Source organism: Felis catus, chromosome X (genome assembly GCF_018350175.1).
Source record: "Felis catus isolate Fca126 chromosome X, F.catus_Fca126_mat1.0, whole genome shotgun sequence".
Taxonomy (NCBI): domain Eukaryota; kingdom Metazoa; phylum Chordata; class Mammalia; order Carnivora; family Felidae; genus Felis; species Felis catus.
In genome coordinates this window covers 51,454,404-51,588,944 of record NC_058386.1, presented here as the reverse complement: position 1 = coordinate 51,588,944, position 134,541 = coordinate 51,454,404, and the positions used below count along the sequence as shown (strand labels likewise).

General features: G+C 40.5%; 3 protein-coding genes across 4 annotated transcripts; all 3 read left to right on the top strand.

The window, feature by feature from the left end:
* Positions 1–28,068: 28,068 nt before the first annotated feature.
* On the top strand, positions 28,069–77,525 carry MTMR8 (myotubularin related protein 8). Its single transcript, XM_023248961.2, is given in 4 exon segments — positions 28,069–28,096; positions 28,099–28,169; positions 62,551–63,017; positions 76,457–77,525. Coding segments are annotated over 4 exon segments (750 nt in total). The 3' UTR covers positions 76,641–77,525.
* A 13,781-nt stretch (positions 77,526–91,306) lies between these two features.
* On the top strand, positions 91,307–97,942 carry ASB12 (ankyrin repeat and SOCS box containing 12). Of its 2 annotated transcripts, XM_006943779.4 has the most exons (4): positions 91,311–91,457; positions 95,066–95,224; positions 96,321–97,170; positions 97,602–97,942. In XM_006943779.4, the coding sequence occupies exons 2-4, from the start codon at positions 95,207–95,209 to the stop codon at positions 97,733–97,735; spliced, it is 1,002 nt and encodes a 333-aa protein (XP_006943841.1). In that variant the 5' UTR covers positions 91,311–91,457; positions 95,066–95,206; the 3' UTR covers positions 97,736–97,942. The 2 variants fall into 2 exon arrangements, with proteins under 2 accessions (XP_004000614.1, XP_006943841.1); XM_004000565.5 differs by lacking the exon at positions 95,066–95,224 and having other exon boundaries at positions 91,307–91,457.
* A 13,083-nt stretch (positions 97,943–111,025) lies between these two features.
* Positions 111,026–133,483, top strand: AMER1 (APC membrane recruitment protein 1). Its single transcript, XM_045050670.1, has 2 exons — positions 111,026–111,164; positions 122,308–133,483. The coding sequence occupies exon 2, from the start codon at positions 122,407–122,409 to the stop codon at positions 125,878–125,880; it is 3,474 nt and encodes a 1,157-aa protein (XP_044906605.1). The 5' UTR covers positions 111,026–111,164; positions 122,308–122,406; the 3' UTR covers positions 125,881–133,483.
* Positions 133,484–134,541: the final 1,058 nt, after the last annotated feature.

Here is a 134,541-nt window from a genome sequence, read left to right as displayed (position 1 = left end):
CATATTTAACATAAAAGAGTTTAGAATAGTAGACTAGTATAGTAGCCTCTGAAAAGTCTAGATAAGTATGGATAAATATCTTAAACATAAATCTGACAAGCTAACTGTAATTCTCTGAATAAGACAGAATAATTATCCTGTATGTGTTTCTAATTCTTTTTAGTGTCAGGTCTCCACTTATTTTAATTACCCCACAAGGCAAACTGTATTTTTTTGTTTGTTTTTAAATACAACACTTTAAATCTAGTTTACTTTTTGTGTGTCAATTTGAACTAGAATCTGTTGTATAACTCAGTAGATGATGGTAAGGGTCTTTGAGTTTTGATATAAAGAAAGACCTTCAATAATTTTCAAAAGAAAAGAAAAGAAAGGTTTAAGTTACTATGACCAGGTAGGATTTATGTCTAGAATGCAAGAATGGTTCAACATACACAAAATCAATCAATGTAATACACTACATTGACTGAGTCATTGGGGGAAAACACACAGTCATCAGGAAAAGCATTTGATAAAATTAAACTCACTTTCATGATTGAACACTAAACTTACTAGCAATAAAAAGACAGTACCTCAACATAATCAAGGTCTTATATGAATGATAAAACTCTGAAAGCATTTTCTCTTAGGAGAAAGACAAGGATTCCCACTCTTGGCCCTTTAAGGAAAGATAAAACTGGAGGTCCTAGTCAAAGCAATTAGGTAGGAAACATAAATTATAAGCTTTTCAATCGAAAGAAAGAAGTAAAATTACCTTTGGTGCATACAACATGATCTTATATGTAGAAAACCTTAAATATTCCACAAAAAAAACTTTAGAACTAATTAATTCAGCAAAGCTTCAGCATTCAAAATGACACAAAAAAAAATCAGTTGCATTTTTATATACTAACACTAAACCATCCAGAAATGTAAATAAGAAAACAATTTTACTTACAATATTTCAAAAAGAATAAAATACTTAGGAATAAATGTAACCAAGATGGTAATAAATTTGGACACAGAAAACTATAAAATGTTGCTAAAACTAAGTAAGATACACATAAACAGAAAGATGTTTCCTATTCATAGATTGGGATACAATACACTTGACCCTTTAACAACATGAATTTGAACTGCATGGGTTCATTTATATGCAATTTTTTCAATAAATACATCTACAGTATTGTAAATGTGTCTCCTCTTCCTTATGATTATCTTAATAGCATTTTTTGTTTAGCTTTCTTTAAGAGTAGAATATATAATATTTATGACACAAAAATATGTTAACTAAATACCTATTGATAAGGCTTCCAATCAACAGTAGGCTACTACTAGGTAAATTTTTGGGAAGTCAAGTTATATACAGATATTTGTTAATTGGAGGGAGGACATCCCTACCCCCTTGTTCAAGGGCCAATTGTGTTGTTAAGATGACAGTACTACCTAAGTGATCTATGGATATAAAACAATCTCTTTAATATCTCAATGGTGTTTCTACAGAAATAGAAAAATTCCATCCTAAAATTCACTTGGAAACTCAAGGGACTCTGAATAGCCAAAACAATCTTGAAAAATAAAACAAACTATAGGTTGCCACAAGGAAGAAGGATGGGGGATGGGCTAAATGGATGAAGGAGAGTCAAACATAGAGACTTCCACTTATGGAATGCATGCCATGTGTATAAAAGGGGCAGCATAGGGAATATAATCAATGGTATTATAATAGCATTATATCATGACAGATGATAGCACATTTATGGTAGGCACAGCATAATGTATAGACTTGTGAAATCACTATGTTCTATTGATGAAACAAATATAATATTATGTGTCAATTATATTTCAATTAAAGAACAAATGGAGATCTATAAACTGACATGAAATACAGAAAAAAAAAACAATCCTCTTAAAGAAGCTCAATGAACAAGAAAGAACATACAAACAACTGTATGGAAATAGGAAAGCAATCCATGAAAATGAGAGAGATAATAAAGAAACAAATCATAAAACAAAACAAAACAAAACAAACAAACAAAAAACAGAGGGGCACCTGGGTGGCTTAGTCAGTTAAACATCCAACTCTTGGTTTCGGCTCAGATTATGATCTCACAATTTCATGAGTTTGACCCCCATGTCAGGCTCTGTGCTGGCAGCACAGAACCTGCTTGGGATTCTGTCTCTCTCCCACTCTTTATGCCCCTCCCCCACTTGTACTGTCTCTTTTTCTCTCAAAATAAATTAAAAAAAGGAAAACAGAAATCCTAAAGCTAAAGAATATAGTGACTGAACTGAGCTTCAACAGCAGACTAGACTAAAAATAAGAGTCAATTAAAACAAAGATAAGTCAAAGACAATTATCTAGTCAGGGAAAAAAAAAGAATCAGAAAGAGTAAAAACATATTTTGGATTTTCTACATAGAGTATCATGCCATCTGCAAATAGTGAAAGTTTGACTTCTTCCATGCCAATTTGTATGCTATTTATTTATTTATTTTTGTTCTCTGAGTGCTGAGGTTCTGACTTCCAGTACTATGTTAAATAGTAATGGGGAGAGTGAACATCTTTGTCTTGTTCCTGACCATAGGGGAAAAGCTCTCAGTTTTTCCCCATTGAGGATGATATTGGCTGTGGGTCTTTCATATATGACCTTTATGATGTTGAGGTATGTTCATTTTATTCCTACTTTTTTGTGTTTTTTTTTAAATCAAGAATTGATGCTATGTTTTGTCAAATGCTTTTTCTGAATCTATTGAGAGAATGATATGGGTCTTATCCTTTCATTTATTAATGTGGTGTATCACATTGATTTGTGAATATTGTACCAGCCGTGCAGCTCAGAAGTAAATCCAACCTGATCATGATACACAATTCTTTTAATGTACTGTTGAATTTGATTTGCTAGTGTCTCATTGAGAAAGTTTGCATCAAAGTTCATCAGGGATATTGTTCTGTAACAATATCCCTTTCATTGTGGACTTCTTTTTTGGTTTTGGAATCAAGTTAATGCTGGCTTTGTAGAATGAATTTGGACGTTTTCCTTCCATTTATATTTTTTGAAACAATTTTAGTAGAATAGGTATTAATTTTTCTTTAAATGTCTGGAAGGGGCACCTGGGTGTCTAAGTTGTTTATGCAGCAGACTCTGGCACAGGTCATGATCTCATGGTTCATGGGTTCGAGCCCTGTGTCAGGCTCTATGCTTACAGCTCAGAACATGGAGCCTGCTTCAGTTTCTGTGTCTTCCTCTATTTCTGCCTCTCTCTCTCTCTCTTTCTCTGTCTCAAAAATAAAATAAAATAAAAACATTTAAAAATTTACATGTCTGGTAGAATTCAGAGTGGTTATTGAAAGACATGAATTTAGTGCCATTATGTTGCCTGTATAGTTGGTGTTTCTGGTGATGTTCTCTGGTCATGTCTAGTCTTTGCTTTTGGTCTTTTGTTTGTTTTTCCTCCAAAGAGTCCCCCTTAAAATTTCTTGGAGGGCTACTTTAGTGGTTACAAACTCCTTTAGGGTTTTTGTCTGGAAAACTGTAACTCTCCTTCTATTCTGAATCCCGTCCTTGCTGGATAAAGAATTCTTGGCTGCATGTTTTTCCCATTTAGTGTGTTGAATAAATCCTGCCTCTCCTTTCTGGCCTGCCAAGTTTCTGTGGACAGCTCTGCTGTGAATCTCATCTGTCTTTCCTTGTAGGTTGATTGTTTCCCACACTGCTTTCATAATTCTTTCCTTGTCTGTGTATTTTGTGAATTTGACTATGATACACCTTGGTGATGGTCAGCATTTATTGAATTTAATGGGAGTTCTCTGTGCTTCTTGGATTTTGATGTCTGTACCCTTCCCCTGATTAGGGAAGTTTTCAGCTATAATTTGCTCACAGAAAACTTCAGCCCCTTTTTCTCTCTCCTCATCTTTTCTCTCTCATTCACTCCTATGATATGAATGTTATTCCTTTTTAATAAGTTACAGAGTTCTGTAAGTCTTCCTTCGTGATCTTGTGCCTTTTTTCCCCTCTTCTCACCCTCATTATTCTGTATAATTTTATCGTCTCTATCACTGATTTGCTGCTCTGCTTCATCCATCCTCACCATCATGACATCTATTCAAGATTACATCTCAGTTATAGCACTTTCATCCTGACTATATTTTAGTTCTTTTACCTCTGCAGAAAGGGATTCTCTGATGTTTTCTATGCTTTTTCCAACCCCAGCTAGTATCCCTGTAAATGGTTTTAAATTCTAGCTCAGACATCTTATATCCACGTTGATTAAATCACTGACCATGAGTTCTACTTTCTGTTTTTCCTTTTGGGGTGAGTTTCTCCTTGTCCTTTTTTTCCAGAAAAGAAAAGAAGAAAGAAAAAAAGAAACAAAAAAAAAACCCCACAAAGAAACAAACTAGAACCTGGGTGTGTTTTGGCCTGCTTGTTAAAAGAATATTATTCCAAAAATTAAATAATAAAATAAAATAATACATGCACACATAAATAAAAATAATAACTGCAAAATTTAAAAAAATAGTTGAAAAAATAAGAAAATAAGTGAGACAAATAATAATATAAAATAAAGAATAAGAGTATAATGGAAGTTAGCTCTTATTTCACCTTGAGCTGATCTATGATCATTAGAATTCGTGCAAGCAAGTTGTTTGTGCTAGTCTTCTGGGTGAGGGGCCTGCTGCACTAATTCTCAGGCTGACTTGTTTCCATGGAAACAAGGTGCAGGGGGGCAGGGCTTGGTTTAAGTGGCTCTGGCTACGACTAGTTGGGGCCAGTTTGCTCCCTGAATGCTTTCAAGTCTGAAGGGCATAATGAATGTGGCAGTGCCCTGCTCTATAGCCCCAGAGCTGAAAGTTCAGCCCCCCCCCCCTTCAGGGAAACCTCACATAAGGTCAATTAATCACCCCTCTTGTGTCATTGGTTTCTGTCAGAACTCTATGTTCACCCTGCCTGTGTCCAAGCTTCTTTATCTCAGGCACACAACTGAGTTGCAAAATTCCAAATTTTAGGGATTCCTATGGCATGGACCTGCACTGTTCCTCTGGGGGAGGGTCTTGCTATGCCTTTTCTGGCCCCTGAAAAAAAAGTGACATATGTTTACAGCTGTTTAGAATTTATTTCAAAACAGAGGAGAAAACTGGCATCCCTGCTTACTGTCCTCAGCTAGAGCAAGTCCCCTCTCTTAAGCCTGTAAGCAGCACAGCATATTGGTGGGACACGTCTTTCTTGTCACCTAAGGGATCCTCAGACCATGCTGTCACTCCTGAGATTCTGCCCCACTTCACCACCTGAGCACCTTTAAGGCAGGCACATGCCCCACAGTGGACAGCTAAAAGTTCAGATTTTGCACTCTGCTGCTTATATTACTTTGTGGTAGCCTCTGCAAATAGGCTCCCTCCCCATGGCCCTACCCTAAGCAACATTTCCCGCAGTAAATTCTCTGCACCTCCTACTTCCAAAAGGTGATTGCTTTTCTCGTGTAGTCTTGCACTTCTGTTCTCTCAAAATTCCAATTTTTTTCTTTGGTGTTCAGAATGATTTGATAACTATCTAGCTGTGTTCAAGGACAAGAGAAGCTTAGGTGTCATAGACTCTAGGTCTAAAGTTCTGTCTTGTCTAGCAAGAGGGTGGGACACAATAAAAAGTGAGAGATGGCGAATATCTGGGAAAAGACAAGAGCTCTGAATAAGAGTCCTTGCCCCATGTTTATTAAGATCAGAAGGCTTACAAATGTGATAGGCATGCACAAAGAGACAAACTGTGAACATTAACTTGGGGATGTGAGGGAAAAGGGGGGTTTGAAGATATATGGTGTTTGGGGTTTGGTTCAGTATAAAATAAAATCCTGGCACTGGGCAGATGGGCAGATGGTTGGTAATGTAGACAGGAAGTTCTGTGTCTGTTTTTCTTAGCTAGCCTAGAGGATAAGGCAGGAGAGTAAATAACCTCAGGGTTAACAAGGCACCTTTTCTTTTGTTAATCTTTTCCATTCTGGGCTGCTTCGCCTGCAGTGCAGTGGTCTATAATCCAGTTTACCTGTTTGCCTAACTTGGTCCTTCCCTCCTGTGAAAGCAGCTTTCTGCTATGGTACTAAATTGGGGGACGCTTCTGCACTGAACACCTAATCTTGCTTACCTCATATATCTTTGTATTGGGTACCCTTGTGCCCCTTTCTATTTTGGGGCCTTTGCCCCTCCCTCTCTATTGTGGGGGTTCTGTACCCCCTCTCTATTATGGGGTGTATTTGCATCCCCTCTCTATCCTGGGGTGCCTTTTCACCTCCTTATTCTTGGGGTGCTAATCTTGTTTACCCAAACTCGGGTGTGAACATCCTATGGCTTTGTACTTTTTATGCCTTGTTAACCCATTGGTGTAAGCCCAGGGGATTCCTAAGCTTATTCCCCACACTTAGGATCTCCATACTCCACTGCCATCTTAACTGCTGCCTCCAATATCTCTTATGACTACAGATGCAAATTTCCTCAATACGGTACTAGCAAAAAATATTCAACAGCATAATACAAGGATTATGCACCATGACCAAGTGGAATTTAGTTCTAGAATGACAGAATGGTTCAAATACACAAAATCAACCAATGCAAATTAGTGTAGCCACTTTGGAAAACATGGAGTTTCCTCAAAAAATTGAAATGAGAATTAACATCATCAAGTAATCTCACTATTGGGTATTTACCCAAGGAAAACAGTACACTAATTCAATAAGATGTGTGTACTGCAGTGTCATTTACAATAGCCCAAATATCGATAAAATGAAGTGTGTATCTATAGATGAATGGATAAATGAGATGTGGTACACACACACACACACACACACACACACACACATACAGAATGGGATATTACTCGGGCATGAAAAGGAATGAAATCTTGTCATTTGTACCAATATAGATAGGCCCAAATGGTGTCATACTAAGTGAAATATGTCAGTCAGAGAAAGAAAAATACCATATGATTTCACTTATATGTGCAATTTAAGAAACAACATACAAATAAAGGGAAAAAAAGATACAACAACAACAACAAAACCTGTCTCTTAAATACAGAGAAAATACTGGTGGTTGTCAAAGGGGAAGAAGCAGGGGATGGGTGAAATAGATAAAGGAGATTAAAAATGCACTCATCTTGATGAGCACTGAGCAGTTTATAGAATTGTCAAATCATTATATGGTACTCCTAAAAGTAATATAACACTGTATGTTGATTATGCTTAAATAACAAATAAGATAAAAATAAAAACCTGAAAAATTCCATTATGAGACAAAAATGTTTAAAAAAAAAACTTCAGAGAAAAGAAGTTAGGGGCTAATAACTTTTACATTTCATGCCTCACTGAGAAAGCAAATCTACTGATCTATTTCTTTGGGTTTTGTTTTATTTTTATTCTCACTGTATGGTAATACATTAGAGAAGTGAAAGTCTAAAGACCAAGAGATGATATTGATATTCCTTCTCAAGATATCTTGAAATGAACAGTCTTCTAACCACTTATACTGTTAAGTTTAATGAACAAAAATGTTCACAGAAATTAGAAAATACATGGATATAAATGGAAACAAAAACACAAGATATCAAAACTTATGTAGCAAAAGCAGTGCTTAGCAGTAATATGTTAGGTGTAAATACTTACATTTAAAAAGAAGAAACACCTCAAATCAACAATTTAACTTTTCACCTTAAGAGTAAAATAAAAAAAGAACATACTAAAATCAAATCAAGCAGAAAGAATAATAAAGTTTAGAGCATTTTTGAACAAAATAGAGAATACAAAACAATAGAAAAAAATCAATTAGTAGAACAGATCCATGAAAGTAGGAGCAGATTCTTTGAAAGAATTAAAAAAAATTGATAAAACCTTAGCCACACTTATCAAAAAGAAATGAGAAAGAACCCAATAAAATCATGAATGAAAAAGTAGAGATAATAACCAACACCACCAACATACATTTATAAGAGAATATTATGAGCAATTATATGCCAACAAATTGGGCAATGTGGAAGTAATGGATCAATTCTTACAAATATATAAACCAAAAAACTGAAACAGGAAGAAATATAAAATTTGAATGGACCCATACCAGCAAAGAAATTTAATCCATAATCAAAAATCTCACAAAAACAAGAGTCCAGGGCCTGATGGCTTCACGGGGGAATTCTAACATATATTTAAAAAGGAATTAATACCTACTCTTCTGAAACTTCCAAAAAATAGAAATGGAAGGAATACTTCTAAACTCATTCTACAAAGCCACCATTACCTTGATTCAAAAACCAAAAACCCCCATTTTAGTGGGTCTAATTACAGGCCAATATCCCTTATCAATATGGATGCAAAAATTCTCAAGAAAATACTAGCAAATCAAATCCAGCACTACATTAAAACAATTATTCACCACAATCAATGGTGATTTATTCCTGGGTTGCAAGGGTGGTTCAATATTCACAAATCTATCAACGTGATATATCATAGAAATAAAATGAATGATAAGAACCATACAGTCCTCTCAATAGATGCAAAAAAAAGCATTTCACAATGTACAGCATCCACTCTTGAGAAAAAAAAAACAGCAAACTAGGGAGAGAGGGAAAGTACATCAACATCATAAAAGCCACACACCAAAGACCCGCAGCTAATATCATCCTCAATGCAGAAAAACTGAGACCTTTTACTCTAAGGTCAGGAACATGACAGTGATGTCTGCTTCCACCACTGTTGTTCAACATAATACTGAAAGCCCTAGCCTCGGCAATCTGACAACAAAAAGAAATAAAATGCATCCAGATCAGCAAGAAAGAAGTGAAACTTTCACTCTTCATAGATGGCATGATACTCTGCATGGAGAACCCAAATGACTCCACCAAAAAACTGCTACAACTAATGCATGAATTCAGCAAAGTTACATTACACACCCGACATAGAGAAATCTGTTGCATTGCTATCCACCAATAATGAAGCAGCAGAAAAAGAAATCAATTGATTCCATTTAAAATTGCACCAAAATCCAGGGGCGCCTGGGTGGCGCAGTCGGTTAAGCGTCCGACTTCAGCCAGGTCATGATCTCGCGGTCCGTGAGTTCAAGCCCCGCATCAGGCTCTGGGCTGATGGCTCAGAGCCTGGAGCCTGCTTCCAGTTCTGTGTCTCCCTCTCTCTCTGCCCCTCCCCCGTTCATGCTCTGTCTCTCTCTGTCCCAAAAATAAATAAACGTTGAAAAAAATAAAAAATAAAAATAAAAAATAAAATTGCACCAAAATCCATAAGATACCTAGGAATGAACCTAACCAAAGAGGCAAAAGATCTGTACACTGGAAACTAAAACACATGTGAGAGAAATTGAATAGGACACAAAGAAATGGGAAAACATTCCATGCTCATGGATTGGAAGTACAAATATTGTTAAAATGTCAATCAATACTACTCAAAGCAATCTATACATTCAATGCAATCCCTATCAAAATAACACCAGTATTTTTCGCAGAGCTAGAAAAAACAATCTTAAAATTTGTATGAAACCACGAAAGACCCCAGAGAGCCAAAGCAATCCTGAAAAAGAGAAAGAAACATGAAGGCATCACAATTCTGGATTTCAAGCTATATTATAACAAAGCTATAGTCATCAAGAAAGTATGGCACTGTCACAAAAACAGACACAGATCAATGGAATGGAATAGAAAACCCAGAAATAGACCCACAACTATATGGTCAACTAAAGTTCTACAAAGCAGGAAAGAATATCAAATGAAAAAAAAGACTGTCTCTTCAACAAATGGTGTTGGGAAAATTGGATGGCGACATGCAGAATGAAACAGGACCACTTTCTTATACCATACACAAATATAAATTCAAAATTATTGAAAGGCTTAAATGTGAGACAGAAAATCATCAAAATCATAGACAAGAACACAGCAACCTCTTTTACCTCGGCTGGAGGCACTAGACACATTTCTGGAGGCAAGGGAAACAAAAGCAAACATGAGCTTTTAGGTATTTATCAAGATAAAAAGCTTTTGCACAGTAAAGGAAACAATCAACAAAACTAAAAGGCAGCCTGCAAAATGGGAGAAGATAATTGCAAGTGACATATCTGATAAAGGATAGTATCCAAAATCTAGAAAGAACTTACCAAACTCAACACTCAAAAAACAAACAACCCAGTTAAGAAATGGGCAGAAGACATGAATAGACACTTTTCCATAGAAGACATCCAGGTGGCTAACAGACATAGAAAAAGATGCTCAATATCACTCATCATCAGGGAAATACAAATCCAAACTTGGATGAGAAAACACCTCACACCTGTCAGAATGGCTAAAATTAACAACACAAGAAACAACTGGTGTTGGAAAGAATGTGGAGAAAGGAAAACCCTCTTGCCCTTTTGAAGGGAATGCTAACTGGTTCAGCCCCTCTGGAGAACAGTATGGAGGTCCCTCAAAAAACTAAAAATAGGACTACCCCATGACCCAGCAATTTAACTATTAGGTATTTATCCAAAGGATACAAAAATAGAGATTTGAAGTGTTTATGTTCCTTCTATTCCAACTTTCTCAAGTGTTTTTATTAAGAAAGGATGCTGAATTTTGTCAAATGCTTTTTCTGCATCAAGTGACAGGATCATACGGTTCTTATCTTTTCTTGTATTAATGTGATGTATCACATTGATTTGCAAGTATTGAACCAGCCCTGCAGCCCAGGTATGAATCCCACTTGATCATGGTGAATAATTCTTTTTATATGCTGTTGAATTCGATTTGCTAGTATCTTGTTGAGAATTTTTACATCCATATTCATCAGGGATATCGGCCTGTAGTTCTTTCTTTTATTCCCTGGGTCTCTGGTTTTAGAATCAAAGTAATACCGGCCTCATAGAATGAGTCCAGAAATTTTCCTTCCATTTCTATTTTTTTGGAACAGCTTGAGAAGGATAGGTATTAACTCTGCTTTAAAAATCTGGTAGGAGTTCCCAGGGAAGCCATCTGGTCCAGGCATCTTATTTGTTGGGAGATTTTTGATAACTGATACAATTTCTTCAGTATTTATGGGTCTGTTCAAATTTTTCTATTTCCTCCCACTTGAGTTTTGGTAGTGTGTGGGTGTTTAGGTATTTATCTATTTCTTCCAGGTTGTCCAGTTTGTTGGCATATAATTTTTCATAGTATTCCCTGATAATTGCATGTATTTGTGAGGGATTGGTTGTAATAAATACATTTTCTTTTGTGATTTTATCTATTTGAGTCCTTTCTCTTTTCTTTTTGAGAAGCCTGGGTAGAGGTTTATCAATTTTGTTTATATTAAAAAAAAAAACCTTGATATCATTGATTTATTCTACTGTTTTTTTCTGGGGCAGATTCTATATTGCTTATTTCTGCTCTGATCTTTAGTATTTCTCCTTTTCTTCTGGGTTAGGGGTGTCTTTGCTGTTCTGCTTCTAGTTTCTTTAGGTGTGTTGTTAGATTTTATATTTGGGATTCTTCTTGTTTCTTGAGATAGGCCTTGATTGCAATGTATTTTCTTATTAGGAATGCCTTTGATGCATCCCAAAGGGTTTGGATTATTGTATTTTCATTTTCAGTTTCCATATTTTTTTAAATGTCTTCTCTAATTGCCTGGTTGACCCATTTGTTCTTTACTAGGATGATCTTTGACCTCCATGCTTTTGGAGGTTTTCCAGACTTTTTCTGTGGTTGATTTCAAGTTTCATAACATTGTGGACTGAAAGTGTGCATGGTATGATCTTAATTCTTTTATATTTATTGAAGGCTGTTTTGTGAACCACTATGTTATCTGTCTTTGAAAATGTTCCATGTGCACTCAATAAGAAAGTATATTCTGCTGCTGTGGGATGTAGAGTTCTAAATATATGTGTCAAATTCATCTGATCCAATGTATCATTCAGGGTCATTGTCTTTAATGATTCTCTGTCTAGATGATCTGTCCATTGTTGTAAGTGCAGTATTAAAGTCCACTGCAATTACCACATTCTAACAATAAGATTGCTTACGTTTGTGATTAATTGTTTTATATCTTTGGGTACTCACGAATTCATTTCATAGACATTTATAATTGTTAGCTCTTCCTGATGGATAGACCTTGTAATTATTATATAATGCCCTTCTTCATCTCTTGTTGAATTTAATTTACAGTCTAGTTTGTCTGATATAAGTATGACTACTCCAGCTTTCTTTTGACTTCCAGTAACATGCTGGATAGTTCTCAATCACCTCACTTTTAATCTGTAGGTGTCCTCAGGTCTAAAATTAGTCTCTTATAGACAGCAAATAGATGGTTTTTTTTAAATCCATTCTGATACCCTATATCTTTTGATTGGAGCATTTCGTCCACTTACATTCAGTGTTGTTATTGAATTATATTGGTATAGAGTCATTGTGTTATCTGTAGGTTTCATGCTTGTAGTGATATTTTGGTACTTTGTGGTCCTTGCAACATTTCACTCACAGGATTCATTCACTTAGGATCTCTTGAAGGGCTGGTTTAGTGGTGGTGAAATCCTTCAATTTTTGTTTGTTTGAGAATACCTTTATCTCTCCTTCTAGTCTGAATGGCAAGCTTGCTGGATAAAGGATTCTTGGCTGCACAGTTTTCCTGTTCATCACATTGAAGATATCCTGCCATTCCTTTCTTGCCTGGCAAGTTTCAGTAGATAGGTCTGCTTCTACCCTTGTGTATCTACATTTGTATGTTAAAGCCTGTTTGTCCATACCTACTTTCAGAATTTTCTCTTTAGCCTTGTATTGTGCCAGTGTCACTATGATAAGTTGTGGAGAAGATCAATTCAAGTTACGTCTGAAGGGAGTTCTCTGTGCCTCTTGGATTTCAATGTCTGTTTCCTTCCCCATGTTGGGGAAGTTCTCAGCTATGATTTATTCCAGTACACCTTCAGCCTCTTTCACCCTCTTCATCTTTTTCTAGAATTCTTATCATACAGATATTGTTCCATTTGAGTGCATTCACTTAGTTCTCTAATTCTCCCCCGTTGATCCTGTTTTTTTTTAATCTTTTTCTCAGATTCCTCTTTTTCCATAATTATATCTTCTAATTCACCTCTTCTCCTCTCTGCCTCTTTGTTCTGTGCTGTGGTCCCCTCCATTTTATTTTGTACCTCATTTGTAACATTTTTATTTCCTCATGACTATTTTTTAGTTCCTTGATCTCTGCAACAATAGATTCTCTGCTATCTTCTATGCGTTTTTCAAACCCAGTGATTAATTTTTTGACTATTATTCTAAATTCTTGTTCAGTTATATTGCTTATATCTGTGTTGATCAATTATTTAGCTGTCACTTCTTCCTGGAATTTCTTTTGAGGGGAATTCTTCAGTTTCATAATTTTGGCTAGTTTTCTGTCCCTTATGAGTCTCAAATTCTTTTTATGTGCTCTGGACCTGCAAGCACTGCTATAGTAAAGGGGGTTCATACACTGTCCAGGACCTGGCCATTCAGGAGGTGTTTTTTGGAGTGTGTTACTGGCTCTCTATAGTTGTGACTTTGGTTATTTTTTTCTCTACTCTAGTGATGTTTTAGACCCTCCACGATGTGTGCTTTTAATTTGTTCCTTGAAGTAGCCCTGGAAAAGAAAAAAAAATGACAAACCAGAAACAAAAACACATAAACACACAGACAAATAAAACAAACAGAGAAACAAAGAAAAAATCCAAAAGCGAAAATCAAGAAACAGCAGCTGTAAGAACAGGGTATATGTGGTGCTGATGGAAGAGCACATACAAAGAGAGAAATGACAGGGGTGGGGACAAGGAGAAAATAAACATTGACCAAGCAGAGAGACTAAAATGGCTTAATCTATAGAGAAAGGAAAATAAAGAAGGAAGCAGGGGCAAAGAAACAAAGATAAAGTTACCCAGACAGAGAAACTACATGGCTTCATTATTCCAGAGAGAGAGAAAGAAAACTACAGAAGGAGGTGTAGAACACATATCAAGGGAATGTATTAAATATATCTGGTTAAACAAACCAACAACCCGAGTAACCAGCCTTGAGGAGGGAAGACATAAGTAAGGAGGAAAGGGAGGAAAATTTATCTAAACAATGAGAAATGTCCTGGAGTTAATCCAGGTTATGCAGCAGCACTGGTCTGGAGGATGGAGCCATTTGATTCCATAGTGTCCATCCCGCTCCAGTAGATGCATAGTTACCTGGTGTGGAGGGATGTGGTTTGGTGTAGGCTGGTCTTGCCTCCACTGTGGGGCCCTCAGAATGATGCCTGAGGCCCCACCTTGATGGTGGGGGGGGTGGTGATCCCCCAGTCTCTTCTCCACGGACCGGTGGACTCCGTTTGAGTCATCCTCACTGTAGTATGCACACAGACAGGGCAGTCTTTCTTGCTCCACCGACTCCCCTGTCCTGGTGCTTGGCTAGGATTCAAAGTCCCACTCCATGAGCTCTGACACTGGGGAAGAGCCTCTGTGTGTGGCTCAATATGTGGTCCCAGTTGGCTTTGTGCCACAGCACTTCAGGGAGGACCACCTTCTCCTGCTGTGGACTGTGCCCCTGACCTAGCCACTGAGCCCAGGGTTGGCAGATGTAGGCAGGCTTTGTCCTATCCCGCAGCACTCCAGGGAGGGGGGGTCGCTTTCTCCTACTGCAGACTATGCCCTTGAACTAGCCACTGAGCCCTGGGGTGGCAGACACAGGCAGGCTTTGTCCTATCTCACAGCACTCCAGGGAGGGGGCCGTTTTCTCTTACTGCAGACTGCTCCTGACCTACCAAACCTGATGTTGACTCTCCTCCTCCCCAGGTGAGCAAACAGGGTAGCCGGTCCCAGTGCAAGGAAAGCCCCACAGTTAGAGATGGGATCGCTCTCAGTCCCAGTCTGAGGTTTATCTCTTGTCCAGATACAGTTCTAAGCTTCCTCAGCCACTCTTTCTCTTCCTTTTGTCTCTCTGCAAAAGGGGATCCCTCCCCTCCCTGCATATGGGGCCTGTTTTATCTCCCCCAGTTCTTAATCACCCACTTATAGCCCATCTAGGTTGTCCCAGTGTCTCCTTTTTAGACGCAGTCTCGTTTCCTCCCAGACTCTCAGGGTTCAAAGTCCTTTGGCTTCAGCCCTTCTTTGTTTGAGAGACATGGGAGGTATGGATCCCCCTACTTCTCTGCCATGTTTGTCCTGAAACCTGAATAATCCTTTTAATGTATTGTTGGATCTGTTTGGCCTGTATCTTGTTGAGAATTTTTCCATCCATGTTCATCAGGGAAATTGGCCTGTAGTTCTCCTTTTTAGTGTGGACTTTGTCTGGTTTTGGAATCAAGGTAATGCTGGCCTTGAAGAATGAGTGGAGAAGTTTTCCTTCCATTTCTATTTTTTATAGCGGCTACAAAAGAATAGGTGTTAACTCTTTAAAATTTTTGGTAGAATTCCCATGGAAATCCATCCAGCCCTGGATTCTTGTTTGTTGGAAGACTTTTCATTACTGATTCAATTTTTACTGGTTATGGTTCCATTCAAATTTTCTATTGTTTCCTTTGCAGTTTTGGTAATTTATATCTTTCTATGAATTTGTTCATTTCTTCCAGATTGCCCAATTTTTTGGCATATAATTGCTCATAATATTCTTATTATTGTTTCTATTTCTGCAGTGTTAGTTGTGATCTTCTCTTTCATTCATGATTTTTATTTATTTGTGTTCTTTCTGGTTTGTTTTGTTTTGTTTTTTTAATCAATCTGTCTTGGGGATTATCAATTTTGTGAATTCTTTCAAAGAACCAGTTCCTGGTTTCATCTGTTCTACTCTTTTTTTTTTCTTTACCAGTAATTTCTGCTCTAATATTTATTATTTTGCATCTTCTGCTGGTTTTGGTTTTTATTTGATGTTCTTTTCCAGCTCTTTAAGGTTTAAGGTTAGGTTGTGTATCTGAGACCTTCCTTCTTTAGGAAGGCCTGTATTGTTATATACTTCCCTCTTATGACTGCCTTTGCTGCATCCCAGAGGTTTTGCGCTGTTGTGTTTTCATTTTCATTGGCTACCATGTACTTATTAATTTCCTCTTTAACTTCTTGGTTAGCACATTCATTTTTTAGGAGGATGTCCTTTAGTCTCCACGTGTTAGTCATCTTTCCAAATTTTTTCTTGTGGTTGATTCCAAGTTTCATACAGTTGTGGTCTAAAAATATGCATGGTATGATCTCAAACTTTTTGTACTTGTTGAGGGCTGAATTGTGACCCAGTATGTTATATATTCTGGAGAATGTCCCATGTGCACTGGAGAAGAATGTGTGTTCTGCTACTTTAGGATGAAATCTTCTGAATATATCTGTTAAGTCCATCTGGTCCTGTGTGTCATTCAAACTAATTGTTTCCTTGTATATTTTCTGCTTAGGTTATATGTCCCTTGCTGTAAGTGGGTGTTGATGTCCCTACTATTATGGTATTATTATCAATGAGTTTCTTTATGTGTGTGATTAATTGATTATATATTTGGGGGTTCCACATTTGGCAAATAAATGTTTATAATTTTTAGATTTTCTAGGTGGATAGACCCCTTAATTATGATTATAATACCCTTCTTCATTTCTTGGTACAGTCATTATTTTAAAATCTGATTTATCTCTTAAAGGTGTGGCTACTCTGGGTTTCCTTTGGTGACCATAATCATGATAGATTATTCCACATCCCCTTTCTTTCTATCTGAAGGTGTCTTTAGGTTTAAAATGGGTCTCTTGTAAGAAGCATATACATGGGTCTTGCTTTTCTTGTCCATTCTGATACCCTGTGTCTTTTCATCGAAGCATTTAGTCCATTGACATTTTTAGAGTGAGTACTGAAATATATGAATTTAGTGCCATTTTGTTTCCTGCAGTGTTGGAGTTTCTGTTGATGTTCTCTGGTCCTTTCTAGTCTTTGTTTCTTTTGGTCTTTTTTGGTTTGTTTTGTCTTGTCTCCCCTCAGAAAGTCCCCCTTAAAATTTCTTGTATGGCTGGTTTACTGGTCTCAAATCCTTTAGTTTTTGTTTGTCTAGGAAACTCTTTATCTTTCCTTCTATTTTGTATGATAACCTTGCTGGATAAAGAGGTTTGGGCTGCATATTTTCCCCATTTAGCACATTGAATATATCCTGCCACTCCTTTGTGACCTGACAATTTTCTATGGATAGTTCTGCTGTGAACCTGATCTGTCTTCCCCTATAGATTAAGGACTTTTTTCCCTTGTTACTTTCATAATTCTTTCCTTGTCTGTGTATGTTTTGAATTTGACCATGATATGCCTTGGTGATGGTTGGTTTTTGTTGATTATAATGGGAATTCTCTGTGCTTTTTGGATTGTGATGTCTGTGTCTTTCCCAGATTGGGAAAGTTTTCCACTATAATTTGCTCATATAAACCTTCTTTCCATTTTTTCTCTTTCTTCATCTTCTTGTGCTACTGTGATTCGGATCATAGATTATTCCTTTTTAATAAGTTACTGAGTTATCTAATTCTTGTATTGTGCTCTTTTGTCTTAGTTTCCCTCTTTTTTCTGCTTCATTATTTGCCATAATTTTGTCTTCTGTATCCCTGATTCGCTGGTCTGCTTCTTCCATCCTTACTGCTATGGCAACCATTCAACATTGCTTCTTGATAATAGCAATTTTAATTTTGTCCTAACTAGATTTTACTTTTTTATTTCTGCCAAAAGGGATTCTATGCTTTTTTCAACCCCAACTGTTATTCTTATTCTTGTGGTAAAATTCTAGTTCAGACATCTTGCTTATATCTGTGTTCATTAAGCCCCTGGCTGTCATTTCTTCCTGTGCTTTCTTTTGTGGTTAATTCCTTTGTTTTGTCATTTTGGAGGAAGAAAATAATTAATAGAGTAAAATGTGAAAATTAAAAAATTAAAAACAATGCAAAAGAGAAAATAAAGGTATCTAGATCCTAGGTGTGTTTTGGTCTGGTTTCTGAAAAAACTTGATGCAATAGAGGAAAAAAGGAAAAATAAAAAGAAATAAAAGGAAGAAAAAATTTAAAAATTAAAATACTGGATATAATAAAATAGAATAAAATACAATGAAGAAAGTGAAATAGAAGAAAAAACTTACAAAGAAAAGAAAAACATACTTGAAATTTTTTTTTATTTTCTTAAAAAATGTTTTTCTTTCTGTATCCAATAAAAGGAAAGAAAGGAAAAAAAAACAATAATTTAAACAAATACAGAAGTAAAAATTTAAGAAAAATATAAATGGATTAATCAGCAGACAGAATGAAACCTGAATGAAGTTACATCCACTTTCCCATAGAACTGAAACTATGAAGCACTCTATAGTCTGTACATTAAGCAGGTGGAAAGACTTGTGCTGAACTTCTAGGGGATGTGTTTGGAGGGTGCAGTTGGGCAGGACTTGGTGTAACAGCTCTGTTCTCCACTAGGTCACCTTTCTTAGCTTACTGCCTTGGATCAGTGTGGCGTGCATGCAAGTGTGTGTGTATGTGTATTCACGAGAGAGGTGAAATGGCTTCACCCAGCTCCTTAGTCTCTGGCACAAGAACTTAGCACTCTCACTGATATACAGTCATGCACCTCTCTTTTTTCTCAGACTTCTCTTCATTCCTTGCTTCTACCCTGTCTGTTCCCAAGATGTCAGCCTGCTAGACAGTACCTCCCTCTAGAGTTTTATCTCAGATAGGGCTGTGTTTCCAAACCCCTCAGGTCAGAGGACCCTGAAGCTTGGACCTGTTCCCACCCTCTGGGAGAGTGTCTCTGAGCAGTGGCTGGGTGTGGGCTTGCCCCAGAAAATGTCTGTGCAATAACAGCAGCAGAGGTTCAGAGATTATGGCAAATAACAACACACAGCTGATACCAGGTTTCACCACAGTCTGGCGTCTTTGTCCCAATAGCAGCAAATGCTGCTCTCCCAGGTCTGGGACCTTTTCCTGTGGGGAGGCCGTATGTCCTCTACAAAATGCACTCCATGCATGGGAAGTGCTTCTTCCCATGTGGTTCACAGACCCCTTGAACCCTGCTGCCTGTTCCTGGGGATTCCCCCTGATTCCTCACCGGACCACTGCCTGGTATTGTGCTCCAGAATTTCCAACTCTGAGAATCCTAATGGTATTGAAACCCTCTCATTTCTCCTAATCAATGGTTCTGGGGAACAGTTTTCTTGCTCAGACCCTTGTAAGATTTTTCACTCTTTCTCTTTCTCCACAGCTACTTTTGGGGGCAGTGCTATTCTTGCATGATCCTTGTGTGCTACACCCTCCCTCTTGGCAAAAACAGCTTCCTAGCCTCTGTGACTTTTCTCTCTCCAAATTCACCTCTCTGCACCATGTACCTACCATGTTCTGTGGTTCACATTATGCAGATTGTTATGTTAATCCTGAGATCAATTTCCTAGGTGTGCAAAATGGTTTGGTGCTGATCTAACTGCATTTCAGGGACGAGATAAGCTGAGAACTTCTATACTGCTCTGCCATCTTAAAAAAAAAATGGGTCCTCTCCCTTTTCTTTTTGAGAAGTCTGGCTATGGGTTTATAAATTTTGTTTATTCTTTCAAAAAGCCAACCCTTAGATTCATTGCTCTGTTCTGTTTTTTTTTTCAATTCTATATTGTTTATTTCTGCTATAATCTTTATTATTTCATTTCTTCTGCTGGCTTTGGACCTTCTGTGCTGCTGTTTTTCTAGTCCTTTTAGATGTGAGGTTAGGTATTTGGAACCTTTCTTGCTTCTTGAGATAGGCCTGGATTGCAATATACCTTCCTCTTAGGACTGCTTTTGCTGCATCCCAAAGGGTTTACACTGTCATGTTTTCATTTTCATTTGCTTCCCCATTTTTTTAATTTCCTTGTTGACCCATTCATTCTTTAGTAGGATGTTCTTTAACTTCCATGAATTTGGGGACTTTCCAAATTTTTTTCTTGTGGTTGATTTCAAGTTTCATAGCATTGTAATCTGAAAATATGCGTGGTATGATCTCAATCCTTTTATATTTACTGAGAGGTTTCGTGACCCAGTATGTGATCTATTTTGGAGAATATTCCATATGCACTTGATAAGAATGTTTATTCTGCTGCTTTTGGATGAAAAGTTCTGAATATATCTGTTAAGCCCATGTGATCCAGTGTGTCATTCAGAGCAGTTGTTTCCTTATTGATTTTCTGCCTAGAGGATCTTCCTGTTGCTGGAAGTGGAGTATTAAAGTCGCCTAAAATCATGGTATTATTATCTATACATCTATTTATGTATGTGATTAATTGGTTTATAAATTTGGGTGCTTTCACATTGTGGGCATGAACATTTACACCTGTTAGCCCTTCTTGATGGTTAGACTGCTTAATTATGATATAATGCCTTTCTTCATCTCTTGTTACAATCTTTATTTTAAAATTTAGTTTGTCCAGGGGCGCCTGGGTGGCTCAGTCGGTTGAGCGTCCTACTTCAGCTCAGGTCACGATCTCGTGGTCTGTGAGTTCGAGCCCCACATTGGGCTCTGGGCTGATGGCTCAGAGCCTGGAGCCTGCTTCTGATTCTGTGTCTCCCTCTCTCTCTGCCCCTCCCCCATTCATGCTCTCTCTCTGTCTCAAAAATAAATAAACGTTAAAAAATTTTTTTAGGGGCGCCTGGGTGGCGCAGTCGGTTAAGCGTCCGACTTCAGCCAGGTCACGATCTCGCGGTCCGTGAGTTCGAGCCCCACGTCGGGCTCTGGGCTGATGGCTCGGAGCCTGGAGCCTGTTTCCGATTCTGTGTCTCCCTCTGTCTCTGCCCCTCCCCCGTTCATGCTCTGTCTCTCTCTGTCCCAAAAATAAATAAACGTTGAAAAAAAAAATTTAAAAATAAAAAAAAAATTTTTTTTTAATAAAAATAAATAAAATTTAGTTTGATATATGTATGGCTACTTGAGCCTTCTTTTAATATTCAGTTATATGATAGATCATTCTCCATCCACTCACATTCAATCTTCAGGTATTCTAAGGTCTAAAATGAGTCTCTTATTGCCAGCATATATATGGGTATTGTTTCTTTTTTTTAAATCCATTTTGATACCCTGTGTCTTTTGATTGGAGCATTTAGTCCATTTACATTCAGAGTGATTACTGAAAGATATGGATTTAGTGCCATTGTGTTATTTCTGGGTTTCATGCTTGTAGTGATGTCTCTGGTCCTTTGTAGTCTTTGTTGCTTTCTATTCACAGAGTCTCCCTTAGGATCTCCTGTAGGGCTGGTTTCGTGATCATGAACTCCTTTAGTTTGTTTTTTTTTTTTTTTTTTTTTTTTTTTTGTCTGGGAAAGCTTTTATCTCTCCTTATATTCTGAATGACAGCCTTGCTGTATAAATGATTGTTGGCTGCATATTTTTTCTATTCGTCACATTGAATATTTCCTGTCACTACCTTCTGGCCTGCCACGTTTCAGAGGACAGGTCTGCTTTACTCTTATGTGTCTACCCTTGTAGTTTAAGGTCCATTTGTCCCTAGCTTCTTTCAGAATTCTCTTTTTTTTCTATGTATTTTGCCAGTTTCACTATGATACGTCATAGTGTTGACCTTGACCTGTGCCTCTTGAACTTGGATATTTATTTCCTTCCCTAGATTAGGGATGTTCACAACTATAATTTCTTCAAATAAATGTTCTGCCCCTTTCTTACTCTCTTTTTCTTCTGGAACTCCTATGATACAGATATTAATTTGTTTCATTGATTCACTTAAGTTTCTAATTCTCCCCTCATGGTCTAGTAATTTCTTTTATCTTTTTTCTTCAGCTTCATCATTTTCCATAATTGTATCTTCTACTTCACCTATTCTCTCCTTTGCTTCTTCCATCCTCACTGTCACTGCACGTAGTTTATTTTGCATCTCATTTACAACATTTTTTGAATCATCGTGACTACTTCTTAGATCTTTCATCTCCACAGCAGTAGATTCTCTGCTGTCTTCTATGCTTTTACAAGCCCAGCTATTAGTCTTATGATTATTATTCTAAATTCTTGTTCATATATATTGTTTGTATCTGTTTTGAGCAATTCTCTGGCTGTCATTTCTTCCTGGAATTTATTTTGAGGAGAATTCTTTCACATCATCATTTTGGCTAGGTTTCTTTTACATGTTTAAATATCTTGTTATATGTCTTGCACCTGCAAGTACTACTATATTAAAAAAAAGGTCATACACTGTACAGGGACTGGCACTTCAGGAAGTGTTTTTGGAGTGTGTTGCATGTACTCTGTTGTTGCATCTTTGGCTGTTCTATCCTTCTGCTCATAGTGCTGGATTTTTTTGACCTTCCACCAGGTGTGATTTGATTCGTTCATTGACGTTGTAATCCTGGAAAAGTTTGGGGGTAGGCGGGGTGAAGCCTTGTTCCATACAAAGAGAGAAATGAAAGAGACAAAAAACATCAGGCAAAGAATCAAAGAAACTATAAGGCTTAATCCAGATATATATATAGAGAGAGACAGAGAGAGAGGAAAATAAAGAAGAAGGTACAGAAAAGGTGTAAAAAGAATATAGTAAAAATTCCTGATTAAACAAATAAACAGAACAGAGAAAGAAAGGGGGGGGGAAGACAAATTTATATATAATAGGAATTGGCCATAAATCAAATCAGCATCTATGAGCCTGATTCCAAAGGAAACAGAAGAAAAGAGGAATAAAAAACAAACAGACTAACATACAAAACCACAGGACAGATGTCAGTTGGTGCCTGGGAGTGGTGATTGTGCTGGTCAGGAAGAGAGGCTGTCTGGTTCAGTCAGTGTCAGTCCCAGTCTGGTGGATAATAGTTACCAAGCACAGATGGGGTTTGGTGTAAGCAGGTCCCATCTCCACTGGTGGCTGTTGTTCTGTTCCCTGAAGCTCCACCATATTGATGATGGGGAGAAAAATGGAGACACCCCATTCTCTCCTCTCCGGATCAGTTGTTTCAAACCATGCCCTCGGGGAGGCAGGCGGCTGGCTTGTCCTGCTCCACAGTCTTCTGTGCCTCCTAGGCTCTCAGCTGGCATTCAAAACCTGATGTCTTAAAGGATCTTTCTCTATGTGGACCTGGTTCTGGAGTAGTGCCACTGCACCCAACCAACAAAGGTCCTCTGGTGCCTGCAGGGCCTTCTGTCCTTGGTCGGGGTGGGGGCAATATACTCTCTTCCCACAGTACTCAAGTGAGGGAACTATTCTCTCCCAGTGTACCCCTAACATCACTACCATGTCCTGGGCTAGCGCCCTACTCTCCAGGCATGCATATATGGCTCTGGTCCAGAGAAAGTCATGCACACATGAAAACTCCAATCTTTAGCTCTTAATGCTATTTGCAAAGTAGAAACTAGCTCTCTCCGTATTTTTCTTTCCCCAGTCTGTAGTCTAGAGAGGGTTTTCTCTTCTGCAAATACAATACCACACTTCCATAGCCTCTCTTTCTCTTCCTTTTGTCTTTCCACAGAAGGGGCTCCCCCCCACTCCTTGACTATGCTGCCCTTTTTATCATTCCCAATTCGCAAACACAGACCTCTTTCCTGCCAAGCTGTCTCTTTCCACCTGTGGAGAGTTTTCTGTTACTCTGCAGCCTGTATTTCTGGGTATTCAAGTATTCTGACCTCAGTCCAGCTGTGTTTGAGGGATGAGGGAAATTCAGGTCCCCCTACTTCTCTCCCATCTTAACTCATCTCCCCTGGTATTTTTCTTTTAGAACTTTAAATATATCAGTCCACTGTCTTCTGCCCTACAAGGTACTAACGATAAATCCACTGATAATCTTTTAGTGGGTCTCATACATAACAAGTTGCTTTTCTCTAGCTACTGTCAAGATTGTCTTTCTGTCCTTAACAACCATTGTTTGATTTTAATTTGTCTAAGTATGGATTTCTTTTGATTTGTCTTGGTAATCATTGAGCTCTTTATATTGTATATTTATTTCGCTCCTCAAATTTGGGAGTGTTTGGTCATTATTTTGTCAGATAACTCATTTACCCTTTTTTGTTTCTCTTTTCCATCCAGGGCTCCCATAATGCCTATATTGGTACATTTCAGGGTGTCCCATATATCATTTAGGACCTGTTCATTTTTCCTTATTCCTTTTTTTTCCTTAGATTCAGTAACTTTGAATGATCTGTCTTCAAGTTTGCTGATTTTTTTCTTGCTGATTAAATTCTGAACTCTAGTAAATTTTTCAATTTTTGTGCTTTTTTAACTCTAGAATTCCTGTTTTTTTCCCCACTTTTTGATGATATTCTCATTTTGTTCCTAAATCAAGTTCCTAATTTTGTTTGTCTGTACAAGCTCTCTTTGAGCTTGTTGACCATACTTAAAGCAATTGTTTTAATTTTTTGCAAGTGAGGCAGAGGCCTGTGTTTCTTTAAGGTCAGTCTCCTGATATTTGTTTTGTTACTTTGAATGGATTATCTTTCACTGTTGCTGTTTATGCCTCATAATCTTTTCTTAACATTAGGACATTTAAAAACAGCTATATCTCCCAGTCTTTGAGGACTGGATCCATACAGACACTTTAATCAGTCCAGTTTCAAAGCTCAGGGTCCACTCCAACCTTTTGTGGAGATGCATCTTCCCTGGGCTTGTGCATGTGCTTTTATTCCCAATCCTCATATACTCAGCTGTTTTTAAGGGTATTAATTTCCCTAAGAGTCTTACTCCTGCTTCTCAGAAGCCTTAGAAAAATGCTTATATTCCTCGGCCCATAATCTCTTGCCCCCAGGAACCTGTGGGCCTGCAGAACCCCTCTAGCTCTCACCTGCCACTCTCTCACATGCTTTGAGTAGCATTCAATCTGCAAAGTATGTCACCATTCTAGTCAGTGCTCCAAGTCAGGCGAGATAGAAATTAATTCCTCAGGCTACCAAAAACAAGACAGATCACTGGAAGCAACTTCCACTCTTCCTTATATTCCAGAGGGAAGAACTGGGAATTGGGTGCTTCCTTCCCAATTGCACCATGCTGCACTGGGAAGGGGGTGGGGCAAGATGAACAAAAGGACTATGAATTTTTCTACCGTTGTGGGCACAACTTTTTCTTAGGCATTCATTTGGTTGCTGCATATTCTTAACTGGTTACTAGAGTTATCACAAAGCTACTTTGGTCCATATATTGTTTACTTAGTGTGTCCATGGAACAAGGCCCAGAGACTTCCTATCTGCCATCTTGCCGGTTTCACTCATTCCCTATTACTTGTTAAAATTGCATGTGAATCTATAATTATCAAAAATTAATTTTTTCTTGTTAATTGGTTTCTGGAGTGGAATTTAGTGATTCGCTACTTCACACCCATTGCTCATCACAACAAGTGCTGTCCTTAATGCCCCTCACCCATTTAACCCATACCCCCAACACCACCCCTCCAGCAACTCTCAGCTTGTTCTCTATGGTTAAGAATCTCTTGTGGTGTGCCTCCCTCTCTGTTTTTATCTTATTTTATTTTTTTTTCCTTCCCTTCTGTTATGCTTATCTATATTGTTTCTTAAGTTCCACATGAGTGAAATCATATGGTATTAGTATTTCTCGGACTGACTTATTCACTTACCATCATACTCTCTAGCTCCATCCATGTGTTGCAAATGGCAAAATTTCATTATATATATATATATATATATATATATTCACCACATCTTTATCCATTCTTCAGTCAATGGACACTTGGGCTGCTTCCATAATTTGGCCATTGTAGATAATGCTGCTGTAAACATCTGGGTGCATATACCCCTCTCAATTAGTATTTTGTATCTTTTGAGTAAATACCTAGTAATTCAAGTACTGGATCATAGGGTAGTTCTATTTGTAACTTTTTAAAATGTTTTTTTTTCTTTTTTTGAGAGAGAGAGAGATAGAGTATGAGAAGGAGAAGGGCAGAGAGAGAGGGAGACAGAATCTGAAGCAGACTTCAGGCTCTGAGCTGTCAGCACAGAGCCCGACACAGGGCTTGAAGTCCCAAGCAGTGAGATCATGACCTGAGCCAAAGTTGGACGCTTAACCAACTGACCCACCCAGGCATCTGTAACTTTTTGAGGAATCTCCATACTGTTTTCCAGAGTGGCTGCACCAGTTTCCCACCAAAAGTGCAAAAGGGTTCCCCTTTCTCCACATTCTTGCCTACACCTGTTGTTTCTTGTGTTATTGATTTTAGCCATTCTGACAAGTGTCAGATGACATCTCTTTGTAGTTTTTATTTATATTTCCCTGATAATCAGCAGTGTTGAGAATCTTTTCATATGTTTATTGGCCTTTTGTATGTCTTCTTTAGAAAAATGTCTATTCATGTCTTCTACCTTTTTAAAATTAGATTATTCATTTTTGGGTTATTGAGTTTGATAAGTTTTTTACAGACTTTGGATACTAACCCTTTATCTGATATTTCATTTGAAAAAATCTTCCCCCATACTATAGGTTGCCTGCCCTTCACTATGCAGAAGTTTTTGTTTTTGTTTTTGTTTTGATGAAGTCCCAGTAGTTTATTTTTGCTTTTGTTTCCTTTGCCTCAGGAGACACATCTAGAAAGAAGTTGCTATGGCTGATGTCAAAGAAATTAATGCCTTTATTTTCTAGGATTGTTTTGTTTTCAGGTCTCACATTTAGGTCTTTAATCCATTGTGAATTTATTTCTGTGTAGTATAATAAAGTGGTCCAGTTTCCTTCTTTTGCATGTTGCTGCCTAGTTTTCCCAACACCATTTATTGAAGAGACTGTCTTTTTCTCATTGGATATTCTTTCCTTATTGTCAAAGATTAATTGACCATATAGTTTTGTATTCATTTCTGGGCTATTCTATTCCATTGATTTATGTGTGTGTTTTTGTGCCAACACCATATTGTTTTGATTCCTACAGCTGTGTAATATATCTTGAGGTCTGGAATTGTCATGCCTCCAGCTTTGCTCTTCTTTTTCAAGATTGATTTGGCTATTTGGAAACTTCTGTGGTTCCATACAAATTTTAAGATTGTTCTAGCTCTGTGAAAACTGTTGTTGGTAGTTTGATGGGATTGAATCAAATGTATAGATTGCTTTGTGCAGTATAGACATTTTAACAATATTTGTTCTTCAAATCCATGAGAATGGAATGTTTTTCCATTTGTTTATTTCCTCTTCAAATTCTTTCCTCAGTGTTTTAAAATTTTCAGAGTACAGATCTTTTACCTCTTTCATCAAGTTTATTCTGGGTATCATTGTGTTTGGTGCAGTTGTAAATGGGATTGACTCCTTCATTTCTCTTTTGCTGCTTTATTACTGGTGTTCAGAAATACAACAGTTTTCCGTACATTGATTTTGTATCCTGCAACTTCACTGAATTCATTGATCAGTTCTAGCAGTTTTTGGAGTCATTTGGGTCTTCTATATATAGTATCATGTCACCTGCAAATAGTGAAAATTTTACTTCTTCCTTGCTGTTTGGATGCCTTTTATTAATTTTTTAAAAAAATTCCTACAGTAAAATACTAGTTTCAGGTATACAATATAGTGATTCAACAATTCCATATATCATCCAGTACTAATCACAAGTGCACTCCTTAGTCCCTATCACCTATTTTACCCATCCCCCCTCCCCACATGCCACCCCTTTGGTAACATTCTGTTTGTTCTCTATGGATAAGAATCTCTTTCTTGGTTTGTCTCTCTTTTTTTCCTTTGCTCATTTGTTTTGTTTATTAAATTCCCCATATGGTATTTGTCTTTCTCTGAGTGTCTTATTTGGCTTAGCTTTATGCTCTCTAGCTCCATCCATGTCTTCACAAATGGCAAGATGTCATTCTTTTTATGGTTGAATAATATTGTATCATGTACAACGTCTTTATCCATTTATGTACTGATGGATACTTAGGCTGCTTACCTAATTTGGCTATTGTAAATAATGTTACAATAAATGTAGGGGTGCATGTATCCCTTCTCATTAGTGTTTTGTATTTTGGGGGTAAATCAACACTAATGTGATTACTAGATGGTAGGGTAGTTCTATTTTTAACTTTTTGAGCATGACCACTCTTTTTAATGTCATCAAAATTATCTTAGATTTGAAATCTGCCTACCTACCAAACTAATATTTCCTTAACACAAGGAAAAAATCAATAATGTATTCCTCCAGCTAAACTAATCCATTTTTTTCCTTTTTGTTTATTCAAGATTCTGGTGTGGTATGTATAACCACTGTGATAAAGGGCTGCAGTGCTTAACAGCCTCCTGGAAATTAAGAAGCAGAGATAAATGCTGGAGTCAGATATGCACAAACTAGAAAAGGTAAGGAATAATGTCTCAAAGAGAGATTCTCTTGCCTCTTCCAGGTAGATCCAGCCCACTTGGAGTTGAATTGGTACTTGTGAGAAGCTTCTTGGCTGCTTGTTACATATTCTGGCTTCTAGATATCCTTTATCTACAAAGAACTGAGGCACATCTCTGTTTCTTAATTCCTATAGAAAGTGGTAAATATCACACTCAGCTAATTAAACAAGTGGATTAGTTCCCTTTTGGAATGGATGGAATTTATTAGTAGTAACAAGAGGGAACGACAGGGATGTCATACTGGAATTTATTACCATCGAGAGAATAAGTAAGTGTGACATCTTGAATGTACTGATAAAAATAATTAAATTGTTATATTTCCAATAAGAAAAACCTTATGAAAAATTCTCATTTCCTTCCCATGTAGATTGCAAACTGTTCACTGACTGGTCATTCTATGTATATTGGTTTTGCTTTATGACACTGGCAAAATGAAAGTCAGACCCCTGTTTTTAATACAGGTTAATCCAGGCAACAGAGATTTCCTTTAAAAATGTGGAAAATGCTAAGCATCTTCTGGAATCTAGTGGTGCCTAAGGGTGTATTTGAAGGAGAATGGAAAGGGTGTGCTAGTTAGCAACTTGGCATGAACTCGCTTTAGGCCAGATAAGGCATAGATTTTCTGTTCCCTATAGGTAAACAAATACCCTTTCATTGTGAAAATAAATGCATTGTGATTACATCAGATCCCAAACTTTTGAATGACTTCTTGGGAGGTAACATTCAATTAATTTGGTTGAATTTTTCAAAAAGAAGAAAAAGAGGTAAAACTAAAGCATGACTTAAAATCACAGGGGGAAAACCCCCAAAAAACAAGCAGCCATGCAAAGCCAAGCCCTAGGCAGAACTGTGAAGTAGGGAAAATTTTTCCTAGGATACTTTTTCCTGCCTCCTCTTTAAGCAATTAGCAGCCTTCTCTACAAGACCCCCAGAACAGGTACCCTACTCTAGACCCATTTGACTTATTCCTGCCTAATTCCTGAGAGAACAACAGCAGATTCATTCTAGACAGAACCAGATCACACTCTGATTCTAAAGTTAAACAGTAAGCAATGCTTCCTTTGAAAATATTTACATAACATTTATTAACATCCTTTTTTAATAAATAAAAACAAAAGTGGACCATAATATTATCACTGAGATAACCCTACTGACATTTCTATTTTTTAATTTTTTATTTTCTATTTGTATTTATTTTGTTGACTGCTGCAGCAAAACTCTACCTGTGGCTGCCTTTTACAAAAGTGGCTACCTTTTTTTCTTTGTTTTGTTTCTTAAATCCCACATTTCAGTTTAGTCATATGGTATTTGTCTTTCTGCTACTTATTTCGCTTACCTTTATAACCTCTACATTTTCTGCCTTTACTTGCAAGAATATTTCCAAAAAAGATGCCAACCACATGCTGTTTCCAATAGTGCTTTTTTCCTGCTGCTTGATTTTACTCTTTTTATTTTTTTATATTTTGCTTTTTTAATTTTTTATACAAGTATAAATAATACACTGGGTTATATTAGTTTCATGTGTATAGTGTCATGATTCAGCAATTCTACACATCACTCAGTGCTCATCAACATAAGTGTACTGTAAATCCCCTTTATCTATTTTACTCATACCCCACTGACCTCCCCTCTGGCAACCACCAGTTTCTTCTCTGTATTTCAGAGGCTGTTTTGTCTCTTTTTTGTTTGTTTTATTTCATAAATTTCACATATCAGTGAAATCATGTGGAATTTGTCTATTCTCTTACTTATTTAAATTAGCATTATAACTTCAGGTTCATCCATGTTGCAAATGTTAAGATTTCATTTTTTTAGTCTGAGAAATATTCCAGCATGTGTGTGTGTATGTGTGTGTATATGTACATATACACATATATGTATATATACATACATACATATATACATACATACATGCTTCATCCATTGATCTGTGGATGGAGACTTGGGTAGTTTCCACATCATAGCTATTATAAATAATGCTGCAATAAACAGAGGGGCATGTCTATCTTTTTTAATTAGTGTTTTCATTTTCTTTGGGTAAATACCTAGTAGTAGAATTACTGAATCATGCATAATTCTATTCTTAACTTTTTGAGGAACCTGTACACTGTCTTCTGCAGTGGTTGCACCTATTTGCATTCCCACCAACAGTGCATAAGGTTTCTTTTTTCTCCACATCCTCACCAACGCTTGTTATTTCTTTTATTTTAGCCATTCTGATGGGTATAAAGTGATAACTCATTGTGGTTTTCATTTGCATTTCCCTGATGATTGGTAATGTTGAGAATCTTTTCATGTGTCTGTTGACCATCTGTATGCCTCCCTTGGAAAAATGTCTATTCATTTCCTCTGCCCATTTTTTAATCAGATTGTTTTTTGGTGTTGAGTTGTATAAGTTCTTTATGTCTTTTGGATATTTACTCCTTGGTGGATATATCATTTACAAATATCTTATCCATTCTGTGGGTAGCGTTATTGTTTTGCTGATAGTTTCCTTCATTGTGCAAAAGCTTTTTATTTTAGTGTAGTCCCAATAGTTTATATTTGCTTTTGTTTCCCTTGCCAGAGGAGACATATCTAGAAAAATGTTTCTATGGCCAATGTCAAATAAATTGCGTATTTTTTCTTCTAGGAGGCTTCAGGTCTCACATTTAGGTATTTACTCCATCTTGATTTTACTTTTGTGTACAATGTAAAACAAAGTGGTCCAGTTTCATTATTTTGCATTTAGCTGTCCAGTTTTCCCAGTATGCCATTTATTGAAGAGACTGTCTTCCCCACTGTATGTTCTTGCCTCTTTTCTCATAGATTAATTGACCATATAAGTATGGGTTTATTTCTGCTTTCTGTCTTCATTCCATTGATCTATATGTCTATTTTTGTGCTAGTGCCATACAGCTTTGTAGTATATCCCAAAATCTGGGACTGTGATACCTTGAGCTTTGTTTCTTTTCAATATTGTTTTTGCTATTTGAGGCCTTTTCTTATTCCATGAAAATTTTAGAATTATTGTTCTAGTTCTGTGAAAAATGTTGTTGGAATTTTTGACAAGGATTGCATTAAATCTATAGATTTCTCTGAGTAGTAAGGACATTTTAATAATATCAATTCTTCTAATCCATGAACATGGAATATCTTTCCATGTGTTTGTGTCATCTTCAATATTTTTCATCAGTGTTTTATAGTTTTCTGAGTACACATCTTTTATCTTTTAGGTTAAAATTATTCCTAGGTTTTTTATTAATTTTGGTGCAATTGTAAATGGAATTTTCTTAATTTCTCTTTCTTATACTTCATTACTAGTATATAGAAATGCAACAGATATCTGTATATTAATTTTGTATGCTGTGACTTCACTGAATTCATTAATCAGTTCTAGTAGATTTTTGGTGGAATCTTATATGTATGTGTGTGTTTGTGTGTGTGTGTGTGTGTATGTGTGTATTATCTGCAAATAATGACAGTTTTACACTTTAACAATTTGGATGATTTTATTTCTTTTTGTTGTCTGATTGCTATGGCTAGGACTTCCAGTACTATGTTCAATGGAAGTGGTGAGAGTGGACATCCTTGTCTTTTTGCTGATCTTAGATGAAAAACTCTTAGCTTTTCACAATTATGTAGTTAGCTGTGGGCTTTTCACATATGGCCTTTAATATATTGAGGTATGTTCCCTCTAAACCTACTTTGTTGAGAGTTTTTATCATAAATGGATGTGGTAGTTTGTCAAATGCTTTTCCTGCATCTATTGAAATTATCATATGGTTTTTATCCTTTCCTTTGTTAATGTGAGTTATCATGCTGATTGATTTGTGAATATTAAACCCTACTTTTGGAATATTGAATCATTCCCAGAATAAACTTCACTTGAATGTGATAAATGATTTTTAAATATATTATTGAATTTCATTTGCTAATTTTTTTGAGGATTTTTGCATCTACATTCATCAAAATTACTGGCTATAGTTTTTTTTTTCTTTTTGTTTTTTGTTTTTTTGTAGTGTCTTTGTCTGGTTTTGGTATCCGGGTAAGTCTGGCATTGCATAATGAATTTGGAAGCTTTCCTTCCTCTTCTTTTTAAAAAAAAATTTTTTTTCAACGTTTATTTATTTTTGGGACAGAGAGAGACAGAGCATGAACGGGGGAGGGGCAGAGAGAGAGGGAGACATAGAATCGGAAACAGGCTCCAGGCTCTGAGCCATCAGCCCAGAGCCCGATGCGGGGCTCGAACTCACGGACCGCGAGATCGTGACCTGGCTGAAGTCGGACGCTTAACTGACTGCGCCACCCAGGCGCCCCCCTTCCTCTTCTATATTTGGGAATAGTTTGGGAATAATGCATATTACCTCTAATTTTTTTGGTAGAATTCACCTGTGAATATATCTGGTTCTGGACATTTATTTGTTGGGAGTTTGTTGATTACTGATTCAGTTTTGTTACTAGTAATCTGTTCAAATTTTTTAATTCTTCCTGCTCCAGTTTTAGAAGGGTATATATTTATACAAAAATAGATCTATTTCTTATAGGCTGTCTAATTAGTTGGCATGTAAGTTTTCATAATATTCTTATACTCCTGTGGTGATGTTATTTCTCCTCCTTCATGTCTGATTTTATTTGAGTACTTATTAAAATGAGCGTCTTTAGGGGCGCCTGGGTGGCGCAGTCGGTTAAGCGTCCGACTTCAGCCAGGTCACGATCTCGCGGTCCGTGAGTTCGAGCCCCGCGTCGGGCTCTGGGCTGATGGCTCAGAGCCTGGAGCCTGTTTCCGATTCTGTGTCTCCCTCTCTCTCTGCCCCTCCCCTGTTCATGCTCTGTCTCTCTCTGTCCCAAAAATAAATAAACGTTGAAAAAAAATAAATAAAAAATAAATAAAATGAGCGTCTTTAAAAGTTTCTCAATTTTGTTGATCTTTTCAAAGAACCACTTCCTGGTTTCATTTTTGTGTTCTATTATATATATATATATATATATATATATATATATTGTTTCTATTTCCTTTATTTCTGGTATAATCTTTATCATTTCCTTTCTTCTACTGGCTTTGACTTCATTTGCTCTTCTTTTTCTAAGTCTTTTAGGTCAGGTTGTTTATAGGAAAATTTTCTTGCTTCTTGAGGTATATTGCTATAATCTTCCCTCATAGAAGAGGTTTGGCTATATCCCAACGATTTTGAACCATTGTTTTTTCAGTTTCAATCATCTCTGTTTTTCTTTTAAAAATTTTATTTATATTGTGGTAAGAACAGTTAATGTGAGAATTACCTTCTTAAGAGATTTTTTAAAATTTATTGTATTACATTAGTTATTACTTATTTGTTTATTTATTTTTAATTTACATCCAAGTTAGCATGTAGTGCAATAATGACTTCAGGAGGAGATTCCAGTGATTCATCCCCCATGTTTAACACTCAGTGCTCATCCCAACAAGCGTCTTCATTAATGCCCCTTACCCATTTACCCATCCCCCCACCCACAACCCCTCCAGTAACCCTCAGTTCGTTCTCTGTATTTAAGAGTCTCTTATGTTTTGTCCCCCTCCTTGTTTTTATATTGTTTTTGCTTCCCTTCCCTTATGTTCATCTGTTTTGTATCTTAAATTCCACATATGAGTAAAGTCATCTGATATTTGTCTTTCTCTGGCTCAATATTTTTACTTAGTATAATATCCTCTAGTTGCATCCATGTTGTTGCAAATGTCAAGATTTCATTCTTTTTGATTTTTGAGTAATACTACATTGTATATATATATGCCACATCTTCTTCATTTATCTGTTGATAGATATTTGGGCTCTTTTCATACTTGGGCTATTGTGGATAGCAGTGCTATAAACATTGGGGTACATGTGCCCCTTTGAAACAGCACATCTGTATCCCTTGGATAAGTATACCTTATCCCTTGGATAAGTACCTAGCAGTGCAATTGCTGGGTTATAGGGTAGTTCTATTTTTAATTTTTTTCAGGAACCTCCATAATGTTTTCCAGAGTGGCTGCACCAGATTACATTCCCACCAGCAGTGCAAAAGAGATCTCCTTCTCTGCATCCTCTCCAAATTCTGTTGTTACCTGAGTTGTTAATGTTAGCCCTTCTGACTGGTGTGAGATGGTATCTCATTTTGGTTTTAATTTGTATTACCCTGATGATGAGTGATGTTCAGTATTTTTTCACGTGTCTGTTTGCCATTTGGATGTTTTCTTTGTAAAAGTGTTCATGTCTTCTGCCCTTTTCTTCAATGGATTGTTTGTTTTTTGGGTGTTGAGTGTGTTAAGTTCTTTATAGATTCTTGATAATAACCCTTTATCTGATATGTCATTTGCAAATATCTTCTCCCATTCGACTGGTTGCCTTTTAGTTTGCTGATTGTTTCCTTCCCTGTGCAGAAACTTTTTATCTTGATGAGGTCCCAATAGTTCAATTTTGCTTTTGTCTCCCTTGCCTCTGGAGATGTGTTCAGTAAGAAGTTGCTGAGACCAAGGTCAAAGAGGTTTTTGCCTATTTTCTCCTCTCAGATTTTGATGGCTTCCTGCCTTATATTTAGGTCTTTTATCCATTGTGAGTTTATTTTTGTGTATGGTGTAGGAAAGTGGTCCAGGTTCATTTTTCTGATGCCACTGTCCAGCTTTTCCAGCACCATTTGCTGAAGACACTGTCTTTATTCCATCGGTTACTCTTTTCCTGCTTTGTCAAAGATTAGTTGGCCATACATTTGTGGATCCATTTCTGGGTTCTCTATTCTGTTCCATTGATCTCACTGTCTGTTTTTGTGCTAATATCATACTGTCTTGATGGTTACAGCTTTGTAATATGGCTTGAAGTCCAGGATTGTGATACTTCCAGCTTCGTTTTTCTTTTTCAGGGTTGCTTTGGCTATTCGGGTTTTTTTCTGGTTCCATACAAATTTTAGGATTGTTTTTTCTACCTCCATGAAGAATGCTGTTGTTATTTTGATAGGAATTGCATTGAATGTGTAGATTGCTTTGTGTAATATTGACATTTTAATAATATTTGTTCTTCCAATTCACGAGCATGGAATATTTTTCCTTTTTTTGTGTCTTCTTCAATTTCTTTCATAAGCTTTCTATAGTTTTCAGTGTATAGACTTTTCACCTCTTAGGTTTATTCCTAGGTATTTTATGGTTCTTGATGCAATTGCAAATGGGATTGATTTCTTGATTTCTCTTTCTGCTCCTTCATTATTGGTGTATATAAATTCAACTGATTTCTGTGCATTGATTTTATATTCTGCAACTTTGCTGAATTCATGAATCAGTTATAGCAGTTTTTTGTTGGAATCTTTTAGGTTTTCCATATGGAGTATCTTGTCTGCAAAGAGTGAAAATTTGAGTTCCTCCTTGCTGATTTGGATCCCATTTATTCTTCTGTGTTGTCCCATTGCTGAAGCTAGGACTTCTAATGCTATGTTGAATAACTGTGGTGAGAGTGGACATCCCTGTTGTGTTCATGACCTTAGGGGGAAACTTGTCAGTTTTTCCCCATTGATGATGATATTAGCAGTGGGTCTGTCATATATGGCTTTTAACATCTTCAGGTATGATCCTTTTATCCCTACTTTCTTGAGGATTTTTATCAAGAACGGATACTGTATTTTATTAAATGCCTTATCTGCATCTGTTGAGAAGATCATGTAGTTCTTGTCCTTTCTTTTATTGACATGATTAATCACTTTGATTGTTTTTTGGATATTGAACCAGCCCTTCATCCCAGGTATAAATCCCACTTGGTCATGGTGAATAATTATTTTAATGTGTTGTTGAATGCAGCTGGCTAGTATCTTGTTGGGAATTTTTGCATCCATGTTCATCAGGGAAATTGGTCTGTAGTTCTCCTTTTTAGTAGGGTCTGTGGTTTCGGAATCAAGGTAATGCTGGCTTCATAGAATGAGTTTGTGTGTTTTAGTTTTATTTCTATTTTTGGGACAGCTTCAAAAGTATAAATATTAACTCTTCTTTAAATGATAGAATTGGTAGAATTCCCCTGGAAAGCCATTCCACCCAGGACTCCACTTTTTTGGGAGATTTTTTTATTACAAATTCAATTTATTTATTGGTAATGGGATTGGTCAAATTTTCTATTTCTTCTTGTTTCAGTTTTGGTAGTTCATATGTTTCCAGGAATTTGTCCATTTCTTCCATATTGCCCAATTTATTGGCATACAATTGCTCGTAATATTCTCTTATTATTGTTTGCATTTCTGTATTGTTGGTTGTGGTGTCTCCTCTTTCATTCTTGATTTATTTACTTGGGTACTTTCATTTTTATTTCTGATCAAACTGACTAGGGGTTTATCAATTTTGTGAATTATTTCAAAGAACCAGGCCTGTTTTCATTGATCTGGTCTTTTTTTTTTTTTTTTTTTTTTGGTTTATTTCTATAGCATTGATTTCCACTCTAAAGTTTATTATTTCCCATATTCTGCTGGCTTTGGGTTTTATTTTCTGTTATTTTTCCAGATCTTTAAGGTGTAAGGTTGGTTACATATCTTAGACCTTTATTCCTTCTTTAGGAAGGCCTGGATTGCTATATACTTCCCTCTTATGACCGCCTTTGCTGTATCCCAGAGATTTGGCACTATGGTGTTATTTTCATTGGCTTTCATGTCCTTTTCAATTTCCTTTTAACTTCTTGGTTAGCCCACTCATTTTTAGTAGGATGTTCTTTCGTCTCCAAGTGTTTGTTGTCTTTCCAATTATTTTCTTGTGGTTGATTTTGAGGTTCATAGAGTTGTGGTCTGAAATTACGCACAGTATGATCTCAAACTTTTTGTACTTGTTGAGGGCTGATTTGTGTCCCAGTATGTGATATACTCTGGAGAATGTTCCATGAACACTCAAGAAGAATGTGTATTCTGCTACTTTAAGATGAAATGTTCTGAATATATCTGTTTAGTCCATCTGGTCCAGTGTGTCATTCAAAGGCCTTGTTTCTTTATTTTCTGTTTAGATGGTCTGCCCATTACTGTAAGTGGGGTGTTCAAGTCCCTTACTATTATGGTATTATTATCAAAGAGTTTCTGTATGTTTGTGATTAACTGAATTATATATTTGGGTCCCACCACATTTGGAACATATGTTTACAATGCTTGGAACTTTTTGGTGCACAGACCCTCTAATTGTGATATAATGCCTTTCTTCGTATCCTGTTACAGTCTTTATTTTAAAATCTAGATTTCCTGATATAAGTATGGCTACTCTGGCCTTATTTTGGCGACCATTAACATGCTACATAGTACTCCATCCCCTTGCTTTCAATCTGCAGGTGTCTTTAGGTCTAAAATGTATCTCTTGTAAACAGCATGTAGATGTATTTTGTTTTTTTTTTTAATCCATTCTATTGCTCTTTGTCTTTTGATTGCACCTTTAGTCCATTGACATTTAGAGTGAGTACTGAAAGATATGAATTTATGGTCATTATATTGCCTATAGAGTTGGAGTTTCCCTCCCAGGGAGTTGGTGCTCCCTGGGCCTTTCTAGTCTTTTGCTTTTGGTCTGTTTTGTTTCATCTTTTCTCCCCTCAGAGAGTCCCCCTTAAAGTTCCTTGCAGGCCTCGTTTAGTGGTCATGAACTCGTTTAATTTTTGTCTGTCTGGGAAACTCTTTATCTCTATTTTGAACAGCCTGGCTAGGTAAAGAATTTGTGCCTGCATACTTTGCTGATTCAGTACACTGAATATGAATATATCCTGCTACTCCTTTCTGCCCTGCCAAGTTTCTGTGGATAGGTCTGCCGCAAACCTTATCTGTCTTCACTTGCAGGTTAAGGACTGTTTTTCCCTCTTACTGCTCTCATTATTCTTTCCTTCTCTGTGTATTTTGTGAATTTGACTATGATATGCCTTGTTGGTGGTCAGTTTTTGTTGAATCTAATGGGAGTTTTGTGTGCTTCCTGGATTGTGATGTCTGTGTCTTTCCCCGGGTTAGGAAAGTTTTCAGCTATGATTTGCTCACATCAACCTCTACCCCTTTCCTCTCTCTTCATCCTCTGGACCCCTATGATTTGGATGTTCTTCCTTTATAATGAGTCACTGAGTTCTCTCCTATATCGTGCTCTTTTGCCCTACTTTCTCTCTCTTTTTTTCTGCTTCATTATTCTCATAAGTTTATAGTCTACATCACTGATTCTCTGCTCTGCTTCATAAATCCTTGCCGCCATGACATCCACTCGAGATTACAGCTCAGTTATACCATTTTTAATTTTGTCCTGACTAGATTTTACTCCTTTTATTTCCTATCTATGCAGAAAGGCATTCTATGCTTTTGATTCAACCCCACTTAGTATTTTATTTTCATGATTCTAAATTCTGGTTCAGACATCTTGCTTGTATCTATATGATTAAGTCCCTGGCTATCATAGCTTCCTGTTGTTTCTTTTGGAGTGAATTTCTTCATTTTGTCATTTTGGAGGATGAAAAACAATAATACTAAAAAATATTAAATTTAAAAACTAAAAAGAACACAAAAAATCAAATAAAGGATGGTAGATCCTAGGTGTGTTTTGGTCAGTTGTTGAAAGAAGCTTTATAGGATCAAGGAAAAAAGGGGGAAAGAAAGAAAAGAAAAAGGGGGAAAAAGGAAAATATTTGAACATTTTTTTAAAAAATGACTACAATAAAATAGGATAAAATGAAATGATGAAAGTACGCTAGAATTTAAAAAATTAGAAAGAAGTAAAAAACATAGTAGAAAAAATTAAGAAATTTTTTTTTTGGGAATCAATGAGGCTGAGTTGGCAGAAGGCCAAGAAGAGGGCCTGGAATTTATAATCATGCCTGAAGTGACTGGAGCCAAGTAGACACTACCTCAAGGAACAAATCAAAGCACACATTTGTTTTGAGGGTCCAAAATATCACTACGAGTAGAGAAATAAAACAACCAAAATCACAACAAAAGAGAGCAAAAAACACCTCCTGAATGGCCAGTCCCTGGACAGTGTATGAACCCCCTTTACTATAGCAGTGTTTGCAGGTGCAGAGCACATAACAAGATTTTTACACTCATAAGGGACAGAAAACTAGCCAAAATGTTAAAACAGAAGAATTCCCCTCAAAAGAAATTCCAGGAAGAAGTAACAGCTAAAGAATTGATGAAAACAAATATAAGCCATACAACTGAACAAGAATTTATAATAACATAACATTAATCACTGGGCTTCAAAAAGGCATAGAAGACAGCAGAGAATCTACTACTGCAGAGGTAAAGGAACTAACAAATAATAATAATAATTTTAAAAAATATATAAATGAAGTGGAAAATAAAATGGAGGTAGCCACAGCACAGACTGAAGAGGCAGTGGGAGAATAGCTGAATTAGAAGATAAAATTATGGAAAAAGAGGAAGCTGAGAAAGAGAGAGATAAAAAAAATCACAGGATCAAGAGGGGAGAATTAGAGAACTAAGTGATGCATTCAAATGGAACAATATCTGTATCATAGGAATTCTAGAGGGAGATGAAGAGAGTGAAAGGGGCTGAAGGTATACTTGAACAAATCATAGCTGAGAATTTCACCAACCTGGGGAAGGAAACAGACATTGAAATCCAAGAGGCACAGAGAACTCCCTTCAGACTTAACCTGAATTGATCTTCTGCACAACATATCATAATGACACTGGCACAATACAAGGCTGAAGAGAGAATTCTGAAAGCAGCTAGGGATAAATAACCCTTAACATACAAGAGTAGACACACAAGGGTAGTAGCAGACCTATCGCCTGAAAATCATCAGGCCAGAAAGTAATGACAGGAAATCTTCAATGTGATGAATGGAAAAAAAAATGTACAGCCAAGAATCCTTTATCCAGAAACCCTGTCATTCAGAATAGAAAGAAAGATAAAGGTTTTTCCCAAAGAAAAACTGAAGGAATTCATCACCACTAAATCAGCCTTTCAAGAGATCCTAAGGGGGATTCTGTGAGGTAAGTGTTGGAAGTACTACAAAATACCAGAGGCATCACTACAAGCATGAAACCTACAGATAACACAATGACTCTAAACCCATATCTTTCACTGATAACACTGAATATAAAAGGAATAAATGCTCCAATCTAAAGACATAGGGTATCAGAATGGGTAAAAAAAAAAAGACCCATCTATTTGCTGTCTACAAGAGACTCATTTCAGACCTGAGGACACTTTCAGATTGAAAGTGAGGGGATGGAGAACTATCTATCATACTACTGGAAGTCAAAAGAAAGCTGGAGTAGTCATACTTATATCACACAAACTAGACTTTAAATTAAAGGCTGTAACAAGAGACAAAGAAGAGCATTATATAATAATTACAGGGTCTATTGATCAGGAAGAGCTAACAATTATAAATGTCTATGCAAGGAATTTGGGAGCACCCAAATATTTAAAACAATCACAAACATAAGCAATATTATGGATAAGAATGTGGTAATTGCAGTGAACTTTAATACTCTACTTACAGCAATGGACAGATCATCTAGACACAATCATTAAAGAAACAATGGCACTGAATGATGCATTGCACCAGATGGACTTGACAGATGTATTTAGAACTCTACATCCTAAAGCAGCAGAATATGCTTTCTTCTAAAGTGCACATGTAACATTCTCCAAGATAGATCACATACTGGGTCAGCAAACAGCCCTCAAGAATATGAAAGAATTGAGATGATACCATGCACAGTTTTAGATCTTAATGCTGTGAAATTTGAAGTCAACCACAGGAAAAAGTCTAGAAAACCTCCAAGAGCATGGAAGTTAAGGAACATCCTAGTAAAGAACGAATGGGCCAACCAGGCAATTAGAGAAGAAATTAAAAGGTATATGGAAACAAATAAAAATGAAAATACAACAATTCAAACCCTTTGGGATGCAGCAAAGGCATTCCTAAGAGGAAAATACATTGCAATCCAGGCCTATCTCAAGAAACAAGAAAAATCCCAAATACAAAATCTAACAGCACTCCTAAATGAAATAGAAGCAGAATAGCAAAGACAACCCAAACCCAGCAGAAGAGAAATAGTAAAGATCAGATAAAAAATAAACAATATAGAATCCAAAAAAAGTAGAAAAGATCAATGAAACCAAGAGTTGTTTTTTTGAAAAATAACTAAAATTAATAAACCTCTAGCCAGACTTCTCAAAAAAAAAAAAAAAAAAGAGAGAGAGAGAGAGAGGACTCAAATAGATAAAATAACTAAGGAAAATGGATTTATTACAACCAATCCCTCAGAAATACAAACAATTATCAGGGAATACTATGAAAAATCATATGTCAAGAAAATGGACAACCTGGAAGAAATGGACAAATTCCTAAACACCCACACAATACCAAAACTCAAACAGGAAGATATAGAAAATTTGAACAGACCCGGGAGTAGTGAAGAAATTGTAACAGTTATCAAAAATCTCCCAACAAATAAGAGTCCTGTACCAGAGGGCTTCCCTGGGGAAATCTACCAGACATTTAAAGCAGAGTTAATACCTATCCTCCTCAAGCTGTTCCAAACTGAAAATGGAACGAAAACTTCTGTACTCATTCTATGAAGCCAGCAATACTTTGATTTCCAAACCAGATTGAGACCCAGAAAAAGAAAAAAAAACAGAATTACAGGTCAATATCCCTAATGAATATGGATGCAAAAATTGTCAACAAGATACTAGTGAATCAAGCTAGATTCATTATTCATTACGATCGAGTAGGATTCATTCTTGGGCTGTAGGGCTGATTCAATATTTGCAAATCAATCAATGTGATACATCACATTAATAAAACAAAAGTTCAGAACCATATGATCCTGTCAATAGATGCAGAAAAAGCATTTGACAAAATACAGCATATTTTCTTGATGAAAAACCTCAAGAAAGTCGGGATAGAAGGAACATACTTAAACCTCACAGAAGCAACTTATGAAAAGCCCAGAGCTAATATCAACATAATGGGGAAAAACTGAGAGCTTTCCACCTGAGATCAGGAACACGACACGGATGTCCACTCTCACCCCTGTTTTTTAACATAGTATTGGAAATCCTAGCATGAGTAATCAGACAACAAAATGAAATAAAAGGCATCGAAATTGACAAAGATGAAGTGAAACTTTCACTTTTCATGGAAGACATGATACTCATGTATCTCCTAGAACGGATACATGAATTCTCACAGTCGTAGGGTACAAAATTAATGTACAGAAATCTGTTGAATTTTTATACACTAATAATGAAGCAACAGAAAGAGAAATTAATAAACTGATCCCATTACCAATTGCACACAGGACCATAAAATACCTAGGAATAAACCTAACCAAAGATGTAAAAGATCTGTATGCTGAAAACTATAGAAAGCTTATGAAGGAAATTGAAGAAGATACAAAGAAATGGAAAAGCATTCCATCACATGGATTGGAAGAATAAATATTGTTAAAATGTCAATACTATCCAAAGCAATCTACACATTCAATGCAATACCAATCAGGAGTGACATTGTGGAAGATGGCGGTGTAGGAGGATGCTGGGCTCACCGTATCCTGCTGATCACTTAGATTCCACCCACATTGGCCAAAATAACCACAAGACGACTAGCAGAACGAATTCCCCAGAGCCAAGCATAGACAAGAGGCCCACAGAAGAGGGTAGGAAGGGCGGAGAGGTGGTGTGCACTACAAGTACTGGCATTAGGGAGCTGGGGAGGTGGAGGGGCAGCCTGCCCTTCAAGGCACAGCCCCAGAGTCTAGCTTCTAAAAGCAGAGGGGCCGGATGATGGAGTGTGTTCTGACAGCAAGTGGGACTTAACATCTGGAATATTCTAACTCAACAGATCTGCTCAGAGAGCAGTTAGGGCGAGAGGACAATGGGAGGGAGAGATGTTGAGCCCCGGAGGACAGAGCTCAGCTTGGCGGGGAACAAAGGCACTGGGAAGCGCCATCTTCCTTGCCCATCCCCCAGCCAAAATCCCAAAGTGAATGAGTTCCCGTCACATACTTGCTTGCACTGCGTAAACACCCAATGCTGTGCTTCTGTGGATCCATCCCTCTATGGCTCTGCCTCCCTCCTGGTGCTGCAGGGCCCCTCCCAAAGCAGACCACCAAAGGCAAAGTGAGCTGAATCTTCCCCTCCTGCCACTGTGCACCTTGCACATCCACCCCAGGTAATACAACAGATCCCATCGAAGCAGCACCACAAGCCTGGCAGTATGCAAGTAGCTCAGACAGGAGCCACACCACTCCACAGTGAGCCCTGCCTCTGGGAAAGGGGAAGATAAGGTACACACCAGTCTGACTGTGGCCCCACTAACCAACGCACGTTACTCCAGACAGCACAGAGAAAGAGCATACAGTTCTTCACCACTCTAAGGACTATCCAAAATGACGAAACGGAAAAGTTCTCCTCAAAAGAAACTCCAGGAAGTAGTGACAACTAATGAACTGATAAAAAACGATTTAAACAATATAACAGAAAATGAATTTAAAATAATAGTCACAAAATTAATCGCTGGGCTTGAAAAAAGTATAGAGGACAGCAGAGAATCTATGGCTACAGAGATCAAGGACTAAGAAACAGTCAGGAGGAGCTAAAAAATGCTATAAATGAGCTGCAAAATAAAATGGAGGTGACCACAGCTCGGATTGAAGAGGCAGAGGAGAAAACAGGTGAATTAGAAGATAAAATTATGGAAAAAGAGGCAGCTGAGAAAGAGATAAAAAAAATCCAGGAGTATGAGGGGAGAATTAGAAAAATAAGTGATGTGATAGAACTCAATAATATATGCATAATTGAGATTCCAGGGGAGGAAGAGAGAGAGAAAGGGTCTGAAGGTGTACTTAAATCATAGCTGAGAACTTCCCTGATCTGGGGAAGGAAAAAGGCAATGAAATCCAAGAGTCACAGAGAACTCCCTTCAGACATAACTTGAATCAATCTTCTGCACGACATATCATAGTGAAACTGGCAAAATACAAGGATAAAGAGAAAATTCTGAAAGCAGTTAGGGATTAACATGCTCTAACATATAAAGGGAGACCTATAAGGCTAGTGACGGATCTATCTACTGAAACTGGGCGGGCCAGAAAGGAATGGCAAGAAAACTTCAATGTGATGAACAGAAAAAATATGTAGCTGAGAATACTTTATCCAGCAAGTCTGTCATTTAGAATAGAAGGAGAGATAAAGGTCTTCCCAAACAAACAAAAACTGAAGGAATTCATCACCACTAAACCAGCCCTACAAGAGATCCTAAAGGAAATTCTATGAGTGAAATGTTGCAAGGACCACAAAGTACCAGAGACATCACTACAAACATGAAACCTATAGACATCACAATGACTCAAAACCCATATCTTTCTATAATAACACTGAATGTAAATGGACTAAAGGCTCCAACTAAAAGACATAGGGTATCAGAATGGAAAAAAAAAAAAACCAAGACCCATTTATTTGCTGTCTACAAGAGACTCATTTTAGACCTGAGGACACCTTCAGATTAAGAGTGAGGGGATAGAGAACTATCTATCATGCTACTGGAAGTCAAAAGAAAGCTGGAGTAGCCATACTTATATCAGACAAAATAGACTTTAAATTAAAGGCTGTAACAAGAGTTGAAGAATGGCATTATATAATAATTACAGGGCCTATACATCAGGAAGAGCTAACAATTATAAATGTCTATGTGCTGAATACAGGAGCCCCCAAATATGTAAAACAATTACTCACAAACATAACCTTATTGATAAGAATGTGGTAATTGTAGGGGACTTTAATACTCCATTTACAACAATGGATACCATCTAGACATAGGATCAATAAACAAGGGCCCTGAATGATACATTGGATCCGATGGACTTGACAGATCTATTTAGAACTCTGCATCCCAAAGCAACAGAATATACTTTCTTCTCGAGTGCACATGGAACATTCTCCAAGATAGATCACATACTGGGTCACAAAACAGCCCTTCATAAGTATACAAGTATTGAGATCATACCATGCATACTTTCAGACCACAATGCTATCAAGCTTGAAATCAACCACAGGAAAAAGTCTGGAAAACCTCCAAAAGCACGGAGGTTGAAAAACACCCTACTAAAGAATGCATGGGCGAACCAGGCAATTAGAGAAGATATAAAAAAATATATGGAAACAAATGAAAATGGAAATACAACAATCCAAATGCTTTGGGATGCAGCGAAGGCAGTCCTGAGAGGAAAACACATTGCAATCCAGTCCTATCTCAAGAAACAAGAAAAATCCCAAATACAAAATCTAACAGCACAGCTAAAGGAAATAGAAGCATAACAGCAAAGACAGCCTAAATCCAGCAGAAGAAGAGAAATAATAAATATCAGAGCAGAAATAAACAATATAGAATCTAAAAAAAAAAAGTAGAGCTGATCAATGAAACCAAGAGTTGGTTTTTTGGAAAAATAAACAAAATTGATAAACCACTAGCCAGGCTTCTCAAAAAGAAAAGGGAGATGACCCAAATAGATAAAATCATGAATGAAAATGGAATTATTACAAGCAACCCCTCAGAAATACAAGCAATTATCAGGGAATACTATGAAACATTATATGCCAACAAACTGGACAACCTGGAAGAAATGGACAAATTCCCAAGCACCCACACACTTCCAAAACTCAATCAGGAGAAAATATAAAGCTTGAACAGACCCATAGCCAGCGAGGAAATTGAATCAGTTATCAAAAATCTCCCATGGGGCGCCTGGGTGGCTTAGTCGGTTAAGCGTCCGACTTCAGCAGGGGTCACGATCTCGCGGTCTGAGAGTTCGAGCCCTGCGTCAGCCTCTGGGCTGATGGCTCAGAGCCTGGAGTCTGCTTCTGATTCTGTGTCTCCCTCTCTCTCTGCCCCTCCCCCGTTCATGCTCTGTCTCTCTCTGTCTCAACAATAAATAAACGTTAAAAAAAATTAAAAAAAATCTCCCAACAAATAAGAGTCCAGGACAAGATGGCTTCAACGGGGAATTCTACCATACATTTAAAGCAGAGATAATACCTATCCTTCTCAAGGTATTCCAAAAAATAGAAAGGGAAAGAAAACTTCCAGACTCATTCTATGAAGCCAGCATTACTTTCATTCCTAAACCAGACAGAGACCCAGCAAAAAAAGATAACTACAGACCAATATCCCTGATGAATATGGATGCAAAAATTCTCAGTAAGATACTAGCAAATCAAATTCAACAGCATATAAAAAGAATTTTTCACCATGATCAAGTGGGATTCATTCCTGAGTTGCAGGGCTGGTTCAAGATTCACAAATCAATCAATGGGATACGTTACATTAATATAAGAAAGATAAGAACTATATGATCCTGTCAATCGATGCAGAAAAAGCATGTGACAAAATTCAGCATCGTTTTTTAATAAAAACCCTTGAGTAAGTCGGGATAGAAGGAACATACTTAAACATCATCAAAGCCATTTATGAAAAGCCCACAGCTAATATCATCAATGGGGAAAAACTGAGAGCTTTCTCCCTGAGATCAGGAACATGACAGGGATTTCCACTCTCACTGCTGTTAACATAGTGTTGGAAGTGCTAGCATCAGCAATCAGACTACAAAAGTAGATCAAAGGCATCAAAATTGGCAAAGATGAAGTTAAGCTTTCACTTTTTGCAGATGACATGATATTATACATGGAAAATCTGATAGACTCCACCAAAAATCTGCTAGAAATGATACATGAATTTATCAAAGTTGCAGGATACAAAATCAATGTACAGAAATCAGTTGCATTCTCATACACTAATAATGAAGCAACAGAAAGACAAATAAAGAAACTGATCCCATTCCCATTTGCGCCAAGAACCATAAAATACCTAGGAATAAGCCTAACCAAAGATGTAAAAGATCTGTATGCTGAAAACTATAGAAAGCTTATGAAGGAAATTGAAGAAGATATAAAGAAATGGAAAACCATTCCGTGCTCATGGATTGGAAGAACACATATTGTTAAAATGTCAATACTACCCAAAGCTATCTAGACATCCAGTGCAATCCCAATCAAAATTGCACCAGCATTCTTCTCGAAACTAGAACAAGTAATCCTAAAATTTGTATGGAACCACAAAAGGCCCTGATTAGCCAACGTAATTTTGAAGACCAAAGCAGGCGGCATCACAATCCCAGACTTTAGCCTCTACTACAAAGCTGTCATCATCAAGACAGCATGGTATTGGCACAAAAACAGACACATCGACCAATGGAATACAATAGAAACCCCAGAATTAGACCCACAAAAGTATGGCCAACTAATCTTTGACAAAGCAGGAAAGAATATCCAACGGAAAAAGACAGTGTCTTTAACAAATGGTGCTGGGAGGACTGGACAGCAACATGCAGAAAGATGAAACTGGACCACTTTCTTATACCATTCAAAAAAACAAACTCAAAATGGATAAAGGACCTGAATGTGAGACAGGAAACCATCAAAAGCCTAGAGGAGAAAGCAGGACAAAACCTCTCTGACCTCAGTCGCAGCAATTTCTTACTTGACACATCCCCAAAGGCAAGGGAATTAAAAGCAAAAATGAACTATTGGGACCTCATGAAGATAAAAAGCTTCTGCACTGCAAAGTTAACAATCAACAAAATAAAAGGCAACAAATGGAATGGGAAAAGATATTTGCAAATGACATATCGGACAAAGGGCTAGTATCCAAAATCTATAAAGATAAAGCACCAAACTCCACACCCAAAAAACACATAATCCAGTGAAGAAATGGGCAGAAAACATGAATAGACACTTCTCTAAAGAAGACATCCAGATTACCAACAGGCACATGAAAAGTAGCTCAACATCACTCCTCATCAGGGAAATACAAATCAAAACCACACTCAGATATCACCTCACGCCAATCAGAGTTGGTAAAATGAACAAATCAGGAGACCATAGATGCTGGAGAGGATGTGGAGAAGCAGGAACCCTCTTGCACTCTTGATGGAAATGCAAACTGGTGCAGCCACTCTGGAAAACAGTGTGGAGGTTCCTCAAAAAATTAAAAATCGACCTACCCTGTGACCCAGCAATAGAACTGCTAGGAATTTACCCAAGGGATACAGGAGTACTGATGTGTAGAGACACTTGTACCCCAATGTTTATAGCAGCACTCTCAACAATAGCCAAATTATGGAAAGAGCCTAAATGTCCATCAACTGATGAATGGATAAAGAAATTGTGGTTTATATACACAATGGAATACTACGTGGCAATGAGAAAGAATGAAATATGGCCTTTTGTAACAACGTGGATGGAACTGGAGATGTTATTTTAAGTGAAATAAGTCATACAGAGAAAGACATATACCATATGTTTTCACTCTTATGTGGATCTTGAGAATCTTAACAGAAGTCCATGGGGGAGGAGAAGAAAAAAAGGTTAGAGAGGGAGAGTGCCAAAGCATAAGAGACTCTTAAAAACTGAGGACAAATTCTGGGTTGATGAGGGGTGGGAGGTAGGGGGGAGTGGGTGATGGGTATTGAGGAGGGCACCTTTTGGGATGAGCGCTGGGTGTTGTATGGACACCAATTTGACAATAAATTTCACATTTTAAAAGATGCAATACCAATCAAAATTGCACCAGCATTCTTCTCAAAGCTAGAACAAGCAATCCTAAATTTGTATGGAATCACAAAAGAACCCAAATAGCTAAAGTAATATTGAAGAAGAAAACTAAAGTGGTCGGCATAACAATCCCAGACTTTAGCCTCTAGTATAAAACTCTAATCATCAAGACAGTATGGTAGTGGCACAAAAACAGACATGTAGACCAATGGAATAGAACAGGGAACGCAGAATTGGACCCACAAATGTATGGCCAACTAATCTTGGACAAAGCAGGAAAGAGTATCCAATGGAAAAATGACAGTCTCTTTAGAAAATGGTGCTGGAAAAACTGGACAGCAACATGCAGAAGAATGAAACTAGAACACTTGCTTACCCCATACACAAAAATGAACTCAAAATGGTTGAAGGACCTGAATGTGACACAGGAAACCATCAAAACAGTAGAGGAGAAAGCAGGGAAAAACCTTTTTGACCTCAGGCACAGCAATTCCTTACTTGACACTCTCCAAAGGCAAGGGAATTAAAAGCCAACATGAACTATTGGAACCTCATCAACATAAAAAGCTTCTCTAGTGCAAAGGAAACAATCACCAAAACTAAAAGGCAACCGACAGAATGGGAAAGATATTTGCAAATGATGTATTCGATAAAGGGCTAGTATCTAAAATCTATAAAGAACTCACCAAACTCCACACCCGAAAAACAAATAATCCAGTGAAGAAATGGGCAGAAGACATAAATAGACACTTCTCTAAAGAAGACATCCAGATTGCCAACAGGCACACGAAAAGATGCTCAATGTCACTCCTCATCAGGGAAATACAAATCAACAGTACACTCAGATACCACCTCACAGCAGTCAGAGTGGTAAAATGAATAAATCAGGTAACTATAGATTCTGGCGAGGATGTAGAGAAAAGGGACCCTCCTTACTGCTCGTGGGAATGCAAACTGGTGTAGCTGCTCTGGAAAACAGTGTGGAAGTTCCTCAAAAAATTAAAAATAGAATTATGCTATGACCCAGCAATAGCACTGCTAGGAATCTACCCAGAGGATACAAGAGTGCTGATGCATAGGGGCACTTGTACACTAATGTTTATAGTAGCACTTTCAATAGCCAAATTATGGAAAGAGCCTAAATGTCCATCAACTGATGAATGAAGATGTGGTTTATACATACAATGGAATACTACTTGGCAATGCGATAGAATGAAATCTGCCCATTTGCCACAATGAATGGAACTGGAGGTTACTATGCAAAGTGAAATAAGCCAGGCAGGGAAAGACAGATACTATATATTTTCACTCATATGTGGATCTTAGGAAACTTAACATAAGACAATGGGGGAGGAGAAGGGGAAAAAAACGTTACAGAGGAGTGAGGGAAACCATAAGAGACTCTTAAGGAATGAGAACAAACTAAGGGTAGATGGGGGTGGGGAAGAGGGGAAAGTGGGTGATGGGCAGGGAGGAGGACACTTGTTGGGATGAGCACTGGGTATTGTATGGAAACCAATTTGACAATAATTTATATTTAAAAAAAGAAAAATATTTTTTTATAAAAATGCAAAATAAGTTTTTTCTCTTTATCTGAGAACAAAAAATGAAAAGAAAGGAAGAAAAATTGAATAGATGGATCAGATAGAAAAAAGAAATACGATTGAAATTACATCCAGTGTCCCATAAACAAACTATGAAGCACTTTATAGTCTGTGAACTAAGTAGGCGCAGAGTCTTGTGGTGTTCCTTTAGAGCATGGTTGGTGCAGTTGGATGGGGTTTGGTGTAACAGCTCTGTTCTTCACTAGCTGGTGCTGCTTAGTTTACTGGGGTGGATCCTTGTTGATCATGTTCACTGTGTGTATGCCCATGCGTGGGAGGGGTGAAAATGGTGTCACTCAGCTACCCAATCTCTAGTATCAGAACTCTGTGGTCTCGTGGACCCACAATCAAGCACCCTTCATTTGTCTCTGGCTTCCGTCCACTCTGCACTTCTTCACTGTCCGAGACCAAGCTGTCAGCCTGCCAGTTGGCACCTCCCTCCTGAGTTTTATCTCAGATGGGGCTGCGTTTCCAAACCCTTCATTTCTGAGGGCCCTATGACTTTGACCCACTCAGACCCTCTGTGGGAGGGTCTCGCCAATCAATGGCTGGGTTCCTGCCTGACCCCAGGGATGTTCCCACAACTGCGCTGCTGCAGATGCCCAGAGACTGTGGCCAGATGCCAGCCTGCCCCAGAAAAAGTTCTCACAATTGTGTAGCTGCAGCATTTCAGGGATTATGGTAAATCACAACACACATCCAGTGCCAGGCTTCACCCTTAACATCCTTGTTCTAACACCAGCAAACATGGCTGTTCTCTGCCTGTGGGGAGGCCACACAGCCTCTACCAAATGTCCTCTTAGCAGGGTAACTGCCTCTTCCCAGGTGGCCTGAGGACGCCTTGGACCTACCTTGCTGTCTCCTCCTGGGGACTCACCCTTCCCACCAGAGGTCTGCCAGCTATCCAGCCACAGAGTTTCAGAATCTGTGCTCCCCTGTTTATAGAGTCTTAGTTGTATTTAAACCCTCTCCTTTCTCCTTTCTCCCTTTCTTGTTAACCCTTATGGGTGTGTACACTCTTTCTCTTTCTCTCCAGCTGCTTTTGGGGGGAGTGCTTTTCCTGTACTCTTTCCCCCCCGTCTCTGTCCTTTGTCCACAAGCAAAAGCAGCTCCCTACCCTCTGCAGTTTCTCTCTCCCCCAGTTCTCCTCTCCATGCCACATACCTGCTGAGTTCTGTGGTTTAAGTTGTACAGATTGTTGTGTTAATCCTCAGATCAGTTTTCTAGGTGTGCAAGATGGTTTGGTGTTGATCTAGCTGCATTTCAGGGACAAGAGAGAAAAAAAAGTTCCATGTTGTTCTGCCATCTTCATCTCTATGTATTTTTTTTTTAATTTCCTCCTTGATTTCTTGGTTGGCCCTTTCATTGTTTAGTAGCATATTATTTATCCTTTATGTATTTGTGTTCTTTCCAGACTTCTTTGTGATTTATTTCTTGTTTCATACCACTGTAGTTGGAAAAGATGCATCGTATGATTTTAATATTTTTGAATATGTTAAGACTTGTTTTGTAGCCTAACGTGATCTGTTTTGGAGACTGTTCCATGTTCACTTGAAAAGAATGTGTATCCCACTGTTTGGGGATGGAATGTTATGAATATATCTTTTGTGTCCATCTGGTGCATTGTCTTCTTCAAAGCTTGTTTCCTTATTAAGTTTCTGGATGATCTATTGATTTAAGTGTGGTGCTAAAGTAGTCTACTATTATTGTATAACTGCCAATTTCTTCTTTTATGTCTTTTAATTGTTGCTTTTTGTGTTTAGCTCTTCCTATGTAGAGCAAATAAATACTTTGAATTTTTATACCCTCTTGTTTGATTGTTCCCTTTATCATATGTAGTGCCCTTCTTTGTCTCTTATTATAGTCTTTATTTTAAAACCTATTTTGTCCAATAATAAGTATTGCTACCCCAACTTTCTTTTTTCTTTCATTTGCATGATAAAATATTTTTCTATCCATTCATTTTCAATCAGAATGTATCTTTAGGTCTGAACTGAGTCTCTTCTAGACAGCATTACAGGGTCTTTCCTTTTTTACTTATTCAGTTACCATATTCTTTTGCTTGGAGCATTTAGTCTATTTAAATTCAAAGTAATTATTGATAAGTAAGTACTTACTGCAATTTTGTTACTCATTTTATGGTTGTTTTTGTAGTTCTTCTTTATTCCTTTTTTCTTTTTTTCTTTTTTTTTTCCAGTTTTATTTTTTTTTATTTTTTATTTATTTTTTTTATTATTTTATTTTTTTTATATGAAATTTATTGACAAATTAGTTTCCATACAACACCCAGTGCTCATCCCAAAAGGCGCCCTCCTCAATACCCATCACCCACCCTCTCCTCCCTCCCACCCCCCATCAACCCTCAGTTTGTTCTCAGTTTTTAAGAGTCTCTTATGCTTTGGCTCTCTCCCACTCTAACCTCTTTTTTTTTTCCTTCCCCTCCCCCATGGGTTCCTGTTAATTTCTCAGGGTCCACATAAGAGTGAAACCATATGGTATCTGTCTTTCTCTGTATGGCTTATTTCACTTAGCATCACACTCTCCAGTTCCATCCACGTTGCTACAAAAGGCCATATTTCATTTTTTCTCATTGCCACGTAATATTCCATTGTGTATATAAACCACAATTTCTTTATCCATTCATCAGTTGATGGACATTTAGGCTCTTTCCATAATTTGGCTATTGTTGAGAGTGCTGCTATGAACATTGGGGTACAAGTGGCCCTATGCATCAGTACTCCTGTATCCCTTGGATAAATTCCTAGCAGTGCTATTGCTGGGTCATAGGGTAGGTCTATTTTTAATTTTCTGAGGAACCTCCACACTGCTTTCCAGAGCGGCTGCACCAATTTGCATTCCCACCAACAGTGCAAGAGGGTTCCCGTTTCTCCACATCCTCTCCAGCATCTATAGTCTCCTGATTTGTTCATTTTGGCCACTCTGACTGGCGTGAGGTGATACCTGAGTGTGGTTTTGATTTGTATTTCCCTGATAAGGAGCGACGTTGAACATCTTTTCATGTGCCTGTTGGCCATCCGGATGTCTTCTTTAGAGAAGTGTCTATTCATGTTTTCTGCCCATTTCTTCACTGGGTTATTTGTTTTTCGGGTGTGGAGTTTGGTGAGCTCTTTATAGATTTTGGATACTAGCCCTTTGTCCGATATGTCATTTGCGAATATCTTTTCCCATTCCGTTGGTTGCCTTTTAGTTTTGTTGGTTGTTTCCTTTGCTGTGCAGAAGCTTTTTATCTTCATAAGGTCCCAGTAATTCACTTTTGCTTTTAATTCCCTTGCCTTTGGGGATGTGTCGAGTAAGAGATTGCTACGGCTGAGGTCAGAGAGGTCTTTTCCTGCTTTCTCCTCTAAGGTTTTGATGGTTTCCTGTCTCACATTTAGGTCCTTTATCCATTTGGAGTTTATTTTTGTGAATGGTGTGAGAAAGTGGTCTAGTTTCAACCTTCTGCATGTTGCTGTCCAGTTCTCCCAGCACCATTTGTTAAAGAGGCTGTCTTTTTTCCATTGGATGTTCTTTCCTGCTTTGTCAAAGATGAGTTGGCCATACATTTGTGGGTCTATTTCTGGGGTTTCTATTCTATTCCATTGGTCTATGTGTCTGTTTCTGTGCCAATACCATGCTGTCTTGATGATGACAGCTTTGTAGTAGAGGCTAAAGTCTGGGACTGTGATGCCTCCTGCTTTGGTCTTCTTCTTCAAAATTCCTTTGGCTATTCGGGGCCTTTTGTGGTTCCATATGAATTTTAGGATTGCTTGTTCTAGTTTTGAGAAGAATGCTGGTGCAATTTTGATTGGGATTGCATTGAATGTGTAGATAGCTTTGGGTAGTATTGACATTTTGACAATATTTATTTTTCCAATCCATGAGCAGGGAATGTCTTTCCATTTCTTTAAATCTTCTTCAATTTCCTTCATAAGCTTTCTATAGTTTTCAGCATACAGATCCTTTACATCTTTGGTTAGATTTATTCCTAGGTATTTTATGCTTCTTGGTGCAATTGTGAATGGGATCAGTTTCTTTATTTGTCTTTCTGTTGCTTCATTGTTAGTGTATAAGAATGCAACTGATTTCTGTACATTGATTTTGTATCCTGCAACTTTGCTGAATTCATGTATCAGTTCTAGTAGACTTTTGGTAGAGTCTATCGGATTTTCCATGTATAATATCATGTCATCTGCAAAAAGCGAAAGCTTGACTTCGTCTTTGCCAATTTTGATGCCTTTGATTTCCTTTTGTTGTCTGATTGCTGATGCTAGAACTTCCAGCACTGTGTTAAACAGCAGCGGTGAGAGTGGGCATCCTTGTCGTGTTCCTGATCTCAGGGAAAAAGCTCTCAGTTTTTCCCCGTTGAGGATGATGTTAGCTGTGGGCTTTTCATAAATGGCTTTGATGATGTTTAAGTATGTTCCTTCTATCCCGACTTTCTCAAGGGTTTTTATTAAGAAACGGTGCTGGATTTTGTCAAAGGCCTTTTCTGCATCGATTGACAGGATCATATGGTTCTTCTCTTTTTTTTTGTTAATGTGATGTATCACGTTGATTGTTTTGCGAATGTTGAACCAGCCCTGCATCCCAGGAATGAATCCCACTTGATCATGGTGAATAATTCTTTTTATATGCCGTTGAATTCGATTTGCTAGTATCTTATTGAGAATTTTTGCATCCATATTCATCAGGGATATTGGCCTGTAGTTCTCTTTTTTTACTGGGTCTCTGTCTGGTTTAGGAATCAAAGTAATACTGGCTTCATAGAATGAGTCTGGAAGTTTTTCTTCCCTTTCTATTTCTTGGAATAGCTTGAGAAGGATAGGTATTATCTCTGCTTGAAACGTCTGGTAGAACTCCCCTGGGAAGCCATCTGGTCCTGGACTCTTATTTGTTGGGAGATTTTTGATAACCGATTCAATTTCTTCGCTGGTTATGGGTCTGTTCAAGCTTTCTATTTCCTCCTGATTGAGTTTTGGAAGAGTGTGGGTGTTCAGGAATTTGTCCATTTCTTCCAGGTTGTCCAATTTGTTGGCATATAATTTTTCATAGTATTCCCTGATAATTGTTTGTATTTCTGAGGGGTTGCTTGTAATAATTCCATTTTCATTCATGATTTTATCTATTTGGGTCATTTCCCTTTTCTTTTTGAGAAGCCTGGCTAGAGGTTTGTCAATTTTGTTTATTTTTTCAAAAAACCAACTCTTGGTTTCGTTGATCTGCTCTACAGTTTTTTTAGATTCTATATTGTTTATTTCTGCTCTGATATTTATTATTTGTCTTCTTCTGCTGGGTTTAGGCTGCCTTTGCTGTTCTGCTTCTAGTTCCTTTAGGTGTGCTGTTAGATTTTGTATTTGGGATTTTTCTTGTTTCTTGAGATAGGCCTGGATTGCAATGTATTTTCCTCTCAGGACTGCCTTCGCTGCGTCCCAAAGCGTTGGGATTGTTGTATTTTCATTTTCGTTTGTTTCCATATATTTTTTAATTTCTTCTCTAATTGCCTGGTTGACCCACTCATTCGTTAGTAGGGTGTTCTTTAACCTCCATGCCTTTGGAGGTTTTCCAGACTTTTTCCTGTGGTTGATTTCAAGCTTCATAGCATTGTGGTCTGAAAGTATGCATGGTATAATTTCAATCCTTGTAAACTTATGAAGGGCTGTTTTGTGACCCAGTATATGATCTATCTTGGAGAATGTTCCATGTGCACTCGAGAAGAAAGTATATTCTGTTGCTTTGGGATGCAGCGTTCTAAATATATCTGTCAAGTCCATCTGATCCAATGTCTCATTCAGGGCCCTTGTTTCTTTATTGACCGTGTGTCTAGATGATCTGTCCATTTCTGTAAGTGGGGTGTTAAAGTCCCCTGCAGTGACCACATTCTTATCAATAAGGTTGCTTATGTTTATGAGTAATTGTTTTATATATATGGTGGCTCCGGTATTCGGCGCATAGACATTTATAATTGTTAGCTCTTCCTGATGGATAGACCCTGTAACTATTATATAATGTCCTTCTTCATCTCTTGTTACAGCCTTTAATTTAAAGTCTAGTTTGTCTGATATAAGTATGGCTACTCCAGCTTTCTTTTGGCTTCCAGTCGCATGATAAATAGTTCTCCATCCCCTCACTCTCAATCTAAAGGTGTCCTCAGGTCTAAAATGAGTCTCTTGTAGACAGCAAATAGATGGGTCTTGTTTTTTTATCCATTCTGATACCCTATGTCTTTTGGTTGGCGCATTTAATCCATTTACATTCAGTCTTATTATAGAAAGATACGGGTTTAGAGTCATTGTGATGTCTGTATGTTTTATGCTTGTAGTGATGTCCTGGGACTTTGTCTCACAGGGTCCCCCTTAGGATCTCTTGTAGGGCTGGTTTAGTGGTGACAAATTCCTTCAGTTTTTGTTTGTTTGGGAAGACCTTTATCTCTCCTTCTATTCTAAATGACAGACTTGCTGGATAAAGGATTCTCGGCTGCATATTTTTTCTGTCTAGCACCCTGAAAATCTCGTGCCAATTCTTTCTGGCCTGCCAAGTTTCAAAAGAGAGATCAGTCACGAGTCTTATAGGTCTCCCTTTATATGTGAGGGCACGTTTACCCCTTGCTGCTTTCAGAATTTTCTCTTTATCCTTGTATTTTGCCCGTTTCACTATGATATGTCGTGCAGAAGATCGATTCAAGTTACGTCTGAAGGGAGTTCTCTGTGCCTCTTGGATTTCAATGCCTTTTTCCTTCCCCAGTTCAGGGAAGTTCTCAGCTATGATTTCTTCAAGTACCCCTTCAGCACCTTTCCCTCTCTCTTCCTCCTCTGGGATACCAATTATGCGTATATTATTTCTTTTTAGTGTATCACTTAGTTCTCTAATTTTCCCCTCATACTCCTGGATTTTTTTATCTCTCTTTTTCTCAGCTTCCTCTTTTTCCATAACTTTATCCTCTAGTTCACCTATTCTCTCCTCTGCCTCTTCAAGCCGAGCTGTGGTGGTTTCCATTTTGTTATGCATTTCGTTTAAAGCGTTTTTCAGCTCGTGACTGTTCCTTAGTCCCTTGATCTCTGTAGCAAGAGATTCTCTGCTGTCCTGTATACTGTTTTCAAGCCCAGCGATTAATTTTATGACTATTATTCTAAATTCACTTTCTGTTATATTATTTAAATCCTTTTTGATCAGCTCATTAGCTGTTGTTATTTCTTGGAGATTCTTCTGAGGGGAATTCTTCCACTTGGTCATTTTGGATAGTCCCTGGCATGGTGAGGACCTGCAGGGCACTTCCCCTGTGTTGTGGTGTATAACTGGAGTTGGTGGGCGGGGCCGCAGTCAGACCTGATGTCTGCCCCCAGCCCACCGCTGGGGCCACAGTCAGACTGGTGTGTACCTTCTCTTCCCCTCTCCTAGGGGCGGGATTCACTGTGGGGTGGTGTGGCCCGTCTGGGCTACTTGCACACTGCCAGGCTTTTGATGCTGGGGATCTGGCGTATTAGCTCGGGTGGGTAGGCAAGGTGCACAGGGGCAGGAGGGGCAGGCTTAGATCGCTTTTCCTTAGGTGATCCTCTTCAGGAGGGGCCCTGTGGCAGCGGGAGGGAGTCAGATCCGCTGCCGGAGGTTTGGCTCCACAGAAGCACAGAGTTGGGTGTTTGCGCGGAGCGAGCAAGTTCCCTGGCAGGAACTGGTTCTCTTTGGGATTTTGGCTGGGGGATGGGCGGGGGAGATGGCGCTGGCGAGCGCCTTTGTTCCCCACCAAGCTGAGCTCTGTCGTCAGGGGGCTCAGCAGCTCTCCCTCCCTTTGTCCTCCAGCCTTCCCGCTTTCTGAGCAGAGCTGTTAACTTATGACCTCCCAGACGCTAAGTCGCGCTTGTTGTGGGAACACAGTCCGTCAGGCCCCTCCGCTTTTGCAAGCCAGACTCAGGGGCTCTGCTTGGCCGGCGAGCCGCCCCTCTGCCCCGGTCCCTCCCGCCAGTCCGTGGAGCGCGCACCGCCTCGCAGCCCTTCCTACCCTCTTCCGTGGGCCTCTCGTCTGCGTTTGGCTCCGACGACTCCGTTCTGCTAACCCTCTGGCGGTTTTCTGGGTTATTTAGGCAGGTGTAGGTGGAATCTAAGTGATCAGCAGGACGCGTGGTGCACCCAGCGTCCTCCTAAGCCGCCATCTTGCCGCTTCTCTCTATTCCTTTTTTCATGTGCTCTCTTTCTTGTGGTTTTATGGCTTTCTTTAGTAATGTGCTTGGATTGCTTTCTATTTTTTTGTGTATCTATTATAGGTTTTTGATTTGTATTTAACATTAGGTTTATATATAACATCCTATGCATATTGCAGTCTTATGTTGACGGTCACTTAAATTTGAGCCCATTCCAAAAACATTCAAGTTTTACTCCCCCACACACCCATTTTATGTATATGATGTCATACTGTACATCCTTTTGTTTTGTGAATACCTTGACTGACTTTTATAGATATAATTGAGTTTACTGGTTTTTTTTGTGTGTGTGTGCTTTAACTTCCACACTGTTTTTGTTGGTGATTAATCTATTAATTTTGTTCATTCACTCATGAAATTTTTTCCTTTCATAATTTTCTGACTCCTGATTATGGCCTTTTTTTTTTCCATTCAAAGAATTTCCATTAACGTTTCTTGCAATGTTGTTTTGGTGATGAACTCAACTTTTGTTTGTCTGGGATACTGTATCTCCCCTTCTATTATGAATGATAACCTTGCAGTGCATTTTAGGTTGCATTTTTTTTTTCCTTTTAGCACTTTGGTAATATCATGCCACTCCCTTCTGGTTTTCAGCATTTCTGCTGAAAAAGCTGATAGCCTTATGAGGTTTCCCTTGTGTATAATTGTTTTCTCTCACTGCTTTTAAAATTCTATTACTACTTTTTACCATCTTAATTATGTGTCTTGCAATGGACCTCCATGGGCTGATACTTTTGGGAGCTCTCTGTTCTTCCTAGATCTGGACATCTATTTCCTTCCCCAGATTAGGAAAATTTTTGGCAATTATTTCATCAAATAAATATTCTGCCTTCTCATCTCTTCTCCTTCTTGGATCCCTAAAATGCCAAAGTTATTACACTTGATGATGTCAGTGAGTTCCCTTAATCTATTCTCATTTTTCAATTTTTATTTTTTAATAATTTCTTTTTAAGTTTATTTATTTTGAGAGACAAATCGAATGCACATGCATGCAAGCAAGTCTGGAGAAAGGCAGAGATAGAAGGAGAGAGAAAATCCCAAGTAGGCTCCGCACTACATTCAGAGGCAGATGTGGGGCTCGATCTCAAGAACTGTGAGATCATGACCTGAACCAAAATCAAGAGTTGGACACTTAACTGACTGAGCCGCCCAGGTGCCCCACCTATTCTCATTTTTTATTATTAATTTTTCCTTTTGCTCTTCAGCTTGGTTACTTTCCATTACTCTGCCTTCCAGCTCACTGATCCATTCTTCTGCATCCTCTACTCTGATGTTGATTCTGTCTAGTGTATTTATTTCACTTATTGAGTTATTCATCTCTCACTAGTCTTTTGAAATATTTTCTATCTCTTTGTTGAAGTTCTTACTGAGATCTTTCAATTTTTCTGAAATCTAGTGGGTATCTTTATGACCATTGCTTTGAATTCTTTATCAGGCATATTGTCAATCTCCATTTCAATTAGTTCTTTTGCTGTGGTTTTGTCTTGTTCTTTGATTTGGGACATGTTTTTCTGTCGACTTATTTTTTCTCTCTGTTTCCATGTATTAGGAAAGTCAGCTGCATCTCCTTATCTTGAAATTGTGGCCTTTTGAAGAAAAGGTCCTGTGGTACTCTGTAGTGTAATGCCCCCTATTCACCAGAGCCAGTTCTTCAGGATATCTCTATGTGTATTTTGTGTACCCTACTGTTGTAGCTGATCTTCATTTGCCTTTAGTCCAGTTGGATGCAAAGGCCCACTTTGACAGTTGTGGGCAAGATTTGGTACCTATGCTGTTAAGAGGCCAGTCTGGGGCCATTGCGAGCTTGTAGTTGGTTGGTGTCAGCAGTCAGAATAGATGACTACCCTCAGCCACTCTTCTGGGACTTCAGTTGCACTGATCCTCAGGGGGCTCTCCCTCTGTTGTCCCCTGAGAGGTTTTTGTTGTTGGGTAGGGCCTAGATTCCAACCAGAGTCCTGTCCACAGTCTGTCTGTTGGGGCTGCAATATCATGGACCTGCAGGATGCTCTCACTGCCTTATCCCCTGAGAGGTTTTCGTTGGTCAGCAGACCAACAATCCAACCCAATGCCTACCCGTAGTCTGTCTGCTGGGCCTGCATTTGAACTATTGTGTCTGGTGGTTATGATCCCCTCTCCCCAGGGCTGGGAATTACTTTGGGGTGGCACCAGTCTTTGCCAAGGCTGCTTGCAGGATTTGTTTTGGCAAGAGTAGCTTTAGAGGATGCCTGAAGTGTAGGTTGGGTAGATGGGGTGGGTCCACAGGGGAACTTGGAGGCAGGGTGCATGGTGTTAGCAAGGTAGGTAGAGGGTTTTCCAGCTGGTTACTGCAAGTGTCTTGCTATCTGTTCTGGGTATGGGGAAGTAGGGAGAGAAAAATGGTGCCTGCCAGCTCTTCTGTTCTTGGAGGTGTCTCCGACTGATCCCTGCCCCTCTGGTGCATGTTGTGAGATTAGTAAATAAACCTCCATCATTTATACTCCAAGTGCTTTTCAAACTGCTTCTTCTATGCTACATTTATTATACTGGCTCTTTAAGGGCAAAGACTCTGGTTCCTAAAGCCCTTCAGCTTTCCCAGAGCTAAGCCTGCTGATTTTTAAACTACCTGGAGTTAAGCCCCACTGATTATAAATACTTGAGAAGTTAAGCACCACTGGTTTTCAAAGCCAAATGTTTTTGGGACCTCATTTCCCAGTTCAGGTTCCCTATGTCTGGAGTGCCTGGTGTGGTGTCTGCTCCTCTCTCTTCTCTATTCTTGTGATATCTCTCCTTTTTGTAGTTAGTCTCACCAGGAGCTTGGTTCTCCACAACATCTCTGCCCCTCCTACCCCTTCCAATGTGGCCTTTTCTCTATGAATAACAGTGTAAAATCTGTTCTGCCAGTCTTCAAGTCACTCTTTGGGTTAGTTGCACTGATGTGGCTGTTGTCTAGTTGTGCCCATGGGACGAGGTAAGCTTAGGATCTTCCTACTTTGCCACCTTCCCAGAAGACTTTCCCTGTTGAGAGCTTTAGAAAGGTAGTACAAATGTAAAGTTGAAATATGCAGAATACAAAAAAAATACAAAATGGAAAGTTTAAAAGACTCCCCTAGCCATCTACCCATTCATTTCCTTTCTTCAAAGGTTATCACGATTGTGTGTGTGTGTGTGTGTGTGTGTGTGTGTGATTTTCTAATTTCCAAAAAAATGAAAATGGTATGCTTATACCCTACAACTGGAGCTCCTGACTCGAGTCCATGAAACTATAAGTGTCCTCAGGTACCTTTGGGGGAATCTATGAAGCCCTTGATATTATACCTAAAACTGTATGTGTGTTGTCTCATGTACACACATGTGCATACATGCAGTTTTCTGAGAAGAAAGCTCATTATTTTCTTCAGATTTTCAAGGTGGTCTATGCCCCCCCCCAAGGTTAAGAATCACGATTGTAAAGTATCATTGAGTCATTGTGTTATTCCTGAAAGTGAAAATATCCATTGGAGATAGCGTGAGGTATTAGGTGATAGAACTTGGTATTAAGAGGCAGGGTCAGATCTCAGCTCTAGCATTTCTACAATGTGTGAAATTTAGTCTTATTTAAATTCTCCTATTCTCAGGTTTCTCGCTTGCAAAATACAGCTAATACCTAACCAACAGAATTATTATAAGTATAAAAGGAAATAGTATATATAAAGTCTCCAGCACTTAGAGGTGCTTAATATATCTTACTGATCCTCTCCCTTGCCCTCCCTGTTCCCAGTAATAGAATTATATTTATTAGAAAAGAGGACTTTTATAGATACAAGATGCTTCTTTAGTGGTAAGGCTTTTAAAGCACTATGTCAAGTAATGAAGAAAAGATGTTTGGGGGTAAGGTGGGGGAAAAAGGTTACACTATGCCATATTAGTGACAGCACCAGGATCTCTGCAGGTCATTGTGATATTTACTTAGGTTTTTTTTTTTCCTATTCCTAATTCTTTTCAACCATTCCTTGCTCCCATGACAGAAACTGCAAGCCCATGATGAGTCACCAAAAGAAGTCTGTACATGCTCTCAATTAGGGAATTTATTATCTCAGCATCTGGGAAGTTCTTTGACCAATCCTCTTGACTTTATGGGTATTGATGGATACCTGAACACCTTGATGGAGAATGGCACCATATCCAGTGAAGGAGGCTTCCAGGCTCAGATGGATCAAGTGAAAAGACAGTGTGCAGACTTTCACCATGACTGTTGTGGGATCATAGGCAGCCTTAGGGCCATAAACATTTCTGGGGATATGGGATTCTCTGGAAACATGGGCATCTCTGAATCGAGGGGCATCTATGGGGCCACAGGCATCTCTGGCAACGTGGATATCTCTGACACTATGGACTGCTCTGAAAACATCAGCATCTCTGGGAGCATGGGCATCTTTGGGGACACAGGTATCTCCAAGGCCAGCACAAAAGAAGCAGGCTGCTATAAGCAACGGTGAGCTACTTATCTGTTTCCATGCTAGGTGTACCTATGGCACCCACAATGATCCTTGTCCCAAAAAGGCTATGCTTCTTTTCCTGTCGGTTTAAATGGGTGAGTCTGGGACACCCCCTCCCACTTAAGAGTCTGGAAGGTGATTTATGGCCCTTACTGATTAAGCAACCAGTATATGCATATCAGGCAGCCCAGAATGTAGGCAAGAGAAAAAATATATTATTTTTCTAGAATGGGATTTAACTTGAGAAATGTTGCCTTCCAGCTGAGATAGTAGGCTGATTCCACTGTTCCATTCTCCTTAATGATCAACCTCCCCTACTTTTCCACCCTCACTGCTATAGCTTGAGAACAAAGTGGTAATGTTGTCACAGTTGAGAATTAAGACCCTGTTGAGAGGAAAGAGATGGTGCAGGTAACTGACTTGCAGAATGGCTTAAAAGGAAATTTTACTTTTTGGTGTGTTCAGTTGTAAGATGTAAGCTAACATTATTCCCAATAGAGACCCCAACATTTGCATGAGAAATAAGTCAAAATGATCCTTAACTGTTAGCATGGGTGCATGGATGCTTGGTGGTTTTTAGAACATATAAGGAAATAGTTTTCTTAAATTATAACATTTGCTCTCCCCAACCGACACCCCAATTAGGTCTCATAATACTCAGCCAACTCCCTTTTTCATAGATATCCCATAGATAAACTTGCATCCACTAAATTCTAAGGCAATCAATTCCAAGTTAGTGGTATCTGAATTAATAACACTGATTAATGGCATTGTCAGCATCATTTTGGGAGACAACAGAAGGCTCAGTTCTTTAGACCTGGCTTAAACACGGTCTATGTGCGAATCTGAGTTTTCCTAAAACAGGCCTCTTCTTAGGTCTTTTTATGAAGACCAGTGGTTTTGCTTCTGTAAACATCACATAAGCTTTGTGGACTTTTAGACACAATTGACACTACTTTTAAAATATGGTAGGTTTATCACTTGTACTACTGTACACATTTGAAAAAGTTTATTCTTAGAGGAGACCCAAATACTCCTGGGGGAAGTGATGTATTTCTTGTCAATTAAACACCAGATTTTCCCTTTGGGGTTGATAGGCTTGCTGTACACTTTCCTTTTGAATATTCAGTCATGCTTTACTCAGTTCTACATGCTTGGGTAGGATAGGCCTCAGGAAGTTTGGGTCATGTACTATACATATTGTCAGCATTTTCAGAACTCCCATTGCCAACAGAATCCAGGTCTTCACCCAAGATGTCTATTCCAAATACTTTATATCTGGCTCAAGCTCAACTAGAGATGTCTTGGGGAGCCTGGGTGGCTCAGTTGGTTAAGCATCCAACTTTGGCTCAGGTCATGATCTCACAGCTCGTGAGTGCGAGCCCCATGTCAGTCTCTGCTGACAGCTCAGAGCCTGGAACCTCCTTCAGATTCTGTGTCTCCCTCTCTCTCTCTGCCCCTCCCCTGCTCATCCTCTCTCTGTCTCTCAAAAATAAATAAACATTTAAAAATTTTTAAAAATAGATATCTTCATGAAGGAGCCATCTCTGTTGCTACCACATCCAGTTGTAAACATAGACATTTCTAAAGGATCACTGTATTAGTTACTTTTCTTTATAAGAAAGCCTATAAAAAGTTGTTTAAGAGTCTGAGATTTATTTCTACAGACCTATACAAGAGCAGTACATAGTACCAAACCTTATTTCCTAGATCTAAAACAAAGTTAATCAACAGTGAAAAGGTCTTTTTCCATGCAGTTTTAAACTGAGAGGTGATAAAGAGCAACACTGGTATTTCAAAAGTAAAAATAAAATTAAAAAAATACTATTTTGTTTTTTCAGGATCAAAGGCCATGGAATTAGTTTCAGCCTAAAGATCTATAAGCTCAATTTGGTCTTTTATTATTATCATTTTTTATTCCCCAACATGTCCTATTATCGCTTGTATATAACAGACATGGAACTAAGGAATAACTTATGAAAATTCCCCATTTTCTCTGAACACTAAACACCTTGCTGATTTACAGTTAGATTTGACATATCTGAGAGATGAAAAAAATTCAGTGGAATCTAGATACTTATGCACTGGTAAAATCCAGTAGCTATCTATAGTTAGAAGCATAGCAATAGAGAGGAGACTCCTGAAGAAAAGTTGCTGGGTACTAAAAAAGATGGTCTATTACTTACTTCCATTTCATACCCTCATACAGTAACTATATTGTGAATGAAATGTGACTCCCTCTCATACTGCCCTACCCTTCTAGTTCCCTGAGCAGAAATTCCATTCTTATGTGACTGTCCCACTTAAATAAGAAGGCATTTAACCACCTGCCACTGTCTCATCCACTAATCTGACCTCTGCCTGTTCCCTACACAAATTGACAAATCTGGGTGTCACTGATTATCTTTTTTAAGATGCAGGTTCCGTACCTGTGCTTGTGGCCATACTCTGATTCTGTTTGGACACTTTTTTTTTAAGTTCATTAGTTATTTACTTAATTTATAGAATTTCAGATTTCTCCCAGTAATAAATAAAACAATCATAAATAATAAACCTCAGTAACAGCTAATAGTCTGACTTTTTAATGAAGAAATTCAGGGATAGGGTTTGCTGTATGAAATACAACTGAAACTCTACCTGGAACTAAAAGGGCAAGTAAAGCTTAGGATGCATATATTGGGCATAGGTACCTTTGGAAAGTGACCCTAGAAATCGTGTTCAATTACTACCAAGTTGTCATTGCCTGTCAACATGCATGGATACCTTTTGTCTGAGACACACCTTATACTTTACTGAAAGTAAAATCTTTCCCTGAACACTTAAAACCAGAATGAACCTGAGTCTTTTTAAGTGGTATTTTTTCAAACCAAATTAGTAAATATTTAAGGTTAGCCTTAATTTAGCAGAAAGAGAAATTTGTAACTATGTCAGATCTTTGTTACATACTGGCTTTTGTTAAACACATAACATCTTTTCATGATGCTGTTAAGCTTTGATACATCACTGGAAAATCTTTCTATGAGATTTTATAAAGTAGCCTTTTTTCCAAACATTGTATAGGAAATGTAAATTACCTTTAAGAAAAATACTTTTCTCAAAATGACATAGTATGCTTCATATTGGTTTAAACCTAAGAAGATTGTTCTCACGTTCTCTCTTTATTTCCAATGTGTATGATTTAGTGATATCTATTGTACCAAATCTTTTCCCCATCCTCAGACCTCTCCCTCCCAGAATTATATGTATGATACAGGCAGATAGGATTCCGACCAAATCTGGTTGCTTTCTTCTAAGAGCAGACATTTGATGTAGGTATTTAAAAACAAACAAAAAGTGGATGTGGATTAAGCCTTAAGTTTTTTCCTATGAGGTTATTTTTTTCATATAATGTGAAGAAATGGTTTAGCTGTTAGGTGACACCAAACAGATATAAAGGACAAGGGGAAAGGTTTGGGGTTGTAAAGGACTCTTTGTTGTCATTTTAAAGGCAGTTCTATTTTCACATAGAAGCTTTTCCAAGGCAAAAAAGTTGTAATTTTCAAGCCATACAGACCATGTCTTCTCTACTTCGCTGCCTGTGAGGCTGACAGTCTGTGTCTTCCTCCTTTTTTTATGTTCATTTATTTATTTTTAGAGAGAGAAAAAAGCATAGGAGAGACAGAGAGAGAGAGATAAGGAGAGAAAGAATCCCAAGCAGGCTCTGCACTGTCAGTACAGAGCCTGACACGGGCTTGATAGTGGGACTGCAAGATCATGACCTGAGCTGAAATCAAGAGTCGGACACTGAACAGACTGAGCCACCCAGGCACCCCTGTGCCTTCCCCTTAAATAGGAAGTATTAGTTTTGTCACCATTCACAGCAGTCCATGTCTCCTTTAGATGTCAGTGCAAGTAAACATATGTTGGTGTACATGCTCTGTGATTTGTAACTTATCTTCACAAACACAAGTGCACTTTGAAAGCAGCTAATTTAGCCTTGTGTGTCTTGCTGGGGCTAAACAAAATCATGTTCAGAATTTGGCCTGTGTGAAACCAACAGCTTCCATGTTAAATCCAGTGCCCTGTCCCTTGGTATTTTCTATTCTTTGGGGGCGACCTAAAAGCCTCTTTCTTTTCCAAAGCTCTGTTGCCTTTCAACCATTTTCTTGTCTTTGTACTCAGATTCTTTAGAAAGCCTATACCAGCCCTCACAGATTCCCAATTGTGGAAAAGGTAGGGGGAAGTCAGGAGGGAAGATTTACAGTAATACAGAAATCCACCTGACCAGTGAAGCAAAAGGAATATATATTGGTCCAGGATGACCAGCATTCCAGTTAATATTTCATGTGCTCAATAAGGCCCAAAAAAGGTCCTCTTTTCTAGGCAGTACTGTGGCTGGCATGTTTTCTTTTGCAGCTCTTTTACACTGGTAGAAACTCTTTAAGTATGCTTTGAGTTGTATGTTTTCTTTGTCAATACTTTTCTCTGGGTATGTGGTCCTGAGTTTTCTTTTCTTTTAAATGGTCAAGAATGGTGGGTGGTATTCTCTCCCCTTAATATATCCCCAAGGCAGATAAGTCCTGAATCTCCTTCTTTGCTGTTTGTAGCTAAAACATCATTGCACTCCTCACCAGTCAGGAGGGAACATGTACACCAAAGTCATTAGGTGATCACTGTTCAAAGACATGTGTCTGATCCCACTTCACATGCAATTGGCCACACCATTCACATAAAGTATCTCCACATTTCTGCCTCACTCATATTTGCAGACAGGGTAGTTTCTATATTTCATGAATGCCAATAGGAATGCAGAGCATGTATCCTTGTTCTGAAACAGAGCATGTTCTGTATTTTAGTTAATAGTGCCTCGGGCTTAGGAACAGCTAACAGGTCCAGTCCTCCTGGAATGTAACTCATAGTAAGAGTATTTGTATATGTGTGTATTGTAACTTTAGTAGTATCTAGTATCAAAGGTCATTTGGGGATTCAGATGAAGAGAATTTATCCAAGAATAAAAAACCTCTTAGTGCTAGACCTCTAACTAATATATGCCAGCTAACTTTAGGAAATGAGAACTTTAGAACATGTTAAGCCAGAGATACAAACCAAAGTGATGTTGGGACAACTGGCTTTTTCCCTGGGATGTATTGATCAGGTAGCTTTCAAATATATGACTAGTGTTATCTGTAGTGTGTTAATGTTAGCCACATACTTGCATGGACATCATGCAATTGATATAGGAATCAGAATCTAAATTGTGTAGGTTCTTTGAGAACCTGACTTTTCTTTAACTTCAGGTTTACAGAATGATACTGTCACAGTAGCTCAAGTCTGAACTTGAGTTCAAGTCCAAGGTACAAGAGTGTATATGAATGACTATTTTTTTCAAATTCAAGTATAATTAACATACAGTATTATATTAGTTTCAGTATACAATATGATTCAACAATTCTATATGTTACTGCTCATCACAATAAGTGTATTCCTTTTTTTTAAATTCCAGTATAATTAACATACAGTGTTATATTAGTTACAGGTGTACTATATTGTACACCTGTTATTCAACAATTCTATACATTATTCATTGCTCATTATGATAAGTGTACTCTTAATCCCCTTCACTTATTTCACCCACAACCCTTCACATATCCCCTCTGGTAACCATCAATTTGTTGTCTATAGTTAAGAGTCTGGGTTTTGTTTGTTTGTTTGTTTGTCTCCTTTTTTCTTTGTTTGTTTTATTTCTTAAATTCCACATATAAAGGAAGTCATATGGTATTTGTCTTTCTCTGACTGACTTATTTCACTTAGCATTATACCCTTTAGATCCAGCCATGTTGCTGAAAATGGCAAGGTTAAATTTTTTAAGGGCTAAGTCATATTCCATAGTATATGTATACCACATCTTCTTTATCCATTCATCTATCAGTAGACACTTGGGCTGCTTCCATAATTTGGCTATTGTAAATAATGCTGCAACGAACATAGGGGTGCATATATCCTTTCAAATTAGTGTTTTTGTACTCTTTGGGTAAATACCCTGTAGTGGAATTACTGGATCATATGGTAATTCTATTTTTAATTTTTTGAGGAAATTCCATACTGTTTTCCACAGTGGCTGCTCCAGTTTGCCTTCCCACCAACAGTTCATGAGGGTTCCTTTTTCTCCACATCCCCGTCAACACTAATTGTTTCTTGTTTTTGATTTTAGTCATTCTGACAGGTGTGAAGTGATATCTCATTGTGGTTTTGATTTGCATTTCCCTAATGATTGGTGATGTTGGACATCTTTTCATATGTGTGTTGTCCATCTGTATGTCTTCTTTGGAGAAATGTCTGCTCATGTTTTCTGCCCATTTTAATTGGATTTATAGTATCTAAAAAAATAAAGAACGTATACAACTCAACACCAACAAACCCCAAATAATGCTATAAAAAACGTAGGATAAGTGTGCTCTTAATCTCCTTCACCTATTTCACCCATCCCACCCTGTACCTCCCTTCTGGCAACCAACAATCATTTTTCTGTAATAGTCTGGTTTTTGTCTCTTTTTTTCCTTGTTTTGTTTCTTAAATTTCACATATTTAATGAAATTGTATGGTATTTGTCTTTCTCTGATTTATTTCACTTAGTATGGAAGTTTCTCAGAAAATTAAAAATATAAAAGCATATGATACAATAATTCTACTACTAGGTATTTACCCAAAGAAAATGAAAACATTAATTTTTAAAAGATATATGCACTGCTATGTTTATTGCAGCATAATTTATAATAGCCAAGATATGGAAGAAACCCAAGTGTCCATCAACAGATGAATGAATAAAGATGTGGTGTCTGTGTGTGTACATGTATATAATGGAACATTACTTGGACATAAAAAAGAATGAAACCTTGCCATTTGCAACAACATGGATGGATCTAAAGGGTATAATCCTAAGTGAAATAAGTCAGTCAGAGAAAGACAAATACCATACAATTGACTTTAAACTTCATCTTCTGTGTTATCTTGAGCCTATCATACCACTGGGGAATGGGTTTATGCCCTCATCAGGGTGTTCACTGCCATTTGTTCCATCTTGTGCCAAATTGCCCACTGGCCCCATTCTGCAGTTGTGTTCCAGTTTAAACATGTTTTGTTGGTACAATTTTTTATCTAAAATTAAAAACCTCTAACCTTTTAGGTGTATGTTTGCTGTGTAATAGCTACAAATAAAAGGAAAGGTGGCATATTTTCAAAAAAAGGCACCCTGACCCAGTCATAACAGATGAACCATCTTATAAAGGCAGAAAATCTTCAGGTAGCTTAAAGCATACCCTGTGGATGTTAAAATAAAACAAGATAGGTAGCAGAGAGGATGACAGCAAGTACAAGGCTATACATGTTATAGCTGTCATTGATAAGCTGTGAGGACAAGACTGACACCAACTTTACTCCAAAACCATACTGTCTGAATGATTGCCAATGTATTCATTTACACTTACTGATATACCTGTCCAGGGATCAGGCTCTTTATCCCTTTCCAAGGTCTTCTCCTACTGCCCAGTAAGAATCTTCACACATGAAACCTCATAAACTCAGGGGTTATTTCCTCCAGACCAAAAAAGAGGCCAGCTATCTCCCCTTGCCCCACAGTAGAGACTCCCTCTCTGGGAGCCATATGTCCAGGGCCTCTAATGGATAGAATACAGAGAGACCTGAGCTCTAGTCCTGGATTTGCCATTTACTAACTGTATGGCCTTGGGTAAGTCATTTCCTCTCTCTGAGCCTCAAAGTTCTTATCTGAAAAATGGGGGTGATAAGTGTACCTTCCACACAGGGCAGGTGTACAGATTAACTGAGCTAAGATGTAAAGTACTATCTGGTAAAGTGTGGGGCACATAAATAAAGGCAATCAAAATGCATTAGTCAGCCTCTTCCTATTTTCAGCCCTATTGTTGCTGATTAATCAGTTCTTACTCTTAGGGCTTCCTTTTCCCTCTCAACTCTATTCAACCTCTTTCCTATTCATGACACATTGTCTTTAGACAATTAGTTTGCAATATAATGTTATAATACAATTTCTGTCTTAGTCCATCCAGGCAACTATAAAAAAAAATACCAGAGATTGGGTGGCTTATAAACAATAAACATTTCTTATAGTTTGGAGGCTAGGAAGTCCAAGATCATGCTGCTGGCAGATTTGCTATCTGGCAAGACCCTGCTTTCTAGATCACTATCATTTCACTTGTAACATCACATGGTGGAGAGCAGAGAGAGAAGCATGCTCTCTCATAACTCTTAATATGGCACTAATCCCATTCATGAGGGTTCCACCTTTGTGATTTCATCTAATCCTAATTACCTCGCAAAGGCCCCAACTCCTACTACCATCATATCAGAGGGTAGAATTTCAACATGAATTTGGGGGACACACAGGATTCAGTTTATAGCAAGTGGATTAGACTATGGTTCTCTTTTATAATTAACTAGGAAATCTTTGTTATGGAATGTTTTTAAAATATAGAGAACCAGGGGCGCCTGGGTGGCTCAGTCAGTTAAGTATCTGACTCGGTTGTGGCTCAGGTCGTGATCTCATGGTTTGTGAGTTCAAATCCTGCATCAGGCTCTGCGCTAATAGTGAGGAGCCTGCTTGGGATTGTCTCTCTTTCCCTCTGTACCCCTTCCACTCTCTGTCTCTCTGTCTCTCTCTCTGTCTCTCTCTGTCTCTCTCTCTCTTACTCTCAGAAAATAAACTTTAAAAAATAATAGAGAACCAAAAAAGGCAGCAAATTCCTCTATGCAGAGAAGAATCTACATTCACACATAGAAAACCTAGAGTCATACTATATACCCCTATGTAAGTTTCTTGCTTAATTTTAAACATCTTTTCACTTCAATAAATATAAATCAATCTCATTTTTAATGGTCACATAGTGTCTCATTATATGAGTTATAATTTATTTAACCAAATCCCTATTGTTTGGCCAAACTAAAGCTTTCTTCTACTTCAAATTCAATCTTGCCTTCCTGTACTACACCCTATTTCTCTTTATTGTAATTCAGTAACCTCCTTTCCAATTTAAGATACCCCCTTCCCTGAGGTGATCTATTCAGACAGAGAATTTCATTTATCTGGGAGGATTTTTCTTACCAACAAATTCTTTAAGAGTAATATGACTCTAAGTTCAAGTATTTTAGTGTGTAGGGAATATAAGCCTGAACTTAGAATCCATCTACTCTTATGACTACTACTTATGTAGTCATAAGGTAACCCACTGGTTTAGCTATAGCCAAGGGCATGGAAAGCTAAGTATTCTGAAATCAACTATTTCCACAGCCTCCTGTCACCCACTAAGGGTCTGATTCCAAAGGAGAAAATGTGAGAAATCATTCTGAATGAGTCTCATCCTCCCAACTTATAGTTTGTCCTTATTTGCAAAATAGGAATAACTTTTGCCCTGCTAGTCCCACACTAAGATTGTGGCAACCAAGATAAATTATAAATGCAAAAACATTTTGTAAATTTGAAGGTATTTTTCAAATATAAGTTGGTACTATCAGTTTAAATCTTCAAATCCTGTCTAACTGAACCAGAACTACCATATAGAAGCAAGGAACCAAATAATCAAGAATTGACACAGTATGTTTTTGGGCTTTGGAAAAAACAATGTCACTTGGTTATATGTGAGTCACAGCACATTTAAAAGGCTCCTTCCTTTCTCTAGGCCTCTGTAGACTTATGTCTAAAACATGTAGTTTGGATGATGTGATTTCAGGGAAAGATTGAATACCTACTTAATGAGTGGCTCATCTGTGCAGGATTCTGAGCTGGAAGCTTTAAATATATTTCGTCTTGCTTAAATAGCTCAAGTCCTGTGTCTAAGTCACCAAGCTAGTGTATAGGCTATTGGAACCCAAGACTGACTCTAAAATGCTGTCTCTCTTCAAAATTTCATACTATAAAATCCTGTTGTTTGGACCTTTGTTCCAGACTGGGTGTTGTAAACTCATTGCTTACTGCTCATTTTAAGTACAACTGTAAACCTTGGATATAACATAAGAGGAAATCACAGGAGAACTGAAAGGTGGTAAAATAACTTACTTGGGACCACAGGTCTGGAGTAACAACCCAAAAGTAGAAGGCAGTGCAGGGCTGGAACATTTTATGACCCCCAACCTTACAACAGGAAGCAGCCCAGGTAAGCTCTTTTTTCCCCCAGATCAAACAGGGGTCCCTCTAACAAGTGGTGAGATTGGCAACATCAGCAACGGAGATTAATCAAGACTGTAACCCCCATTAATAATAATCAGCTAAGGGAAGGGCTCTCCATCTCTGCCCATTCCCAACCAGAGACACTAAGCATCCAGGAGACATCAACAAGAGTGGCTGCCACAACAACCACTCCTCCCAGAAAGCCATTTCCATCTCCATGGGCAAGGATGACTCTGTCAAAACAAGGGATGAGCCAGGAAGCCTCTTTGTCTTTGCAGGCCTAAGACTCCCATTCCCCAGTTAGAGACACTGGGCAACAGGCCCAGGGAAAGCCTTTGTACCTTCTGAAGCTGCACAAACAAATGAGTGGGATCCCCAGTGGTACCAAATAAAACAAGCAGACTAAAATAGCATCACAAAGGCTCTAAAACCTAAATTACCGGTGGAACCACAGTTGACAAAAGTAGGCCAAGATCTGCATACTAAAGTTAAGATAACTGTCTACTAAAAGAAGATTTAAATAGAACCCAAAGTCTCCTAACATACTCAGCAAAATGTCTGGGACATAATAGAAAATCACCCATAATACCAAAAGCCAGGAAAGTCACAATCTGAATAAGAAAAGACAATCAATTTACATCAACACCAACATGAATCAAATATTAGAGTTATCTGACAAGAATTTTAAAACTTCCATAATAAAAACTATTGAAAAGGCAATTAGGGGTGCCTGGATGGCTCAGTCGGTTGAGTGTCTGACTTTGCCTCAGGTCATGATCTCATGGTTCGTGGGTTTGAGCCCCGCGTTGGGCTCTGTGCTGTCAGCTCAGAGCCTGGAGACTGCTTCAGTTTCTGTGTCTCCCTCTCTATGCTCCTCCTCTGCTCATGCTCCGTCTCTCTCAAAACTAAATAAATGTTTTTTTAAAGGCAATTAAAATTATTTTAAAGGAAAAAATGAAAAGGCTTGGCAAAGAAATAGATGTTATTTAAAAAGAGAACCAAATGGAAATTATACAACTGAAAAACACAATAACAGAAATTTAAAAAAAACAAAAATCTGAATAGGATCCCAATAGAATGGAGATAACAGAAGATAGAATACATGAACTTAAGGACAGATCAACAAAAGTTAACAAATCTGAAAAAGAGAAAATTGACTTAAAAAATTAACTGAGCCTCAGGAACCTGTGTAACAATAAAAACTAAAAAAATTCACATTTCTGGAATTAGAGAAGGAAAAGAGAGAGCGGGGCATCCCAAATTTGGTAAAAGATGCAAACCTACAGATTTAAGAAGCTGAGTAAAACCCAAAGAAAATAAACCCGAAGAAATCTATACCAGGAGACATCATAATTAAACTTTTGAAAGCTAAAGACAAACAAAAGATATTGAAAACAGTCAGAGAGAAATGGCACATTATCTATAGGATTTTATAGGGGAATACCAATTCAAATGAGAGTGAATTTTTCATATTAAACTGTGGAAGCCAGAAAAAAAGGACATTTTTCAACTGCTGACAGAAAATACTGTCAACTGCAAATTCTGAAGTCAGTGAAACTATCCTTCAGGAATACATAGGAAAAGAAATCCTCAGATAAAGGAAAACTAAAAGAATGTGTTACTTGCAGACCTACTCTTAAAGACTTGCTAAATAAATCTCTTCAACATAAAGGAAATAATAGAAAAATATTGGAGCATAAGGAAGAAAGAACAATAGGAAGCAGAAATATGGGTACGTACATACTGTAGACTATTCTTCTTATGGGTTTTATAAATTATACTTGACAATTGAAACAAAAATTATAACACTATCTGATACATGACAATGCTATTTAAAAAGCAGGAGGGTAAAGGAACCTAAGTGGATATAAAGTTTCCACACTTCACAGAAGTGGCAAAATGTTAATACTCATAAACTGTGAGAATTCACATAGGTATATTTTGATACCCAGAACAACCACTATGAAACTATATAACAAGATACACTCTATAAATATATCAAGATGGAATCCTAAAAAGTGTCCAAGTGACTCATAGGAAGCCATGAATATGAACCAAAGGAAACAAATAATAAAATGGCCAATTTAAGCCCTAACATTTCAACAATTACCTTAAGTGTAAATGGTCTAAATACAACAATTAAAAGACATAGATTAGAAGATTACATCTAGTGGGGCGCCTGGGTGGCGCAGTCGGTTAAGCGTCCGACTTCAGCCAGGTCACGATCTCGCAGTCCGTGAGTTCGAGCCCCGCGTCAGGCTCTGGGCTGATGGCTCGGAGCCTGGAGCCTGTTTCTGATTCTGTGTCTCCCTCTCTCTCTGCCCCTCCCCCGTTCATGCTCTGTCTCTCTCTGTCCCAAAAATAAATAAACGTTGAAAAAAAAATTAAAAAAAAAGATTACATCTAGTAAAGTATACTTTATAACAAAGAAAATTATTATAAAAGATATAACATAATGAGTATAGGATTAATCCATCAGAAAGACATAATGATCCTAAATATTTACAAACCAAAGAAATTCAAAATACATAAAATAAAAACTGATAGATATGAATAAAGAAATAGATCCAAACCAATAGTTGGGGGCTGCAGTTCCACCTTTCAGCAACTAATAAAACTACTAGAAAGGAAATCAGCAAGGATATAGAAATGAAAGATACAATCAACCAACAGAATCTATTTGACACACTGAGAATGCCATCCCACAACAGCAGAATACATATTCCTTTGAAGCTCTGATAGAACATATACCAAAAGAGACTATATCTTGAGCCAAAAAACAAACTCAACAAATTTAAAGGAATTGTAATCATACAGAGTGTGTGTTCTGACCACGGTGTAGTGAAACTAGAAATCAATAATAGAAAAATAATAGTAAAAATCTTTAACCACTCTGATATTAATAAGCACACTTCTTTTTCAATTTTTTAAAAAAATGTTTAATGTATTTTTATTTATTTTTGAGAGAGAGAGAGAGAGAGTGAGAGAGACAGAGCATGAGCGAGGGATGGGCAGAGAGAGAGGGAGACACAGAATCCAAAGCAGGCTCCAGGTTCTGAGCTATCAACACAGAGTCCGATGCGGGGCTCAAACTCATGAACTGCAACATTATGACCTGAGCTAAAGCTGGACGTTTAACTGACTGAGCCACCCAGGCACCCCAATAAGCAAACTTCTAAATAATCCATGGAACAAACAGGAAATTTCAAAGGACATTTTAAAAAACACTGAAGGAATTTCTGTTTCTCTTCCACCATGCAGGGAGCTTGAAACTCATCACTTCCATCCAAATAGCAAGAAAAGAGTTGAGCAAATTGAAGATCCACAGCTTTTTAAAAGATCCATCAGAGAATTTAGATCACAGGACAAACTACTTTCCCCCAAATTGGAGAGACATGCAGATACAGAGGAATCACAGTTTATCAGAGCAGAAAGCCAAGAATAAAAACCTCCATGTGAACCAGTAGGAGGTAGGAAAACTTAACATTTAATTGAAATATTACTGGAGACTCGGTATAGAAAAGTTTGAGTTAAAAAAAACCAAAAACCTCCAAGTGTACCCAGGCACCCCATTGAGGGCTTCTATCAAGAATACATGCTGTACTTTTTCAAATGCTTTTTCTCCATCTATTGAGAGGGTCATATGGTTCTTATCCTTTCTTTTATTAATGTAGTATATCATGTTAAGTTATTTGCAAATATTGAATGATGCTTGGAGATGTTGGTCAAAATGTAAAAGCTTTTAATTACAAGAATAAATTTAGGGATCTAAAGTGCAGTATGCTAACTACAGTTAACAATACTGCATTTTATACTTGGAAGTTGCTATGAGAGTAGAGCATTAATGTTCTCACCATAACAGTAACAAAATGGTAATTATATGAGGTGAAAAATGTTTTAACTAACCTAACTTGGTAAACATTTTACAATATATATGTGTATCAAATTATCACATTTTATACTTTAAACTTAAATAAGATTACATATCAATTATACTAAAATAAGCTAGGATAAGTTAAGAAAAGAATACAAATCAGAGTATACTCTCAGACACAGTAGAATTAAACTAAAATTTGATAACCAAAAGGTAACTGGAAAAGCCCAATATACTAGGAGATTAAACACACGGGTCAAAGAATAATTCTCAAGAGAAATTTAAAAATATTTCTAACTAAATGCAAATTAACATACAAGTTATCAAAATTTATGGGACACTGTGAAAGTAATACTTAGGGGAAACTTTATATCATTGAATTAGAAAACAAGAAAGATCTAAAATAAATAACCTAAGATTCTACCTTAGGAAACTAGGAAAAGAAGAGTAAACTAAAATACTATTGTATATCTGAAACTAATATAACACTGTATGTTAACTATACTTGAGTTAAAATAAAATAACAAAAATAAAGGAGAAGAAGAGAAATAAAATTAGAACAGACATTTATGAAATCAAAAACAGAAAATAATAAAGAAAATCCACAAAACTGAAAGTTAATTCTCTGAAAAGATGACTAAAGTCGTTAAACCTCTAGTCATGTTAACTATGCAAAAAAGAAAGAAGACACAAATGATTAATTGGACATTAAAATGATAATAATGAAATATTATGAACAACTCTATGCCCACAAATTTAATAATCTGGATGAAACAGAAGAATTTCTTGAAAAACAACCTCTACAAAATTCACACAAGAATAAATAGACAATCTGATAGGCCTGTATCTATTAAGAAGCTGAATCAAGAATTAATAACCTTCCAAAACAGAAATCACCAGTCCCAGAAGGTTTAGTGGTAGGTTCTACCAAACACCTAAGAAGAAATTATACCAATTCGCTACAATTTCCCCCAGAAATTGAAGCATGGAGAACACTTTTTATCTCATTTTATAAGGTCACGGTGCCCTAACACCAAAATCAGACAAAGGCATTACAAGAAAATCACAGACCAATATCTATCATGAACATAGATGTAAAAATCATCAATAAAATATTACCATATCAAATCAAACAATTCATAAAAAGAATTATACCCCATGAGCAAGTGGGGTTTATTCTGGCATGCAAAGCTAGCTGGTTCAGCATTTGAAATTCAATTATTGTAATCCATCACAGCAACATGTTTAAAAAAAATCACATCATCATATCAGTAGATACAGAAAAAGTATTTGGCAATATCTAATACTCACTTAGGGTAAAAATTCTGTAAACTAGAAATAGAGGAGAATTTTCTCAAATTCATAAAGAATATCTACAAAAAAAACTGTAGCTAACATCTTACCTCATAGCAAGAAACTTAAAGCTTTCCCACTAATATCAGAAACAAGACAAGGATATCCCCTCTTGCCACTCCTTTTCAATACTGGAAGTCCTAGGTAATATGATAAAGTAATAAAAGAAATTAAAGGTATACAGATTGGAAATGGAACAATAAAGAAGTCTTTGTTTGTAGATGACAGGATTTTAAGTAGAAAATCTGAAAGAATAGAACAACTCTTGAAACAAATAAGGAATTATAGCAAGGTTGCAGGATACAAGGTTAATATATGAATGTTAATCACTTTCTGTATACCAGCAATGAATAAGTATAATTTAAAATTAAAAACAAAACCATTTACCTTAGGACCCCCAAAATAATGAAATATGTAAGGATAGATTTTACACAATATGTAAAAGATCTACATAAAGAAAACTACAAAATTCTCATGAATGAAACAGAAATGCAATACTATCAAGATGTCAGTTCTTCCAAACTTGATCTACAGATTCAGTGCAAGCCCAATCAAAGTCCCAGCAAGTTATTTTGTGAACATGACAAACTGATTCTAAAATTTACATAGAAAGGAAAAAAGATCCATAATAATCAACACAATACTGAAGAAGAACAATGTTGAAGCACCAACACCACTCAATTTCTTTTTTTTAATTTTTATTTATTTTTTTGTGACACCACCAATTTCAAGACTTACTATAAAGCTATAGTAAATGAGACAATGTGTTATTGGCAAAAGAATAGACAAATCGATCAATAGAACAGAATAGGGAGCCAAGAAATAGACCCATATAAATACAATTAACTGACCTTTGACAAATTCAATGGAACAAAGATAATCTTTTCAACAAATGGTGCTAGGACAATAGGACATCCACAAGCATAAAGGAAAAAATAAATAAATCAGGACACAGACCTTACACCCTCCACAAAAACCACCTAAAAATGGATCATGGACCAGGTAAAACACAAAGCTACAAATCTCCTAGAAGACAGCCTAGGAGGAAACCTAGATGACTTTTAGTATAGCAATAGCTTTATATATATATATATATATATATATATATATATATATATATATCAAAGGCACAATCCATGAAAGAAATAATTGACAAGCTGGACTTCATTCAAATTAAAAGACTTCACTCTTCAAAAGACACTGTTAAGGGAATGAGAAGCCAAGGACTAGGAATAATATTTGCAAAAGATACATTTGATGAAGGATTGTTATTCAAATTACAATAAGAACTTTTAAAATTCAGCAATAAGAAAGCAAATTTAAAAATGGGCCACGTCAGCTGCAGCAACTTCTTACTAGATATGTCTCTGAAGGCAAGGAAAATAATAACAAAAAACAAAAATGAACTATTCGGATCTCATCAAGATAAAAAGCTTCTGCACAGCAAAGGAAACAATCAACAAAACTAAAAGACAACCAACAGAATGGGAAAATATATTTGCAAATGACATATCAGATAAGGGGTTAGTATCCAAAATCTATAAAGAATTTATCAAACTCAGCATTCAAAAAACAAATAATCGACTTAAGAAATGGGCAGAAGACATGAATAGACAATTTTCCAAAGAAGATATTCAAATGGCTAACAGAAACATGAAAAGATGTTCAACATCACTCATCATCAGGGAAATACACATCAAAACCACAATGTGATACCACCTCACACTTCTCAGAATGGCTAAGTTGAATAGGAAGCAACAGAAGTTGGAAAGGATGCAGAGAAAGGGGAACATTTTTGCTCTACTAGTACAGCCACTCTGGAAAACGGTATGGAGGTCCCTCAAAAAATAAAAAATAGAGCTACCAAATGGCCCAGCAATTGCACTCCTAGGTATTTATCCAAAGGATACAAAAATGCTGATTCAGAGGGGCACATGCACCCCAAAGTTTATAGCAGTGCTATCAACAATAGCCAAATTATGGAAATAGTCCAAATGTCCATTGACTGATATTCATCAGTCCCCTGATAAAGAAGATGTTGGGTATATATATATGGAATACAATAGAATACTATTCAGCGATCAAAAAAGAAAGAAAGAAAGAAAGAAAGAAAGAAAGAAAGAAAGAAAGAAAGAAAGAAAGAAAGAAAAGAAGAGAAATCTTGCCATTTGCAACAATGAGGATGGAACTAGGGTGTATTTTGGTAAGTGAAATAAGTCAGAGAAAGACAAGGGTCATATGATTTCACTCATATGTGGAATTTAAGAGAGAAAACATGAACATAGGGAAAGGGAAGGAAAAATTAGATAAAAACAGGGAGGCAAACTATAAGAGACTCTTAAAGGAAGAGAACAAACCGAGGGTTGCTGGAGGGAAGATGGGTAGGGGTGGGCTAAATGGGTGATGGGCATTAAGGAGGGCACTTGTTGGTATGAGCACTGGGTGTTATATGTAAGTGATGAATCACTGGTTTCTACCCCTGAAACCAATACTACACTGTATGTTAACTAATTTGAATTTAAATAAATAAATTGAAAATAAATTAAAAATTGGCCAGTTGTCATAACAGACACCTCATCAAAGAATGCACACAGATGGCAAATAAGCATATGAAAAGATGCTCCACATCATATGTCATCAATCAAATGCAAAATATGGCAATGAGATACCTCTACACACCTATTAGAATGACCAACATTTTGAATACTGACAACACCAAATGCTGAAAAGTATGTGGAACAAAAGCAACTCTCATTCATTACTTGTAGGAATGCAAAATGGTATAGCCACTTTGGAAAACTATTTGGCACTTTCTTATAAAACTCAACATACTCTTATCATACATTCCAGCAATCACACTTCTTGGTTTTTACCCAGAAGAGTTGAAAAATTATATCCACACAAAAACCTGCATGTGATATTTAGAACAGCCTTAACAGAATTGCTCAAACTTGGAAGCTACCAAGATGTCCTTCAGTAGGTAAATATAAAAATAAATTGGTATATCTAGACAATGGAATATTCTTCAGCATTGAAATGAGATATCAAGCCCTGAAAATACATGGAAAAACCTTAAATGTGCATTGCTAAGTGAAAGAAGCCAATCTAAAAAAAGCTACATACCGGGGCACCTGGGTGGCTCAGTCGATTAAGTTGCCAACTTCGACTCAGGTCATGATCTCATGGTTCATGGGTTCAAGCCCCACATCAGGCTCTGTGCTGATAGCTCAGAGCCTGGAGCCTGCTTCGAGTCTGTGTCTCCCTCTTCTTCTGATTCTCCCTGCTCGTGCTCTGTCTTTCTCTGTCTCTCTCAAAAATGATTAAACATTAAAAAAATGCTACCTACTGCATGATTCTAATTATATGACACTGTAGAAAATGCAAAACTATGGTGACAGTAAAAAGATCACTGAAGCCTTGTGCTTAGGGTGGTGGTAGAATGAATAGGTAGAGCACAGATAATTTTTGAGGCAGTGAAAATATTCTGTGTACCATAATGATGGATAAATATTGTTATAGCTTGTCCAAACCTATAGAGTGTATAATGCTGAGAGTGAACCCTAATGAAAACTATGGACTTAAAATGTGTCAATTTTGGTCCATCAGTTATTATAAATGTCCTACTATTGTGAGGGATATTGATAATGGAGGAAGGTATTCTTGTGTAGGAGTAGAAGGTATATGAGAAATCTATATACTTTCCTCTCAATTTTTCTGTAAACCTAAACTTCTCTAAATTAAAAAAAATATTTTAAATGGCAAATTTTGTTATATATATTTTTACCATTATAAAATAGCTAATTACACTCTTCCCAATAATAAAGTCTACAATATAACTACTGTGATAAAGACCTGTACATGGATTTTCATAAAAGCTTTATTCTTAATAGCCAAATACTACATACAACCTAGATATCCTTCACTAGGTCAGTGGTTAAACAAACATACATTCCACAGAATCTCAGTGACAAAAACAAACTTGATACATGCAGCAACTTGGATGAATCTCAAGGGCATGCTAGATGAAAAAGAGTGAATTACAAAAGGTATGGTTTCACTTATATAATTTTGCAATGACAAAATTATAGAAATGGAGAACAGATTAGAGATTGCCAGGGTTAGGGACCAAAGTGGATATGGCTGTAAAAAGGCAACATGAAAAAATAGGCAACATGAGGTATCCTTATTGTGACAGAACTATATTGTCTGTGGTGGTATACACAAGAATTTATATATGTGATAAAGTTGTATAGCAGTAAATATACATATGTACACAAATGACTACAAGTAAAATCTGCATAAGATAGGTGGATTGTATCAATGTCAATATCCTACTTGTGATATTGTACTATATAATCTTGCAAACTGTTACCATTGGGGGAAATAGTAAAGTGTACAAGAGATCTTTGTATATTTTTTACACTACATGTGAATATACAATTACCTCAATAAAAATTAGAAGCAGCAAGATGGCGGCTTAGGAGGATGCTGGGCTCACCGCGCATCCTGCTGATCACTTAGATTCCACCTACACCTGCCTAAATAACCCAGAAAACCACCAGAGGATTAGCAGAACGGAGTCGCCGGAGCCAAACGCAGACGAGAGGCCCACGGAAGAGGGTAGGAAGGGCGGCGAGGTGGTGCGCGCTCCACGGACTGGCGGGAGGGAACCGGGGCAGAGGGGTGGCTCGCCAGCCAAGCAGAGCCCCTGAGTCTGGATTGCAAAAGCGGAGGGGCCTGACGGACTGTGTTCCCACAACAAGCGCGACTTAGCGTCTGGGAGGTCATAAGTTAACAGCTCTGCTCAGAAAGCGGGAAGGCTGGAGGACAAAGGGAGGGAGAGCTGCTGAGCCCCCTGACAACAGAGCTCAGTTTGGTGGGGAACAAAGGTGCTCGCCAGCGCCATCTCCCCCGCCTATCCCCCAGCCAAAATCCCAAAGAGAACCAGTTCCTGCCAGGGACTTGCTCACTCCGCGCAAACACCCAACTCTGTGCTTCTGCGGAGCCAAACCTCCGGCAGCGGATCTGACTCCCTCCCGCTGCCACAGGGCCCCTCCTGAAGAGGATCACCTAAGGAAAAGCGATCTAAGCCTGCCCCTCCTGCCCCTGTGCACCTTGCCTACCCACCCGAGCTAATACGCCAGATCCCCAGCATCACAAGCCTGGCAGTGTGCAAGTAGCCCAGACGGGCCACACCACCCCACAGTGAATCCCACCCCTAGGAGAGGGGAAGAGAAGGCACACACCAGTCTGACTGTGGCCCCAGCAGTGGGCTGGGGGCAGACATCAGGTCTGACTGTGGACCCGCCCACCGACTCCAGTTATACACCACAGCACAGGGGAAGTGCCCTGCAGGTCCTCACCACGCCAGGGACTATCCAAAATGACCAAGCGGAAGAATTCCCCTCAGAAGAATCTCCAGGAAATAACAACAGCTAATGAGCTGATCAAAAAGGATTTAAATAATATAACAGAAAGTGAATTTAGAATAATAGTCATAAAATTAATCGCTGGGCTTGAAAACAGTATACAGGACAGCAGAGAATCTCTTGCTACAGAGATCAAGGGACTAAGGAACAGTCATGAGGAGGTGAAAAACGCTTTAAACGAAATGCATAACAAAATGGAAACCACCACAGCTCGGCTTGAAGAGGCAGAGGAGAGAATAGGTGAACTAGAAGATAAAGTTATGGAAAAAGAGGAAGCTGAGAAAAAGAGAGATAAAAAAATCCAGGAGTATGAGGGGAAAATTAGAGAACTAAGTGATACACTAAAAAGAAATAATATACGCATAATTGGTATCCCAGAGGAGGAAGAGAGAGGGAAAGGTGCTGAAGGGGTACTTGGAGAAATCATAGCTGAGAACCTCCCTGAACTGGGGAAGGAAAAAGGCATTGAAATCCAAGAGGCACAGAGAACTCCCTTCAGACGTAACTTGAATCGATCTTCTGCACGACATATCATAGTGAAACTGGCAAAATACAAGGATAAAGAGAAAATTCTGAAAGCAGCAAGGGGTAAACGTGCCCTCACATATAAAGGGAGACCTATAAGACTCGTGACTGATCTCTCTTTTGAAACTTGGCAGGCCAGAAAGAATTGGCACGAGATTTTCAGGGTGCTAGACAGAAAAAATATGCAGCCGAGAATCCTTTATCCAGCAAGTCTGTCATTTAGAATAGAAGGAGAGATAAAGGTCTTCCCAAACAAACAAAAACTGAAGGAATTTGTCACCACTAAACCAGCCCTACAAGAGATCCTAAGGGGGACCCTGTGAGACAAAGTCCCAGGACATCACTACAAGCATAAAACATACAGACATCACAATGACTCTAAACCCGTATCTTTCTATAATAAGACTGAATGTAAATGGATTAAATGCGCCAACCAAAAGACATAGGGTATCAGAATGGATAAAAAACAAGACCCATCTATTTGCTGTCTACAAGAGACTCTTTTAGACCTGAGGACACCTTTAGATTGAGAGTGAGGGGATGGAGAACTATTTATCATGCGACTGGAAGCCAAAAGAAAGCTGGAGTAGCCATACTTATATCAGACAAACTAGACTTTAAATTAAAGGCTGTAACAAGAGATGAAGAAGGACATTATATAATAATCACAGGGTCTATCCATCAGGAAGAGCTAACAGTTATAAATGTCTATGCGCCGAATACCGGAGCCCCCAAATAGATAAAACAATTACTCATAAACATAAGCAACCTTATTGATAAGAATGTGGTAATTGCAGGGGACTTTAACACCCCACTTACAGAAATGGACAGATCATCTAGACACATGGTCAATAAAGAAACAAGGGCCCTGAATGAGACATTGGATCAGATGGACTTGACAGATATATTTAGAACTCTGCATCCCAAAGCAACAGAATATACTTTCTTCTCGAGTGCACATGGAACATTCTCCAAGATAGATCATATACTGGGTCACAAAACAGCCCTTCATAAGTTTACAAGAATTGAAATTATACGATGCATACTTTCAGACCACAATGCCATGAAGCTTGAAATCAACCACAGAAAAAAGTCTGGAAAACCTCCAAAAGCATGGAAGTTAAAGAACACCCTACTAACAAATGAGTGGGTCAACCAGGCAATTAGAGAAGAAATTAAAAAATATATGGAAACAAACGAAAATGAAAATACAACAATCCAAACACTTTGGGACGCAGCGAAGGCAGTCCTGAGAGGAAAATACATTGCAATCCAAGCCTATCTCAAGAAACAAGAAAAATCCCAAATACAAAATCTAACAGCACACCTAAAGGAACTAGAAGCAGAACAGCAAAGGCCGCCTAACCCCAGCAGAAGAAGAGAAATGATAAAGACCAGAGCAGAAATAAACAATATAGAATCTAAAAAAACTGTAGAGCAGATCAACGAAACCAAGAGTTGGTTTTTTGAAAAAATAAACAAAATTGACAAACCTCTAGCCAGGCTTCTCAAAAAGAAAAGGGAGATGACCCAAATAGATAAAATCATGAATGAAAATGGAAGTATTACAACCAATCCCTCAGAGATACAAACAATTATCAGGGAATACTATGAAAAATTATATGCCAACAAATTGGACAACCTGGAAGAAATGGACAAATTCCTGAACACCCACACTCTTCCAAAACTCAATCAGGAGGAAATAGAAAGCTTGAACAGACCCATAACCAGCGAAGAAATTGAATCGGTTATCAAAAATCTCCCAACAAATAAGAGTCCAGGACCAGATGGCTTCCCAGGGGAGTTCTACCAGACGTTTCAAGCAGAGATAATACCTATCCTTCTCAAGCTATTCCAAGAAATAGAAAGGGAAGGAAAACTTCCAGGCTCAGTCAATGAAGCCAGTATTACTTTGATTCCTAAACCAGACAGAGACCCAGTAAAAAAAGAGAACTACAGGCCAATATCCCTGATGAATATGGATGCAAAAATTCTCAATAAGATACTAGCAAATCGAATTCAACGGCATATAAAAAGAATTATTCACCATGATCAAGTGGGATTCATTCCTGGGATGCAGGGCTGGTTCAACATTCGCAAATCAATCAACGTGATACATCACATTAACAAAAAAAAAGAGAAGAACCATATGATTCTGTCAATCGATGCTGAAAAGGCCTTTGACAAAATCCAGCACCCTTTCTTAATAAAAACCCTTGAGAAAGTCGGGATAGAAGGAACATACTTAAAGATCATAAAAGCCATTTATGAAAAGCCCACAGCTAACATCCTCAACGGGGAAAAACTGAGAGCTTTTTCCCTGAGATCAGGAACGCGACAAGGATGCCCACTCTCACCGCTGCTGTTTAACATAGTGCTGGAAGTTCTAGCATCAGCAATCAGACAACAAAAGGAAATCAAAGGCATCAAAATTGGCAAAGATGAAGTCAAGCTTTCGCTTTTTACAGATGACATGATATTATACATGGAAAATCCGATAGACTCCACCAAAAGTCTGCTAGAACTGATACAGGAATTCAGCAACGTTGCAGGATACAAAATCAATGTACAGAAATCAGTTGCATTCTTATACAATAACAATGAAGCAACAGAAAGACAAATAAAGAAACTGATCCCATTCACAATTGCACCAAGAAGCATAAAATACCTAGGAATAAATCTAACCAAAGATGTAAAGGATCTGTATGCTGAAAACTATAGAAAGCTTATGAAGGAAATTGAAGAAGATTTAAAGAAATGGAAAGACATTCCCTGCTCATGGATTGGAAAAATAAATATTGTCAAAATGTCAATACTACCCAAAGCTATCTACACATTCAATGCAATCCCAATCAACATTGCACCAGCATTCTTCTCAAAACTAGAACAAGCAATCCTAAAATTCATATGGAACCACAAAAGGCCCCGAATAGCCAAAGCAATTTTGAAGAAGAAGACCAAAGCAGGAGGCATCACAATCCCAGACTTTAGCCTCTACTACAAAGCTGTCATCATCAAGACAGCATGGTATTGGCACAAAAACAGACACATAGACCAATGGAATAGAATAGAAACCCCAGAACTAGACCCACAAAAGGATGGCCAACTCATCTTTGACAAAGCAGGAAAGAACATCCAGTGGAAAAAAGACAGCCTCTTTAACAAATGGTGCTGGGAGAACTGGACAGCAACATGCAGAAGGTTGAAACTAGACCACTTTCTCACACCATTCACAAAAATAATCTCAAAATGGATAAAGGACCTGAATGTGAGACAGGAAACCATCAAAACCTTAGAGGAGAAAGCAGGAAAAGACCTCTCTGACCTCAGCCGTAGCAATCTCTTACTCGACACATCCCCAAAGGCAAGGGAATTAAAAGCAAAAGTGAATTACTGGGACCTTATGAAGATAAAAAGCTTCTGCACAGCAAAGGAAACAACCAACAAAACTAAAAGGCAACCAATGGAATGGGAAAAGATATTCGCAAATGACATATCGGACAAAGGGCTAGTATCCAAAATCTATAAAGAGCTCACCAAACTCCACACCCGAAAAACAAATAACCCAGTGAAGAAATGGGCAGAAAACATGAATAGACACTTCTCTAAAGAAGACATCCGGATGGCCAACAGGCACATGAAAAGATGTTCAGCGTCGCTCCTTATCAGGGAAATACAAATCAAAACCACACTCAGGTATCACCTCACGCCAGTCAGAGTGGCCAAAATGAACAAATCAGGAGACTCTAGATGCTGGAGAGGATGTGGAGAAACGGGAACCCTCTTGCACTGTTGGTGGGAATGCAAATTGGTGCAGCCGCTCTGGAAAGCAGTGTGGAGGTTCCTCAGAAAATTAAAAATAGACCTACCCTATGACCCAGCAATAGCACTGCTAGGAATTTATCCAAGGGATACAGGAGTACTGATGCATAGGGCCACTTGTACCCCAATGTTCATAGCAGCACTCTCAACAATAGCCAAATTATGGAAAGAGCCTAAATGTCCATCAACTGATGAATGGATAAAGAAATTATGGTTTATATACACAATGGAATATTACGTGGCAATGAGAAAAATGAAATATGGCCTTTTGTAGCAACGTGGATGGAACTGGAGAGTGTGATGCTAAGTGAAATAAGCCATACAGAGAAAGACAGATACCATATGGTTTCACTCTTATGTGGATCCTGAGAAAGTTAACAGGAACCCATAGGGGAGGGGAAGAAAAAAAAAAAAAGAGGTTAGAGTGGGAGAGAGCCAAAGCATAAGAGACTGTTAAAAACTGAGAACAAACTGAGGGTTGATGGGGGGTGGGAGGGAGGAGAGGGTGGGTGATGGGTATTGAGGAGGGCACCTTTTGGGATGAGCACTGGGTGTTGTATGGAAACCAATTTGTCAATAAATTTCATATGAAAAAAAAATAAATAAATAAGTAAATAAATAAAATAAATAAAAAATATAATTAAAAAAATAAAAATAAAAATAAAAATTACTACTACAAAAAATTCTGACTAATATTTTTCCCCAAGAATAATACCCTACTCTTTCATCTTTAGGATCATAATAGTTTATTTATTGGCTGCTAATGAGGTTTGCACAAGGCCTCAGATAATGAATAGCTGAGGCGCCTAGGTAGCTCAGTCAAGCATTCAACTTCAGGTCAGGTCATGATCTCACAGTCAATGGGTTTGAGCCCCGTGTTAGGATCTGTGCTGACAGCTCGAGCCTGGAGCCTGCTTCGGATTCTGTGTCTCCCTCTCTCCCTGCCCCTCCCCCACTCACGCTCTGTCTCCCTCTCAAAAATAAATAAACATTTAAAAAAATTTTTAATGATAATTAATAGCTCTAGACCACTGGCTCAAACTAAGCTGAAGCAGATACGTTTTTTGATGCTTCTGATCTTCATTGATCACACTGGGATACTCTTACACTTTCTTAAGAAGTCATCTGGCATCCTATGAATTCCTCAGTGGTGTCAATGTGTTAGCAGGCTTCATGATCACTTCATAAGTGTGGTAGACATGGCTGAGGAAGGGATTGGGTAAATACCAGCTTGAAAGAAATAGTTTAAAGAGTTGGAGTGTTTTCCCTGAAATAAGGTGACATAAAGGATAGGACACCTGAGTTCAGATCCCTAAAGGGCTATTTGGGGGCAAAGGAAGTGATCATGTTCTCTGAGGTTTTAAGGGTGAGCAAAGATAGGCTCAACTGTCAACCTCAGGGGTTGCAGATGCAAATATAAATTTAGCAGAAAGAAAAACTAACTGAGCTGCCAAGTAATTAGATTTGCAGTTTCTGGATGTAGAGAGTGTCCTGTTATTGGAAACATTTAATCAGAAGTAATTGAACATCTCTCAGAAATGTGGAAATTCCCTTTCAATGTGTAGATTCTAACATCAAAGTAATCATGTGAAACTAGGTTGCTAGTGCTTTATCTCAACATAGGTCTGGTCCCCTCACTGACTTTTCATTTTTTCTAATTGAAACTCTCTCTTCCTTGGTCGTAGGAAGGGAAATAGAAGGACTCTGAGGTCTGGGGATCCAGGTTCTGGGTAGACTGGAATATCTTTGCAGAAAAATTCAAGTTATTTTGTTTGTGGGAGCATGTAAGGAGACAGAACCCCACAGTAACCCCCTGAACTCCCCTTAGGAGATCGACATGAATGCAGGATAACCATAGGCAGATTTTAGTTCTGGCATTTTTGCATTTATGTGAGGTATGATTATTTCCATGTCTGATTTTCCTAATAGACTGTGAGCTTTTTCAGGGACAACATGTCTTACTTTTCTGTGTGTTCTTCCTGCATCTAGAACATTACCCATAGTGGCGACTTGCTAGTTTCTCCATAGTTTCTTGGCATGATCAGATTGTGGTGTAGTTTGTATACCAAACACTAGGCTGGCATTTTTTCCCAGAGGGAAGAGGGAGCTGGCTCCCAGATTCTTTTTGAGTGACACCTAAAATAGATAATGTGACTATTTCTAAAAGTATCTCCCTAGCACTTCCTTCATTTAAAGGCAACCAGGGAGATAAAATGATACTTTTTTATTTTGTTAATGTTTATTCATTTTTGAAAGAGAGAGACAGAGCACAAGCAGGGGTGGGGTGGAGAGAGAGAGGGGGACACAGAATCCAAAGCAGGCTCCAGGCTCTGAACTGTCATCACAGAGCCCAACTTGGAGCTTGAACTCATGAAACACAAGATCATGACCTGAGCCAAAGCTCAACCAACTGCGCCACCCAGGTGCCCCGAGATAAAATGATACTCTTAAGAGCTGAGCTTTTGACAAAGTTTCCAGGGCTGAACATATCTGATGCCTTAGGTGTGAGAAAAGTTGTGGGCATTTTCTTTAGACAGAGCTGGGATTGCTGGATTGCGGAGGCCTTTATAAATGAGCAAGTTTTTCTCAAACTTATTAAACTTTACTGCTTTACTGATACATATTCCAGTATGGAGGTCTCTGCTTCCAACTGTCCTCCTCACTCTTGGGAGTGAGGGCAGGGTGGGGTGAGGGGAGAGCAATATGTTGCTGAACCTTCAAAAGTGGAAAAAGGAAATTCAGAGAGGCTAAGTTAGGAAGAGAAAGGAAAGAGTCCTTGGCCTATAGGGAGATGTGCTAGATGAGCCTGGCCTTCTCAGGCTCCTTGGTGGTTAGGTGAGAACATTCACAGTGCAGGGACCTGGTTGTGTTGCCTGTTTCAATGGTGGGGAGGGGTAAGTGGGGACATGCTAGAAGCCTGAGCCCTGGCCTCACCAAGCACCTGTCTATCTGTGAGTCAGACCTTCCAGGACTTCCCCACAGATGGCACCCCTCCTCTTGCTTGGATTGCTCCCAGAAAGGGTAAAATAAAACAGCCCTTGGAAGGGGGGTGGAGGTGGAGGGTAGCCTAAAATTAGCCCATGGCCCTGATGCCTAGCCTTTAGGCAGTGTTGTTAAAAGTAGAAACCAAGGGACCTTGCCTGCTTAGGCCCCAGGGCAAATAGGGGCTCCCTGCAGAGGGGCCACCAGGGCCCTTTTCTTCACAAGAGGGGCAGCAGTGGCAGCGACCCTTGGCAGCGTGGCCTCAGGCAGAAGCCCAGTGAGTATCTGGAGTCTAGAACCCAATTATGCAGCCAGGGAGGAACGAACCCTTAGGATTGCAGGCCCATGGACCCGTAACCACCACCCTCCACAGGGTTTTCCCACTGGATCTTGTTTCTGGGGGTGCTTGGGAGGTTAGTAGGGAAATCTGCCCACAGAGGGAAGGAGGGTTATGATGATGGCTTCCTGCTATCTGTGTCCCAAGAAAGTATGTGTACCTAGGCTCTGGGGTCCAAATGGACCCACTTCTTGAGGGAAATTGCAGCTATACAAAACAGAGAAGATAATGATTTGTCTTTGTGTCCCTGTGTGTTGTCTTTGTTGGGGGGTGCATCTGGGTGGGCTCAAGAGCAGAAAGGCAGAGCTCCTCAGGTTGTGGGGAGGAAGATGAAGCTTAAAAATAGTCTAGTAATGCCTAGAGAACTGTTCTAGGGCCCACCAAAACCAGCCACTCCCCTGTAGGAGTCCTTAACTTGTATTCATAGACCCACAAAAGAGCCTTAGAATTCAAAGGGTCATAAAACATGCATGGAGCAAAGAATTACCTTTTTTCACCCCTAATCTCTAACTGAAACTTACCATTTCTTTTCAAGGATGAATGCAGACAGCAAATGTCAGTAGTATTACCAGTTACTATAATTTGGTCACCAGAAAAAAAATCAGACATTTCATATCATATTACAGTTGTGGAAGAGATCTAAAATGTCATTTATGTTCATCATCACTTAGAAATTATTAATATATATTTGTATTTAATGGGTTAATAAAGAACATTTATTACTATATCAAGCAGTTTTAAAAAATAGCTGTACTTCAATATAATTGGTTTCCTTTAATCTTATGTATTTTATTTTATGTATTAAAAACCATTCTGAGAGGGGACAAGAGACTTAACCAGAATGCCATAGGGGTCAATGTCACAAAAAAGGTTTAAAACCCCTGCACTTTGGGGATCAGGAAAGGAATTCTTGCATAGAATGGTCATGTAATGACTCTTAGCTTAATAAGAGCTAGGTGAAGTTAGACAATAGATTAATTAGATTTTCTTATCCTGTCTAATAAGGCACAATTCACCAAATCCCTAAGCCAGCTGGGGTCCATGACTTGATCTCTCTATGGAGGCTCATTAGATGGGCCCTGCTATAGGCTCCTGGTATGACCTTGATGAGAGCCTCAGCATTTCCCTCTATACTCCTTTCCCTCTTCATCTCCCTGGAACCAGTCTCCCCTTCCCCTACCAAAGTGTAAATGAATCCCTATTTGCTATCAAAAGAAATGATCCGTAAAAGAAACCTTCCATTACTGAAGTCCCTGGAATTCAGCATGACCCTCAAAGCTGAGGATTTGGGGAGCTGCAATGTGACTGCTTAAGGCAAGGGAAAGGGGCACGTGTTTGCTTTTCAAGTTGCAATAGAAAGAACAGGACGGGCAATAGGGAAACATGGATTCTATTTCTGGCTCTGCTGTTACCTTGATGTAAGGCACATAGCAAATCCCTTGCCCCCTCAGACCTCAGTGTTTTTCATCCACAAAATGGGGATGATATTACCTACTCCACTATGTGAAATTGCTTTGAAAAGCCCAAGATTTTAGGTGTGTTCTGGGTTCCTGCTAATGAGACAACAGGTAATAACAGCCATATGACCTTAGAAAAAATGTCCTGCTCTCCTCTGAGCCTTGGGTTTTCTATCTCTAAACTAAGGGAATTAAATTAAATGATTTATTTGGTGCATTCCAGATCTGAGGTTATAGGACTTTAAATAAGGAGCAATAGTAGAAATTGGAGACCTAGGTAATAATAATCACTTGGTACTACAGTTGCTGAGTTACTTACTGACTACTACATTCAGGTGCTATCCTAAACAATTAACTCATTTACTTATTAATTTAAATATTACCTCATGTAATCCTAACAATAACCCTCTGAAGCAGGTACTACTATCATCCTGTCTTTACAGATAAAGAAATAGGCACAGAGAGTAATCTGCAGTGATCTGCTCTAGGTCACACAGCTACTAAGTGGTGGAGCTTGAATTGAAGCAGAATTCCAGGCCATGTTTTACTACTACTTTACATGGTCTGTCATTCTGCAGTGAGTGAAAAACAGACCCATTTCAAAGAGTTATGATACAGTGTCCTGACTGCTATAGTTATATAAGACCACAAATTCTGGAGAAACTAACCCATCAGAAGGAACTACATGTGACAGAAAGAAGTATGACGTTTACAGAGAGACATCATTTCTCTTCCCTTATTGCTGGGTCTTGGGGTATAAGAAGAGTAGCAGGAAATGAGCCTGGAGATGTTGGCCAAAATTTGCTCATAAAGAATCTGTGAGCCAGTCCAAAGTATCTGGGCTATACTCTGAAAGAAAGGGGAGCCATTAAGGGATTTAAAATGGGATTGGCACAGACCAGATTTGTATTTTTAAACAATTGCTTTATAATGTGAAGAAAAAGGGGAAACTAGCTAGGAAACTATTACAAGAGTTGACACAAAAAAATGATTTACCTAGCTTATGTAAAGCACTGGCAATGGGGATAAGTCAGAGGGAGGTGGCCTGTAGAGGCCTCTAGGAAGTAAAATCCTTAGGACTTGATGAGCAATTGGATGAAAGTGGGACAAAGAGATAAGCGGACTGAGATGAGTCTTGGGTTTTTGGTTTGGTTTACCAGGTGGATAGTGAGAAACAGATATGGATTAACTTTGCTGATGGTAGTGATGGTAGTGGTAGTGTGATACTGCTGACTTTGAAGGACCTGAAGAAATTCAGTGAATATATACTTTTTTTGCTGAAAAGAGAGCTAGCTAGGGGGCTTGGAGTGATAAACTTGAAAGCATCAGAATTACAGCGAGAGCTGCATCTCTGGGAATGGAAAGAAGATCAAGGAGAGAACAAAGGGGAGCATAACTATTTCAGGGTAGAACATAGGGGAGAAAAATCAGGAGAGGGTGATGGTCAGGAAGCCAATGGAGGAGTATGTAGGAGAAAGTGGCCAGTGGGGACAGATGTACCAGAAAGGTCACAGAAGGAAAGATAAGAGAAGGAGCCAGCAAATTTAACCACAAGGGTGACTGTTTAAAGAACTATTTTATTGTGTGGTTGAAGAAGGGTGGAGCCAGATTGCAGGTATTGAAGAAATGAATGAGAGAGAAGTAGATGGTAGAAAGCTCTTTGGTATATTTGGTGAAAAAGAGAGAGATGAAGAGAAAGCTAGCTAGAGTAAGACAAAGAACCATAGAAGTTTTTTGTTTCCTAAGATGGTTGAGGGGAAGGAGCCAGTCAGGAGGTTGAAGGGGCAGAGAGAGGAAGTTCCTTTAAGACCTACTATATTGCAGCTCCATGAGGCAGGGATTATCATTTCTGTCTTATAGATGAGGAAACTTAGTCCCAAAGAAGAGAAGAGGCTTGCCCATGTCTTCTCAGCTAGTAACTTGGGGTGCTGAGTTGCAAACTTAGGTCTACCTGATTTCTAAAATCCTCTACTTATTGCACACCTCAAAGGAGTAAAAAGACCATATATGGAGTTGATGTTAGTGGGTGAGGAGGGGCCTAAAGCTGAGAGAGACCCCACCCACCCACCTCACAATTTTTTTTTCTATGAGGTATGTACCTGAGGTCCCAGGCTCACAAAGAGGGATGGAGGTATACAGTGAATAAAAGGAGGTGTATGGCCCTTAGACCATGGCTGCAGGGTATGGGAGAGAAGGAAGACTTGAGCTCTGAAAACCTACCAGCTTACCCTGATGACATTACAAACTAAGGTGGGTGACTTTGGCTTTTGAGCACTAGGAACAAGACAGGTAAGGTCAAGGGGTTAAGTCAGTCACTGGGCCATGGGTAATTTTATAAGGCCTGGGGATAATGGTGAGAGAAGAGTTGAGGATTGAGACAAGGCTCTAAACTGGGTGTGGCAGAGAGGATGGGAAAAGGTTTGACCTAAAGGGATGGGAGTCCATAGGTTCCAAGGAGGTGCTTGGAATCAGAGTGATTTCTGTATTGAAGTAGTCCTGGAGGATAAACCAGTTGTCCACCAAAGAGGACGATTTGCCCTGGAAATGACTATTTTCTGCCATCTCTTTGACTTCATTTTACTTGAAGTCTATTCTTTGTAATGACATCTATTTATTTAATTAGTAAATTTCATTCAACATCTATTTCCTGTGTAACTCTGTTGCCTGAAGCATGGGACCTAAGTCTGAGTGGAGGTCACATATGAAGGACTATGAGGAGGTTGAATTTCATCTAAAAGACTGACAGGTGGAACTGAAGGCCTGCCCCATCAAACTGATGCTCAGGGATGACAACTTGACACCACACACACACACACACACACACACACACACACACACGAACCATTCTGTTGGCCTAGCAACTGCCAGACTAGAGTCATTTCATTAGTCCACACTTTCTGAACTAAGGAAGATGCCTCTACCAAGTCACCAGTAATGATGTAGACCCTACTGGGAATGGAGGGATACAGATGGATACAGAGTTCCTTACCCTGGAGTTTACATACTGAAGCACAGATACGTGCAAATGTAGTGTGAAAGTTCATAGATAAAGTCTAGTGTGATCCTTTGGAATCCCTGAGCATGGGGAGGAGGAGATTAGGGAAGGCTTCCCAGAAGTAGGAGTTTGAATGTCAAGTAGAACAGCATATGCAAAGGCACCAAGCTGTGAAATGGCCTTATGTGTTTGGGAAGCCATCTCTGAGCCCTAACATAAGATGAAATAGGAATTAAAAGCAGGGGGCACATGAGTGAAGAGCCTGATGGTGAAGGGTGGAGGGGGTAAGGTTTGGCATCCAGGCTTTTTGGTGTGGGCCCTCATTCTCTCTCCAATATTTGTCACCCACAGATCTGGCATATCCTTGTGCTCATAATGAGAATAGTTCTGCTGCAATCAATCAAGATGAACCTCATGGACATCACCAAGATTTTCTCCCTCCTGCAGCACGACAAGGAGGAGGAGGACACCGACACAGGGGAGAAGCAGGCTCTCAATCAAGCAGTGTATGACAACGACTCCTATACCTTGGACCAGCTTTTGTGCCAGGAGCGTTACAAACGTTTCATCAACAGTAGAAGTGGCTGGGGTGTTCCTGGGACACCCTTGCGGTTGGCTGCTTCTTATGGCCACCTCAGTTGTTTGCAGGTCCTCCTGGCACATGGTGCTGATGTTGACAGCTTGGATGTCAAGGCACAGACACCACTTTTTACTGCTGTCAGTCATGGCCATCTGGACTGTGTGCGTGTGCTTTTAGAAGCTGGTGCCTGTCCTGGTGGTAGTATCTACAACAACTGTTCTCCCGTGCTCACAGCTGCCCGTGATGGTGCTGCTGCCATCCTTCAGGAACTCTTAGGCCATGGTGCAGAGGCCAATGTCAAGGCTAAACTACCAGTCTGGGCATCAAACATAGCTTCATGTTCTGGCCCCCTCTATTTGGCTGCAGTCTATGGGCATCTTGACTGTTTCCGCCTGCTTTTGCTCCATGGGGCAGACCCCAACTACAACTGTACTGACCAGCACCTATTGGCTCGTGTCCCACGGCCCCGCACCCTCCTTGAAATCTGCCTCCACCATAATTGTGAGCCAGAGTACATCCAGCTACTAATTGATTTCGGTGCTAACATCTACCTTCCATGTCTCTCCCTGGACGTGAACTTGCAAGATAATAAAGGCACTGCATTGCTGCTACAGGCCCGAGGTAAGTGTCAAGCAACTTAGCTCTATAGACCTTCTGGCTTGGAGGTCCAAGGGCCACAAATCACTCCCCAAGCTAATCCTTGTGGGATGAATTGGAGAAAATACCATCTTCTCCCTCTCCTGAGACCCCAGTGGAGAAGTTATAGATTCCTTATTAGAGAAAGGATTACTAAGATAAGGTGGGGGATATCACTAGTAGAATTTCTAGCTTTGGCCCTGCCAATGACTGTTTTGTGGCCTTGAGCATGCCTTCTGTAGACTTCAGTGTGTTCCTATTGGCACTATGCATTGAGGACAGGGCGGGGGGGGGGTGGATTTCTTAGAAGGAAGAAAGCAATTAGGGCTGCAGGATCCAGGGCAGGGTGGATGCAGTCTTGGGTGGGAGAATTACACTGATAAATGCTTCTTATGACCTATTTCTCCTTGCTGTAGCCACTCCACGGTCACTACTGTCACAGGCCCGTTTAGTTATCCGCAGAGCCCTGCACCAGGCCAGCCAGCCACAAGCCATTGACCAGCTGGATCTTCCCCCTGTGTTGATTAGCTACCTCAAACACCAACTGTAATCTTGCAGCCTTAACAGAAACCCACAATACCTACAAAAACCACCTGGGGACCCAGGTAGCTGAAGGGCACTATAGCTCCACCCATTCACCTGGAGCTGCTCCATATCCTCCACAATAAGATACTCATCAAAATAAATCCTGGTGGCTGCTCTCCTGTATTATCCTCCACAATAAAATCCTCATCAAAATAAATCCTGGTGGATGTTATGTCTGCTATATGTGTGTGTGTGTGGGGGGGGGTGGGAGTTTACTGGGGGAAGGGGTCTGGTTGGCCGAAGGGAAGGTTAGTAATTATCTGGCATTTGACAGGCATAGGAGTCCTGGCCACTGACAGGGGGGAAAAATAATCCAATGGCTCACACCTCCTCCAAGATCTCAAAGAAAATTTAGAGCTGTATTGTTCTTAGAAGCAAGGTCAAAGAATTCAAGTGGTTGATTGGAATAGTAGCAGCAGTTTGCTCAGCCTTGTACCTCCCTTCACTTTCCCGTTTTCTATAAGGCACCCTCTCTGGAGCTGTAACCCAATCTCCTATTACTCTGAGTCAAGTAACTAGGGATCTTCCCATTAATCCACCTTGAATCATAGACTGCATTCCCACTAGTCCAGTTTATATTCAAGATCTAATTGGGAAATCAAACTACCAAATATTTATGGCATAGAATTTAATGCAGAAAAAAATTGGTTATATAGATGATAGGTTGAGATGCCAAGAAGGACGGGAAGGTAACCTAGAGATTAGTGACAGCAGGATACTAACACCACCCCTAGGCTGGAGGAGTGAGGGAGGAGGTATGTCCAAAGTTCAGGGACAAGGGTCACTTGATGGAAGTGGAATCACAGGCTTGTCCAGGGGTGCTAAAAGGGAGGCACTGTTCAAACGACAAGAAAAGAAGAAATATCCTTTCTTTTTCCTTATTGGTGCCCTTCAGTCTGCCTCCAATGTCTCTCATTGAGGGAAATTAGAAGTCAACTAATATCAGATCCTGGGAAACAGGGGCCAGACCTCCTGCTGCATAGTGCAGAGCAGGGAAAGGTGCATAATGGAGGGGCAGTGGGAGAAAGTGGTGTTATCTAATCCAGGAGCTAGTATCACATAACAGAATTGGAAGTATATTCACATTGGGAGCCATAAAAGAGACACAGCAGAGACACCACTGGAAGCACAAAAGGCAGAGGCTAAGTACCATGGTTTCTCTATTTTTTCTAATCTTTCACCAGTGCTTCCCATTGGTTGAATCCAGCCAGATGATTGATGAGGGAGCCTGGGAAATGCATCCTACACCCTCTATGATATGGAGAAGGGCAGGGTAAGGAGGCAAACATGCCCTGGACCAGCACAGATAACCACCCAAATTCAGATCTAGGCAACTTTATTTTGCTAAAATCTTCTACAGTACCTTCTTGTGTTTCTCCTGGACAACTGTGGGTGGGGTTGTGGACAAATAGTGAAAGAGACACAAGTTGAAGGAGTGGAGGAGGAGAGCTCAGATAATCTTTAGATATTTAGAGCTTTTCCTGAGAGCTGCCTTGACAGTTCCTCTATATCATGATCTCCTATTATGAGGAAAAGGGGGCAGGGAATAAGGCCTTGAGCTGTCTTGCCTCTCTCCTCCTTACCTGCTCACTCTCCCTAGCTCCTAGTGCCTGAAAGACTTTAGGAAGCCAAGAAAATTGATCATCTATCTCCATGATCCTGCCCTACTCAACTTCCAGACTTTCATTCTTGTTTTGGAGAATAATGCAACTGTTTATCTCCAAGAAGCAAGAGAACTGAAGGATTTGGCTACAAGCACAGACAAGGTTTCAGGGCACTTGGCCCTAGCTCTCTTTTACCTTTATTTCAATCTAGGCTCCTGAGGAATGAATTGTCCAGGACCGCATGCCTGGCTCTGTCCCCTATCCCCTTAAAGCCCTTGGGGATTAGGAGTCAACTTCAGCAGCTCTATCTGATATAGGCCCCCTCGGAAAGTACACCCTTCAAATGGGGCCTAGCCAGGGTGGCCTTTCCTGTGCCATCTGGAACACAGACTCTCTGACCCATGAAAGCATGTAGATACTCTGGGCATTTCGAAGGAATTACATTTAATAAGGATGTAAGAACATAGCAAATTCTAGGCAGAAAGGAAGGGCTGGAACTCTCAGCCTCATTTCTCAGATGAGCAGACTGAGAACCTGACAAAGTTCAATTCCCATGTTATTGGTGGCCCAGCTCTCCAGAATACCTCTAGCTGTTATTTTTCAGCTTCCTGTGTTGCTGGTGAGCAGAGACAATTCAAGAGCTGGTGCCTTAGTTTCTTCCCCTCCTTGGGCCTAACCATTCCCATTTGGATAATAGGCTAGGGGTTGGAATGGGTCATCTCAAATTCTGATGATGAATCTTCTGAGGCAACTTTCCCTAGGAGCCCTGAGAAAGAGGAGGAGGCAGAGGTGATGTCTCTGTTCCTGGAGTGAAATATCCCCCTTGGACTTTAGTTTCTTGTTGGCATTGGTCCCATATGATAACCCAGTCTCCCCACCACCACCATACTCCCACTTCCCCTGACAACAACCATCAGTTTCCAGGAAGCCATATCTTAATCCTTTCAAGTGAGCCAGGCCACTTCCCTCACTCCTTCTCTCCCTCTCTCCCTGTCTCCTGACCTCCCTTTCCTTCCTTCCTTCCTTCCTTCCTTCCTTCCTTCCTTCCTTCCTTCCTTCCCTCTTTTCCTCCCTTCCTGGCATTGCCATGAACCTGGGGCTGGCTCAGCTCTGCTCTTGTCACTGATCAGTTTGTGTTCTCTCCTACAATCAGAAAATTTTTTTGCTTTATTCAGAAAGGTGGCCCTCAAAGACTGGATTCAAAGTGCAAAATGGCTCACTGGACTTCAGACACCAGAGAGATTCCCTTCAACTGCTAACTTGAGGGAAATTCTGATGGAAGAGGTTGTACTTGATCTTGGGCCTTGAATAGTGGAAAGGGTTTTAATCAGTAGAGAGGGAAAAAAGAGGAAGGAATTCAGTGACCAAAGATCTAGAAGCAGGAAAAAGTCCAGTTTGGGTAAGCAGTTTAGTTTGTTTTGAGTTCAATGTATTTTAACCAGAGATAGGCTGGGGACTAGACTGGAGAGGGCCCTGAATGCTCTGGTCTCTTAGACTTAATGATTTCAATTATTAGAATGGGGTATGCACAGTCATAGGAATGATTTGTTGAATACATGGAGAACGTGTTCCCTGATTTCCCAGGGAAAATCTGGCATCATTATATTTTAGTTATTTTTATTTTTATTTATTTTTTCATGTTTATTTATTTTTTAGAGAAACAGAGACAGAGTGCAAGCCGGGGAGGTACAGACAGAGAGAAGGAGACACAGAATCCAAAACAGGCTTCAGGCTCTGAGCTGTCAGCACAGACCCCAACACGGGGCTTGAACTCAAAAACTGTGAGATCATGACCTGAGATGAAGTTAGATGCTTAACTGAGTGAGCCACCCAGGCACCACTGGCATCATTATATTTTTAAATTGAGATATAATTGACACATGACATTTTATTAGTTTCAGGTATACAATATTGCTTGAATATTTGTATATACTTTGAAATGGTCACAATATCTAGTTAACATCCATCACCACATAGTGACAAAATCTTTTCTTGTGATAATAACTTTTAAAATCTACTCTCTTAGCAACTTTCAAATATTCAATACAGTATTATTAACTATAGTCACCATGCTGTACATTATATCCCCCATGAATTATTTATTTTATAATTGGAAGTTTGTACCTTTTGATCCCTTCACCCATTTCAATCACCCTCTCCTTCCCACCTCTGGAAACCACTAATCTGTCCTCTGTACATATGAGCTCATTTAAAAATTTTTAGATTCTACATATAAGGGAGATAATTTGGTATTTGTCTTTTTGTGTCCGACTTATTTTACTTAGCAAAATGCCTCCAAGGTCTATCCATGTTGCTGCAAATAGCAAGATATCATTTTTTATAGCTGAATTCAGCTATATGTGTATGTATATTTATACATTTTCTTTATTCATCCATCAATGGACATTTAGGTTGCTTCCATGATGTGACTATTGTAAATAATGCTGTAGTAAACATAGGGGTGCATATATCTTTTCAAGTTTTTATTTTCCTTTTCTTTGGATAAATACCCAAAATTGCAATTTCTGGATCATGTGGTAGTTGTATTTTTAATTTTTTGAGGGAACTACATACTATTTTCCATAGTGGCTGCAGCAATTTACATTACCACCAACAGTAGACAACAAGTTCCCTTTTCCCTACATTTTTACCAACACTTTTATTTCTTGCCTTTTTGATAATAGCCATTGTAACCAGGTGTGAAGTGATATCTCATTTTGGTTTTTATTTTCATTTCCCTGATGATTTGTGATGTTGAGCATTTTTTCATGTACCTGTTGGCCATCTGTATGTTTTCTTTGAAAAAAATGTCTATTCAGAACCTCTGCCTATTTTTTTAGTCATATTGTTTTCGTTTTTGCTACTGAGTTGTATGAGTTCTTTATATATTTTGGATATTAACCCCTTTTCAGTTATATGACATATTTTCTCCCATGCAGTAGGTTGACTTCATTTTGTTGATGAAATGTTCACTTTGTTAATTTCCTTTGCTGTGCAGGAACTTTTTAGTTTGATGCAACCCCACTTATTTTTTGTTTTTGTTGACTTTGCTTTTGGTGTCAAATCCAAAAGAGTCATTACCAAGACTTATGTCAGGGAGCTTACTGCCTATGTTTTTCTTCTAGGATTTTTATGGTTTCAGGTCTTACATTCAAGTCTTTAATCCATATTGCATTAAATTTTGTGTATAGTGTAAGATAGTAGTGTAGTTTTATGCTTTTCTATGTGGCTGTCCAGTTTTCCCAACACAATTTATTAAAGAAACTGTCCTGGGGTGTCTGGATGGCTCAGTCAGTTGAGCATCTTACTTTGACTTAGGTCATGATCTCACAGTTTCTGGGTTCGAACCCTGCATCGGGCTCTGTGCTGATAGTTCAGAGCCTGGAGCCTGCTTCAGATTATGTGTCTCCCTCTCTCTTTGCTATTCCCTCGTTTGTGCTCTGTCTCTCTCTTTCTCCAAAATAATAAATAAACATTAATTCTAAAAAAAAAAAGGGAAAAAAAGAAACTGTCAAAGGATACCCATTGTGTATCTTGGCTTTTTTGTTATAAATTAATTGACCTAGATAATTCCTACATTTATCCTGGCAGCATTAATTTCACCATCCTCTTGCAAGCCCAGAGCATTTGACTGCTTATAAATTATTTGTGCACTCATCACTTCACTTACTTCTAGGATAGTTTCTGAACTACCTGGGGGAAATCCTTCTCTTCCACAGTCAAGCAATCTGCTTCATCCTGGCACTTTTTAATCTCTATCCATCTATAGTCACAGAAAACTTAGCTTCCAGACACTAGTCTACTTGATAGCTCTTACTTTGCCAGTCTCCTCACAGCACAGGCTACCTCCTCCCAATAAAAAAGCAGAGGCTGAGGTAATGGCAGGATCTGATTCAGTGGCAAGTTCACCTGCAGTTCCTCTTTGACTTGTACAACACCATAAAACCTCCATTTTACCCCCACTCCTTTGGTCTCACCTGGAAATGCAGGTCCCCCTTTCCCGCCAGAACTTCCTGCTTTTCCAGAAGTGACATTCTTGGAATCCTATGGTTTGACACCCATAGTCTCTCCCATTCTTTCACTCAATAAAGATTTATTGAGACCTAATAGGTACCAGGCTCCGAGTTTCAGGTACCACATGATCTCCTATTTTCTCTCCATTTGTCCCCCTCCCCTGCATTCATGTCCTTCCCTGTCCATCTTTGATCCTGTGTTCTTTCAATCACTTCAGTCTCTCACCCAAGTACCAAACAAACTGGATGAAGCCATTGTCCTCTCCTAAGCCTGGACTGATGAACACCACAGAAGAAATTAAAATAAGTAATCATCATAGAAATCTAAAAAGTTAATATACATTGAATACTTACTATGTGCCAGGAAATATGCTCAATAATCACCAAGCATGGATTAACTCATTTAATTCAATGATCTTATTTTACTCATGTCCAATTTATAGATGAAGAAACTGAGGCACAGTAAGATTAAGTAACTTGCTCAAGATCACAAAATAGGAAGCAGAATCTCATGAAAATGAGATCACCATACATTCCTGGATGACAGCCCAGCTATGCCTTTATCAACTTGCCCATTCTCTACTGTAACTATTTCAAAAAAAAGTTGTTTAATGTTTATTTATTTTTGAGAGAGAGACAGACAAAGCATAAGCTGGGGAGGGGCAGAGAGAGAGGGAGACACAGAATTCAAAGCAGGTTCCACGGTTCAAGCTCTCAACACGGAGCCCGATGCGGGGCTCAAACTCACAAACTGCAAGATCATGACCTGAGCCGAAGTCAGACACTCAACCAACTGAGCCACCAAGGTTCCCCATCTTCTGTAACTATTTCAAACCTTGTACAATATTAGCAAGCTTCCTTGCTTTTCCTCTCACTTTGGGGACTTTGCCTCCCACTTCCCAGAATACCTAGAGGTCATTAGGCATGACATCTTCAACTTGTCATTACAACAAACTCTACTACATCCACCCATCCTTCCCTCTTATCTTGGTCCCTCCTTCTATCAAGGCTAACTCATTTCCAGGGGCTCTGGATTTCATCCCCCACCCCTAGCCAGGGCCATCCACCTGTCAGTTATCCTGTCTCTTGTATCTTCAAATTGATTGGTTTTTCCCCTAAGCACATAAGCAAGCTCGTATCCTTCCATCTTGTAAAAACAAATCTGAACCCCAGTACCCCACTTAGCCACCATCTCTTTGCAGTCAAACTTCTGGAACAAGAAGGCTACATACATTCTCCCTTTCCTTGCAGACCATTCTCTTGCCACTCCACTGTAGCCTGGTGTATACCCTCACCCCTGCTCCACACTGGCTTTCCCCATGTCAACAGTGACTTCCTAGATAAACATACAATGCCATATTTTCTACTTGTATCTTGCTGGACTTCTGGGCAGCATCTGACACATGCACTCTTAGTTATACCATCCATCTTCATAAAATCCCTGTGTCTTCCTTGGCTTCTGAGAAACTCAGCTCTTCTGGTTCTGGTTTCACCATGCCAATCCCTCCCTTTCAGGGCTTTGTGGGCTGTTGTTCCTTATTCCTCTCTTTCTCTTATACCCTTCATCTAAGGTGCCATCACCAAGTCTGTCCAATTCTATCTTCCAAATACATCCAAAATTCAACCACTTCTCACCACTTCCACTGCCTCTACCCTGGTCTGAGTCACCATCACCTCTCACCTAGATCACTGTATGAACCTCCTTCTTGGCCTCATTGCTTCCTCCTTTGCTGTTACAGTGCCCTAGACATTTTACTAAGACCATGCCACTCCTCAGCTCAAAATCCTGAAGTCTAAAGTCTAAAATGGTTCAGAAATCCATAACAATCTGCTTTCTGTGTCCCTTCTAACCCCCTCTCCTACCACTTTTCCCCCACATACTCTGCTCTAGCTGCACTAGCTGCCCTGTTCTTCTAACATTCCAGTATGCTCCCACCTCAGGGTCTTTGTAATTACTGTCCCTTTCGCCTGGAATATTCTTCTTCTAGACACTCTCCTAGTTTTCTCCATCAGTTTTCTCAGATATTTGCTTGAATAATCACCTTTTTGGTAAGGCCTATCCCAACTGCCCTATTTAAAATAGCATCCTCCCACCAATACTCCCTGTACTTCTTTCTTGCTCTATTTTCTCCATATATTGCCATCTGATATACTACATATTTTACTTACATATTTCATTCATTGTCACTGTTCATTAAAATTACATTATCATAATGGGAAACATAAAATTAAAAAATTACAACAAATTTCATTCCCTTTATTTTTAAATTAATTTTTATTAAAGTATAATTAGCAGACAGTCTTATGTTAGTTTCAAGTGTAAAATATTATGATTCAACAATTCTATACATTACTCAGTGTTAATCACATTAAGTGTACTCTTAACACATGGATGGACCTACAGAGTTTATGCTAAGTGAAACAAATCAGACAAAGACAAATATCATTATTTCACTTACATGTAAAATCTGAAAAACAAAACAAATGAACAAACAAAATGAAACATACTCATAAATGTAGAAAACTGCTGGTTGCCACAAGGGACGGGGGTTAGGGGATGGGTGAAATAGGTGAAGGGGATTAAGAGATACAAACTCCCAGTTATAAAATAAACAAGTTGGGACACCTGGGTGGCTCAGTTGCTTGAGTGATGGACTCTTGATTTCGCCTGAGGTCATCATGATCCCAGTGTTCTGGGATCAAGCCCCGTGTAGGGCTCCGCACTGAGCATGGAGCCTAGTTAAGATATTGTCTCTCCCTCTTCCCCTCTCCCCTGCTGGTGCTCTTTCTTTCTCCAAAAAATAAAAATAAATAAAAATAAAATAAAATAGTCACCGGGACGACTTACAGCATAAGGAATATATAGTCAATAATATTGTACTAACTTTGTATGGTGACAGACTGTAACTAGATTTATCATGATGATCATTTTGTAATGTATATAAATGTTGAATTACTATGTTGTGCACCCAAAACTAACATCATATTTTATGTCAACTATACTTCAATTAAAAAAAGAAAAATGCATTTTTATTAGTAAACTGCCTGCTTCAGAGCTTAGCCCTTGTTCCTAGTGTGAAAAAATAAAAAATAAAAACTGACATAAATAAATAAACAGATAAATAAATAAATAAATAAATAAATAAATAAAACTCATAATACCAGGAGGTGGTATATGTTACAGTTAAGAAAAAAGGCCAGTTAAGGAATTGGAGAGTGAAGGCAGGCAGAAATGGGGATTCCTATTTTATATTTCAAGTGTCCAGGGAAGGCCTCACTAATAAGGTGCCATTTGAGCAGACATCTGAAGAAAATGAGGCACAAACCATGTCAGTATTCAGAGAACAAACATTGTAGGCAGAGGGAACAGCAAATACAAAGCCCTGGATGTGGGATTTCAGACAAGTCAAATTTAGAATGTTCTAAACAGAATCATTACATTTTCCTTAATCCTGTTCCTATATTTCTCAGTTCAGTGGATGGCAACACCATCCACTGCCTTGCCTAAATCAGAAGCTGCAGGGCATTGATATGATGGGTTGTGGGCCTCCTCCACTATGCTGGTGCCCTGAGTCCAGAATCTGTGTCTGGTTCATCATGATGCTGTGGCACCAAACACAAAGCCTGACACAGAGGTGCTCAGAGAGTGGCAACATCACTCTGGTGGATGATAGCAAATAAGCTTTATATTGCACCCAAAGATGCTTCATTTGACTATGTTCGACAAATCTATGGTGAGCATTAAGTTTGTACTAAACTCTCTGTTGGGTGCTAAAGATACAAAGATGAACAAAGAGACCCTCTGCCCTGGGAAATTTGGTCTGGCTCTGCACAATCAAAATAAACTTGTGTTTAAGGAATCATAGACTCATGTGTGCTTATATCAAAAAGTGGTTTCAAAGTAATATAGTAAGTTCTATAACTCTGAAGATCCATACGTTGGATCAACAAAAGTAATAACAAGCAGCAGTACCTAGCACTTAATTGAGGGCTTTGTATGTAGCAGGCTCTGTGCTAAGTACTTACATGAAATACTCAATTCTTTTTTTTTTTAAGTTTATTTACTTTTGAGAGAGAGAGCACAAATGGAGGAGGGGCAGAGAGAGAGAGGGAGAGAGAGAATATCAGCAGTCTCTGCACTGCCAGTGCAAAGCCCAGTGCAGGGCTTGATCCCACAATCTGCGAAATCATGACCTAAGCCAAAGTCAAGAGCCAGATGCTCAACCTACTGAGCCACCCAGGTACCCCAATACTCAATTCTTACCACAATTCTGTGACATGGGTACTATTATTGTTCCCATTATGTAGAAGAGAAAAAGGAGATTCAGTGAGTTGAAATAACTTGCCCAGGTCACACCACTCCTAAGTGGTGTGGCCAACATCCCAGTCCAGGCAGTCTGGTAGCAAAGTAACTATACTATACACCTTGCTTCCCTGGGAAGGACAAAATTAGCTAGCTGAGCATCAGTCTTTTAGCCATACAGTCATGGTCTTATACAATTTGGCCCCAGACTTTTTTTAGCCTAATTTTCAGCTCTTTCTCTCCTCCTACACAAATACTTTCTCTACTCCTATACCAATATGCACCAGTACCACATGTCCAGATCCTAACTCTTGCCCAACCTACCACACCCTCTCACACTGATGGGTTTTGGATTGGGCAGGAATCCTTTCCCTGCTTTTCTGACTTGACATAATCATCAAGGTCATCCCTCCATGGAAAGTTTCTCTGATACCACTCCCCACCCTGGGAGGAAGGAAGCTCTTCATCTACAATGCTCCAGATCACCTCTGCCAGACTTCTAGTCTAGCTTTCAACTCCTCTCAGAACTACATCCACAGAGCGCCCATTCTCCCAGAATGTTACCATTCTACCCACTCTTCCCAATGGCTATCACAAGGCCTGGTATAGAGGAGGTACCCATGGAATATTTACTAAAGAAAGAAAGAAGCACTGTATTCATGTGGACCAGTCTGTCTACCTGAGTTTATGGTACCTCCACACAGCCTGCACATCTGTTCTCATAAGCTTTTCACTACAGCCACAAGACACTGGGCAGCAGAGGGATTATCTCCATTTTGTAGGTAAAGAAACTTAAGACCAATTATTCTTGCTCCCCCACGACAAGCCCCTGTAGCGATCAAACAAGTTGATCATGTGTCTGTCAGCATGTGCAATCAGGGCCTAGAGGACTCCCTCTTTGAAAAGTAATTTTGAGGTACAAGTTTATGCCTACACTTGGTCTTTCCATACACTGTCCCTGGAGAGGAGCGGACCATACAAATAAGGAGCTGCACCACCCACCACCACCCTTTCCTCTTTAATTCACATGAACACAATCTTTTCCTGAGACTTAGAAACATCAGGACCAAGAAGTAGGGCACACAGCTGGGAGACCTTTTTAACATGCCAAAGACCACTTTTGTTTTTCTAAAACGCTATTTCTTTTGGACTCAGCCCAATGTTCAATATCTGTTCATCCCAAAGCTAACTGGTATGGCAGAATGTTTGGCAGCTGGGAAGAGGACATGGAGGGCTAATTCCTGTAGCAGGAGTACCACAGCAGTACCTCTTTACCTCATGTTTATTTCAAGCCCACCACTTGATTGCCTTGCACAGCTCCTCTCTCCCTATTCCCAGAGCTAACGCTACCCTGGCCCTGTGTTTCCCTAGGCTTAAAATTTGGAAACTGTCTTTTTCAAATTGTAATATTTAGCCTACTTCAAATAATCAAGGTTCTGTGTGAAACATGAACAAATGGTAGGCAACCAGAGGCACAAGGGAGTTGCGGAAGCCTATGAATGAGGTGGTGGAAAAAAGACACCTCCAAAATCAGGTCCAACAAATGAGAATCAGGACTTTGCAAAGCAGGAAAACACAGTTCCAAGTAAATATTATAGTTCAGCCATCCAGATGGGGAAACTAAGGCTAGGGGTGAGAAGGTACTTGCTCAACAAAGTCACACAGTGAGCCAGTGGCTCCCTACTCCCTGCCATTTATCTAGAGCTGGAACCAGAATAGGAGGTCTGATGTTTAAGGTGTGATTTTTGTTGGAAATGTATAGAATGTCATGGAACATCATGGAATATTATAAAAAGAATTGAGTTCAACTGTCAGAGTTGGAAGAGATCAAGGAACTTGATCAATCTTACACCTTGCTTGTGGAGATGAGGGGACAGACTGGCTCAGAGAGGAAAATGGACTGGGCAAGGTCATACATCAAATCTGAGGCAGAGCTGGAGCCAGATCCCTGCCCTAGCAAGCCATGTCAGTTTATGTGCTTCATACATGCAGAGGCAACAGTTCTTCTCTTACCACTATAGCAGCTGAATCTTTTCAAGGCAGACAGGACCCCATACAGCAGCAGAGAACACTCCCCCTGCAATGCAAAAATGGCAGACATTTTTCTCTAATCCCTTCCCTCTCCTCAACTTGAATCCCCTACTCTTTTTTAGACATTCACAGAGTTTTGGGGTAGGGCCTTCTGTATATTCTTGAGCTAGTGGTAGAACTGGATTGTTTGTTGCCTCAGCTCACTTGTCCTTGGCAGCCACTAGTGCCACTTAATGCCCTCAGGCTAGTTAAGGACCCAAGCTCAGGCTGGCCACCTGCCACATCCCAAACACAGAAGCCAGCTAGGCTGATACAGGCCTCCTCACTCCACCCTCAGCCTTGACTTCCAGTCTAGGCCTAGACACAATTTTTCTCTCAATATCTAGACTTTTCAGAGGCAGGGAGCTGCACAAAATCTGGCTTACCATTAAAAGGTTGAGGTGCCCTCTAGAGGCCTTGGAGATCCCCTCATGTTCCATGAAAGGTGAAAAATTTGGGTGAGGGTCAAACTACAGAAACAGGCCTCTCCAAAGTGAAACAGCCTAGGGCAGGATCCTGGGTTCTGAATTCCAAGTCTGCCACGGTCACAGGCAGGCTAGGTGACCTCAGGGAAGTGCCTTCCCTTTTCAGAGCAGCAGCAGACCATTCGGTAATGGGTGCAAACTGACCTCGATGGTCCTAAGGGCCAGACAGGCGGAAGAAGCCGGGGCATGGACGCTGCAATTGGTTTTCCTGGCAGGTGAGTCCCTCTGGGCGCGCGCCACGGGGGCCTATCTTTACACCTAAAGTTGGGCCCCGCGAGGCTCCAAAGAGCTTTGCAGTCCCCCAGGTTTCCCAGCCTCTCCGCCCCGCCTCTCCTCGCCCGCCTTTCGCTCTGGAATAAACTGCCGGGTGGCTGCCAGGGTGCCTCAGCACGACTGCACTGCATCCACGGAAATGGGACTATATGCAAAACTAAAACCGAGCTCCAGGGCTCCAGCGAGCCCCATCCGGGCGGGACCGACCCAGCGAGCTCGCCGTATCGCCAAACCATTATTCGCCCAGTGTGTTGGAGGTGGGGGGGGGGTTGAATGGGGAGTCCCAGCGAAGGGTTCTTCACCCTCTCCGCCTCCAGCCAACACCACGCCCACGGTTATTTGCATTTAAAGGGAAACACACCATGGAAAACAGTGGGCGGGGTGGGGCCCGCCTTCCCACCGTGGCGATTGGGCTACATGCCTGCCTATCAGGGCGCGGACGCCCCACCCTGTGGCTATGGAGTCTGCGGGGAGGGAGTATGGGGGAGCTGCCGAAAGCCTGGGGAAGGGGAGCCAGTGCAGGAGGTGAAGAGCAGCGGCGGCGGTGGCGGCAGGAACAGCAGTGGCGGCGATCTCAGCCACAGAAGCCTAAGCTCCAGCCCCAGCGCAGCAGACAGTAACCGGGCTGGAAACCGAACCGAGCCGGGTAAGCATTGCGCGCTGCCGGTAGCCTCCGCCTGCCCGCCGTCCGGTGCAGTCCCGCGTGCTCTGCTCTGACCGCCTTCAGGGTTACAGGGGCTGGGCCAATCGGCGTCTGGGCCGCCCTCCGCTCTCCCTCGGAACCAGCTCTGAGGACTGGCCGGTGAGGGGCAAAGCAGAGTCCCTTGGGCGCAGGCGACCGCGGCTAGAAGGGGTGCAGATGGCGGACAGGCTAGCCTGGGCCATGCCTCCAGGCTCTTGGGGGAGGTGGGGATGGGGCCCGCACGTGCTGCTTCACCGACCCGGGGCAGGGAAGCCGCCAGCCAGCACCCCCAGCGGTGCATTTGTAGGCCGGGAGCTCCGCAGCTTTGTTGTAGCACATTAGCTGAAACAGCTGTGTTACGTGGATATTGCTCACCCCAGCGGCCCAGCTGCCGCCCCTTCCCTCCCCTGCTCATCCCCTGCCTCCTTCTCCTCTCTGCGGATGCAGAGGGCGCGCTGGCCTGGGCCCGACGGAAACTGGCTTTGGCGTGGATTGGGCTATCTACACTGTGTGCCTCCTCTCCCAAGGAGCTCAGTTGGGCCTGTGGGCTGCCCACTTAGAAACCTCAGCCTTGCGGCCCCAACCAGCCGCATCCCCTGCTGCTGGGCCTCTAGGCGCATCTGGCGCCCGCCCCCGCGGACAAGGGGGCTGGCAACGGAGCTCTTGCTGGACCTTAGGTTAGAGCTGCAGCTCAAACTAGTCCTTGGGTTAAATCTGCAAGGCCGCTTTGTCTTCCCTCCTCGCCTCACCTCCTATCCCCTAAGAGAGAACTGGCCGCTTTTTTCTCTCCTGCCGCCCACTTAAAAATAGCGATAAACGTGGTGTTAGCGGGGTATTTATGTGCCAGAGGCCAAGGGAGCAATTATTGTAGTAAAGAACGTACCGTCTGGGTCTGTGCGAGAAAGCTAGAGAGACAGCCAAATCCTCCAACTTCGCAGTTACTTAAAATACCCAGCCTGTGAGCCACTGTCATTGTCTGCTGCAGACACCTCTGACACTGGTGACCACCTGACTGCAGGACTTTGCCTAGGCTCCCTGGCAAAGAGGGGCTGTGCCCTCCAGGCACTCCACAGCCTAAGTGCCCAGGTTGCCAGTGGACTGGCCCTGCAAAGCAGGCCTCGGTTTGGTCAGGCTAGTAGGCCCATGGGGTCAAAGGGAGCCTTCTCCAGCACCTAAACATTTCACTCTTTGGCTCTGCTGGCCTGCTGCATTGGCATGGGTATGGGCTAGGTGGAGGGCACTGCGCTATTGGACTCCCCACCCCACCTAAGGTCATTTTAGCAGAGCCTTCTCCCCCAGTGCAACTTCCCTCATTCTGCCCCACCCACAGCTCAGTCACTGCACCAGGATATGCTTCTGGCAATAAACTCTAGGCCTTTCTGAAGAACTGGAAGGAGGGAGTGACCAAGGGGCCTGGCAGGCTCTTCTTCTAGGACCTTTGACCAGCCTCTAAGGGTGGAGAACACTGTGGGCTGCAAAGCCTGGGTATTTGAGAGGCGTAAATCCCTCACTTGAGGAAAGGCTAGCTGGGAACTTTGTGACACCAGCTAGGACTGCAGATACCACACTCTAGTCATATCTTCCCACTTTGACCAGGCACCAACAGAAACCAACCCTCTATTTGCAGCTGGGCATCTCCAGCTCAGGCCTGGACAGGCTCTCTGCCTTGCCTCGAACCAACAGCCACCTAATATATCTTCCTTATATAACTCCCCTCCTCACACCCAAACCCACTCACCCTACACTGCCCAAAGTCTTTTCCCTCTCAGGCCCCAGCTCTGGGCACCTTCTCCTGGGTGTCTCTTTTGCCTGTCTCTTTAAACCCATGATAACCTCTTCTTTCTCAAAACTTCTCCAGGCTCCCTGTGTCCCTTGGCCATTTGGGGACTTAAGTTAGAATAGAAGTGAAATTATAATTAAGTTTCCCTGCCTCTACTTTGTCTCCCTGATATCATGGATTTCTGGGTTATCTCAGAACCCCTCAGAGGGATAAATGAAACCTTGAAATCAGCCATAACCCCCTCAAAGCCTAGCCATGCAGAGCAGTTTATGAATGCTCCAGAAGGATTTGCTGTCTTTGTCGAGCTTTCAAGAAGACTTTTACTTCTCTAAGATGTACTTGTCCTGATCATATGAAAGTGATTAGAGAAATGATACTTATGGATAAGATATTTATTGAGTATGCCTAATGAGAATGGAGAAGGGCAATGGGTTGCAACTACAAGAAAAAAATAATAATGATGTTTCCCTTCAACAACAAATTCAAGATCTTGACTGCCCAGACCCCAGACTGCACATATCTTTGATTGCTGATTCATGAGCCTAGAGGCAAAGTACTGTGGAGAGAGATGAGAAATCTGTATATGTAGGGGGATCACCCTGGAAGCTTTCAGAAAGTAGAGGGGTTTGGCTAGGCAAAGGGTAGTGGTAAAAGCAAAATTAGGAATGAGAGTGGGTGGGTGATAGGCAGGCTGAGAGATGTGATGTAGTCTTTTCTGGTAGAGATTGTATGGCTTTAAGGTAGAGAGGAGGTTGGTGCCCAGAGATGGAGATTACCAAATGCCAGGCTGTGGAATGGGGATCTGATCTTGGGAGAATGGGGGAAGGGGCCATTGAAGAATGGAACATCGGGAGGTTTTGATATTGTGTGTGTGTGTGTGTGTGTGTGTGTGTGTGTGTGTGTGTGTGTAAATATGCCATAACAAAATGGGATTTTAGAAAGGGGTCTTAGAGATTGGAAACACGTTGTAAGTTGGGACTGTAAGGGGTCACCTTTAGGTCTGGACATAGAACTGAGGGGCAGGCTATCTCTAGAGGAAAGTTGTATCATGTTGGCTTCCCTTCAGCCTTGCAGGGGGTGAAATTGAAGGAGGGTTCCTAGAGCTTACATACCAATGTGGTGGAGGCTAAGTATCCCCCAGACCTCTGCTGATGCCCAACCTTCCAACTGGACAGGCCTTCAGGGAGCACCGGCTTCGACTCCTGTGCTTACAAGATGGGAATCCTGAGTCCTGGAAAGCACAGGGACTTCCCTAAGTTCACACAGCATTTAGGGATAGGCTGCTGCCTCCTGTACAGGGACTCTTACACTGTATCCCGCTATCTCCAGTGGCCTCCATTTCACAAAAATCTCATTAACCAACCTCTAATCTCACCTCACCCATTCGTCAAGAGTGAGAAGGTGCTGGGTTTAGCTTGGGGCCCTCTCTGGAGAACTCTACCTCCCCTTTCATGTCTATTTTGCTTCTTAGTCTTGGTCTGGAGCCTGTTGGGGGTTGAAAGTTTCAGAAGGAGGAGAGGTAGTTGGAAGAAGTTGGAAGTCCAGTGACTCTCTCCTAGTATAGTGGAAGCATTAAAAATTCCTCAAGAACTGTTACACTCTCTGAAAGTGTGTGTGTATAGGGGGTGGAGGCAGCCCTGTTCTGCTGGTTCAGGGGAATAAGGAAATGAGATAAATAACAGCTAGCCTGGCAGGTCACTGGGTTGCTTGTGAAATCAAGGAGGGAAAAGGGGCTTCCAGCCCCCTCACTTACAGATAGGCTACTGGAGGCTAGAAGAGGACATGCCCAGTGTTATTCCATCAGTTCCTCTGCCTTGAATTCAGTCCAGGCAGATAAACTAGGCGATAAAGGTAAAGCCTCCACAGGAGGCATTTCCTCCCTGTGTCATTCATTCCTGGGTCATGCATCTCACACTGCCAGGAATTTTTTTTTTTTCGAAGCTAATCTGACCCTGTCATGCTATACATAAACCTGTGTGCAGGCACAGACACGTGTGTGTGTGTGTGTGTGTGTGTGTGTGTGTGTGTGTGTGTGTGTGTTGGGGGCAGCTGGCCATCATTGCTACTGCTTAACAAACCATTGGAGATTTCATGGGCATTAAACCCTTTTTCCCACCCCCAACTTCTGTTCTCTGAATTAAATAATACAGAGCTTTTCATCTCCTCTCCTTGGTCTTACTTTTCAAACCTGTGCATGTGTAAATGTAATTCTAGTAAGAAAGTTACGGAAACCAGAACCGCTGCGGAGGTGCAGGTGCCAACTGGGTGAGGATGCGTTGCTTCCCCATACCTTCCCTTTTGGGATTAGGGGATGACAAGGACAATGAAGAAAATGGTACAAGGGGGCTTGGTGGGAGCAGAGGCAGACATAGTGGTGCTGCAGAGACATTTGTGACCTTTTGATATGCAGTTCTTATTGTAGAGCCTTCAATGCTTTCATCTCCTACGGGTTGTTTTTTTTTCCCTGGTGAGCATGGAAGCAAGTACTAACCCAGCTTCTTCAGACAGCATTCCTCAGCCCTCCCTGCTGGGGGCTGCAGCTCTTCTCAGGGGAGAGAGAGCTGGGCCAGACCAGTTCTGTTCCCCCTCCTTTCTGGATATAGAGGAAATATTTGCAGGCCAGGCCTAGTGCATCTTGAAAAAGTAAAATGTTGGGTGGGATTCTGTGGAGGGAGGCATGAGAAATGAAGCTGGGCTGTAGTGAAGTGGTAGACTGAGCCCAACCAACTAGGCATGCAGCCTCCCACTAAAGCCTAGGACCCCCAAAATCACATGCTCCCACCATGCCTCCTCTTCAGCCACTAGAAAACTGATCATAGGTCTACCCTTCTCCTGGCTTCTTACACAGCCTGGGGTAAGCAGACCCCTAGTTCAACCTCCCATTTCCATATGGAGAAACTGAGGCCCAGAACAGGGAAAGGGTTTGCTCAAGGTTACACAGGAGCGTAAAGCCCTCAATTCAAGCTTTCTTCCTCTAAGTACACTGATTCTGATCCCTTCCCAAGCCTCAGTTTTCTTACCTGGACTCTCACATAGGGTATGGTATATATAGGGGAGTGGACACATGGGAAAGTCAGGGGTGTCCATTGTTCATTTGGCTCAACTGTTCCTCTTTAGGCTTTGGCTGCCTTGTCACATCTGTTTCCCTGGAGTTAGCTCTCTTATTCTTCATCTGAACTGGGTGGAGGGTGGTGGCGCCGGTCTCCAGTGTCACCCTTGCTGGGTTAGTACTGACATAGTAGAAGCCTTACTATGTAGGCATGGCACCCACCTCAGGTATTTTCCTCTCTAAGGAAATTTGGGAGCCTGAGAGGGGAGTAGCAAGTTGGCTCCCAGAGACCCCATCATTCTAGGCAAATGGGCAGGGAACCTCAGCAGCCTAAGGAGAAAGTAGGGCATCAAGAAGGCTCACTGGTAAAGCCAATTTCTAGGGATAAGTAGTGTCTTGGTGACCATATCTTCCAGACTAGAGAAGTCCCTGTGTATTTGGGTAGAGAAGTGAGATTAGGGAACTGCAAGGGGCATGCAGGAAGAGTGAGTCTTGAAGGTCAGGTAAAGGGGTTTGGCCCTGATCCTGTAGGCAGTGTGGAATAATTTGGTAAGTAGAGGAGTGGTGCTCTGAAGTTAGGGTTGTAAAAATGAATCTGGCAAGTGTGTGGAGGAGATGGAAGAAGGAGAGGCAAGGGGTGAGATTTCTGCGTTGTGGCAGGGAAGGACCAGAGGGAGCTCAGATAAGAGGCTTGTGTCATCTTCAGAGGACATGGGCTGTCAGCTGAGGAGCTGGAGTGGTGAAGGTGGCTGCAAGTGGCACTTTACTGAATATTTGCCAATAACTAGAGAGCATTTTACCCTTTCCATTTATCATCTCTAATCCTTACAGTGATCCTACATGATAGGTAGCATTTTCTTTATTTTCCAGGTAAGGCATTTGAGTCTCATGGATTTTAGGCCAATTTCTCGAACCTTACTACCTGTAAGGGATGAAGCTGGCATTTTAGTTCTGGGCTGAAAAACTCCAGCTGAATTAGATTTCAGTTGAACAAATGTTGTTTGAGGTTCTGCTCTGTGCTAGTTGTAGTGATTATAAGATGAAGGAGGGTCCATTTGAGAGAAATGAACAGACTGAGGTCTGCCTGAATGAATTATCCTATGCTGAGTATGTTAACTCATTAACTCATTTGAGGGGCTGGTAGTGGGCAAATGGGAGCCAAGGTGAGAGGGTCCATGTTGGGGTCTGTGCTGCATCTAGAGGTTATGGAATACCTTCTTGAGAGGAGGTGCTCCTTAATGGTAACAAAGGTTTTAAGAGTGGACCTTGGCTGTGGGCTTTAGAAATGGGTGATTCAAGTTCCAGATCATCTCATAGGTCATTTCCTTTAAACTATAGCTCAAATCTGCATCTTTGTCCCCAATGGCATGTTTCTGTTTGAACCTATTTTGGCCCATCAAACTTATCTCCAAAGGAAAAGGAGAGTAAAAGAACATGTTCCACAGTTTGGTGATGGAGTTGCTGATGAGGAGAGCAGCAACAGACTGGATTGGCAGCCCTTGGATTCTGACTGAAGTCAGCAGGCTTTCTGGAATGTGCTAGGTGGGGCCAAAACAGTAGAAGTTAAGTGAGGACTGGAAATGCTTCAGAGAAAGCTCAGCTAGTCTGGGACAGGGGATGGGAGGGAGAGATGATGGCTTTCAGGTATGAAGGGAACCTTCACAGTCCTTTTACTCAGTCTTCCTCCTTCTATTGGTAGCTAGCACAGTGAAGTAGAATGGCATTGGGATAAGGATTGCAGAGGCCCGGGAGCTGGTGTGGCTCTGTCACCATCCTACTGTGTGAACTTAGGTAAGGCTTTTCCCAAGCCTAGGCAATTTCTTTCTCTGTGACAAGGAGTTACCACCTCCCACCTAGACTGGTTAATAGATTGCTAAGAAGGGCCAAGGTGGGGATGAGGGAGTGGGGAGTGCTTTGTAAACCGGTAAGTGCCCTGATTCGGTGAAGGGCACTTCATTTGCATTTCCTTTGATGTTGGTGCATTTAGCTGAGTTTGAATTGTTGACCTTTCTGGCCTATGCTGTGGAATTTCGCTAGTTGAAATTCCCAGATAATCCAGAGCTACTAGCCAATAGCTGACTTGAGGCAACAATTTGGGTCCCTGAGTTTGGCTAAAAGAACAGCTAAAGCCTCCTGTGAGATAACTACATAGTCACCCTCATTTACCATTTGGGGCAACTGAGACCCAAAGAGTTTTGGTGACTTACCCATAAAGGCCTGGAGTGTACCCTTCTCAATCCTGACTGAGGTAGTTTCTCTAGAAATTGTCCAACTATAGTTTGAAGAAAATATTTTAAAAATTAATCGCTATGTTTTTGAGCCTCTGTTATATAATGAATTTTATTTGGTACTTTAAATACATTGATGTGGTTCCTTACAATAGTTTTAAGAGGTAGACACTCTCAGTAGCCTCATTTTCCAGGTGAGGAAACTGAAAGAACTTTCTAGATTTCCCCCAGGTAGGCAGAGCTGATTATAGTGCAGAACTGGCTGACTTTTGGGGGGGTGCTCCCTATCCTCATCACTCCCTCCTTAGTTACCCGCCCACACACATGGGCAAGATGGGCCCAGAGTAGTCTTGCCCCAGATACTGCTTGGTGGAAGTCTTGAGAACTATGAGTGGTTGAGGTCATGCCTCTGGAGCTACTGCATGAATCCACACACTTCTTTCCTGAATTCTAAGTTGGCTCAGCTGGCCCCAGGAAGCTGAGCTGGGAGCAAAATATGTAAGGCTCAGGCTGCAGCTGTTTCCTTCTCACTAAGAAGTGTTCCTGGGGTAAGTTTGTGGCTTGTATCCTGCTTGTGTTTTGAGAGGAAAGGAGAAGAAAGAAGCTCTGCCCTAATAGCCAACCTTCCACTGGTCCCAGCATGGCCTGAGGCTGGGCCTGAGAGCAGAGATGGCCACAGCCCACTCCCTACCAATGATAGTAGCAACTGCAATAAACAGCCCCTGCCAGGGACCACAGAGTAGCCTTAGAGTGTTCCCTTACCCAACATTCCACCTGAAACTTAGCCACACAGGTTGTGAAACCTAAGGCATTATGGGTATCTGTGGGGAGCTTTGTGGCCCTGGGAGGGACAAGGCAGGGAAATGGGAGACAACACAGTTTTAAGTCTGGTCCTTTCCAGCAAAAATGACCCTGGTCATAGTTAGGAGGAGGGCCTGAAGCTGGGGGGAGAGAATCCTAGTCCCAGAGACATCCCTGCCTACTTCACCTACTCCCACCACACATACACAGAGGAGTTTGTATAAAACCACACTCATGTCTTTAAAATCCCGTCACACTTGGCTCCTCCTTAGCATGGCCAAGGCAGCTGGTCCCTAAGGCTCCCCACAATGAATGCCTTACCCAAATAAGTGGCCTTTTATACATGGTCTGCTATTTCCTAAGAAAGTGGGATCTGACCTGGAAGGTGGTAATAACAGTAGTGTCAATCTTTCTCATTTGCACTGCACTTTACAAAATGTGTGTGGTGTCCATTATCCCATCTAATTCTCATACCACTGGAGATCATAATGTGATCTCCATTTCACAAGTGTCCAAGCCTAAGAGGGGTACCTTGGCTTGTTCAGAGTCCCCTGGCATGGCCTGTAACCCAGCCCTGCAGCCCATGACTTCTTCCACAACACACTGCAGATTCCTGTGGCAGGGAAGTAAATGATGTAGAAAGTAGTATGCTGGCCTTTACCCCAGAGAAGCACAATAGCAAAGGTAAGAGAAGGCCCTAGGAATTTCCCTCCAGCCAAGGCATCAAGGTTCTGAAAAGCAGCTCTCTTTAAGATTCAATGTGCAGAATCTCTCTGTTCATAAGAACTCCATCCCCAAACCCAGCAGGACAATTCAGCCTTCTATCCACAAGGATGTTTAGATCCATGAGGTTTTTCACTTGGCCCTTGGTCTTCCTTCATGCCCAGCCACACTTACTAGTCTCCTTCATCCCTCCCTCTAAATCATTGTCATTTTTACTCAATCCTGTCTGAAAAAGCCTAGATTGAATGCCTCCTCCTCAATGCAGCTTTTCTGAACCCAGGGAGGTGTCTTTCTGCTTTTCAGATTTATAGTGGGTTATGATAACAAGGTATAAATAATGATACTCCCTCATGCATCTTAAGCAATAATGGGGGCTCTTCTTTAAGGCTTGTATTATGTTGTGCCTTCAGACTGTTATATATAGTACCCTCTCCCTATTAGCCTAGGAACTCCCCCAAAAGCACTGGCTACCTTGTAGAACTGAGCTTAATGTCTATCACTCACCAAATGTTCAGAAGAGGTTTGTTTCATAAATTCCACAGAGGGGAATGCAATTTCATAAACAACTCCACTCCTGCTATTCCATGTCTAGCACCATAATGACAACACTGTCAATAATTTCAGGGCTGAAGCAAAAATCTGTGATTTGAAAAGTGCGGAATTCACGTAGATGATAGGGCCCCTATTCCCATATGACCCCTGAGGAAAGGACTCTGAGTGGTTGTGTGTGTATGCATGATTGTATATTTGTGGGGGATGGCACTGTCTATTGTAAGGCTATCAGTTGCAGGGCTGAGGTAAAACAATATCATGTAAAAATATGTCATCTAGGAAAAAAACCTGAGTAAATGACAATACATATTTCTGCAGAGAAGGGATCAGATATTTTTTTCTCTTTTATTTTCTGGATAACCAGCCATTATCTTGCTCCAAGTTTAATATTTCAGTTATGCAGAGTGCTCCTGATGGAAGTTGGGATCACATTGATGATTCAAGTGTCAAGTCAAGCAAGGCGCAGGGAGGAAAATTCATGTTTGAAGGACAGGATAAGGGCTCCAGGAGGGTTCTTCCAATGAGTTCAGGGGCTAGTTAGCTACCAGTCTCTCTCCACCTCAAAGCTGATCCCTAGTCTTCTACTGCAGGTGAATGTGTGAGTCTTATTACTGTTGCAACCAATTACGGGACTGATGTGCTGGCAAACTACTCCAGGGACACCAGCAATGCTTGTCTGTCTCTTTCTGGCTCCCAGCAGTTGTTCTGCCTCCCCTCCTTCCTTAGCTCCCTGTCTACTTGTGGCTACCCTACAGAGAAGGGAAACAATGGTAAGGAACTTTCCAGGGAGAGGTCACGAGTTTTAGCAGGCTGGTCACTGATCCATCTGTCAACCAGCTTCAGTCACTAGAATGGATATATCAGACTTGGGGTGGGGGACATGTGTTGGGGTGTGTGTGATGGATAGTCTTTATTCCATCTCTGTGGCATTTGGATATTTGGAGAATTTGGGGGCCTAGACCAGAAGGGTGTGCCTTGTACCAGGTTTGCTTATTTAATTGCTATTGAGAGCCTTACTTACAGACCAGGAATGTGAATCACGTGGAGTTATGTCTTCAAGGAGTTCCCTTTCTAGATAGGGAACTAGATGGGGGCCAAAATAATGAGGGGAGTAGAGAAGACATAGTTTGCCTCATGGTTCTAAAATGGAAATTGGGGTTTCCAGTTACCAAGAACCACATTATTTTTTTCCCAGTAGGACAGTCAATAGAGAGTCTGACCTAGACCCACCCCTCACATAACCACTATGAAGGGGAAGTATTGCTCGGCCTTTTGGACCAAGGGTACTGAAGTCCATAGAGTGCCTTGCCCCGAGGCCACCATGCTTTTTTAGCAGATCCTGGATTATAGCTCTGGAATGTGGGCCTGTGAGGCTCCTACTCTGGGCTTCTGACAGTCTGAGCATGGGCATGCTGCAATTTAGGGAGCCTGTGGGGAAGAAGTGGAACTTCAGGTCTACTTTTCTTTCTAACCCCATGAAAAATATCTGTGAGAACCCAGACTAATGTGAAATTGAGGCCTGGATCTTGAAGAGCCCAGTTAGGACTGAATGGGCTGTTTGGCAAAAATCCTGTGTCATCCTAGCTGACCTTCCTGTTGCCTTTCCTACCTCCCCCTTCCTACCCCTTTGATAATTACCCCTGCAGTCAATAGCACAACTGGGCATTTCCCACAACTGAAGTTCCTCCTGCCCAGTGCTCTCCTGAGCTTAGGGTGGCCTGAAGGGAGTGGACCTAGTGAGGGGTTGGGGTGATGGCTGCCTGTTGTTCAGGGTTATGTTGCCTTGGGGCCCAGGGGAGGCTGGCCTAGCAAGCCAACCATATGGGTTGCATTAAGGTTTTTCATACATTTTCTTTTACTTTCTTTCTTGTTCCACTTAAGCCTGAAATAAAAGACACCTGTGAAAACAAACATAGCCTGGATGCTTGCTTAGCAGTACACTCTCTCTATCTTTGTTTCTCTCATCTCCTCTAGGCCCAACTGTGATGCTTCCTGACGGATGATGTTATAACAGTGCCTGGAAGCCAAAGGGCTGCTTTTTTAGCTGAACATACCTGAGTTGTCCCCATAACCATGGAGACTGGAAAGGATGAAGCTTCTCAGGCCAAGGGAGCAGCAGCCTCTATGGACACCCAGGACCAATGGGCAGAGAAAGGAGCCAAGAACAATGCAGCTGAGATGACAGAAGAGCCAGTGTCAGAGCCACCCTCATCTGGCCCAGGTAGGCTGAAGAAAACTGCCATGAAACTTTTTGGTGGCAGGAAGGGTATCTGTACCCTGCCTAGTTTCTTTGGAGGGGGGCGAAGCAAAGGTTCTGGGAAAGGCATCTCCAAGAAGGGTCTTAGCAAGAGCAAGACCCACGATGGCCTGACTGAAGCAGCCCATGGCCCTGAAGACAGTGTCAGTGAAGGAACCAGATTTGCCTTACCTTTGCCTGAATCACCTTGCCAACTTCCCAGTTCTCAGAGCGCCCATGGGGTTTTGGAGACAGGCTCCAAAAGCAAAACATCTGTGGCTGGAGCGACAGACAAAGCTGGGGCTGAGAAGGTTCCCTCTGTGCCCAAGCCAAAGAAAGGCCTGAAAGGTTTTTTCAGCAGTATCCGCCGTCACCGGAAAAGCAAGGTCTCTGGGGCTGAACAAAATAAGCTAGGGGCCAAGGGGTCTGAAGGGGCCAGAGCCAGGCCTCATGAACGTGTAAGCTCAGCCCTTCTGCCCTGTGCTGAGGATATCCTCCAAGCCCACAGAAAGGAAAATGCCAAAACCCAAGATACCCCTGGGTCAAAAGTTTCTTTAGTACCAGAGTCTTCTCCAGCAGTCACTGAGAAGACAGCCTGTAAAGATACAGAAAAACCCATGGAGGGCTGTGCCTCAGCACTTGTGCAGTCCAAGTCTGCCTCTGAAGCCAGTGGCCCAGAGGAGCCCCACAGTCCAAAAACAGGGGAGAAATTGGTAGCAGAAGAGGTAAATCCACCAAATGGCCCTGTTGGGGACCAGCTGAGCCTCCTGTTTGGGGATGTCACATCCCTGAAAAGTTTTGACTCACTGACAGGTTGTGGTGACATCATAGCAGAGCAGGACATGGACAGTATGACAGACAGCATGGCCTCTGGAGGCCAGAGGGCAAATCGAGATGGGACCAAGAGAAGTTCCTGCCTGGTGACCTACCAAGGAGGTGGGGAGGAGATGGCCTTGCCAGATGATGATGATGAGGAAGAAGAGGAGGATGAGGAGGTAGAATTAGAGGAAGAAGAAGAGGATGTCAAGGAGGAAGAAGATTATGACTTAGAGTATCTGTCGGCAAGTGCCCAGATGTACCCAAGACCCAATCTGCATTTAGGCTACCATCCCATCACATCTCCAGGAGAGCATGGCTACATGCTCCTTGACTCAGTTCGATCTTATCCTGGCTTAGCCCCTGGGGACCTTTTGACTCCTCAGAGTGACCAGCAAGAGTCTGCCCCCAATAGTGATGAGGGTTATTATGACTCCACAACACCTGGATTTGAGGGTGATTCAGGTGAGACCTTAGGGCTTGTCCGCAGGGATTGCCTGCCCCGAGATAGCTACAGTGGAGATGCCCTGTATGAGTTCTATGAGCCAGATGATAGTCTTGAGGCCTCCCCACCTCTGGATGACTGTCTTTATGACCTCCATGGTCGCAGCTCTGAAAAATTTGACCCCTTCTTGAACTTTGAGCCCTTTTCTTCCTCTCGGCCACCTGGGGCAATGGAGACAGAGGAAGAACGGCTAGTGACCATCCAGAAACAGTTGTTATATTGGGAGCTTCGGCGAGAGCAGCTCGAGGTCCAAGAGGCTCAGGAGGCACGTGCCCGAGAAGCTCACACCAGGGAGTTTTATACCCAAGAAACTCATGCCAGAGAGACCCATGCCCGAGAAGCTCATGTCAAAGAGGCCCAAGCCCGAGAGGCCTATGCCAGGGAGACCTGTGCTAGGGAAGCACATGCCCGAGAGGCCCATGCTCGAGAGGCTCAAGTCCGGGAGGTTCAGGCCTGGCAAGAGAAGCCCATCATGGAATATCAGATGAGGCCCTTAGGCCCATCAGTGATGGGCCTAGTGGCAGGGACATCAGGGGCCTCTCAGACTTCCCACCGGGGAACCACCTCAGCTTTCCCTACCACTGCAGGCAGTGAGCCAGACTGGAGGGACTTCCGTCCTCTAGAGAAACGTTTTGAGGGAATCTGCTCCAAGAAAGATCAAAGTACCTGTCTAATGCAGCTCTTCCAAAGTGATGCTATGTTTGAGCCAGACATGAAAGAAGCAAACTTTGGAGGATCTCCCAGGAAGGCTTACCCTACTTATTCACCCCCTGAGGAGCCAGAGGAAGAAGAGGTTGAGAAGGAAGGGAATGCCACTGTGAGTTTCTCACAGGCCCTTGTGGAGTTCACCAGCAGTGGAAACCTCTTCTCCAGCATGTCCTGTAGCTCTGACTCTGACTCATCCTTCACTCAAAACCTCCCTGAGCTACCCCCTATGGTGACCTTTGACATTGCTGATGTGGAACGGGATGGGGAAGGCAAGTGTGAAGAGAATCCTGAGTTCCAGAATGAAGACCTTGCAGCCTCCTTGGAAGCTTTTGAGCTGGGCTACTACCAGAAACACACATTCACCAACTACCACAGCCGATTCTACCAAGGTCTGCCCTGGGGTGTGAGCAGTCTCCCTCGGTACTTGGGACTGCCTGGCATGCACCCTCGACCTCCACCTGCTGCCATGGCCCTCAACAGGAGAAGCCGCTCTCTGGACACTGCGGAGACCCTGGAGCTGGAGCTCTCAAATTCCCACCTGGCCCAGGGATACACGGTGTCTGATGAGCTTCAGTTTCAGCAGCAAGATTCAAATGAAGAAGAAGAAGAAGAAGAAGAAGAAGAAGAAGAAGGAGGAGGAGGAGGAGGAGGAGGAGGAGGAGGAGGAGGAGGAGGAAGAGGAGAATGGGGACGAGACAGTCCTTTGTCCCTTTATACTGAACCACCAGCGGCCTACGACTGGCTTGCCTGGGCTCCCTGTCCTCTCCCAATGGGGCCAGGCCCTGCCTGGATAAGTCCCAGCCAATTGGATGAGTCTTCTGGCCCTTCTCCATATGGGCAGACAACCTGTTGCATACCTCCTGTGGCCATGTCAATGTTGCTCTCAGTATCAGGACCAGAGCTAAGGGTATCTGGGATATCCAGGCCTCAGCTAGCTCGGCCTTCACACCTACCCCTTCCCGTGGTCCCTTGTTATAACCTGCAGCCACAGGCCTCTCAGAATATGAGAGCCAGGCCTCAAGATATGCTGTTGCCTATTGATGAGCCCAGTCACTCCTCCAGTTCTGGAGGCTTCAACCCCAGCCCTCTGTCCCAGGCCAAGCCTGTGGGCATCACTCATGGCATCCCTCAGCTGTCCAGGGTCCAGCCTGAGCCCCAACAGCCTCAACCCATTCACTACAGGGCTTCCAGCCTTGACCTGTCAAAGGAGAGGGCTGAGCAAGGTGCCTATCTCCCCACCAGCTACTCCTCCACTGCTGTGAATGGAAACCTAGCTGAGTAGTCATCATCTATTCTGGAGTGGGGGCATGGGGCCTAAGCATGTGATTGGGGATCAGGGGTTGAGCAGAGGGGTGGGGGGTGGGGGTTGCTATTTAACTTGAAAATCCTTTTGGCCAAGGAAAGCTCCTATGAGTTTTTGCCTTTGTTTTCCCACTTCCCTCTTCTGCCAATCTGTGGTCACATTCAGCTTGAGTACATCTGCCCTGGGAGGCTACTGCTGCTCTGTGCCCCAGTTTTCCCTTTTGGGGTTTCTTGTTGCCCATGCAGGATTTGAGATGCTGTACTTTTGTGACTATTCCAGTTGCCCAGTTAGTGATTATATATATATAGCATGCATCCTTGACACAGGCTGACCCGTTAATATCCCTGCCACCCCCCACACACACAGTGAATGATGCACCACTGATGAGCAGCCAGGTCTGCACTGCTTCCCACTTAAGGACAGAGGGCTTGTTTGCTATTAACAATGTGAAATAATGGTACAGATCCTCTCCACCCCCACTCCCTTCAGTCTTGGCATAGCTGCCACCAATACATCAGATGATTATATAATCTGTTCACCCCAGATAGCTGCCCTTAGAGAGGATCAAGTAGCATATGTCTTACTGCCTATTGCTGTGGACTTTGGCATCGTAACCAGATGGGGGCCTTTTAACATGGCCTATGATAACTTGGGTTGAAGGAAAAAATTCTAATCCCCTTAATGGAGTGATCAAATTCATCCATTTGGAAACAGAAGGCAAAATAGGGTTCTGTCGTAGATACTGCCATAAGTCTTGAGTTGTGGAATGATAGGATTTTTTTTTCCTTCTTCCTCTCTTAAGCTGAGTTGCAGACACTTTTGATTTTTTTTTGTATCCAAAGGAAATTTTCATAATCTCATCACAAGAGACATAGTCTTTTAATTGAGACACAGGGAGAGAAGTAACCTAAACTAAGCTTGGCTATAGGGGGTTGGGGTTTTTTTTTGTGGGTTTCAGGGGAAGAATAGGAAAAGGAGTTCCATTTGTCCCAGTTGTCAGAAGAGAATTTTAGACATTGCAAAGTTCAAGGAAGCCTAGCTTCTTAGAAGAGAAAATTCCTTCTCCCCAAAAAGCAAATTGTCCTTAAGCCTTGCCCACCCCTTCATTTGGTTGCTATAAAGAGGCTCAGAGGCACCAGGCTAGCACTCCCAAGAGACAGGATACCAAAGGCATCTAGGCTGCTGTTCTGGTCTCTCTAAAGAACTTTCATTTTCCAATTAGCATCCTCAAAGGGCTGGCCTTCATGAGAGGAAAGACTGTGATCTGTCCTCACTCTGCCAAGCTGCAGGTTTCTGATTTGCATGGGAATTGCAGCCCTATATGGAGTGAATGGTACACTCCCTTCTGTATCCACAGTTTTCATGTTTAACTAGCTTGGAAATGCTGGTGTGGAAGAGTTGCTGTCAGGAAGGCATTGCAAAAGGCTAATCTAACCTGGCTCAACCTCTCATTAATCACCAGTAAGAGAGGGTTCCTTTTAATTTCTTTATTGGAAATAGAATATAGAACATGTTTTGCCTGGTTGTGTTGACCCAAATTATAATTCTTGCCCCCCAACCCTGGCTCTGCTTATCTCCATGCCTGTTAAAAGGTCAACAGGGCTCTTGGGAACAGAGGCTCTTGGCCCCCTGAGTCAAGGTGACTTTATGGGCAACTTCCCCTTGGCCAGGGAATGTGTTTGTGCTGGTCTTTGTCACCATTTCTCAGATCGGGGTTGGTAGTCCTCCTTCCCACAAAGAGTAAATCTATCTGATAGAAGCTACACACCTGGAAGCACCACAAAAGTTGGCATGACACCAACAGCACTGCTCAAGAGAGCCAGACCAGCTCTTCAGGCTAACTCTGTATTGTGAAGAAATACATCCCTCATGGAGTTAGAGAAAGAAAGAGCATGAGGAAGGCCCTCCTCACCCCAAGCACAGCATTCCAGAAGAGAAATGCCCAAATTCCAACCATTTTGCCTTTTACCAAAGTTTCCCTGGGAGAGTAGGGCTGAAGTAGGCCTGGCTGTTTGGCAGAAAATACACCAAATGCCTTTACAACAAGGGAAACCCTGCTACTTGCCTCCTCTCTCTCTGCTTGTCCTTCAGGGCAGTTCAAGCTCCTATCTGTATGTGGACTGTGCTAGCCATAGCAGGTAGTAGAGCCATCACCAGCCTTCAGAGTATACTGGGCCACAAGCCCGTGAAAAGAAAAAGTAGGTGGTCAGCCTTTGGCCAAGGGCAGAGGGCTGCCCTCAGTGAAAAGAGGGCAACAAGACATGCTGCCCCTGAGGGGAGAAGTCATAGTCCTGAAACACATTGCTTGGCTTTGGAAGGTCACATAGCACAGAGTAGGGCCTAGAACTGAGCAACACCTCATGGTTTGGACAACATTACTGCCTTCAAGTCCTTTCAGTGTCCTAGCCAGCCCAAGGACACAATCCTCACCACCAGAAGTGGGATAGTCAAGGTGCATGGCTGCAGAAGCATGCTCCTTTGACTCTCACTCTGGATCTAAGCAGTTCATGGCCAAATACCAGCTACAGCCTAGAAAAGGAAGGAAGAAATGGCTGGGGACATGGAATGGCAGCACAGGGTGATACTGGGAGAACCAATCAAACTCCAGGCCTCTTCCCAAAGATAGCTGGTGCTTGCTTGGCTGACAGCAAATATGCCCCAGACTATTAAAGGTGTTGATGTCAAGTCCACATCTCTTAGGCTGTGACCAGATGAATACCATATCTGCATTGCAAGGTCCTGGGATAATGCTTGTGGATGTGATTTCATGGGAAGATATGACTTGAGAGGAGGTGTCTGCCATCATCTTGCTACCCAGAAGGCTTTTCTAGTACCAGACAGCTCTGATCCTGAGAATTGTCAGATGAGACCAGTCCTTGGAGAAACAATGATTGTGGATAGAGAAGGTCACCTATCAGGCTTCTTTAAGGGCCACCAGTCTCTTGGTGATTTAGCGCCTTCAAGGAAGCCCTGATTTGGGGCACTCAGCTTGGGCACCTGTCCATGAGCCTTCTGGGCCAAAGGCTTTGGTCAACACTAGTCCCTCTCCCTCCTCAGTGCTGTACCAAGCAGGGAAGTAGCTTCCTACACCCAAGGTGTGTTCCTCTCATCCTGCTGCCAGCAACTCTCCCACCCTTCCCAGTGCCACCATGCCACCTGCCCTTGGCCCCTGGGCCCAATAGCTAGAGGGAGGCATGGGGGATTTAGCAGGGAGACTTCAAGTGTACCCATGTGTATGTTGCATCCAAGTTTTATATATATATATATATATATATATATATATATATATATATATACACACACACACACACACACACACACACATATGTATATATATGTATATATATATATATATACGTATATATATATGTATATATATATATATATCTCAAAAGTCAATTATCTATTTTTGTATTGTTTGCATTTTATATTCATGGAAAACAATGTTTATCAATTGTTCTTTTCTGATTTATTTTTAAGCGGTGCTGTTTATAGTTTTAAACAAAACAAAGATGACACAAAAATTGTTGCTGCTTGTGCAGAGGGCTGGCATCTCAACTGCCTAGGGCCCTTCCTCTTTTCTCTCCCTTCACCCCAATGTATCTTACTGTCCACCCCCTCCCTCCTTCATAGGAATAGCAAATATGCCCAGGTACAATGACAAATGCCAGATGTTTCAGGCATGAGGAACCTGGTAAATAGCATATTGTTTTATGGCTTTATTTTTTCTTTTGGGCCCTGCCCCTTCCCCATGTGTAGACCTTCTGAAAGTACCCATCTCTCACTCTCCCTCTTTTTCTCTCCCTCCTTTTTTATATTTTGTGCTTTCATTTTGAGATCAGAGTGACCATGTTGTACTATTTACCATGTTGAGTTTCTCCAAAGGAAGCATTTTGGGGGCATTTTCCACCCAGTGGGAAGGACATGGAGTTTCTATCATGTCCTTTCTCCCTAAGAAGCTGGGGAGACAGAGGGCAATGGTGCTTTAACCACTAGGAATTAGCCATCTCATTGAGGAAATCCTTGCAGGGGACTTCCCAAGAACTCAGTTGATTGTGACATTTGCCAGAAGATATGTTGGGAAACTCCTTGACCCCTCTTGCTGCTTTGGGGGTATTTATCCCCCTACCACCATCCCCTCCTGCCCTGTCCTGCTCCAGTTCACATACAAATAGTATTTCGGGGAACAGTGACCATCAGGGTGATGGCTTGCTGGCCTGATTCCCACTTTTCTATCCTACAGTCACTCCAAAGAAGAAAATCCACGTGGCATGTATATGTGTGATGGTTGGGCCTACTGAGAGGCAGGACTTTATTTAATTATTATTCTTGTCACTATTGGTGCTTATTTCCCCTGCTGTATATAGGGGCGGGGTGGAGAAGAAACCAGGAATGTATATTTAGGTCACATTAAATAAAATGGCTAGAGGACAGAGGGAAGAAATTGGTAACTGCAGTACATCCCCACCCCATGTATAAGAGTTTTTTCTCTCCCAGTGTAAAATGGGGAGCATGGCCCCTGTGAATACCCTAGCTTCCCCTTCCCTATTCCTTGAGACATCACAGGATTGTCTGGATTGTGACCTCTCCAATCCTAGCTCTCCTTGACACCTAGATATCTTGATACACTGCCTATTTGTAATAATATATATTTCTTTTGCTGAATGCTAATAAACTGGGTTCAAGAAGAACCCCCCCCCCCAGTCAAAAAAAAGTGAATTCTTCTGGTTTGTTCCACAGCAGCATGCCGTGACCCATGGTTGTTGGGGTTAACCTTGAAGGGAAATGGAGAAAGCAAGGAGGTTGATGGAGGGGTGGGAATCACCCAGCAGGGGAAATAGAAGCCAGAGCTGAAACTAAAAGTAGAGGAAACTTCAGTTCTTTATCCAAGTCATGCTCTGCATCTCTCTGATGTTGGTAAATTCTCCATCACACTTTGCACATTTTGAGAACTTCCAGGGATTTACTAGCACTTCTAAAACTGGCCTCAGTTCATGCAAGTGTGCTGGCATCCCCATCAGCCAGGAGGTAGAGGTGTGGACCTACTACTGATGGCTTCATGGAAAGAATTCGTCTAAATAGTGGGATTCTCCAGCCAAGTTGCAGGAATGGCATTCTTTACCCAAGTTTATGGACAGAGATACTGGCTGGGCAGCTGCCTGCTCCACCTATTCAGGTGTGGGGCTGAGTGGGAAGCATGTGTCTCACCCTTCGCTCCTGATAAGAAAGGGCTTCTGACACCTGCTAGTGGGCTCCCTTGAGTTCTTCCCAATTGCCATGTCCAAGCCAGAAGGCCTGAAATAGTAGCTGCTTGAAACTGCTATAGACTGTAGACAGTGCTGCCAAAGACACATAAGAAAGCCCCTTGGGATCCTTCTCCAGACTAGCAGAGAAGTTTGGTGGCCCCCAGTACCTCATGAATCAAGAAAAGCCAAAATAAAAGCAGTTTAACAAGAGAGAAATGAGAGAACCTCCTGGAATGGAAGTTAATAATTTGTAGAAGTTGAATTCTCTGTCATGGACTGCTCATGGAAGGAAGAGGGCCATGGTTGCTCAGAGAAATTTTGGAGCAAGATCTAGGAAGATCTTATTACATCCAATGGAAATTCAAGGGGTTGTGTAGTATGGGAGGCCTAGATTTCTGCCCTAATTTTCATCCCTCATCATCGGCTGGGCTTGGGCAAAACCCTTCTTCTGAGTCTCAGTTTCCCCATCAACAATATATGGGTGGCATGGGCATAGATTTGACTAGTTTCCATATGCAGGTCAGAAGATTGGGCTACCATAGACTAACCCATGGAACCTTTTCAACTGCCAAAGTTCAGCACTCCCCACCCCCTTCTAGCTCAGTTGGCCTGGAGTGGAGTTCTTTTCTGTGGTGCGGTGCCCCCACATGATTCTGGTGCATTGCACCTGCTGAACAAGATGATTTGGTAAGAGCTCCTCCCGTTCTGCTGTAACTGATGGCTGCCTTCACTGTGATCCTCTGGGGAGTTCTTTGCAATACTGGAAGGGGATGTTGGTGGAGGTAACCTCCTAATACCTTCCTTAGATAACTAAGGAAACCACCTTGATCAGCTCCAGTGCTGTTCTTTGGTCTGCTTAAGGGCTGGGGTTGTACCTAGTGAACAGACTGCCTTTGTTCTTAGTTTCTGTTTAGAGCATATGTAGACCCAACAGATTAGATACCTTTGTACAAGCCTTTTGGGGGATGCTGCAGACAAGCTGCTAGCTCCCCACTGTCCCCACCCACATTGGGCTTGGGCCTTACTGACCACGTTCTTTCTCTGTATAATTCCTACACTTCAGCTGAGCTGCATGGCTTCTGGGATTCAGACCTAGCTAATAAAAGCAAGTGACCTGAGGGTAGCACTTTCTAATCTGCAACCTCCTTCCATCTCCATTGTCTTTTTAAAAGGCCCCTGAAACAGGTTGGCAGAGCAGATGATCTCATCCCCACTTTACCAAGGTAGGAATGGAGCCATAGACAAGTGAAATGACTTGGTAATACAGAACGTTGACTGTGAGTCAAAGTGAGAAAGAGAGAAGGTAGGGATAGAAGATGTGGTGGAAGAGAAAGATTACTATTAATAATTCCTCAAGCACCGAATTAATAATATCATTGATATGTGCCACACTATCTTGTGTAATCCATGCCTTAACTCTATGAGGTTAACATTATTGTTATGCACATTTTAAGATGAGAAAACTGAGCCTCAGAAAGGTTAAGACCCTTGGCAAATTTCACACAGCCAGCTAACTGGACTCTAAATCTCCTGCATTTTCTATCGCACTTGTAGTGAAGCTTCTAGTTAGCTTCACATCAGGGATGGCCATGGTGGATCCCAGAAATGCCCCCAGCAGCAGGCCCAAAGTGAGAGCATCCTAAAGCTAAAAGAGACCTTTGGATACCTCCTTATTCCACTGTGTCCAGGCAGATCTCCCAGCTCTAAGCCAAGATCAGAGGCCTTTGTCAGTCCAGGGAGGGACTCCCTTCCCCCACTCCCACCCCCAGACTTGGATCTCTGAGAATTGTTCCCAGCCAGGTAGGCCCGCTTAAACCTGCTAATAAGCAGCCTGGGAAAGACTGAACAAGATGAATATGATGAATAGCAGAGTGAGTCAATAAATATGAGCACTTAGATGCCTGGAGAACGGGCCTCCCACTTCTCAGACCTCCACCATCAATTGGATCACTGCCTCATGAAGAGCTACTTAATTATAAATCACTTAATGGCCACAGTAGGAAATAGTCTCATTCTCTGGGAGAATAACTGCCATCTGATGGACTCTTGAAGGCTGTTCTCCTCTGCTTCTTCAGTTTCTTTCTTGCTTTTCCACCTTCTCTCTCAGGATACCTGAGCACATTTCCTATATTGTTCTCCTAATACGTGGAACATCTGATGAGATTTCCCAAGGGTTCCTGTGCAGTACCCATTGCTAACAAGGAAATGGGTGCTCTGCCTGGCCACAAATGCCATGATTAAAAGTAATGTTATTCAAGAAAACAAAAATGGAATGTGCATCTATCTCTGTCTATAAACTGAGATGTATGTAGGCAATAAATACTCCTTTTATTTTGCTTTGTTTCATTTTGTTGTGTAACTAAATTAGGACTTCAAACTCCCCATCCCATCCTAACAGAGAAGCAGAAAATTCCATGTCAGTTGTGACTGGAGGCCTATTCAAGGGTGGCACTAGAATTTAGGGGGCACTTGTGGTACCAAGAAATTAGGGCAAGGGCAACTAATCTCTAACCTATTCCAATCACCACTGACACCCTCATCTTCTATACCAGCAGTGGGAGAGGGGAAGCTGAGAGCCCTAGGGACTTAAATTCTACCTCCCTCTGGGTACATTAGAGGCATCTCCCTCCATCCTTGAGGAACTGCACTATGTAGTACTTGAGTTCATAGTGCTCCCAGACTCTTCCTTTCTAGGTGGGGCTGGGAGAGGTAGGGATTTCTCTCTCTCTTTTTTTTCTTTTTGGGCTTTTCAGTGCCTCTTCCTTCTCCTTTATGACAGTATGTTCTCAATGGGGGTTTTAGGCTTTTATAAAAGAATGAGAGATTTGGTCACTTCAGCCTGCTTCTGCTTTCTACACTGAAATCCCTCTTGCAAGAGGTCTGTCAAGAGCCTGGTTACCACCAAGGTGCAGGGGAATGGGGAGTGAGGACATAGAGGAACAACAGACACAAACAAATGTGAGTATTTCCAGAAATTACTCTGCCACAAAAATGCTGCCTTATTGAAAAAAAATCACTATCCTAGAATATAGGACACCAAGACATTAGTCTCTGCTCTGTCTGCAACTGATGGAAAATTGGGTGGTTTCTCAGAGCTTCAGATTACTCATCTGTAAATGAGGGTCTTGGAGAACACAGAATCTCAAACTGCAGTCCTTTCCTTACCCTTAACTTTTTGATGCTTAAATTCTTCCTACACCAGCTGTCCTTTTTCCTCTCACCTCCACTGGCATAGATTCCTGGGGAAGTGTTAATGCCTAGGATGTGCCTTCTTTTGTAAATAATTTTTTTCTTTATTTAAGTATAGTTTGTTATGGAACCAGGCTGGAATGCCGGCGGAAAAACCAAGCGGCACTCAGAGATCTTGGTGGATCAGAGATTTATTTAACACTGG

Bases quoted from the DNA above. Each gene is read 5' to 3' on its own strand.
- ASB12 (XM_006943779.4), top strand. The intron at 97,171-97,601 runs GTAAGTGTCAAG...TCCTTGCTGTAG, and splicing joins ATTGCTGCTACAGGCCCGAG to CCACTCCACGGTCACTACTG.
- AMER1 (XM_045050670.1), top strand. From the start codon at position 122,407: ATGGAGACTGGAAAGGATGAAGCTTCTCAGGCCAAGGGAGCAGCAGCC.